General features: G+C 44.4%; 1 protein-coding gene across 2 annotated transcripts; it reads right to left on the bottom strand.

The window, feature by feature from the left end:
• Nucleotides 1-12,327: 12,327 nt before the first annotated feature.
• On the bottom strand, nucleotides 12,328-109,481 carry LOC115462781. Of its 2 annotated transcripts, none has more exons than XM_030192777.1 (8): nucleotides 109,134-109,481; nucleotides 108,933-109,047; nucleotides 92,996-93,236; nucleotides 72,342-72,628; nucleotides 49,753-55,181; nucleotides 16,696-16,915; nucleotides 12,758-12,961; nucleotides 12,328-12,558 (listed from the first exon to the last, which is right to left on the bottom strand). In XM_030192777.1, the coding sequence occupies exons 2-7, from the start codon at nucleotides 109,017-109,019 to the stop codon at nucleotides 12,800-12,802; spliced, it is 6,426 nt and encodes a 2,141-aa protein (XP_030048637.1). In that variant the 5' UTR covers nucleotides 109,020-109,047; nucleotides 109,134-109,481; the 3' UTR covers nucleotides 12,328-12,558; nucleotides 12,758-12,799. The 2 variants fall into 2 exon arrangements, with proteins under 2 accessions (XP_030048637.1, XP_030048636.1); XM_030192776.1 differs by having other exon boundaries at nucleotides 12,328-12,632.
• Between the last annotated feature and the right edge of the window lie 34,698 nt (nucleotides 109,482-144,179).

Here is a 144,179-nt window from a genome sequence, read left to right on the forward strand (position 1 = left end):
CTGGTTCAGACCCCAGCCTGCATTTAGGGAGGGCACACAACATTCAATTCCACTCTAGCATCTAGAAATTGTTTTAACTGTTTTGGGTCTACAAATTGAAACTGTTTACCCTCAAGCATTACATTACAATAACAAGGAAAAGGTAATATAAAAGTTGCTCCCAGTGCCACCACCCTAGGGCGGAGTTCCAAAAAGGCCCTCCGTCTCATCTGTGTAGGCCTTGAGAGATCAGGAAAAATACGAATTTTTGAGCCCAGAAACAGATTTTCTAAGTGTCTCAAGGAAAGCCTTAATACGGCATTCCCGTCAGGCTCCAGCACAAAAGTAACAAGCAGAGTCAACCTTTGAGTAATTATCTCCAATGAACTTTCAAGGAAAGAAGTAAGATCCGTTCCTTCCCCTGCTATCGGGGGATTTTCTTCCACCACTCCACCACTCCTGATGTAATAAGCTCGAGTAAGGGGAGGCAGTGAGTCCTTATCCATTCCAAGAATATCAATCATATATTTTTTAACCATATCCAAAGGGGAAATTAAAGGCGATTTGGGAAAATTAAGAAACCTGAGGTTAAGTCTTCTAGCCTGGTTTTCCAGGTACTCCAATCTTTTATGTAGGAAATTATTATCTTTAACCAAAGCCGTTTCTACAGATCCCATTTCTTGAATTTTAGTATTCACAGTCTCCAAATCTAAGGTTTGCTGTGCAGTCTTTTGCGCCTGAAGCAGGGCAGCCTCAGAAAGAGTCTTTATGTCAGAAGTATTCATTTTTAAAGTAGTTTGCATAGAAGTGTGAATGCTGTAAACCATGTCCCATAGTGACTCTAATGTCACAGTTGCTGGTCTATTCACAGCACTAATAACTGGAGAAGAATGAGGTTGATCCTCAACACGAGCAAGTTTAGAAACTATGTCCTGGGGCAATACCTTTGAAGCTGATTGTAACAGTAGTTCTCGGTGTTGAGATTCAGCCTCCTTTACTGCAGACACTCCCTCAAACAGGTCGAGCTGAGCCCCTTCGGCTTCCTTCCCTGTTAGAGCTGCCAGCAACTCCCCTCCAGGCTAGGGTGGAGCAACTCATTCCACGGGGCTCAGGGAAGCCCCGTTTCCATTCTCAATCGACGCCGAAGCACCGAGAGTCGCAGAGGGGGTCGAAAAACCCTGAGGACCCAGTTGCTGTCTGAAAAATTGAAAAGTTGTCTGCCTCGCACCGAAGAAGTCACAGGAGCTGAGGGATGTTCCTTCACTTTTCCCCTCCGTTTCCCCATGTTTGATGAGGGGACGGGGGCACCGAAGAGGACCTACAAACAGAGCAACTTCCAGGAGATAGCACAGGTGCGTCCATTCACAGCGCCATCTTGGATCCTACCCGTAAATCGTTTTTAAGTTGCGTGGCAATGTGTTCCATAACTGTGAACTCAAGTAGGAAACGTTTGACGCATGCATTAATTTGTATTTTAAACCTTTGCGGCTGGGGAAGTGAAGATTAAGGAATGTGCAGGATGACTTTTTAGCATTCCTGGGTGGTAAGTCTATCAGGTCTGACATGTAGGCTGGGGCATCTCCGTGAATGATTTTGTGAACTTGGGAACATATCTTGAATGTGATGCGTTCTTTGAGTGGGAGTGAGTGTAACTTTTCTCGTAGGGGTTTAGCACTTTCATATTTTGATTTACCGAATATGAGTCTGGCTGCGGTGTTTTGGGCTGTCTGAAGTTTCTTGGTTATTTGCTCTTTACAGCCAGCATAGAGTGCGTTGCAGTAGTCTAGGTGACTGAGCACCATTGATTGTACCAGGTTACGGAAAATGGTTCTTGGGAAGAAAGGTCTTACTCGTTTTAGTTTCCACATTGAATGGAACATCTTCTTGGTAGTGTTTTTCGCGTGGCTCTCAAGTGTTAGATGTCGATCGATGGTAACTCCAAGAATTCTTAGGGTGTCTGAAATTGGGAGGTACAGGTTAAGTGTGTTAATGGTGGTGAATTTGTTCGTATTATGCTGTAAGGTGAGTATTAGGCATTGGGTTTTTTCTGCATTAAGTTTCAGCTGAAATGCATCCGCCCATGAATGCATAATATGAAGACTTTGGTTGATGTCATTGGAAATTTCCTTTAAATCATGTTTAAATGGGATGTAAATCGTTACGTCATCTGCTTTAGGAAGCCGTCCAAACCTTTTTAAAACTCCGCTAAGCTAACCGCCTTCACCACATTCTCTGGCAACGAATTCCAGAGTTTAATTGCACGTTGAGTGAAGAAAAGGTTTCTCCGATTCGTTTTAAATTTACTACATTATAGCTTCATCGCATGCCCCCAGTCCTAGTATTTTTGGAAAGCGTGAACAGACGCTTCACATCTACCTGTTCAAATCCACTCATTATTTTATAGACCTCTATCATATCTTCCCTCAGCCGCCTTTTCTCCAAGCTGAAGAGCCCTAGCCACTTTAGCCTTTCCTCATAGGGAAGTTGTCCCATCCCCTTTATCATTTTTGTTGCCCTTCTCTGCACCTTTTCTAATTCCACTATATCTTTTTTCAGATATGGCGACCAGAATTGAAGTTCAAACTCCTCTTATTGACTTATAAGTGCATTCACTCTGCAGCTCCTCAGAACCTCTCTACTCTCATCTCTCTTTACATTCCTCCCCGGGAACTCTGTTCACTGGGTAAATCTCTCATATCTGCACCCTTTTCCTCCACCGCTAACTCCATACTCTGTTCCTTTTATCTTGCTGCACCATATGCCTGGAATAGACTTCCTGAGCTGGTATGTCAAGCTCCATCTCTGGCTGTCTTCAAATCTAAGCTAAAAGCCCACCTTTTTCATGCTGCTTTTATCTCCTAACCCTTATTTACTTGTTCAGAACCCTTATTTTAACATCCTCACTTTAATATTCTCATATCTCTTGTTTGTCCTGTTTGTCTGTCCTAATTAGATTGTAAGCTCTGTCGAGCAGGGACTGTCTCTTCATGTTCAAGTGTACAGCGCTGCATACGTCTAGTAGCACTACAGAAATGATAAGTAGTAGTAGTGCTAATAATGGTCTATGGACATTTCCTTTAGGAAGCTGTCCAGACCTTTTAAAAACCCTGCTAAGCTAACCGCCTTTACCACATTCTCTGGCAACGAATGCCAGAGTTTAATTTTATGTTGAGTGAAGAAATATTTTCTCCAATTCGTATTAAATTTACTACTTGGTAGCTTCATCGCATGCCCCCTAGTCCTAGTACTTTTGGAAAGACTAAACAAACGATTCACGTCTACCCGTTCCACTCCACTCATTATTTTATAGACCTCTATCATATCTCCCCTCAGCCGTCTTTTCTCCAAGCTGAAGAGCCCTAGCCGCTTCAGCCTTTCCTCCTAGGGGAGTCATCCCATCCCCTTTATCATTTTTGTCGCCCTTCTCTGTACCTTTTCTAATTCCACTATATCTTTTTTGACATGCGGCGACCAGAATTGAACGCAATATTCGCGGTGCAGTCGCACCATGGACCGATACAAAGGCATTATAACATCCTCACTTTTGTTTTCTATTCCTTCCCTAATAATACTTAATATTCTATTTGCTTTCTTAGCCACCTCAGCACACTGAGCAGAGGGTTTCAACATATCATCAACAATGACTCTGAGATCCTTTCTTGGTTGGTGACTCCTAATGTGGAACCTTGCATTATGTAGCTATAGTTCAGGTTCCTCTTTCCCACATGCATCACTTTGCACTTGCTCACATTAAACATCATCTGCCATTCAGACGCTCAGTCTCCCAGTCGCGTAAGGTCCTCTTGTAGTTTTTCACAATCCTCTCGCGATTTATCAACTTTGAATAACTTTGTGTTGTCAGCAAATTTAATTACCTCACTAGTTACTCCCATCTCTAGATCATATATAAATATGTTAAAAAGTAGCGGTCCTAGCACAGACCCCTGGAGAACCCCACTATCTACCCTTCTCCATTGAGAATACTGACCATTTAACCCTACTCTCTGTTTTCTATCCTTTAACCAATTTTTAATCCACAATAGGACACTACCTCCTATCCCATGACTCTCCAAATTCTTCTGGAGTCTTTCATGAGGTACTTTGTCAAACGCCTTTTGAAAATCCAGATACACAATATCAACCGGCTCCCCTTTATCCACATGTTTGTTCACCCCTTAAAAGAAATGTAGTAGATTGGTGAGGCAAGATTTCCCTTCACTAAATCCATGTTGGCTTTGTCTCATTAGTCCATGCTTTTGAATATGCTCTGTAATTTTGTCCTTTATAATAGTTTCTACCATTTTGCCCTGCACCAACGTCAGACTCACCGGTCTATAATTTCCCAGATCCCCTATGAAACCTTTTTTAAATATCAGTGTTACATGGGCTACCCTCCAATCTTCTGGTACCACACTCAATTTTAAAGATAAATTACATGTTACTAACAATAGTTCCGCCAGTTCATTTTTCAATTCTATCAGTACTCTGGGATGAATGTATCAGTATTCTTGGATGAATACCATCCGGTCCATGAGATTTGCTACTCTTCAGTTTGTCAAATTGCCCCATTACATCCTCTAGGTTTATAGAGATTTCATTGTTTCTCCGACTCATCAGCTTTGAATACCATTTCTGGCACCGGTATCTCTCCCAAATCTTCCTCAGTGAAGACTGAGGCAAAGAATTCATTTCGTCTCACCGCTACGGCTTTGTCTTCCCTGATTGCCCCTTTTACCCCTCAGTCATCTAGCGGTCCAACCGATTCTTTTGCCGGCTTCTTGCTTTTAATATACCTAAAAAATTTTTTTACTATCCTGCTTATAATCGAAAGAGAAAAACGCCTATATTCCGACCTAAATCGGGAGATGGACGTCTTTCTCTCATGGGTGCCCAAATCGGTACAATCGAAAGCCGATTTTGGGCGTCTTCAACTGCACTCCGTCGCGGGAACGAATAAAGTTGATGGGGGCGTGTCGGAGGTGTGGTGAAGGCGGGACTGGGGCGTGATTATCGGCCGAGCAGAGATGGGCGTCTTTAGCTGATAATGGAAAAAACACATGCGTTTTTACCGCGAATTTGGGTTACTTTTTTTGGACCCTTTTTTTTCACGAACAAGTTCCAAAAAAGTGCCCCCAACTGACCAGATGACCACTGGAGGGAATCGGGGATCGCCTACCCTGACTCCCCCAGTGGTCACTAACCCCCTCCCACTAAACAAAAACCCACTTTACAAACTTTTTTTGCCAGCCTCAAATTCCGTACCCACCTCAATGACAACAGAATGTGTTCTATCCTCTGACAGCCTTTCCCTGGTTCTGATGTGGGTCTCGGGTGAGTGTGACACCTTTTCTGTTAAGGGCACTGCAGAGTCATATTACCAATGCATTGTGGTGGGTGTAGGGTATTGGGCTCCGTGATTCCACTAGCTTGTGTTCAGTGCTCACGATGTTGGTAGTTGGTAGGCTCTACTCCCATGGTGCTTTTCTCTCTGCTTACTGGGTCAGAGTGTGCCCTGTTTTGTTTCCGGTAGTCCATGAGGTAGTGGCCATTTTTGTAAGCCTGTTTTAGATCCCTTTCATGTGTTAGCCACGTTACAGAACTTAGTTCTTACCTTGAATGTTGCTGAAAGAGGGCATTGTACAGCATTCTGCCAGCTCTGACCTACTGCTCATCTCAGTACCAGGGAGACTCTTTGCCAGTGGGGCACAACCTCTGATCTGCAGTTAACTGTAAGTAAAGGTGCTTATTCCAATAAAGGACGTTTTCGGAGATATTAGTCTTCAGGTGTCAACTGGTGTGCCAAGATTATAAAGCAGCAACAAGTCCTAGAGGCCTGCGTGTATGCAGGTCCCTGGAACACTTTAGTGGGTACCGCAGTGCACTTCAGGCAGGTGGACCCAGGCCCATCCCCCCTACCTGTAATACTTGTGCTGGTAAATGAGAGGCCTCCAAAACCCACTGTACCCACATGTAGGTGCCCCCTTCACCCCTAAGAACTATGGTAGTGTTGTACATTTGTGGGCAGTGGGGTTTGGGGGAGGGGGGTTGGGGGCTCAACACCCGTGGTAAGGGAGCTATGCATGTGGGAGCTGTTTCTGAAGTCCACTGCACTGACCTATAGGGTGGCCAGTTGGTGTCCTGGCATGTCAGGGGGGGGGGGGCAGTGTACTACGAATCATGGCCCCTCCCACAACCAAATGGCTCGGATTAGGACGTTTTTGAGCTGGGCGTTTTTATTTTCCATTATCGCTAAAAAAAACAAACGCCCAGCTCATAAAGAACAAATCCATGGCATTTGGTCTGTACAAACCATATGTTCAAAAAAACAAAAAAGACGTCCATTTTTTTCGAAAATACAGTCTGTCCCTCCTCTTCACGTACCCGTTGTCGGACATAGACGCCCATGGAAATAGGCGTTCGCGTTCGATTATGCCCCGCCACGTGTTTTTGCCTCCAACGCAATCTTTCTTTTGAAGTCCCTCTTAGCTTTCCTTATCAGCGCTTTGCATTTGACTTGACATTCCTTATGCTGTTTCTTATTATTTTCAGTCGGTTCCTTCTTCCATTTTCTGAAGGATTTTCTTTTAGCTCTAATAGCTTCCTTCACCTCACTTTTTAACCATGCCGGCTGTTGTTTGGTCTTCCGTCCTCCTTTTTTAATACACAGAATATTTATTTATTTATTTATTTATATTTGGCCTGGGCTTCCAGGATGGTATTTTTAAACAGCATCCACAGCTGTTGTAAATTTTTGACCCTCGCAGCTGCTCCTCTAAGTATTTTTCTCACAGTTCTTCTCATTTTATCATAGTCTCCTTTTTGAAAGTTAAACGCTAACGTATTGGATTTCCTGTTTATACTTACTCTAAAGCTAATATCAAATCTGATCATATTATGATCACTGTTATCAAGCAGCCCCATCACCATTACCTCCCGCACCAGATCATGCGCTCCACTCTGGACTAAGTCTAGAATTTTTTTCTTTTCTTGTCTGCTCCTGTACCAGCTGCTCCATAAAGCAGTGCTTGATTTCGTCAAGGAATTTTACCTCCCTAGCATGCCCTGATGTTACATTTACCTAGTTAATATCAGGGTAATTGAAATCACCCATTATTCTTGTGTTGCCCAGTTTGTTAGCCTCCCTAGTTTCTGATAATATTTCTACATCTGTCGGTTCATCCTGGCCAGGTGGATGGTAGTACACTCCTATCAATATCTTTTTCCCCTTTACACATGGAATTTCAATCCATAGGGATATCAAGATGTGTTTTGTTTCCAGCAGAATTTTCAATCTATTTGATTCAAGGCCCTCCTTAACATACGTGGAGGGGCATAATTGAACGTCGCCGGCGAAATAGATCATCAGCGATCTATTTTGGCGGCGGCACTACAGCTGGCCGGAACCGTATTATCAGAAAAGATGGCCAAATGCCAGAGTTCGCCGGATTTGAGATGGCCGGTTTTGTTTTTCAGCGATAATGGAAAAAAATGCCGGCGATCTCCAACCTGGCGACATCCAAGGCATTTGGTTGTGGGAGGAGCCAGCATTTGTAGTGCACTGGTCCCCCTCACATGCCAGGACATCAACTGGGCACCCTAGGGGTCAGTGCGGTGGACTTCAGAAAAAGCTCCCACATGCATAGCTCCCTTACTTTGGGTGCTGAGCCCCCCAACCCCCCCCCCAAACCCCACTACCCACAAATGTACAACACTACTGTAGCTCTTAGGGGTGAAGGGGGCAACTACATGTGGGTACAGTGGCACACCAGTTGACACCTGAAGACTAATCTCTCCGAAAACGTTCTTTATTGGAATAACTACGTTTACTCACAGTTAACTGCAGATCAGAGGTTGTGCCCCACTGGCAAAGAGTCTCCCTGGTACTGAGATTAGCAGTAGGTCAGAGCTGGCAGAATGGTGTACAATGCCCTCTTTCAGCAACATTCAAGGTAATAACTAAGTTCTCTAATGTGGGTAATACATGAAAGGGATCTAAAACTGGCTTACAAAAATGGCCACTACCTCATGGACTACCGGAAACAAAACAGGGCACACTCTGACCCAGTTAATAGGGGGAAAAGCACAATGGGAGTAGAGCTCACTACCATACACTCACCACAATGCATTGCTGATGTGACTCTGCAGTGCACCTAACAGAAAAGGTGTCACACTCACCCGAGAGCCACATCACAACCAGGGAAAGGCTGTCAGAGGATAGAACACATTCTGCTGTTATGGAGGTGGGCACAGCATTTGAGGCTGGCATACAAGCAGGCAAAATATGTTTATAATTGTGTTTTTTAGGGTGGGAGGGGGTTGGTGACCACTGGGGGAGTACAGGGAAGTTATCCCCGATTCCTTCCGGTGGTCATCTGGTCAGTTGGAGCACCTTTTTGAGGCTTGGTTGTGAAAATAAAAGGACCAAGTAAACCCGGCGAAATACTGCTTAACGCCGCTTTTTTTTTTCCATTATCCGCGAAAGCCGGCCATCTGGTAACCACGCCCATGCCCGCCCATGTCCCGCCTTCACTACACTGCTGACATGCCCACTTGAAGTTTCGCTGGCGAGGCGACAGGAAAGCGGCAATGCTGTCAAAAAAGGGGATTTCGATTATACCGATCTGGCCACTTTTGAGAGATCGCCGGCCATCTCCCGATTTATGTCGGAAGATGGCCGGCGATCACTTTTGAAAATAAGCCTGATTGCTACCCCTCCACCACGTTGATCCACCCTATCACTACGATATAATCTGTACCCTGGTATGACAGTGTCCCACTGGTTATCCTCCTTCCACCAGGTCTCAGAGATGCCTATTATATCTAATTTTTCATTTAGTGCAATATATTCTAACTCTCCCATCTTATTTCTTAGGCTCCTGGCATTCGCATATAGACATTTCAAACTATGTTTGTTGTTCCTATTTACATCATGCTCAGTACTTGACAGTATTAATTTGCAATCTTTTGTCTGATTTTTATTCTTATTTAAGGACACCTGATCTACTGTGGTCTCTTTTGTAACTTCATAAGTACATAAGTAATGCCACACTGGGAAAAGACCAAGGGTCCATCGAGCCCAGCGTCCTGTCCACTACAGCGGCCAATCCAGGCCAAGGGCACCTGGCAAGCTTCAACAAACAAGCTTCACTATCAGGATACCCTATCTTCCTTGTTTTGGTGATATCTTTAAAAGATACCTTATTCCAAATCATGCCTTTCGGAATAGGCTCCCCTTTCCCCAGAATGTTGTCCAGTTCCTAACAAATCTAAAACCCTCCTCCTTGCACCATCGTCTCATCCACGCATTTAGACTCCGGAGCTCTGCCTGGCTCTTAGGCCCTGCGCGTGGAACTTGTAGCACTTCAGAAAATGCTACCCTAGGGGTTCTGGATTTGAGCTTTCTACCTATGAGTCTAAATTTGGCTTCCAGAACCTCTCTCCCACATTTTCCTATGTCATTGGTACGCACTTGTACCAAGACAGCCAGCTCCTCCCCAGCACTATCTAAAATCCTATCTAGGTGACACGTGAGGTCCACCACCTTCACACCAGGCAGGCAAGTGACTAGGCGATCCTCACGTCCACCAGCCACTCAGCTACTATCTACATGCCTAATAATCGAATCACCAACTACAACAACTAGCCTAACCCTTCCCACCTGGGCACTAGCCCCTGGAGACAAATCCTTGGTGCGAGAAAGTAAAGGTGACTGATATGAAGAAAGTTGCACATGAGGTAGAGAGATGTTAAATATTATCTCAGCTAGAGTAGGAGTGGATAAACGTGCCCTGCTGCAGTATGTGCAGCCCATGTCACTCTTTGTGTGTGTCAGTGAGACTAACAGGTTAGTTACTACTTCCATTAAAGGCCTGGATGAAAAGCCAAGCTTTCACCTGCTTCCTGAAGTACAGATAGACTTGTGTTAAAGCAGAGCCTTTCAGGCAATGCATTCCAGAGTGTGAGGGCTACTCCGGAGAAGGCTCGTTTGTGGGTATCACATTGTGTAAAGTCTTTTGGAGAGGGCATGGTTAGTGATAGTTCTTGGGAGGACCTTAGTGTCCTTGGTGGTGTGTGGAGGATCGTCCCTTCAGGTACTTGGGGCTATTTCCTTTCAGGGCCTTGAAGATCAGATACAGAGTTTTAAATTTAGCCCTGTATTGTACCGGTAGCCAATGAAGTTTTTGCAAAAATGGTGTGATGTGGTCACGTCACTTGCAACCTTCTATGAGTCTTGCTGCTGCATTCTGAATCAACTGGAGCTGGTGCAGGCCCTTTGTAGTCAGACCATAGTATAGTGCATTGCAATAATCCAGTCTTGATGTTATCATGGCATGCACAACTGGGATAAGATTTACTTTCTCGATGTAAGGAGAGAAGCAGCGTAGCTGTCGCAAATAGTAGAAGCAGCTCTTGAAGGTTGCTTGGATTTGGGGAATCAGAGTAAGTGTTGAATCTAACTGTATTCCAAGGTTCCTGACTTGTGATTTGAGAGGGAGTTCCTACTTCCAAAAAGGGATTTTGATGTCAGGTATTCAATAGAAATAAAACATGTAAAAGAAAATAAGATGATACCTTTTTTATTGGACATAACTTAATACATTTCTTGATTAGCTTTCAAAAGTTGCCCTTCTTTGTCAGATCGGAAATAAGCAAATGTTGGTAGATGACAGTATATATAAGTGACAATATATAACTCACAAAATGTTTGAAAATATCATATGAATGAATCTCCCTCTGTGCAAGGAACTTAAAAATACAATTCCTATTTAACTATCAAAGGACCTCAAATCTCCTACTGGGGAAATTACTGCAAACATTAATCTGCAAGTATAAATCTTAACCCCATTTTTGTAAGGAGTCAATTCCTATCACAGGTCCCAGTGGAAGAAGAATAGGAGAAAAACAGACCAGACGTAAAAAAACTCATCAAAGCATTTCAGTGACAGTCTAACAGGATGCGGGTGGATAGGTGAGAGACAGGAAGAGTCGGGTGGATAAGGGACAGGGAGATATGCATGGAGACAGGAGGGTGACAAAGCAGTACAATTTTATGGTTTATAATGGGCTAGAAAACCCAGATCTTTGTTAAGTCCTGTCTGGTGGGTGTCAAAATATTTAATCATTCTGACGTCAAAGGTCTTACGTTCCTGTATGGTTTTTGATGCGGGTGGATAGGTGAGAGACAGGAAGAGTCGGGTGGATAAGGGACAGGGAGATATGCATGGAGACAGGAGGGTGACAAAGCAGTACAATTTTATGGTTTATAATGGGCTAGAAAACCCAGATCTTTAAGTCCTGTCTGGTGGGTGTCAAAATATTTAATCATTCTGACGTCAAAGGTCTTACGTTCCTGTATGGTTTTAAAGTTCCCTTTCAGGATTCTTAACATCAGCCTGTGTACAGAACCAGAGGGGAGAAATGGACATTATTCTGACCCCTGATTGGCCTTAGGAACGAAGAGATTCTGAATTCAGAAAAAATATATATGACATCCTTTACTAAAATTAAAGGATGAAAGTCACCTGATACTAAAATTTATATTTAACTAAATTAGAAATTGTATGAAATTACCCTATTAACCCATAATGGTATTTGCCACCATGATTAGAACCAAATCAGAGAGTTAAAAGTTAAATCTGAATAGAACAGCTGTAATGATTTGAATCATATTGAACTTGGGTTTCTCACACTCAGGTGTGTGTCTGGATTTATAGATACAGACATGACAAATTCAATCTAAGCACATATTTTCCATATCCAGGCATCTAATCCCAGTAATTTTACTCTGACTGATCACAGGTTCCCAACACTCAAAAATCTTCTAATCGCCCCGGTCATTCTGATTAAAGACATTGATAATATACTTTAGATAAGATAAAGTGAATCAGTGTAAAGCTTGGAACAGAAGTGACAGTATGATACATCATCATAGAATCAGATACATAAAACCAATCAAGCAAAAATGTCAACAAACAATGAAAAGTGTAAAGTAAAAATATTATAAAAATGAGCTGAGGAGCAATTACATATCTGCAGCCTGTTAACTGTAAGGTGTGTGGTTTAAATTCTATTGTGAAACCTAGTGACTGAACCGTACACCTTTCTTAGTGACAGTTCTTAGATGAGTGAACTCTGTACAACTGGTTTCTACGTATGTGGCCTCCTAGTGGTGGAGACGCACACTAATAACTGTCACCTTGGGGGAGTGATACCCTGTAGTTAAACTGTAAAATTCATCTTTAAAGACATTTGATAACAGCGACATCTAATGGTTAGGTATATTATCACACCACATTTTATTGTTCTTTCCAAACCAATGGAATGTTTGAGAATTGCTCCGTTGTTCTATGTTCTTGATTTATTTACTTTCCAGCATTTCATTGTTTTCATTTAATATATCATTCAGGAGCAGTGATGATGCAGAACAATCTCAGGGATGGGTTAGTTTTCCTCCTCTCACATTTCCCTTAGCTCTCCACAGTCTCCTGGTTCTTCTGCTGCCTCTTTCTTCCTCAATCGAAAGAGAGACCAGCTGCTCCTCATCCAGGACATTCTGTTCAGGCTCCTTCTTCACCACCTCTGATAATAATAATTCAAGCATTAATCAGATATTCCTTTAAAATCCCAGTGCTGTGAGCAGAGAGATTCCAGACCTGCAAGGGACAAAGATCAGTATGAGGGACACTGTCCTGACCTGTGAGCATGACCATTTTATTTATTGGGATGTAGCTCATATTGTAGCTATTGGTGGATCAAGCCAAATTACATGTAGACTTACAGTTGGGCTGGGGATGTTCTGTAGAGTTATATCTGGTCAACACTAAGGACTGGACCCAGCTTGCACTCCTGAAGACTGGGTCTGACTCGTTTGGGTTGTCATAGCTGATCCATGTATAGTGTATTTTCCTGGTGTGCTATAAGCTTCCTCATAATCCATCTGGTGCTTAATGAGCTTCTGGTAGTGGTCGGTGTTCTGTGATATCTGAAAGGAGAGGACAAATGTCAACACATGTTCTGTAACAGCACTGCTAAAATCCAGTCCATGAGACTCTCCCGTCCAGATCAGGTTTTAAGGATACCAATAATGAACAGATATATCTGCATGCTTTTTATCATAAGAACATAAGAATTGCCATACTGGGTCAGACCAAGGGTCCTTCTAGCCCAGCATCCTGCTTCTAAAAGTACCTGATATAGTTTCAAAACTTCATACTACTTAACTTCAGAGGGTTTAACAAAATCTATCTTGATAAAGGCTTATGGATTTTTTCTCCTGGAATTTGTCCAAAACTTTTTAAAACCCAGCTACATGAACTTCTTTTACCACTTGCTGGGTCAGATCAAGGGTCCTTCTAGCCCAGTATCCTGCTTCTAAAAGTACCTGATATAGTCTCAAAACTTCATACTACTTAACTTCAGTGGGTTTTACAAGATTTATCTTGATATAGGCTTATGGATTTTTCCTCCTGGAATGTGTTAAAAACCTTTTAAAACCCAGCTACAAGAACTTCTTTTACCACTTGCTTCGGCAATGAGTTCCAGAACTTAACTATACATTGAGTGAAAAAATATTTTCACCTATTTGTTTTAAATGTGCCATTAAGTGACTTTGATAGACAATCCATTCACGTTTCTCCATTCAATTCCACTCAGGTTTTTATAGACCTCTCAGCAGACTCTTGTCCAAGCTGAAGAGCCCTAACCTCTTTAGCAGTTCCTCATATGAAGGTCATTCCATCCACTTAACTATTTTAGTTGCCCATCTCTGTACCTTTTCCAGTGGCATTAGAAGGAACTTGGGCTCAGTGTGTCTTACATGACAAACATTAGTTAAATGATACAAGTTTAGATTCGTAAACAGGTTGTAATATACATCTTATAAAGCCCTAATGACTTAAGATGAACATATAGAACATATGGGTCCCAGAAAACAACAAGGCAACCGATCTGCAAAATCCAATGTGGAAAACAAACTAGCAGATCAGTATAATATGTTTATTGTTCATTATAGCCCCTGACGCAGCCCTATTGTTGGGCGAAACATGGCCTGTGTCGGGCATTTGTCTCATACACGGTATCTTCAATAAAGTTAATATACTGATCTGCCTCAGGCGGCATTGTTTAGGAGTGGCATCTTCGGGGGCGGCTTTGCAGCATTTTACCTGGTCACGGTCACCTTCCAAACCTGGCAGTTGGCAGTGGTTCCCATACGCTGCCCTGTCGCTGCCGGCACCCACATCTTCCCTTTACTGTGGCCTCTTGAAGTAATTTCCTGTTTCGCTCAGGCAGCTGCAGTAAAGGGAAGAGGCGGATGCCGACAGCGGCAGGGCAATATATAGGAATCGCTGCTGGGTTTGGAAAGTCATTGTGACCAGTTAAAACGCCTAGGGGGGGAGGGCGGCATGCAAGCTTGCCTCAGGCGGCATCGTGCCTTGGATCGGCCCTGGGTGCCTTGATATGAGAAATTGTTTTGTAGCTCACATTCTTATAATTAGGGAAATGTAAGATTCTCTAGATGATATAATGGCGTTGCATGATGCCATTTCAAAGAGATTGTTCATGTACGATGGAGCTAAACCATACAGAATTTGGTGAATGAATACACATAGCTTGAACAATATTCTATCTTTTATTGGTAAGCAATGTTGACAATAAAGAAGAAGGGTTGCTTTGGCGAAGCTCGGTGGTCTACATATGAGGTGTGCAGCAGTATTTTGTGCGGTTTGTATTTTCTTGAGAAGACCGCATTTAATTCCTGTATAAATGGATTTACAGTGGTCAAATTTTGTTAGGACTAGGGATTGAACTAAAGTGCGTAAAACTGGTTATGTGAAAAATGGCCTTAATCCTTTTAGCTTTCAAAGTGAGTTGAAGACATTTGAGACTAGAGACTTGATTTTCAAGGGTGATGAATTGATCAATTGTGATTCCTAGGGTTTTCATTGTTGAGTCAAGGGGATAGGTGATGTTCTCAATTGTAAAATGTTTAAGATTTATAGGGTGTTGAGGATTAGTGACTATTAGGAATTTAGTTTTTTCAGTGTTGAATTATAATTTGAAATTGGATGCCCAAGATTCCATTAATGCAATGCCTCATTTAATAGTATGCATAAGGAAACATTTGACGCATTATATACTGTAATAGAAATTGGGCTGCTACTCCTCAGGTGTCCCTACTGGATGATTTATTAATGATAGTGGAGGGTACCCATGTTTCTGTATTGTTTCTTCTGGCTAAAAGATATACATTGCTACAGTGGATTCGGTCAGATCCACCCACCTTGATGTTATGGCGGATTCAGATGTATGAATTGCTGAATATGGAACGTTTATCTGTGGACACTAGATCAAGTCAGTCCACAGGGTGGCTACAAAATTAGTAAGTGGTCTTAAACACAAAAACTAGCTTATGAACCTCAACATGTATACTTTGGAAGAGAGAGTGATAGAGGAGATATGATAGAGACGTTTAATTACCTCATTGGCATTAATGTACAGATGAGCCTTTTTCAACTGAAGAAAAACTCTGTGGATTTGTGGTGGGTTTTGGAGGGCTCGCTGTTTCCTCCACAAACGTAACAGGTAAGGGGGGATGGGCCTGGGTCCACCTGTCTGAAGTGCACTGCATCCACTAAAACTGCTCCAGGGACCTGCATACTGCTATCACGGACCTGACTATGACATCTGAGGCTGGCAAAAAATATTTTTTGAGGGTGGGAAGGGGTTAGTGACCACTGGGGGAGTAAGGGGAGGTCATCCCCGATTCTCTCCGGTGGTCACCTGGTCATTTCGGGCACCTTTTTGTGCCTTAGTCGTAAGAAAAACACAACCAGGTAAAGTCGTCCAAGTGTTCGTCGGGGACACCCTTTTTTTCCATTATGGGTCGAGGACGTCCATGTATTAGGCACGCCAAAGTCCCGCCTTCACTATGCCTCTGACACGCCCCCTTGAACTTTGGCTGTCCCTGCGACGGAAAGCAGTTGGGGACATCCAAAATCGGCTTTCGATTATACCAATTTGGACGACCCCAAGAGAGAAATTACACTGGCTTCCACTCAAAGAACGGATCATGTTCAAAATCTGCACGATTGTTCATAAAATCATTCACGGAGACGCCCCGTCTTACATGCTTGACCTCGAGGACCTCCCACCCAGAAATGCCAAAAGAGCTGCCCGTACTTACCTTAATCTACATTTCCCCAGCTGCAAAGGACTAAAATACAAACTAACACATGCGTCTAGCTTTTCCTACAAGAGCACACAGATGTGGAATGCTCTTCCAAACCACTTGAAAACAATTAAAGAAATAAACTTTCGCAAATCATTGAAAACTTATCTAATCACCAAGGCTTACCACGAGAATCCATAACTAACTACAACTCATCAACACCCCTCCCTCACTTTGATCATTCTCTTTCTATAACTGCTTGAGTAGATCGACAGCTAGTCTTGTTATTATTATATCTCTGTACCACCAAATGTATTTCTGCTCCCTGAAATGGTGAAGCCATTACAGGTTTTTGTAAGCCACATTGAGCCTGCAAATAGGGATACAAGTGCAATAAATAATAATAATAATAAATAATGACGTCCATCTTCCGATTTGTGTCGAAAGATGGGCGTCCTTCTCTTTCAAAAATGAGACCACATGTGATCTACAGCAGCTTGTAGAGTGTGTGAACAGTAAGAGTTGTGTAAGAATTAGAAAGTTGTTACCTCCTCATTAACCTTGCTTTTCAGCTCGTTCGCCTGTGTCTGTATGTCTTCCTCCGTTTTGGCCCCTCTGGCCACGGCCAGTGAGCTGTAGATGGAAGCTGGATCCTTTGATTTTATGGGGATGAGGGTCCCATCTGAATTTACGAGGCTGAAGTTACCACTGTAGGCAGTTTCTTCACCTCTGATACGGGTTTGGACTTTTTCGATGAGCGATTGCTGACTGAAAGATAATGAGAAAGTTTCAAAATGATCTACAGTAGCATTTTTCTGAGAGACCTTATACAATCTGGCTATAGTATCTGTGTTCCCACTGCTGCTCCTTGTGGCTTTGGGCAAGTCAAATGCACAAGGGGCATTTTTGGATATGACATCTAAGTCTGAATTTGGACATTTTTTGAGTGGAGGAGTGGCCTAGTGGTTAGGGTGGTGGCCTTTGGTCGTGAGGAACTGAGTTCAATTCCTGGCACAGGCAGCTTCTTGTGACTCTGGGCAAGTCACTTAACCCACCGCATTGAGCCTGCCATGAGTTAGAAAGTGCAGGGTACAAATGTAATAAAAAATGTCCAAGAACAGGAAGGGCCATTTTCTACAAAAAAAAAAAAAGTCTCTCTTTTCCTTTTGAAAATGCTGTTTGGGAAAACATTTTGTGATTTGGACGTTTTATTGTTTGGTCCATTTTCAAACAAAAAACGTCCAAGTGCAAAATGTACAAAATACACAAGAAAATCTACAATAGAGTGAAACCATTCACATGTTCTAAGTGTGGTAAAAGATTTGGTTGTAATGTAAATCTCAAAGTGCATCAGAAAGTCCACACGGGAGAGAAACCATTTGCATGTATACAGTCTAGTAAAAGCTTTGGTCAGAAGGTAAACCTCACAATGCACCAGAGAATACACACAGGAGTGGAACCATTTACATGTCCTGAGTGTGGTAAAAGTTTTGGTTGTAAAGAAAGCCTCACATGGCATAAGAGAATCCACACAAGGATGAAACCATTTACATGCACTGAGGAGGTAAAAGCTTCAGTTGTATTGGGACAAGTAATTAGGGAATATACACTCTTGCTATGAAGTATGGAAAAATAGCACTCTGGTATTTAGATATATGTAATGAGACCTCCTTTTCTTCTATAGATTTGAATTCAAAGCCCAAATCTACTGATAAACAATAGACACAAGGCTCAGATGTTATAAAAAAAAAAAAATAGAAAGCTTGGCATCAGGTAGAATAGTGGAAAAGTGAGATGCCAGGAAAGCAATAGGGCATCCTTGGGGGCACTGCAGTGGCCTTTATAAAATGCTCCCAGGTACACATCACACCATTGCTCCCTTACCTTGTCTACTGAGCCCCCCAAAACCCACTACCCCCAACTGTACACCACTACCATAGCCCTTACAGGTAAAGGGAGCACCAATATGTGGGTACAGTGGGTTTCTAGTGGGTTTTGGAGGGCTCACAGTTTCCTCCACAAGTGTAACAGGTAGGGGGAGGTAGAAGCCTGGGTCCACCTGTCTGCAGTGCACTGCACCACTATTAGACTACTCCAGGGACCTGCATGCTATTTTTGGCGGGGCCTCTTAAACACTTGTTTAATATATCCTTGCAGACGGGAGAGGTTCCGAGGGATTGGAGAACGGCAGAGGTGGTCCCTCTTCACAAGAGTGGTGATAGGGAAGAAGCTGGAAACTACAGGCTGGTAAGCCTCACTTCGATTATTGGAAAAGTAATGGAAGCGATGCTGAAGGAAAGGATAGTGAATTTCCTGGAAGCCAATAAGTTGCAAGATCCGAGACAACATGGTCATTGGGTGACAGGAGAATTGAATCAGGGACGAGCTATGGACGTAATCTACTTAGATTTCAGCAAAGCTTTTGACATGGTTCCCCACAGGAGGCTCTTAAATAAACTGGATGGGCTGAAGATAGGACCCGAAGTGGTGAACTTGATTAGGAACTGGTTGCCAGAGGGTGGTGGTGAATGGAATTCGCTTGGAGGAGGGAAAGGTGAGTAGTGGAGTGCCTCAGGGATCGGTGCTGGGGCCGATTCTGTTCAATATATTTGTGAGTGACATTGCCAAAGAGTTAGAAGGTAAGGTTTGCCTATTTGCAGATGATACTAAGACCTGTAACAGAGTGGACACCCGGGAGGGAGTGGAAAACATGAAAAAAGATCTGAGGAAGCTAGAAGAATGGTCTAAGGTTTGGCAATTAAAATTCAATGCGAAGAAATGCAAAGTGATGCACTTAGGGAATAGAAATCCACGGGAGATGTATGTGTTAGGCGAGGAGAGTCTGATAGGTACGGACGGAGAGAGGGATCTTGGGGTGATAGTATCTGAGGATTTGAAGGCAACGAAACAGTGTGACAAGGCAGTGGCCATAGTTAGAAGGTTGTTAGGCTGTATAGAGAGAGGTGTGACCAGCAGAAGAAAGGGGGTGTTGATGCCACTGTATAAGTCGTTGGTGAGGCCCCACCTGGAGTATTGTGTTCAGTTTTGGAGGCCGTATCTTGTTAAGGATGTAAAATGAATTGAAGCGGTGCAAAGAAAAGCTAGGAGAATGGTATGGGATTTGCGTTACAAGACGTATGAGGAGAGACTTGCTGAACTAAACATGTATACTCTGGAGGAAAGGAGAAACAGGGGTGATATGATACAGACGTTCAAATATTTGAAAGGTATTAATCCGCAAACGAACCTTTTCCGGAGATGGGAAGGTGGTAGAACGAGAGGACATGAAATGAGATTGAAGGGGGGCAGACTCAAGAAAAATGTTAGGAAGTATTTTTTCACGGAGAGAGTAGTGGATGCTTGGAATGCCCTCCCGCGGGAGGTGGTGTAAATGAAAACGGTAACGGAATTCAAACATGAGTGGGATAAGCATAAAGGAATCCTGTGCAGAAGGAATGGATCCTCAGGAGCTTAGTCGAGATCGGGAGGTGGGGCTGGTGGTTGGGAGGCGGGGATAGTGCTGGGTAGACTTATACGGTCTGTGTAAGAGCCGGTGGTGGGAAGCGGGACTGGTGGTTGGGAGGCAGGGATAGTGCTGGGCAGACTTATACGGTCTGTGCCAGAGCCGGTGGTTGGGAGGCAGGGCTGGTGGTTGGGAGGCAGGGATAGTGCTGGGCAGACTTATATGGTCTGTGCCAGAGCCGGTGGTTGGGAGGCAGGGCTGGTGGTTGGGAGGCAGGGATAGTGCTGGGCAGACTTGTACGGTCTGTGCCCTGAAAATGACAGATACAAATCAAAGTAGGGTATACACAAAAAGTAGCACATATGAGTTTATCTTGTTGGGCAGACTGGATGGACCGTGCAGGTCTTTTTCTGCCGTCATCTACTATGTTACTATATAATTGACCTGAGTATAACATCTGAAGCTGGCAAGTAACATTTTTAATCACATTTTTGGGGGTGGGAGGTGGGAGGGGGTTAGTGACCACTGGGAGAGTAAGGGCACCTTTTTGTGTGGCATGGAGGAGTAGCCTAGTGGTTAGTGCAGTGGACTTTGATCCTGGGGTAGTGGGTTCAATTCCCACTGCAGTTATTCTTTATAAAAACCGGTGTAACTCAAAACCTCTAAGTTTTAGTCCCAGACATTTTTGTTTTGTTCCATTATGGCTGAAAGGCGTCTGTCTTAGGAACGCCCAAGTCCTGCCTTGAACATGCCCATGGCATGCCCCCTTGAGATTTAGATGTCCTTCAGATGGACTTAAGAGAAAAACGTCTAAAAAGAGGTTTTGAAAATACTGATTTGTGAGATAAACGTTCAAATGCAGACTTATGTCACTTTTTGGACCTTTTTCTCTTTTGAAAATGAGCCCCATTGCCTCCTATCTCATGACTTTTTAATTTTCTCAGGCGTCTCTCATGAGGAACATTGACAAAAGCTATCTGAAAATCTAAATAACTACATCAACCGGCTCACCTTTATCCGCATGTTTATTCATGCCTTCAAAGAAATGGACCAAATTGGTGAGGCGAGGCTTCCCTTGGTTGAACCCAGGCTGACTCTGTCCCATTAAACCATGTTTGTCTACGTGATCCGTAATTTTATTCTTTATAATAGTTTCTACTATTTTGCCCAGCACTGAAGTCAGGCAAAATAGACATATTTGAATTACACATTATAACATAGTCAATGTCGCCACAATACACGTTAAAACATCTTAACAACAGAGGGCAGAAGTGGAGGTGGAACATATAGACAGATGCTATAGAATATAGGTCCCCACCAGGTGGTACACATACCCCAAGGGATACTAGAGACCTCAAGCAAGGGGGTAGAAGGAGCCCAGCACCCACTCACTAACTTCTCCTCACTGCAGCACACTCGTTCGCTCATCTGTTACCTCCCCAGCCCAGTGTGTACCACCAGCAGCATCTGTGGATCCTCCCCCTCCAAAACAGAAAGTTTGATCAACAGACTTGATCGACCTACCAATGAGAAACACATCAACATGAACGTACCTAAACCTGCACTACCCAAGCTGCAAAGGACTCAAATACACATCAACTTATGCATTCAATTTTTCCTACATAAGCACTCAATCGTGGAACGCATTACCAAAAGCCTTGAAAACTACGTATGACCACCTACACTTCCGGAGAACACTAAAAACTTATCTTTTTAAAAAGGCATACCCTACCAAGCCAACATAAATGCATGATCTCTGCAACACAACAAAACTAAAATACGGAATGGACAAAACACAATTCTCCCGCTGCACGATGACCTTATGTGGCTGTACTTTTCATGTGGCTGTACTACTACTAGTACTACTAGTACTTAACATTTCTAGAGCGCTACTAGGGTTACGCAGCGCTGTACAGTTTAACAATGAAGGACAGTCCCTGCTCGAAGGAGCTTACAATCTAAAGGACGAAATGTCAAGTTGGGGCAGTCTAGATTTCCTGAGTAGAGGTGGTGGTTAGGTGCCGAAGGCGACATTGAAGAGGTGGGCTGTACCACATGAACTTTTTCTTAGCTCAACATCACTCTGTATTTGTTAACACTGGAGTCTGCAAACATATCTCCGGCACTATGTAAGCCACATTGAGTCTGCAAATAGTTGGGAAAATGTGGGATACAAATGTAACAAATAAATAAATAAAGTTACATCATTTGGGGGGGGGGGGGTTAGCTCCAGCATGAGCTGCCAGAAGCATGCACAGAGCTATGGCTCCACGTCCGGCTTCAGCTTCTCCGCAGCCACGGTGTCAGGGAGGCAGCCGTTGAGCATGTGAGCGAATGGAGACAGGCAATGTGGCGGGGGGGGGGGGGGGGGGAAGAGGGGGGGGGGAAGATGGCAGAAGAGAAGCTGCACAGCCGGGGAGAGGAGAAAGTTACACACACACACGGGAGATACTGCGTGGCTGAGGGGGGAGAGACACACACAAAGAAGATGATGTGTGGCTGAGGAGAGGAGACACATACAAACACAGGGGAGATGCAAGACACCCTCCCTTCCTCATACTCAAACCCACTTCCTACCAGAGTTGTGGCATCACCTTCTCTCACCCTTGACCTTCCTACCTCTGCCAGAGCAGAAAAGTGCCCCAAGCCTCAACATACAGCACCTTCCCTCCCCAGGCATGCCATCCTGCCCCTCCTCAAACCCTGGCAAAGCTGCAGAATAGCCACACCCTCTATCCCATTCCATCAAAACACACAGCCATTTTCACACAAAATTCATAGGACGGGCAGATCGCTTACATCTTTTTTATTTATTTATTACATTTGTACCCCGCGCTTTCCCACACAATGCAGGCTCAATGCGGCTTACATAATAATTTGAAATACAAAGTTATATAATAGAAATTTCAAAAACAGTAGTGAAACATTGTAAAGACAGAAGCAAAGAATTCATTCAGTTTCTCCACTATGGCCTTGTCCTCCCTGAGTGCCTCTTTTGCTCCTTCATTATCTAATGGTCCCATGGATTCCTTCACAGGTTTTCTGCTTCTGATGTACCTGAAAAAGTTGTTACTGTGAGTTTTAGCCTCTATGGTAAGTTTCTCTTCATAATCTCTTTTAGCCTTCTTTATTAATGCTTTGCATCTGACTTGCCAGTGATTATGTTGCTTCTTATTTTCTTCATTTGGGTCCTTTTTCCATTCTTTGAAGGACAATCTTTTGGCTCTAATGACCTCTTTTACTTCATCTTTTAACCATACTAGCTGGCATTTTCTCTTCTTTCCACCTTTGCAAATACGTGGAATGCATCTGGACTGGGCTTCCAAGATGGTATTTTTGACTGATGTCCACACCTTAGTGTCCTAACTTTACCAGCCCATCCTTTTAGTGGCCTAGTGGTTAGGGTGGTGGACTTTGGTCCTGGGGAACTGAGGAGCTGAGTTCAATTCCCACTTCAGGCACAGGCAGCTCCTTGTGACTCTGGGAAAGTCACTTAACCCTCCATTGCCACATGTAAGCCGCATTGAGCCTGCCATGAGTGGGAAAGCGCAGGGTACGAATGTGACAAAAATAAAATAGATACTATTGGAGATTCTACATGGAATGTTGCTACTATTGGAGATTCTACATGGAATGTTACTATTCCACTAGCAACATTCCATGTAGAAGCCTGCGCGGCCACATTGGTGATCTGCAAGGGCCGACTTCTAGTGGAATAGCAACATTCCATGTAGAATCTCAAATAGTAGCAACAGTGGAGGAGTGGCTGAGTGGTTAGGAAGGTGGACTTTGAGGAACTGAGTTCGATTCCCACTTCAGGCACAGGCAGCTCCTTGTGACTCTGGGCAAGTCACTTAACCCTCCATTGCCTACTGCATTGAGCCTGCCATGAGTGGGAAAGTGCAGGTTACAAATGTAACAAAAAAAACATTATAGTCTCCTTTTTGAAAATTAAATGCAGCTACAGTAGATTTACTTTGCGAGTTCATCCCAGATAGTAGCTCAATCTTGATCATGTTATGATCACTGTTTCCCAGGGGAACCATCACCACCACCTCTCGCATTATGCCCTCCACACTACCAAGAACCAGATCCAAAATGGCTCCCCCTCTTGTCTCTCTGAGACGTGGTAGAAGGAGAATAATGAGCGAGACGCTATCATACCAGTGGATCGAATTCGTGGAGGAGTAGCAATAAACATTAAGGGGGGGGACTAAAAATTCTGCAGGACACAAAACCCATCTTAAAATCCCTATGGATAGAAATTCCATGTGTAAAGGGGAAAAGGATAGTGATAGGAGTGGACTACCGTCCACCTGGCCAGGATAAACAGACGGATGTAGAAATATCGGAAATTAGGGAAGCTAACAAACTGGACAACTCCATAATAATAGGTGATTTCAATTTCCTGGGTAAATGTAACATCAGGGCACGTTAGGGAGGTAGAATCCCTTGACAAAATCAAGGACAGCTTTATGGAGCAGCTGGTACAGGAACCGACGAGAGAAGGAAAAATTCTAGACCTAGTCCTTAGTGGAGCACATGACCTGGTGCGGATGGTAATGGTGCTGGGGCTGCTTGATAACAGTGATCATAATATGATCAGATTTGATATCTGCTTTAGAGTAAGTGGCACACAGGAAATCAAATACGTTAGCATTTAACTTTAAAAAAGGAGACTATGATAAAATGAGAAGAACAGTGAAAAACAAACTTAGAGGAGCAGCTGCAAAGGTTAAATATTTACATCATGCATGAATGGTGTTCAAAAATACCATCCTGGAAGCCCTGACTACATAGTAACATATAGTAACATAGTAGATGACAGCAGAAAAAGACCTGCACGGTCCATCCAGTCTGCCCAACAAGACAACTCATATGTGCTACTTTTTGTGTATACCCTACTTTGATTTATACCTGTGCTCTTCAGGGCACAGACCGTATAAGTCTGCCCAGCATTTTCCCCGCCTCCCAACCACCAGCCCCGCCTCCCACCACCGGCACTGGCACAGACCGTATAAGTCTGCCCAGCACTACCCCCGCCTCCCAACCACCAGCCCCGCCTCCCACCACCGGCTCTGGCACAGACCGTATAAGTCTGCCCAGCACTATCCGAGCCTCCCAACTACCAGCCCCGCCTCCCACCACCGGCTCTGGCACAGACCGTATAAATCTGCCCAGCACTACCCCCGCCTCCCATCTACCAGCCCTGCCTCCCACCACTGGTTCTGGCACAGACCGTATAAGTCTGCCCAGCACTATCCCCGCCTCCCAACCTCCAGCCCCGCCTCCCACTACCGGCTCTGCTATCCAATCTCGGTTAAGCTCCTGAGGATCCATTCCTTCTGAACAGGATTCCTTTATGTTTATCCCACACATGTTTGAATTCCGTTACCGTTTTCATCTCCACCACCTACCGCGGAAGGGCATTCCAAGCATCCACCGCTCTCTCCGTGAAGAAATACTTCCTGACATTTTTCTTGAGTCTGCCCCCCTTCAATCTCATTTCATGTCCTCTCGTTCTACTGCCTTCGTATCTCCGGAAAAGGTTTGTTTGCGGATTAATACCTTTTAAATATTTGAACGTCTGTATCATATCACCCCTGTTTCTCCTTTCCTCCAGGGTATACATGTTCAGGTCAGCAAGTCTCTCCTCATACGTCTTGTTACTCAAATCCCATACGATTCTCGTAGCTTTTCTTTGCACCGCTTCGATTCTTTTTACATCCTTAGCAAGATACGGCCTCCAAAACTGAACACAATACTCCAGATGGGGCCTCACCAACGACTTATACAGGGGCATCAACACTCCCTTTCTTCTGCTGGTCACACCTGTCTCTATACAGCCTAGCAACCTTCTGGCTATGGCCACCGCCTTGTCACACTGTTTCATCGCCTTCAAATCCTCAGATACTATCACCCCAAGATCCCTCTCCCCGTCCGTACCTATCAGACTCTCACCGCCTAACACATACGTCTCCCGTGGATTTCTATTCCCTAAGTGCATCACTTTGCATTTCTTGGCATTGAATTTTAATTGCCAGACCTTAGACCATTGTTCTAGCTTCTTCAGATCCTTTTTCATGTTTTCCACTCCCTCCATGTATTAAAAAAGGAGGAAGGAAGGGCAAATGACAGCCGGCTTGGTTAAAAAGTGAGGTGAAAGAAGCTATTAGAGCTAAAAGAAAGTCCTTCAGAAAATGGAAGAAGAATCCGACTGAAAATAATAAGAAACATCATAAGGAATGTCAAGTCAAATGCAAAGCGCTGAGAAGGAAGGCAAAGAGAGACTTTGAAAAGAAGGTGGCCTTGAAGGCAAAACATAGAATAAAAACTTTTTTAGATATATTAGAAACAAGAAGATGGCAAAAGAATCAGTTGGACCACTAGATGAATGAGGGGTAAAAGGGGCATTTAGGGAAGACAAGACAATAGCGGAGAGAGTCTTCTTTGCTTCAGTTTTCACCGAGGAAGATGTGGGAGAGATACCAGTGCCAGAAATGGTATTCAATGCTGGTGAATGAGAGAAACTGAAACAAATCTCTGTAAACATTGAAGATATAATGGAGTAAATTGATAAACTGAAAAGTAGCAAATCACCTGGACCAGATGGTACTCATCCCAAAGGAATGATAGAATTAAAAAATGAACTTGCAGAGCTATTGTTAGTAATATGTAATTTATCTTTAAAATCAAGCATGACTGTCCTGACCTGAGGAAGGAGGTTTTAACAATTGAAAGCTAACTGAAATATATTTAGTCCAATAAAATGGTATCATACTTTCCATTTTTTGTTTGATTTGCATTTGTTAATTTGTAATGTAGTGGTTGCAATAAGTCAGTTTTTGAATTTTACATCTACAATCTTTATATTTTCATGCTGCAGAGGGACACGCATTGCTTTCTCTTTGTATGAAGAGTCTGACTTCTTGGGGGTTCAGTTTAATTCTTATTTCTATTTTTTTTTTTGGGGGGGTGAAGGTCTGTGTTCTGCATATGTGACAGAGATAGTAACATAGTAACAAAGAAAATGATGGCAGAAAAAGACCTGTACAGTCCATCCAGTCTGCCCAACAAGATAAACTCATTTTACCTGGTATGTGATACTTTATATGTATACCTGAGTTTGATTTGTCCTTGCCTTTCTCAGGGCACAGACCGTAGAAGTCTGCCCAGCACTGCTCTTGTACTAAAAGTTCTGAAGCTAACGTCGAAACCCCTTAAAATTTACACTCCAGCCCATCCCTATCTATTCAGTCACGATCAGGGCATAGACCGTAGAAGTCTGCCCAGCTCCTGTTTTGTTTCCCAGTTACCGGCGTTGCCACCCAATCTCCGCTAAGATTCCGCGGAACCATTCCTTCTAAACAGGATTCCTTTGTGTTTATCCCACGCATGTTTGAATTCCATTACCATTTTAATCTCCACCACCTCCCATAGGAGGGCATTCCATGTGTCTACCTCCCTTTCCATGAAACAATACTTCCTGACATTAGTCCTGAGTCTGTCCCCCTTCAACCTCAATTCAAGTCCTCTAGTTCTACTGTCTTCCCGTCTCCGAAAAAGGTTCATTTGCGGATTAATATCTTTCAAATATTTGAACGTCTATATCATGTCACTCCTGTTTCTCTTTTCCTCCAAGGTATACATGTTCAGGTCGGCAAGTCTCTCCTCCTACGGTTTGCAACGCAAATCCCATACCATTTTTGTAGCTTTTCTTTGCACCGCTTCCTATCTTTTTACATCTTTAGCAAGATATGGCCTCCAAAACTGAACACAATACTCCAAGTGGGGTCTCACCAACGACTTGTAGAGGGGCATCAAGACCTCCTTTCTTCTGCTGATTACACCCATCTCTATGCAGCCTAGCAACCTTCTGGCCACAGCCGTCGCCTTCACATTGTTTCTTCACCTTCAGATCCTCCGACACCAACACCCCAAGGTCTCTCTCCTGAGTCGAGCTTACTAATCTCTCCCCTCCTATTCGGTATCTCTCTTTCGGGTTTCTGCACCCCAAATGCATCACTCTACACTTCTTGGCATTAAAGTTTAACTAAGTATCATACACAGAAACCACTCAATCCTTTTTTAATGTAATGAATCGTAAACAAACTAGTGTATATCGTGCAATACAAATTATTTTTTTCTTTTGTCTATGCTGATAGTGCTCAGTAGGAGGGGTCACAGGATCGTCTTGCAGTATATTACTGCTAACACCCCTTAAGCCATCATAGCACTCCTGCCTGCCTACCACAATATCTTCAGAGCTAGTCGTTATGTTAGCAGTGTTCTGAAAATTCCATAAAAGATAATTCTACTTAGCTCATTCAGGAGTTCACTGATAAATCCAACGTCCTGTGGGGATTCCCATCTGTGTAGTGACTTTTAAAAGCTTAACCGTAGTGCATACTACTCCCTAAAAGCGGGATTAAAGACCATTGTTCCAAGCATGTGTAGTTACAGGTTCCCTACATGCTGGCATGTTTCGCCATATCGGCGTCCTCAGGGGAACATTACTTCATCTGTGGTAGAAGCTGTCAAGTCAAGCTATAATTTGGGTTCTTTTTTCCCACATGCATCACCTTGCACTTGCTCACCAGAGCTCAGCTAAAAGGAAATAACACTAGAGCGTATGCTGTAGGGAGAAGTAAGTTTAAATAGGTCTGACTTCTGACGCCTGCTGCTTCAGACGTCAGCTGAATCCCTGACAGGCCAATCAGAAGTGAGTCCCAGTCATTCCCCTGCCAGTCTCAGTAGAATCATAACATACCAGAAGAATGGAGTGTGGCCAGTGTAATACCAAAAGGGTTCCAGAGGTGATCGAGGAAATTATGTATTGGGCAAAATGATAGAGATTATTATAAATAACCAAATTACAGAGCATATTCAAAAGCATGGATTAATGAGACAAACAGGCTCATTTTCGAAAGAGAAAAACGTCCAAAAAGTGGTATAAGTCTGCATTTCTCACAAAAACGTCCAAATCAGTATTTTCAAAACCTATTTTTAGACATTTTTCTCTGAGATCCGCCAGAAGTACATCCAAATCTCAAGGGCGAGTGCCAAGGGTGTGTTCAGGGCGGAATTTGAGCGTTCCTAAGACTGAGAGACTTAGACATTTTTTAGCCATAATGGAACAAAGCAAAAACGTCCAGAACTAAAACTTAGATGTTTTGAGCTAGGCCTGTTTTTATTACGAATAAGTCACAAAAAGGTGCCCTAAATAACCAGATGACCACTGGAGGGAATCAGGAATGACCTCCCCTTATTCCCCCAGTGGTCACTAACCCCCTCTCAACCCCCTAAAATGTGATGAAAAGCATTACTTACCAACCTCTATGCTAGCCTCAGATGTTATACTCAGGTCCATTAGAACAGCAAGTAGGTCCCATCGAGTAGTCTAGTGTTGGGTGCATTGTAGACAGATGGGCCCAGGCTCTTACCTCCCCCTACCTGTTACATTTGTGGAGGAAACTGTGAGCCCTCCAAAACTCACCAGAAACCCACTGTACTCACATATATGTGCCCCCTTCACCCATATGGGCTATGTTAGTGGTGTACAGTTAGGGGTAGTGGGTTTTCGGGGCCTCAGCACACAAGGTAAGGGAGCAATGGTCAGATGTGTACCTGGAAGCATTTTATGAAGTCCACTGCAGTGCCCCATAGGGTGCCCTATTGCTGTCCTGGGATGTCAGGGGGACCAGTCTACTAAAAATGCTGGTTCCTCCTACATCCCAATGGCTTGATTTTGGAAGTTTTGCACTTGGAAGGTTTTTTTTGTTTTCAAAAATGGTCCAAAAATACACAAACATCCAAATCACAAAATATCCAAAAAACAAAATGTCCACAGTATTTTCGGAAAAAAATATAAATGTTTTTCCTTATCGAAAATGACCTTCTTTCCTATTCGGATTTTGGACGTTTTTTGCAAAACATCCAAAGTTGGACTTAGACGTCATATCGAAAATGACCCTCAAAGTCAACGTGGATTTAGTCAACAGAAATCTTGCCTCACCAATCTACTACATTTTTAAGGGGTGAATAGACATAGATAAAAGTGAATTGGTTGATAGTGTGCATCTGAATTTTCAATTGGCAATTGACAAAGTACATCATGAAAGACTCCTGAGGAAATTAGAAAGTCATGGGATAGGAGCTAATGTCCTATTCTCGATTTAAAACTGGTTAAAAGATAGAAAACAGAGAGTAGATTTAAATGGTCAGTATTCTAAATGGAGAACGTTAGATAGTGGAGTTCCCCAGGGGTATGTGCTGGGACTGATGCTTTTTAATATATTTATAAATGATCTAGAGATGGGAATAACTAGTGAGATAATTAAATTTGTTGATGACACGTTATTCAAAGTTGTTAAATCATAAGAGGATTGTGAAAAATTGCAAGAGGACCTTACGAAACTGGGAGACTGGGCATCTAAGTGGCAGATGATGTTTAATGTGAGCAAGTGCTAAGTGATGCATGTGGAAAAGAGGAATTGAAACCGTAGCTATGTGATGCAAGGTTCCACATTAGCAAAAGGATCTAGGTGTCATCGTTGATGCTACATTGAAACCATCTGCTAAGTCTGCAGCAGTGGCTTAAAAAGAGACTGCACCTCTGGTCACTGCACCTCAAAAAAGATATAATGGAATTAGAAATGTACAGAGAAAGACGACAAAAATGTTAATGGGGATGGGATGACTTCCCTATGAGGAAAGGCTAAAGTGGCTAGGGCTTTTCAGCTTGGAGAAAAGATGGCTGAGGGGAGATATGATAGAGTTCTATACAATAATGAGTGGAGTGGAACGGGTAGACGTGAATCACTTGTTTACTCTTTCCAAAAATTCTAGGACTAGGGGGCACGTAATTAAACTACTAAGTAGTACATTTAAAATATTTCTTCACTTGTTGCCAGAGAATGTGGTAAACGCAATATATATAATGGAATTAGAAATGTACAGAGAAAGACGACAAAAATGTTAATGGGGATGGGATGACTTCCCTATGAGGAAAGGCTAAAGTGGCTAGGGCTTTTCAGCTTGGAGAAAAGATGGCTGAGGGGAGATATGATAGAGTTCTATACAATAATGAGTGGAGTGGAACAGGTAGATGTAAATCGCTTGTTTACTCTTTCCAAAAATTCTAGGACTAGGGGGCACGTAATTAAACTACTAAGTAGTACATTTAAAATATTTCTTCACTTGTTGCCAGAGAATGTGGTAAACGCAATTAGCTTAAGAACATAAGCATTGCTATATTGGGACAGACCAAAGGTCCATCAAGCCCAATATTTTGTTTCCAACAATGGCCAATCCAGGTCACAGTAAAATAGATTTTATACTGCTTATCCTAGAAATTTGCAATGGATTTTCCCATCTTAATAATGGCTTATGGACTTTTAGAAATTATCCAAACCTTTTTTAAACCCTGCTGAGATAGCTGCTTTTACCACATTCTCTGGCAACAAATTCCAGAGCTTAAGTACTCATTGAGTGAAGAAATATTTTCTCCAATTTGTTTTAAATGTACTATTTAGTAGCTTTATTCTATGCCTCCTAGTCCTAGTATTTTGGAAAGAGGAAATAAGCTTATCAGGGCATAAAAAAGGTTTGTATAATTTCCTAAAAGAAATTATATGGCTGGAAATCCACTGCTTAGTCCTAGGACAGGATAAGCAGCATAAAATCTGTTTTCCTTGTTCTGTGATATTGCCAGGTACTTGTGACCTTTATTGGCCACGGTTGGAAACAGGATAGTGTCTATCCCAGTATGGAAATGATTATGTTTTTATTTTCTTATGTACTGCATGGTTGAGCTGTTCTAGTCTGGTCTGACCCAGTATGGCTATTCTTATGTTCTTATCTAACCCAGTATCTTGTTTCCAACAGTGGCCAATCCAGGTGTCCCTTTATCTCTTGATTATTTAATGTTCCAACTAATTCTCTTACTGGCTTCTTCCATCAAACGTACTAGACAAGTAAGTTACCAAGCAATCCTCGCACTCACCAGCCATTCATGTGTCTACATGCCTAATGATTGAATCATAGTAACATAGTAAATGACAGCAGAAAAAGACCTGCATGGTCCATCCAGTCTGCCCTACAAGATAAACTCATATGTGCTACTTTTTGTGTATACTTTACCTTGATTTGTACCTGTCCTTTTCAGGGCACAGACCGTGTAAGTCTGCCCAGCACTATCCCCGCCTCCCAACCACCAGCCCCGCCTCCTGCCACCGGCTCTGCCACCCAATCTCGGCTAAGCTCCTTAGGATCCATTCCTTCTGAACAGGATTCCTTTATGTTTATCCCACGCGTGTTTGAATTCTGTTACCGTTTTCATTTCCACTACCTCCCACGGGAGGACATTCCAAGCATCCACTACTCTCTCCGTGAAAAAATACTTCCTGACATTTTTCTTGAGTCTGCCCCCCTTCAATCTCATTTCATGTCTTCTCTTTTTCTACCGCCTTTGCACCTCCGGAAAAGGTTCGTTTGCGGATTAATACTTTTCAAATATTTGAACGTCTGTATCATATCACCCCTGTTTTTCCTTTCTTCCAGAGTATACATGTTCAGGTCATCAAGTCTCTGCTCATACGTCTTGTAATGCAAATCCCATACCATTCTCGTAGCTTTTCTTTGCACCGCTTCAATTCTTTTTACATCCTTAGCAAGATACGGCCTCCAAAACTGAACACAATACTCTAGGTGGGGCCTCACCAACGACTTATACAGGGGCATCAACACCTCCTACTATACTGAATCAGCTACTATATTGACTTTCATAATGTTTCCCTCCAAGGAACTTGCCTTAGGAAACTTATTCTTGGTGCAAGATGATATTGTATAACTCAGAGTGCAGGTCCTAGCTGCATGATCACTTCCTACCACACCAAGGTCATGCTAGCTTTTTAGGGGACCTTTCTCCTTATTGGTAGTACAGAGCCTGCCAGATTGGGGGTTGGACTTCTCTACTATGTCCCTGAAGGTTTTCTCTATGTGCCTTTGTGATTGGCTCAGCTCTTCCAAGTCTGCTTCTCTAGCCTCAAAAGATCAGACTTTGTTGGTGATCTGTTAACTATAATCCCTTAGCAACAGTGGAGGAGTAGCCTAGTGATTAGTGCAAACCAGGGGAAGTGGGGTCAGTTCCTACTGTAGCTCTTTGTGACTCTGGACAAATCACTTAACCCTCCATTGCCCCAGGTACAAAATAAGAACCTGTATATAATATATAACCTGCTTTGACTGTAACCACAGAAAGACAGTATATCAAATCCCTTTCACTTAATTATATAAACATTAACGTGGTTATGCTACAACCTTACTGCTCTCTTTTTTCTCCTCTCTGAGGGGGTCTATGATGCAAATCCAGGATTGTTGTGATGCTGTTTAGGAGTTGGTGACTTCTCTTTGCTTAAAACTGAATATGGGCAAGACCAAACTTTTGTGGATTGGTCCTTCTTTGTCAGCCCTAACTGAATGGATCATGATTGAAAGTATGGAGTTTGGAACTTAATTCTCCCTATGAATGTTGAATGTCATTCTTGAACCCATTAGGAACAGAGAAAGTACCCGAATATAATAAATGTAAACCACTTTGATTGACTGTATAGTATAATGGGTAATAGGATTTGATATACGTTATGTTGTGTTACGTTATCAGGGTCTTATAACCCACCAAATCTTCCAAACGGAATTCAAGGGATGGTGACAAAATAAGTAACTGCTATATATTTGTTTAAATTTTTTAAACTTTTAAATTTTTGTTACATCCTGATTTACGTTTCAATCAATTATTCATTAGCAGAAAACGAATATGTTTTAACGCCTTCCGGAAAGCAAAAAGGTTCTTTAATGAACGTATATGAACTGTTAAATTATTCCAAAGCCCAACAGCAGAAAACCAAAACAAGCGAGAAAATGCTGCTTTAAAACGAATAAATTTAACTGACAGAAGTACCAAAAGCAAAAAATTATATGACCGAAATAGAGTAAAGGTTTTCAAAATCTTGAAAGTATCCAAAACGTCTGCAGAGCAAGTACCATATAAAAATTTAAAAACAAGACATATTTCTTTAAATTGAATCCTGCCTTGAACCGGCAACCAATGCAACCTAATCAGCAAAGGAGAAACACTCTCATAAGTTGAACAGCGAAAAATCAGTCTAGCTACAGAATTCTGAATCATCTGAAGTTTAGAAAGCTGTTTGAGCATTATCTCTATATATAAAAGGCAACACCAACGTTCTATGAAGCCTCCAGCCGGAAGTGTGAAGGGGGAGAGATATCCGGTTTCCCCATGAGTGTCTGCCCCGCCCTCGCTCTCTCTCTAACACAAACAGTGAAGGAAAACAGCAAAGCAGGAAATCAAATCGCTCTCTCTGTAACAATGAAGGACTCAGAGGGGGGAGGGGAGAGAGGGCAGGAACACACCCACTCCCACATGCACACAGAAGAAAACCTTGCTAGCCCCCGTTTCATTTGCATCAGAAACGGGGCTCTTTTACTAGTACGTAAATATAAGGCATTCCCATAAACTAATGATGAAAGAATTGACAATTGAACAATTATTTTAAAACTAGTAAAAAAGGCCCGTTTCTGTAGGCAAGGAAACGGGCCTTAGGCAGGCAACTCCCCACCCCCCCACCCCGTGCTACAGCCCCCTCGAACCCCCCCTTCCCTTCCCGTAGGTTCTTCAATCATCTTCTTAGAAAGTTTAACTCTGTGTGTCTGACGTCAGACTTTCTAAGAAGATGATTGAAGAACCTACGGGAAGGGAAGGGGGGGTTCGAGGGGGCTGTAGCACGGGGGTGGGGGGTGACAGCTGATTCCGAGGCAGTAGGAGGAGTAGGGAAACATGCTGTGTGTGTTTCCCTACTCCTCCCCTTGCCTTGGAATCAGCTGTGTTGACGTCAGTGACGTCCGTGCGTGTCTGCCTCGCAGACCACTTGCAGCCAGGGAGTCACGGTCCCAAGCATAGAACGTTGGAGGTGAGAATTATTATATAGGATGATCATATAAAAATATGAACATAACAATCTAGACAAGATTTTAGATAGTGCTGGGGAGGTAACAACGACGTAGGAAAATGTGGGAGACAGGTTGTGGAAGCTAAATTTAGGCTTTTAGGAAGGAAGCTGAAATCCAGATCCTCTAGGGTAGCATTTTCTGAAATGCTACCTGTTCCACGCACAGGGCCCAAGCGACAGGCAGAGATCCGGAGTCTCAACACGTGGTTGAGACGATGGTGTGGGGAGGAGGGTTTTAGATTTGTCAGGAACTGGTCAGCATTCTGGGGAAGGGAGAGCCTATTCCGATCTGATGGGCTTCACCTTAACCAGGGTGGGACCAGGCCGCTGGCATCAACTTTTAAAAAGGAAATAGAGCACCTTTTAACTAGAAACGGGGGGAAGGCCGACAGTCGCTCAAAAGCGCATGGTTCGGGAGAAGGTATCTTTTGAGGATATCACCCAGATAGGGAAAAAGGGGTTACTTGTGAGTAAGGATGACAAAGAAATCATAGTGGATCAGATAGCCTTAAATAAAATTAATAATGACCAGACAGAAAACAACATATTAATAATGCCATGTATTAAATGTAATAAAAAATGGAACAACAAGCATGCATTGAAATATCTATACACAAATGCCAGGAGCCTGAGGCATAAGATGGGAGAGCTGGAGTACATTGCACACAATGAAAAACTGGATATTATAGGCATCTCTGAGACCCGGTGGAAGGAAGATAACCAATGGGACACAGTCATACAGGGCTACAAATTATGGTGGATAGGATTGGAGGAGGGGTAGCACTGTATGTAAATGAGAACCTTGACTCAGATAGGCTGCAAATATTGCAGGAGACAAAACCCCTATTGGAATCCTTGTGGATTGAAATTCCACGTGAAAAGGGGAAAAGGACGGAGATAGGAGTGTACTACCGTCCGCCTGGCCAAGACGAGCAGACGGACGCAGCAATGACAAGGGAAATTAGGGAAGCGAATAAAAAGGGCAATGTAATATTAATGGGTGACTTCAATTATCCGGATATAGACTGAGTGAATGAAACATCGGTACACGCAAGGGAGGTGAAATTTCTTGATGAAATCAAGGACGGCTTCATGGAACAGCTGGTTTTTATTTATTTATTTATTGCATTTGTATCCCACATTTTCCCACCTTTTTGCGGGCTCAGTGTGGCTTACAATATGATATGAATAATGGAAATACAATTAGATTACAACTTGGTCATGGATTACATTGTGCAGAGTTATGCGAGCCGACAAGAGAAGGGAAAATACTAGACTTAATCATTAGTGGGGCTCATGATCTGGTTCGGGGGGGTAACGGTGCGAGGGCCGCTTGATAACAGTGATCATAATATGATCGGTTTTGATATTGGCTGGGAAGTAAGTGAACGCAGGAAATCAAATACACTAGCGTTTAACTTTAAAAAAAGGAGACTACGATAAAATGAGGAGAACGGTGAAAAAAAGACTGAGGGGAGCGACAGAAAGGGTAAAAAACTTGAATCAGGCGTGGATGCTGTTCAAAAACACCATCCTAGAAGTACAGGACAAATATATTCCACGTATTAGAAAAAGAGGAAAAAAGACCAAACGTCAGCCGGCGTGGCTAAACGGTAAGGTAAAGGAAGCTATTAGAGCCAAAAAACAATCCTTCAGAAAATGGAGAAGGGAACCGACGGAAGACAATAAGGTAAAGCATAAGGAATGTCAAGCCAAATGCAAAAAGGAGATAAGGAGGGCTAAGAAGGACTTTGAAAAAAAGTTAGCGTTAGAAGCAAAAACACATAGCAAAAATTTTAGGTATATTAAAAGCAGGAAGCCGGCTAAAGAATCGGTAGGGCCGCTGGACGACTGTGGCGTTAAAGGGGCGATCAGGGAAGACAAAGTCGTAGCGGAGAAATTGAGTAAGTACATAAGTAATGCCACACTGGGAAAAGACCAAGGGTCCATCGAGCCCAGCATCCTTTCCACGACAGCGGCCAATCCAGGCCAAGGGCACCTGGCAAGCTTCCCAAACATACAAACATTCTATATATGTTATTCCTGGAACTGTGGATTTTTCCCAAGTCCATTTAGTAGCGGTTTATGGACTTGTCCTTTAGGAAACCGTCTAACCCCTTTTTAAACTCTGCTAAGCTAACCGCCTTCACCACGTTCTCCGGCAACGAATTCCAGAGTTTAATTACGCGCTGGGTGAAGAAAATATTTCTCCAATTTGTTTTAAATTTACTACACTGTAGTTTCATCGCATGCCCCCTAGTCCTAGTATTATTGGAAAGCGTGAACAGACGCTTCACATCCACCTGTTCCGCTCCACTCCACTCATTATTTTATATACCTCTATCATGTCTCCCCTCAGCCGTCTCTTTGCTTCGGTCTTCACCGAGGAGGATTTGGGAGGGATACCGGTGCCAGAAAAGGTATTTGAAGCAGACGAGTCAGAAAGAATAAATGATCTCTCTGTAAACTTGGAGGATATAATGGGGCAGTTCTGCAAACTGAAAAGTAGTAAATCACCGGGACCGGATGGTATTCATCCCAGAGTATTAATAGAGCTGAAAAATTAACTTGGGGAACTACTGTTACTAATATACAATTTATCCCTAAAAACAGGTGTGGTACCGGAAGATTGGAGGGTGGCCAATTTAATGCCAATTTTTAAAAAGGGTTCCAGAGGAAATCCAGGAAAGCATAGGCTACTGAGACAAAGTCAGCACAGATTTAGTGAAGGGAAGTCTTGCCTCACAAATCTACTGCATTTTTTCGAGGGGGTGAACAAACGTGGACAAAGGGGAGCCAGTGGATGTTGTGTATCTAGATTTTCAGAAGGCGTTTGACAAAGTGCCTCATGAAAGACTCCAAAGGAAACTGGAGAGTCATGGGATCGGAGGCAGTGAATTATTATGGACTAAGAGCTGGTTAAAAGATAGGAAGCAGAGAGTAGGGTTGAATGGTCATTATTCTCTATGGAGAAGGGTAGTTAGTGGGGCCCACTAACTACCCTTCACTGGCTCCCTATCCGTTTTCGCATCCTGTTCAAACTTCTTCTACTAACCTATAAATGTACTCACTCTGCTGCTCCCCAGTATCTCTCCACACTCGTCCTTCCCTACACCCCTTCCCGTGCACTCCGTTCCCTGGATAAATCCTTCTTATCTGTTCCCTTCTCCACTACTGCCAACTCCAGACTTTGCGCCTTCTGTCTTGCTACGCCCTATGCCTGGAATAGACTTCCTGAGCCCCTACGTCTTGCCCCATCCTTGACCATCTTTAAATCTAGACTGAAAGCCCACCTCTTTAACATTGCTTTTGACTCATAACCACTTGTATCCACTCGCATTCACCTACCCTCCTCTCCTCTTTCCTCTACACATTAATTGATTTGTTTGCTTTATTTTTTGTCTACTAGATTGTAAGCTCTTTGAGCAGGGACTGTCTTTCTTCTATGTTTGTGCAGTGCTGCGTACGCTTTGTAGCGCTATAGAAATGCTAAATAGTAGTAGTAGGGTCCCTGAGGGGTCTGTGCTGGGACCACTGCTTTTTAACATATTTATAAATGACCTTGAGATGGGAGTAACTAGTGAGGTAATTAAATTCGCAGATGACACAAAGTTATCCAGGGTCGTCTCATCGTAGGAGGAGTGTGAAAGATTGCAAGAAGACCGTGCGAGACTGGGGGATTGCGCATCCAAATGGCAGATGAAGTTCAACGTTGACAAGTGCAAAGTGATGCATGTGGGAAGGAGGAACCCGAATTACAGCTATGTTATGCAAGGTTCCGCTTTAGGAGTTACGGACCAAGAAAGGGATCTGGGAGTCATCATGGATAGGACATTGAAATCTTCCGCTCAAATGTGCTGCGGCGGCTAAGAAGGCGAACAGAATGTTGAGTATTATTAGAAAAGGGATGGAAAACAAACATGAGGATGTTATAATGCCGTTATATCGCTCCATGGTGCGACCGCACCTGGAGTATTGTGTTCAGTTCTGGTCGCCTCATCTCAAAAAAGATATAAATAAACTGGAGAAGGTGCAGAGAAGGGCAACAAAAATGATTAAAGGGATGGGACGACTACCCTATGAGGAGAGGTTAAGACGGCTAGGACTCTTTAGCCTGGAGAAAAGGCGACTGAGGGGTGATATGATAGAAGTTTACAAGATAATGAGTGGGGTGGAGCGGACAGATGTGAAGCGTTTGTTTACGCTTTCTAACAATAATAGAACTAGGGGACACAAGATGAAATTAGAATGTGGTAGGTTTAAAACAAATCGGAGAAAGTTTTTCTTTACTCAGCGCGTAGTTAGACTCTGGAACTCATTTCCGGAGAAGGTAGTGATGGCAGCTGGCCTTGTTGAGTTTAAAGGGGGTCTGGATAGATTCCTGAAGGAAAAGTCCATTGATTGTTATTAAATTTTGGGTTTTTGCCAGGTTCTTGGGGCCTGGATTGGCCGCTGTCGGAGACAGAGTGCTGGGCTTGATGGACCTTTGGTCTTTTCCCAGCGTGGCGGTGTTTATGTGCTTATGTGCTAAGTGTGCCTTGTATATTACATATTTTAAATCTGTAAATCCATTGGAAGTGATGGATCAAGAATTACACCTAATATCCTTGAATCCCGATCAACCTTGATGGAATGGCCATTGCATAATACAATATTCCACCTTTCTCTGGTACAGACATATATAAAAAAAACCTATTTATGTAGTTGTAAATGTAGATACACTTAAATGCATATAACATACATAATACTGTGAGAAGAAAGGGAATGGGATGGGATTTGATATACTGTCTTTCTGTGGTTACAATCAAAGCGGTTTACATATTATATACAGGTACTTATTGCCTTTTTTAATCTGGTTTGTAATATATCATATATCTCTTTAGATAACTGGAATTCAGATAGTCTACTCATTTTAGATACTATCGCACCCCTTCAAGAGAAATCCACCTATCCAAAAGTACAACCTGCCTGGTATTCAACAGAATTACTTGATTTAAAGAGGGAATGTAGGCATCTAGAAAGGAAACGGCAAAGAACTATGCTAGATATGGAGACACATAACTGGCGTAAAACCTGTACAAATGGCATCTTGAGCAAACTAAAGAATGATATTATTTAGCAGTAACTGGAGAAGAAACACTAAACTCTATAAAAAAAACTATACCAAATTTACAACGAATTAGTGTCAACCTCTCATTCTTTAGAAACACATTCGGCTGTACCACCGGCTAATGATCTCGCCAAGTTTTTTTAGGGTAAATGAGTGGTAAAAAGTGGCCTAAGCATTCCTACGCACTAAGGCCATTTTTACTGCTGGGGTAAAATGGCCAGTTTTCCAAATTGTTTATATTAATGGCCACATGTTAATTTTTCCATTAGTGAGTGGGCCCTACTAGCAGTACCTGAAAGATTGGAGGGTGGCCAACGTAACGCAGATTTTAAAATAGGGTTCCAGGGGTAATCTGGGAAATTACAGACCGGTAAGCCTGACATCAGTGACGGGCAAAATAGACAAACATGATTTAATGGGACAGAGTCAGCATAGGTTCGGCCAAGGGAAGTCTTGCCTCACCAATTTGCTTCATTTCTTTGAAGGCGTAAATAAATGTGTGAATAAAGGTCTGGTTAATGTAGTGCATCTAAAGGGAATGTTACTGGGACTTGATATACTGCCTTTCTGTGGTTTTTGCGACTGCATTCAAAGCGGTTTACATAGTATATACAGGTATTTATTTGTACCTGGGGCAGTGGAGGGAGTCACAAGGAGCTGCAGTGGGAATTGGAGCCAGTAGCTCACTAACCACTAGGCTACTCCTCCACTCCTTATCCTTGGAATTCCACGATCTTGCTATTCTTTTGGGGTTCTGCATGGAATGTTGCTACTCTTTGAGATTGTGAATAGAATGAATGGGACTTGATATACCGCCTTTCTGAGGTTTTTGCAACTACATTCAAAGCGGTTTACATAGTATATACAGGTACTTATTTGTACCTGAGGCAATGGAGGGTTAACTGACTTGCCTAGAGAAGAATTGAACCCAGTTCCCTAGGATCAAAGTCCGCTGCGCTAACCTCTAGGCTACTCCTCCACTAGCAATATTCCATGTAGAATCTCAAATAATAACAACATTCCATATAGAATCTTAATAGTATCAACATTCCACGTAGAATCTCAAATAAAAGGGACTTGATATACTGCCTTTCTATGGTTTTTGCAACTACATTCAAAGCGGTTTACATAGTATATACAGGTCCTTATTTGTACCTGGGGCAATGGAGGGTTAAGTGACTTGCCCACAGTCACAAGGAGCTGCAGTGTTCCCCAGGATCAAGGTCCGCTGCACTAGCCACTAGGATGCTCCTCAGGGGAGGTGGCTAGTGGGTTCAATTCCCACTGTAGCTCCTTGTGAGTCTGTCACTTAACCCTCCATTGCCCCAGGTACAAATAAGTACCTGTATATACTATGTAAACTGCATTGAATGTAGTTACAAAAACCACAGAAAGGCAGTATATCAAGTCCCATTTCCCTTTCCCTCCACTCCTAGATTTTCAGAAAGCTTTTGATAAAATTCCTCATGAGAGACTCCTGAGAAAATTAAAGAGTCATGGGATAGGAGGCAATGTCCTTCTGTGGATTAGGAACTGGTTATTGGACAGAAAACAGAGGGTAGGGCTAAATGGCCATTTCTCTCAGTGGAGGAGGGTGAATAGTGGAGTGCCTCAGGGATCAGTACTGGGACCGGTGCTATTTAACATATTTATACATTATCTGGAAATCGGAAAGCTAAATGAGGTGATTAAATTTGCAGTCAAAACACATGCAGATTGTGAAAAACTACAGGAAGACCTTAGGAAACTGGAAGACTGGATATTCAAATGTGAAATGAAATTTAATGTGATGCATATTGGGAAGAATAATCTGAATCATAGTTACCTGATGCTAGGGTCTACCTTAGAAGTCAACACTTAAGAAAAAGATCTAGGTGTTATTGTAGACAATATGCTGAAATCTTCTGCCCACTGTGCGGCAGTGGACAAAAAAGCAATCAGGAAGGTAGGAATTAATAGGAAAAGGATAGTGAATAAGATCGAAAATGCTATAATCTCTGTATCGCTCCACGGTGTGACCTCACCTTGAGTATTACTTTCAATTTTGGTTCCCCTCAAAATCAATAAATGTTGATCACTCCAAACACACTTGTCTTGTTCATGGAATATTTATAAACAATTCTTAATTTTTCTTTTATTTTTTTGTCCATTAACAGAAGAAAAAGAGCCTCAGTTGTTGCTGAAACCTCGACAGCATTCATAGGAACCGCATACTTTAGTGCTCTCTGCTCAGCTATATTCAATCATCGGCTGAAAAAACCTCCGTATCAATTATATCAATTTTTCTTTTTCTTTTCTTTATCCAAAATTAAAACCCCTCATTTTCTTAACAGATCTAATTAATTCAATTGAACATCCTTATATTTTTCCATCATTGAGCATAAGAGATACTGAGAGAGACTTATTTTTTAATTGGACAATCCCAACGGGAGCCTGTTTCACTACCGCTTCTTCAGGGGAAGTCCTCTATTGGTCTCATTCTCAGTAACTCGGCTATCCATTCATATATTAATTAATTAATTAATTTTTTGCTCTTTCAAAAAGTACAAAGACTAGGGGACACTCAATGATGTTACATGGAAATACTTTAAAAACAAATAAGAGATCACGTGATGCAGTGAGAGCAACGGCTGCAAAGTAGTTGTGCTCCGGGGCCCCCGCTCTTTCCTTTTAAGTTAACGGGAATCGGATCTCGCTGAGAAGCGGGGAGACGCTCGAAATCAGCGTACGAATAGTGGATGGACCAGTTCTTGGTTTCGATGCCGGCAGGAACTGCACGAAAGAACTCTAAAATTGAAAAAGGGAGAACCGCGACGCCTGACGCGGAACCCAAAATGGCGGCCGCAACAGCGGGATCTAATATTGAGATCACGGAGCAACAAGTGGCCCAAATAGTCAAGGCGGTGGGTTTGGCTTTGGAACCACGATTCGAGGCACTGGCAGACAAAATGAGTAAGTGGGACACAGTAATAGCGGAATTAACGAAGCGCACGCTGGATGTGGAAAACCGCGTGTCCGCTGCAGAAGACGCATGGAATACCGCCGAACCAAAGCTGAAAGATATGGCGCTTCAATTACAACAACAAAATGACAAGATCGAAGAATTGGAAAACAGAGCCCGCCGTTCTAATTTAAGGATAGTGGGCTTTCCTGAATCTGTTGCAGAAAGAAACCTGGGACCGATATTGGAAGCGTGGCTGAAACAAGAATTCGCTTTGTCAGACAGTAATGGTGCACTGTGCCTTGAGCGGGCACACAGGATCGGCAGACTACAAGCTGACAAGACCAGGCCCCGAGTGGCTATTGTGAAAATACATAACTATTTACATAAGGAGGAAATCCTACGAGGCTATAAAGCGAAGCGAGAGACATTGAAATATGATGGCAACAGGATTTTGATTTTTCCAGACTATTCGGCCGGAGTTCAGGAACGCAGAAAGCGGTTTCATCCTCTATGTTCTAAGTTGGCAGACAAGAAGATTCGTTTTATCCTGAGCTACCCGGCAGTCCTGAAAATCCAGCGAGACGGCAAATGGAATATTTTTGAATCCGTGGCAATGGCCTCAGAGTTTGTGAATCAGGACATTGAGGAGAAGAGGGAGACCACCTGAAGATAAGCCGGGGTCTGAAATCAGATGTAAAGCCGGTGATCGTGGAATGGAAGAGTGGATTTAACTGATCTTGTAATGTTCAAAATGAGGTCATGTTTACTGATATGCGTTATGTAACAGATGATGTTTTGCTGATGTTGAAAGTATCGGGGGGGGAGCGGGGGTCCTCGCATGTATGTGATTTCTGGGATGGGTCTAGGCTCATCACAAGCACGTGTTTGTTATAAGGGGCAAGGGCAAAGGGTGAGAGGGTGGGGAAGATGGGAAGGATGGGTTGGGGGGGGGAGGGAAGACCTTGGTCAGAGGGGGGCGGGTAGGACGGGTAGGGAGGGAGTGGGGAGCAATGTAATATATCTAGGCTCTGAGTGTATGCAAGTGGGAAAGTTAAGGTGCTGGCACGGTGGGGGTTTGAGATTCAAGAGGCTGGGGGGAGGGCTGGGCTCCCGGTCTCGATATATATACATAAATATGATTCATAGGTGGGCTGTATAGACAACTGTCTCTTCCTCATGTAAGATAATATCCTGGAATGTGGGGGGGATTTCCTCCCCGATAAAGCGAAAGAAAATTCTGGCACATTTGAACCGGCTGCAGGCGGATATCGCTTGTCTCCAAGAAACTAGATTATCTGATGAGGAACATAAAAAGTTGGCGAGGACGTGGGTGGGGCAGGTAGAATGGGCCTCCTCAGGAGCGCGCAGAGGGGGGGTGGCAATATTGTTTAGGAAGTCCTTGGTTTGCTCAGTTGAGAGGATCATGGCTGATGACGGGGGAAGATATCTGCTGGTGAAGCTCTGTTTACAGGGCAGGGAGGTATACCTGTTATCTCTTTATGGACCTACTCCCCGGGAGCCGAGGTTCTTCCCTAACCTTCTCAAGGACCTAGTACCATTTCAAGGAAAGACCCTAATAATTGCGGGTGATATGAATGCCTTGTTGGATCCTGCCCTGGATAGCACGGGAAGTAGAGCACAAGGGACTTTGAATACAGGGGGGGCAGGGACTTTGTCGACATTTGTCACATCCTTAGGGTTAATTGACACTTAGAGGTCACTGCACCCGGAAGAGAGGGATTTTACTCATAGATCAAGGGCATATGGCTCTTGGGCACATTTAGACCATGTGTTTGTCTCAGCCAGTCTTTTCTCAGAGATCTCGGAGGCACAGATAGAACAGGTGGTGATCTCTGACCATGCGCCGATAGGGGTAGTGCTGGAGGCACCAGGGGACCGCCATTCCATAAAGCGCTGGCGATTCCCAAATCACTTAGTCAAAGACCAGGAGTTTCTTAAATACTTGCAGGGGAAGTGGGAGGAGTTCTCCCTTCATAATGAGCAGCACAGGGAGGATCCAAAGCTGTTTTGGTGCACAGCAAAGGCAGTTCTGAGAGGGGACATTATTCAGTACACAGCCACGAGACGTAAGAAAGTAGCGGCAAACATCATAAATCTAACTGGGCGGCTGCGACGGGCCAAGCGTGCATTATTAGAATCCCCTTCTCGGGTTAATAGAGAAAATTATCTATCCTTGCAGGTAACTCTCAATTCATTGATCCATGAACAGACCAAAAGACAGATGGTTTTTCAGAGATATAGCTTCTACAGGCATGGAGACCGTCAGGGTGGGCTCCTGGCCCATATGGCAAAATCGTGGAAGGGTAATAGGACTATAGGAGCTCTAACAGATGCAAAGGGGAGAGTGACAAATCGCACAGAGGGAATTTTGCAGATATTTAAAGAATATTTTCAAGATCTATACGCGCGCAGGAGCCCTCCGAACAAAGAAGAGGTGGTAGCTTTTCTGGAAAAGGCAGGGATGGGAAAGTTCACTACGGAGGCTCAAGAAGTTTTGGCTGGCCCCTTCCAACCTAAGGAACTGCAGACTGCAATAAAGGGGTTGAAATTAAATTCTTCCCCGGGGATTGATGGCTTTTCGGGAGAATTTTATAAAACTATGCAGCTTCCATTGCTGAGGTCCTTGTTGGAGTACTATAATGCAGTGCTGGACTCTGGAACGTTCCCGCCACATGAAAACACAGCCCTAATAGTTATGCTCCTTAAACCGGGTAAACCATCAGAAGATCCAGAATCATATCGGCCCATATCACTGATAAATGTGGACATTAAGCTTCTATCCAAAATGATGGCGAATAGATTGATTGGTTATCTTCCGGGAGTGGTGAGTACGGCGCAGGTGGGGTTTGTCCCGAAGAGACACTCGGTGCTGCACGTTCGCAGAATTTTATTGGCAATGGCCAAGAGTGTCTCTGGGGGGAATCCAGCAGTGTTGGTCAGTTTGGACGCCTCTAAGGCTTTCGATAATGTGGGGTGGGAATACCTTTTTTACTTATTGCAGTGGATGGAAGTGCCGGAAGGGTTCTGGAAAGCCATAAAAACATTATATACTGGAATAGGAGCACATATAGCAGTAAATGGGGGTAGATCAGACTGGTTTCCCATATATAGGGGAACTAGACAGGGGTGCCCCTTGTCCCCTATATTGTTTGACCTTTTTCTAGAGCCCTTAATCAGAGTGTTGAACAGCTCCATGGAGGTGGTGGGGGTGGACATTGGCTCTGAAATAGTTAAAACGCTGGCATATGCGGATGACATTGTGATGATGTTGTCGAATCCGCAGGTTTCCTTGCGGAAGGCTCTGTCTAAAATAAAAGAATTTGGCAGGCTTTCCGGCTTCTCCTTAAATTTACAAAAATCTTGTGCAATGGCCTTAGACGAGACAGTACAACTTGGGTGGAGGGGGGAATTTCCTTTGCGATGGGTGGATAGAGAATTGAAATATTTAGGTGTCCTGATCCCCAGAGATTTAAAACGGCTTTACTCATGCAATGTTAAACCAATGATTGAGCTGACAAAGCGGAAATTGACACTCTGGGAGGGACTGCCACTGTCATTGTGGGGGCGAATAGCGCTTTTTAACATGCTGATTGCCCCCAAGTGGCTATATTTATTTCAACAATTACCAATATTTTTGAAGGGAACAGATGAAAAGAGAGTGAATCGCCTTCTCCAACGATATCTTTGGCAGGGGAAAAGGCCCAGACTCCCGATGTCCACTCTCACATCGCCTAGGGATTGTGGTGGGATGGGCCTGACCAGTATAAAGACCTTATCGGTGGCATGTGAAATGCGACACATTAATGACTGGTTCCGGGGTACCTCTAAATTTTCTGTGACACAGGCGAAGGTTAGGTGGTTCCCGGGGTGGCATTTTAGTAGTCTCTTGCATGGGGGGAAAGGGATGCCTCCACACGCGCTAGCACATCATCCTTTGTTACCAGCTCTGAAAGCTACTTGGAGATGGATCTGTAGAAGACATCAGTTTTCGGGTAAGATCACACCATGGTTGGCCATTTGTGATAATCCAGCTTTCCCTCCAGGTCAGGGTGGAGGAGTGTTTATACGTTGGGCAAGGAAGGGGTTAATATATTTATCTCATGTGCTCACCGAGGAGGGGAGGTTAAAGGCCCTATCAGAATTAACGAAGGTATTGGGGGAGGAGACAAGTCATCATTTTGCTTATTTTCAATTACATCATTACATTTCCTCCCTATGCTGGACGGACTTAACTGAAGACGTCCAAGAAGTGTTAGCAGAAATGTATTCCTTGGGGGCGCAGATGTCTGTGCCACTCAGGTTTCATCTTCAGCAATTGAGGGAGACATCATCTGAGATAGATTATGCACGCTTGGTCCGTGGCTGGAGGGAGGACTTGAACTGTGAGGTGACTGAAGATTTATGTAAATCCTTTATAAAACAGTTATACACTATGAGGATTTCGATTCCACAGAGGGAACATATGTATAAAATCCTGTTACGAATGTATATACCCCCCAGGAGAGCTTCTAAAATGATCGCTAATTGTGATGGTTCTTGCCCCAAATGTGGAATTGCCAATGCATCTTTGGGTCATATGTTTTGGCGCTGCGCACGAGTGCAACAGTTTTGGGGAGGGCTCTTGCAGACGATAGATAGTCAGTGGGGATGTACAATGTTGAAAGATCCCTTAATAATCTTTTTCAAAAATAGTTACACTTCTCCACCGCCAGCAGGATTTAAAGGATATATACAAATGGCTGTTTATTTTGGGCTTACATCCATTTTAAAATCTTGGACATCAGAAACGGGACCCTCTCTGGCATTTTGGAGATCTCAGATGATTGCCCAGATGAGAACAGATAGATGCCAGGTTAAATCATGGGATAGTGTACCTGGGCAACAGTTTCGAATGCAATGGGAACCACTATGGCTGACTTTGCCCTCACGGGGGAGAAGCTTCATATTGAATTTTTGACTGCACTTAGAACTTTGTAAGAGAGGGGTAGGACGAACCTCGCTGTGTCAGATGGGTATAGATCGAGGATCACGTTACACTGAGAGACTACTTGCATTAGATCAGGACTTATTGCATGGCTAGGGTAGGGAGGGAGGGGAAGGTGGGTGGGGAGGGTTTAAGGTTCATATTCTGACCATTCAGATGCCAGAGCAAACACCGCAGAGGCGACTTGCAGCTGCGGGGCCATAAGAGTGTAGACCCTTTGCAGCATTGCACAATGAATGGCATAATAGTTCTGTCAATAAGAAGTTTGTTGTATAGTGGATACTAAGAGGTTAGGTACTGGGACCCTGGTATTTGGGTTCTCTGGGAGAAATGGAGTAGTTGCATGCTGGCAATGTTGAAGAGTTATGAGAAATATGTTTGTATAGGTATCTGAGGGTAGGGAAAGGGGGGGGGGGGTTGGGATAAAAATGTAAAATGCACGGGAACATTGTTATGAGTTAGATACATTATCTATGTGGTTTGATTTGTGATTATGTACAAGTTCCAAGATGCTCAATAAACAGATTTAAACATACATAAAAACAAATAAGAGGAAATATTCTCTCTCTCAATGAATAGTTAAGCTCTGGAACTCGTTCCCAAAGGATGTGGTAACAGTGGTTAATGTATCTGGGATTAAAAAAGTTTTGGACAAGTTCCTGGAGGAAAAGTCCATAGTCTCTTATTGAGATAGACATAGGGATTGCACTGGGATTGGTAGCATAGAATGTTGCTACTAATTGGATTTCTGCCAGGTACTCGTGACCATGGTATATGGTACAGGCATAAGGCCATTTTCAAACCTAATAAACTTCTGTATTTTTCTTTCGAAAATGGCCACTTTCTTGGACTTTTATTTTCTTCAAAAATGGTCACAAAAGAAAAAGGAGCTGGACACAAAACATCTAAGTATAAAATGCAGAAAACAAACCATTAGGATGTAGGAGGAGTCAGCATTCTTAATAGACTGGCCACACAGGCATCCCAGTAGAGCAGTGGGTACCCTAGGGGGCACTGCAGAAAAGCTCCCAGGTACACATCTCATCGTTAAACCCATTATATTGTATGGTGAGCCCTTCAAAATCCACCAAAAACCTACTGCATCCAACAATAGCTCTTATACGTGACTACAGTAGATTTTGGTGGGGTTTAGGGGGCTCACACTTTCCACCACAAGTGTAACAGAGTGGATTATGGGCCTGGGTCCCCTTCTCCATAGTGCACCCACCCACCCACTAGGCTACTCCAGGGACCTGCTTGCTGCTCTAATAGGACTGGCTATAACATGGAATGAATTTTTTCTTTCATATCTTTGGGATGGGGTGGGAGGGGGTCAGTGACCACTGAGGGAGTGGGGGTAATACCTTCAGTGGTCATCTGGTCATTTAGGGCACCTTTTTCTGACAGTTGTGATTGAAATGGGTCCAGACCAAAATGTCTTTTAGCCCTGGACGTTTTTGCTTTGTTCCATTATCGAAGAAAATATCCAAGTTATGGGAACGCCCAAATCCCACCCTGATATGCCCTCTTGTGATATGGATGCACTACAGATAAACTGCATGGAAAGATGTCTAAAAATGTGGTTTGGAAATGGTGATTTGGACGTTTTTGCAAGAAAAAAAGTCCATCTGCTGCTTTGTGCCGCTTTTTTTAACATTTTTGTCTTTCGAAAATGAGCCCCAAAACAATGTGATCCTCTCATTTAAGCTCTGTTGGGACTATCTATCTTCTCTTTGGTTAGCTGCAGTGTGATCTACACTGTTGCGGTGTCTCTTGATCTTACCTTCCTGTTTGCTCTTTCTGTCTCTTTATCTATCTGATTATCTGGAGTATGTCTCTTATTCCTTAGCCTCTCTCTCTCTCTCTGGTGAGTTGTATTGTGATGGTTTGTGCTGCACTGTCTCTTGGTCTTATCTTCCTGTTTGCTCTTTGTGTCTCTCTCTTTCTATCTGATTATCTGGATTATGCTGAGCTGTCTCTGTCTCTCTCTCTCTCCATCTCTATCTGGTGAGTTGTAGTGTGATGGTTCGTGCTGCACGGTCTCCTGGTCTTACCTTCCTGTTTGCTCTCTCTCTTTGGTGAGCTGCAGTGTGATGGTCCCTGCTGAGCTGTCTTTTCCAGGATATGTCTCAGTGGAGAGTTTTTTCCCATTTTCATCCACCATTTGGATCTGGATTCCCTTCCCCTGCAGCAGGTCACTCTTGGTAAGAATATTCAGATGCAGTTCTGTTGCCGGATGCTTCTCATCCTGCAGCTTCTTCACATATTCATCAAATTTCTTCTGCTGAGGTTCCGTTAAGGTCTGGTTTCCTCTCCCTAGTTGTATCTTTTTCATTTCTTGTCCATGGCTTTGATCATCAAAGAATTGTTTTGTTTTTTTGCTTCCCACAATGTTCTCCACAGTGTTTGTGACATGCTCTCCAAAATTTTTTTTGGCAACTTTACTAACGATTCGCGTTAAACGGCTTGAGAGGAGTTCTACGAAATTCTTAGCTAATTCCTGACATGCAGTGCTCAACAAGTCATCTCGTAGTGTTTGCACATCAGGCGTGTCACACCGGGCATCTTCCTTGAACTCAGCTGCAGATGGGCTGGCATCTATCTGTTTAACTATGAATGGTACCACTCTATTGTCAATGATGGCTTTAGTAGGTATGGCATTCAGCATCTTGAGAAAGTCAGTTGTATATTTTCCAAATTCGGAAATGAACTTAACACCTTTTAGGATAGATCCTTTAACCTTGGCTTCCTTCATCACGGTCAATGCTACAGATTTTACAGTTTGCAGATGAGACATCACAGTATTGAATGTGGCAAAATCATTTGTGACATCATTAACTGCTGATCTGCAGACGCTCTGTACCATAAATTTCATGTTTCTTTTCTGAGAAGATATAATTGTAAATGTTTTCCCAGACTTTAAGACACTCTCAGGTACTGAATGAATAACAATAAACTTCGTTAGATATTTATTCATGGTGGTATTCTCTCTCATTGCTGAAGATATAGTTTCCTTCAAGCTGTTCTCAAACATGGCCTGAAAAGTGGCTTGCAACGCCTCTTCCACCCCAGTCTCTAAGGCCGTCATCACTCCTTCTTTGACTATTTCCTGCCCAGCAAACTTCGCAGCCTGTATGAAGTTGTTTCTTGCAGCTGAACTTGTCGCAAGAGTCTTTATTGATTGTTGCAGGGACTCTTTGCTGATTGAAGAAACGGCTGATGTTACTGTGCCTTTGACGGAAGTGAATATGGCTTTTCCTGATTTAATGATATCGTCTGCCACAGATGCAAAGCTTTTGGCTCCTGTCACCAAACTTTTTGTCACTTTGTACACAGTTGTTACTGCCTTCTTAATTATACTGAAGCCGGCAGTCATTACGGACATGCTAATGCTGATGGCTTTGGAGATGGCCCATTCTGCCCAACTAAAGGATCCAGTCACCATACCAACTATCCCAGATATCATGTCCGAAACACCCTCTGAAATCAGGCCCATTCCAAACTGGGTGGCTGTCCCAAAGGAGAGAGCACAAACCAGGATCCCAGCCAGAATCTGCAGTGCCCCAAGGATAGCGCAGATAAGAGCATCAATGCAGAACCGCGGCTTCTTCTCCACCTCAAAGACAAACGAAAGGCCCATGTCATACAGTGAGTTGAGTTCCTCTGTTGTTATATAGTCTTGACCATCAGACAATGTGAAAACAGCTACATCTTTAGTGATAGCATCTTCATTCTCTTTCTGAAGTGCCGATAACTTTTCTGTGGATTTGTCAATATAATCAATCCAGGACTTGACCAAGCTCATTCGACATTGCATTTGCTTTGTGAAGTTTGGTTCTTCCTTATAGTGAGGTTCAAACTGTGCAATACAGGACAACTGGCCAGCGACAGTTGTGTTTGTCTGCTCAGATACATAGATATCAATTGCTTTTTTGGTGTCATTCAATAAATCAATTGCTTTCTGTATGTAGCCATTCCTTCCCAGGTTAACTGTAATATATGCTCGATTGTACAGTGACATTGCACAATACACTTGATCGGTACTCTCTGCTTTCTTCCAGTACTCTAATGCTCCATAATCGTTGTCTTTATCCGCACTGTGTAAATACATACGATCGAGAGCTAACTTTGTGAAGTCATAGAAGTTTTGGGAGTTTCCTTCCAGGACTTCCTTTATCTTCATTTTTACTACTTGGCTGAGGTCATTCCTTAGCTGATCTACATTTGCATGGTCATTAATGTCTTTTTCGTGGAGTGTGAGCCATAGAGCCCATGTCTCCTTTAATGCATTCAAAGCTGGCTTGAAATCCATTTTGCTCTTGAAACACCCAAAGACATTGCGTAGAAGAGCCATGTCAGAACAGGTGAACATATCCAGTTTTTCTCGTTTTGAGTAATTTCCATCAAACTCATTAAGAAGGTTGCAGAAAAAGTTAAACAAGTCCTCTCGCATAGTGGCCTCCAATAACTCATCATCCTCCATATCAGCTATGCGTCTCTTCTCATAATCTGTCCTCAGCTGTCTCATGATCTCTACTGGTTGATCTTGGTAGGATGGGGCCAGGTTTTCATAATTTAATATCATCTGTACCATACCTGGGTTTCCTTTCCGAGATGTACGTCCAAATATTTGTTTCTCAACTCTCATGTTTTTAGGGAAGTGGGTAAGAATCACACATAGACCACCACTCTCATTCACATCATTATTTATCTTAAAGTCTGTGCCTCTTCCACCAAGGTTAGTTGCAATAATTACATCTCCAGGTTTAAATGTTTTCCCTTCCACGTTGTGCCTATCACTTCGTGTGTACATTGTTATTTTATCTGAACTGGGGACAGCCTGATGTTCTAATAATTTTTTCTGAAGTTCATCAGCTGTTCTGACATCCTCACAGACCACTAACGCAGCTTGGCCTTTAAGCCTGTCCTTTTCACTTGCTCTGTCCCTGACATGGTTACAAATTTCTTTGATCCATGTATCATTTCCTCCTTCCACCTGAAGAGCTGGCAACTCAACTCTCTTTATGTGGCGGTGTGTTGGGATTGGAAAACAAGACGTATTGAAATGTTTTTTAAGAAAATCAATTTCTGCTTCATCACCTAAGGTCCCAGACATCCCAAACATGCCAGTACCTTTAATGTATCTCTTGAAGAAATGGAAATTGGACATAAAATTAGTTACATTTGTTAAAGGTGATATTGCCAACTGGTGTTTCATCTGCAGAAACTGTTGTAGGCCATCTCCCCAGCGTTTGTTCTTCTCAAGTATGCCTGTTGCTCTGAAGTCAACTGGGATAATTTCATCATAATCTTGACTCTCTGAAACAGTTGTATCTTTCCCTGGATCTATAGCAGACTCAATCATGTACTCTCGGTATGTCTCCATTAAAATGGCTTTCAAAGCATTTTCTACAAAGACTGGTAATCTGTTGTTTGTGTATTCCTTCAGATATCCTGGCACTATAAGGAAGTTCTCATCAGTTTTCTCATTTGGAGGTGTGTAGACATCGGTAAATCTAAGCCTGGATTCTATTTCATTAACTGTCGCTGTTATCAAGTCTTCTTCACTTACCATTGTACAAGCCAGGCCATGTTCAAGAAGAAGCATCTGGATCTTGTTATCATGTGCTACTGTGGAGTTTGCATCACAACTGACAGCTTTACCATTCTGCACCTTGCAGCATACAAATAGTACAGAATCTTCCAAAACCTTTTGGAACAGAGTTAAAAGATCTTGTTGTTGAGGGGGGTCAAGCTTATTCATGATTTCCTTTATTTCAGAGTCATCAGCCTTTGATTCTTCACCTGTTGATTCATTTACTTTAGATGCAAGCTTCTGGATATCCTCTTCAGTGAAGAATCCCAGCGGCAGCCCAGGCATCAGAATGTCCTGTGGATTGAAATGTTCAGATGTTTCAGATCCCATCACAGCTGTTGCTGCAGTTTTGTGAAAGTATTGGGCTCCTGTTGTCCAGAAACGTTCCCCAGTCTGAGCATCTTCAATCTGTTGGCATGTGCAAACCTTTGCCCAGATAGCAGCCAACAGTGGTTCTAGATGTCTCATCCCAGTGGCTGCATGTGAGAGGTAAGTAACTTGCACACCACTATCTAAGGTCATGTAGTCAACTTCATCGACAATGGCCACATCAAAAGGTCGGTCTCCTCGAGTTGTCTTCTTCTCAAACTCCTGCCGAAGGATGTCAGCAGCGAAGTTACTGACTGTCCCATACAGAATATCAGCCTTATATGCCTGTTTGACAGCTTTTTCTCTTTGTTGTGAATCAGTGATTTCTTCTAACCCTGGTGGAGGTATTACATTACAAGACACACCAAACATTTTGTACAATTTTTCCCAGTCTTCTTTGTCACGACGAGCAAGTACTGGGTTACTTGTGATAACATCGACTTTCCTTCCACGGATAGCTTGGATAAGGGCCAGCATGGCCACAATAGCAGACTTTCCTTCACCGGTTGCAATCTCCAGAAGGCAACCACTGATTTCTGGTGTCTTAGAAAGAAGAAGAGTCACAAGAGATGCCAGCTGAGTCTGTCTTGGGAAATAGCCTTCTTTCACCTCACCAGAATCTTTTACAGTGGTGGTAGCATCCTGAACAGCAATTGATAAGCCATGAAGAATTTGAATCAATGTTTCCTGATCTGGATTTGTTAAGTCCAAGGACCTCGTTAAAGCTATGCCTTCCCTTTTCATTTCATCAGAAAGTTCCATTTGCTTAATATTAGACCAGTATTGAGGAATCTTCATTTCCATCCTCTGAAGGACTGGTTCAAGAACAGCCAGGATTTTTTCTGGATATTTATTTGCTCTCATCTCATCCAGAATAGACTGTGAATCTTTGTCTTTTTCTTTATTCACACTTAGTTGAAGATAATTTAGGGGATCATTTTCTGTAAGAGCAGTAATGGTAGAATTGGCATTAATCTTATATGTCTGAGCCTTCTGGAGAATTCTCTCTACATTTTCTTGTGAATCAATGGCTTGAGAAGCCTGAAGGCTAAAGGTGACAGCCTGTGTGGGGGTCCATATTCCATTAAATAATATTTGGCCAAGGTACTCCTGGCTTGTGTTGGATAGTTCGGAGAAGATAGTTCTTGAGAGTTTCCATGCTAAGGTCTTGTTGGTTTTATAAAGAACATGTATGAGATGAATGATGCAGCTGGATTTATCATCAATTTCTGTACTGGGCGGCAATAATTTAACGATGTCCAACTCTTCATGTCCTAAGTGGATCACTGCTTGGAGGAGACTGAGGGCTTCTCTTAGGGACGGGTTCAGGTTAGCCAAAGTTATGTTCAGACTATTAAAGCTCCAAATGGAAAAATTCTTCTCCGTAAAATACTGTAGGATAAGTTGATACTGAAGGGTTTTCATGCGTTCTCTGATGTCACAGGATGACATACTTGGGTCTTCCTGGATCTGATTCTCATTTAGAAGGTCTCTAAATTTATCTTCAGCTTCTTGACCCTTAAATATAAAAACACAAGCAAGAGAAAGATCATGTTTTATTTATTTATTTAATAACATTTTATATACTCCTTTCTTGGATTAAAATGGTCCACTTAAGACGGTGTACTACAGAAAGACAACAATATTAACAGAATCCTTCAAGAATTAGAAACAAAATCTTTCAGTGAGCTGGAAAAAAAATTCAGTCCCTTTGAAAATTGATATTCCTGAGATACGTGGAGGGGCATAATCGAACGCGAACGTCCATCTCCATGGGCGTCTATGGCCGAGAACGGGTACGTGAAGGGGCGGGACAGACCGAATTTTCGAAAAAAATGGGCGTCCATCTTTCATTTTGAAAATACAGTTTGTACGGACCAAATGCAATGGATTTAGTCGTTTCTGAGCTGGGCGTTTGTTTTTTTTTAGCGATAATGGAAACTAAAAATGCCCAGCTCAGAAATGTCCTAATCCAAGCCATTTGGTCGTGGGAGGGGCCAGGATTCGTAGTACACTCACCCCCCTGACATGCCAGGACACCAACTGGGCACCCTATAGGTCAGTGCAGTGGACTTCAGAAAAAGCTCCCACATGCATAGCTCCCTTACCACGGGTGCTGAGCCCCCAACCCCCAACCCCCCTCCCCCAAAACCCACTACCCACAAATATACAACACTACCATAGCTCTTAGGGGTGAAGGGGGCACCTACATGTGGGTACAGTGGGTTTTGGAGGCCTCCCATTTACCAGCACAAGGGTTTTGGAGGCCTCCCATTTTCCAGCACAGGTAGGGGGGATGGGCCTGGGTCCGCCTGCCTGAAGTGCACTGCGGTACCCACTAAAAGTGCTCCAGGGACCTGCATACACACAGGCCTCTAGGACTTGTTGCTGTTGTATAACCTTGGCACACCAGTTGACACCTGAAGACTAATCTCTCCGAAAACGTTCTTTATTGGAATAACCACGTTTACTCACAGTTAACTGCAGATCAGAGGTTGTGCCCCACTGGCAAAGAGTCTCCCTGGTACTGAGATTAGCAGTAGGTCAGAGCTGGCAGAATGGTGTACAATGCCCTCTTTCAGCAACATTCAAGGTAAGAACTAAGTTCTCTAACTTGGCTAACACATGAAAGGGATCTAAAACTGGCTTACAAAAATGGCCACTACCTCATGGACTACCGGAAACAAAACAGGGCACACTCTGACCCAGTAAGCAGGGGGAAAAGCACCATGGGAGTAGAGCCTACCAACTACCAACATCGTGAGCATTTAACAGAAGCTAGTGGAATCACGGAGCCCAATACCCTACCCCCACCACAATGCATTGCTGATGTGACTCTGCAGTGCCCTTAACAGAAAAGGTGTCACACTCACCCGAGACCCACATCAGAACCAGGGAAAGGCTGTCACAGGATAGAACACATTCTGCTGTCATGGAGGTGGGTACGGCATTTGAGGCTGGCATAGAGGCAGGGAAAAAACGTTTTTAAAGTGTGGTTTTTTTAGTGGGAGGGGGGTTAGTGACCACTGGGGGAGTCAGGGGAGGTGATCCCTGATTCCCTCCGGTGGTCATCTGGTCAGTTGTGGCACTTTTTTGGGACTAGGACCTGAAAAAAAAGGGTCCAAATAAAGCGGACCAAATTCTCGTCAAAAATGCCCTTCTTGTTTCGATTATCAGCTAAAGACGCCCATCTCTCCTCGGCTGATAACCACGCCCCAGTCCCACCTTCGCCATGCCTGACACGCCCCCGTGATCTTTATTCGCTTCCGCAACGGAGTGCAGTTGGAGACGACCAAAATCGGCTTTCGATTATACCGAGTTGGTCCCCCACGGGAGAAAGATGCCTATCTCCTGATTTGGGTCGTAATATGGGCGTCTTTCACTTTGGATTATGAGGCGGTTAGGGACCAGGGTAATTTAGGTAGATTATAACAGGCAGTATAACAAAATTCCAATGTGTGAAAAATGTTGACACTGTTCTCTTAAGTACTCACCAGTTGTTCAGCTTTCACTTTGTGGTTTTCCCACATGAATACCTGGTCCTAGTACATAGGTAACTATCCTGCTTATTTTCGAATGAGAAGGCTGGCCATCTTCCGACACAAATCAGGAGATGGCCAGCCATCTCCTGAACCCGGCCAAATCGGTTTAATCGAAAGCCGATTTTGGCCAGCTTCAACTGCATTCCGTCGCAGTGCCGGCCAAAGTTAAAGGGGGCGTTTCGGCAGGGTACGGAAAGCGGGACGTGGGCGTGGTTACCAGATGGCCGGCTTCGGCCGATAATGGAAAAAAGAAGGCCGGCTCTGACGAGCACTTGGCCGGCTTCACTTTGTCCATTTATTTTTAGGACCAAGTCTCAAAAAAGTGCCCCAACTGACCAGATGACCACCGGAGGGAATAGGGGATCACCTCCCCTTACTCCCCCAGTGGTCACCAACCCCCTCCCACTCAAACAAAAAGAATTTTTAAACATTTTTTTCCAGCCTCTATGCCAGGCTCAAATGTCATACCCAGCTCCATGACAGCAGTATCCAGGTCCCTGGAGCAGTATTTAGTGGGTGCAGTGCACTTCAGGCAGGTGGACCCAGGCCCATCCTCCCCTACCTGTTACACTTGTGGTGGTAAATGGGAGCCCTCCAACCCCCCCCCAAAAAAAAAACCCACTGTACCCACATGTAGGTGCCCCCCTTCACCTGTAAGGGCTATGGTAGTAGTGTACAATTGTGGGGAGTGGGTTTTGGAGGGATTTGGGGGGCTCAGCAGCACACAAGGTAAGGGAGGTATGCACCTGGGAGCAATTTTTCAAGTCCACTGCAGTGCCCCCTAGGGTGCCCGGTTGGTGTCCTGGCATGTGAGGGGGACCAGTGCACTACAAATGCTGGCTCCCCCCACGACCAAATGCCTTGGATTTGGCCGGGTTTGAGATGGCCGACATTGGTTTCCATTATCGCTGAAAACTGATGCCGGCCATCTCAAACCCGGCCATCTCTGACATTTGGCCGGCCCCAACCGTATTATCGAAATGAAAGATGGCCGGCCATCTTTTTTGATAATACGGTTCGGGACCACAGTTCGATTATGCCCCTCTGTGTTCCTGTGGCAGAATTTTAAAACCACAGCTATATAATTTGGGAAGCACCAATTCCACTGGAACTGCAACATTCTTTTCAGTGTAGAGGAGCAGGACCCTTACTTTTAAGGTACTGATTTTCCATAATTTGATTTGATGCTTCACAAAAGAAAGTTCGAAGTGTGTGACAATAAAAAATAAACAATACAAATAACTCCCCAACTAATCCAACCCCCACAGTCCTATGCCTAAAACATAACAGCCATAACACTACTACTGATCATTTCTATAGCACTACTAGAAATATATATTACATGCAGATACTTCCTCTGGCACTAGAGGGCTCACAATCTAAGTTTATATATCTGGGACAATGGAGGGTTAAGATCACAAGAAGCTGCAGTGGAACTTGAACCCAGGATGAAAGCCCATTAGGCCACTCCTCCACTCTAAGAAATGGACTCATCGTAGCAGAGGATGGTTTCAATCCATCAACCTCTGGGTTATGGGCCCAACACGCTTCCACCTATTTTCAACTACCCTACACTCATCCAACAATGGTTTCAGCTGATAGTACATTCCACAAAGAAACAAACCTTTTCCAAATGCGAAAGCATTTCACAAATAAGAAGGCTGAACTGCAAACACACACTGCTGAATATGCCAAAATCAAATACCATCTGGAAACTTTAACAAAGGCTTGAACTGGAACATAAGGCAGCAAAATGAGAAGCAGCAAATGCAAAGATTCATTCATAGTCAACACAAGGAAGACCAGGCAAAGCACCGTAAACTGAACACGATGCTCATCAATCTGCAGCCAATGCAACTATGCTAGCAGGACGTCAGACTCACAGAAACAGAAGCCTGCCTTTGCAGATCAGCAACGCAGTCGCGCCAGAGAAGAGGACTTCGGCTGGCGGGGGTTGGGGACCCCTGCCAGCAAAGGTACCCGACGGCGGCGGCAGCAGCGGGAGAGGGTTGGCAGCAGTGGGAAGATGGAGTCGAAAGGGTTGGCGCCGGGGGGGGGGGGGTCAAAGGTGGTGGTGGCAGAGGGAGGGGTCAAAAATGGTGGTGGGGGGGGGGTCAGCGGCGCCGGGGGGGAACTAAAATATGCCCCCTCACCTCGGGCTCTGGACCCCCCTCCCGCCAGTCTGGGTACTCCTCTGATTCATAGTCAACACAAAGAAGACCAGGCAAATCATCGTAAACTAAGCAGCCAATGCAACTATGCCAGCACTGCAGAGATATGATCAGAAGACTTCTTACTAGCCTTTGGTCTCATGCCCATATTTTGTATAAGTGGTTCAACTGTGACCCAAGTATAAACGATAACAGCAATCCAACTGGTATGAAATCAACGCAGGTTCCAAAGTTGACAAGTCTGGTGGTTCCAACAAAACTCACACCCTCCTAAGCAACTGAAGGTGGCAAAACAAATCCTTCCTACTGGGGATACGTATTTCCCTAAAGATAAATTCGAATCCAACACCACTCCCAAATTTGGTACTCCCATCAAACATCTGAAGGGCAACAGCCCTTACACTAAGTGCTACAGGCATTGAACCACAGTAACTAACTCAAAAATACTCCTGTTTCACAAGGTTTAACTTTAACATAAGAAAGCCAGTCTGCAGCCAACAATCCATCAGGTCCCATCATAACAACCATGTCATATGCAATCCATTTACAAACAATAAAATAGTGACAACATAGTACCACTCCATTAAACACATCCACAACAATAACTACATGCCTACCTTACAGCAACACACAACAAACAGCAAAACATACTTTTTTTATTCAGGCCTTTCCTACTGAGTAGTGTCATATGGGGAGTTGTGCTTTTGAGGATATGGAGTCTATTGATACTTAGTTGGTTCTCTGTGATTGAGCAGAATATTGCAGCAATATGACATTGTGATTGTAGTAGTGATTATGCAAGTTTTCAATTGTAAACCACTTAGGATTAAGTGGGTATTAATGATATTAAATAAATAAAAAATAAAATAAATACTGTTCTCATCTGAAGGAATTCCCAAAAGCAACAGGGCTTAAGGTGAAGCGAAAGCCATCAAAAACGTGGTTCTACAATTCCCATGAATGGGATGTGACCAATACCAGGCTATAATCTTTTTAGGAAGGATAGAGAAAACTAAAGAAATGGAGGAGTGGCCCTGTATGTGAGAGACAATGAGGCTTATTTTCCAAAGAGAAAGACACCCATATTTCGAACCAAACCGGGAGATAGGCGTGTTTGTCCCATGGGCGACCAAATTGGTATAATCGAAAGCCGATTTTGGTCATCTTCAACTGCACTCCGTTGCAGGAACGAACAAAGTTGACAGCAGGGGCGTATCTGGAATCCGGCGGTAGGGGGGGCCAGAGCCAGAGAGGGGGGGCACATTTTTGCCTCCCTCCCCCCCCCCCGCCGCCGCCGCCGCCGCCTCTCTCCACCCCCTCCCCGCCGTCAACCCTCCCCCGCTGCTTACTTTTGCTGGCGCCGAGGTCCCGACCCGCAATCTCCGTTTTTCGTCTTCCTCCGTGGCCATGCTTCCAGGAAGTAACGCTGCAGTGCTGATTCGTTGACTCCAGTTCGACGTCTGACGTCAGACGTCGAACTGGAGTCAATGAATCAGCACTGCAGCGTTACTTCCTGGAAGCATGGCCACGGAGGAAGACGAAAAACGGAGATTGCGGGTCGGACCTCGGCGCCAGCAAAAGTAAGCAGCGGGGGAGGGTTGACGGCGGGGAGGGGGGCCAGGGCGAAATCTGCGGGGGCCCAGGCCCCTGTGGCCCCACGCAGATACGCCCCTGGTTGACAGGGGCGTGTCGGAGGCATGGCGAAGGCAGGACTGGGGCGTGGTTATCGGCTGAGCAGAGATGGCCGTCTTTAGCTGATAATCGAAACAAGAAGGGCGTTTTGGACGAGAATTTGGTCTGCTTTATTTGGACCTTTTTTTTTCAGGTCCAAGTCCCAAAAAAGTGCCCCAACTGACCAGATGACCACCGGAGGGAATCGGGGATCACCTCCCCTGACTCCCCCAGTGGTCACTAACCCCCTCCCACCAAAAAAACCCCACTTTAAAAACTTTTTTTTCCAGCCTCAAATGCCGTACCCACCTCCATGACAGCAGAATGTGTTCTATCCTGTGACAGCCTTTCCCTGGTTCTGATGTGGGTCTCGGGTGAGTGTGACACCTTTTCTGTTATGCGCACTGCAGAGTCACATCAGCAATGCATTGTGGTGGCTGTAGGGTATTGGGCTCCGTGATTCCACTAGCTTGTATTAAATGCTCATGATGTTGGTAGTTGGTAGGCTCTACTCCTATGGTGCTTTTCCGTCTGCTTACCGGGTCAAAGTGTGCCCTGTTTTGTTTCCGGTAGTCCATGAGGTAGTGGCCATTTTTGTAAGCCACTTTTAGATCCCTTTCATGTGTTAGCCACGGTACAGAACTTAGTTCTATCTTGAATGTTGCTGAAAGAGGGCATTGTACAGCATTCTGCCAGCTCTGACCTACTGCTAATCTCAGTACCAGGGAGACTCTTTGCCATTGGGGCACAACCTCTGATCTGCAGTTAACTGTGAGTAAACATGCTTATTCCAATAAAGACGTTTTCGGAGACATTAGTCTTCAGGTGTCAACTGGTGTGCCAAGGTTATACAGCAGCAACAAGTCCTAGAGGCCTGCGTGTATGCAGGTCCCTGGAACACTTTTAGTGGGTACCGCAGTGCACTTCAGGCAGGTGGACACAGGCCCATCCCCCCTACCTGTAACACTTGTGCTGGTAAATGGGAGGCCTCCAAAACCCACTGTACCCACATGTAGGTGCCCCCTTCACCCCTAAGAGCTATGGTAGTGTTGTACATTTGTGGGTAGTGGGTTTTGGGGGAGGGGGTTGGGGGCTCAGCACCCGTGGTAAGCGACCTATGCATGTGGGAGCGTTGTCTGAAGTCCACCGCACTGACCTCTAGGGTGTCCAGTTGGAGTCATGGCATGTCAGGAGGGCAAGTGTACTACTAATCCTGGCCCCTCCCACGACCAAATGGTTTGGATTGGGACGCTTTTGAGCTGGGCTTTTTTAGTTTCCATTATCGCTAAAAAAAACAAACGCCCAGCTCGGAAACGACTAAATACATGGCATTTTGGTCCATACAAACCGTATTTTCAAAACGAAAGATGGACACCCATTTTTTTCGAAAATATGGTCTGTCCCACCCTTTCACATACCTGTTCTCGGACATAGATGCCCATGGAAAAGGGCGTTTGCGTTCGATTATGCCCCTCCATATCAAATGCAGGGAACCTGGGAAAAGGAAGAAGGTTTATGGATCCTCCTGGAAAGAGAAGACGGAACCTGTATCCACACGGGGGTTTTCTACAGACCTCCAGCACAAATGGAGAAGTTAGACAAAGATCTGATAGAAGATATTCAAAAGATTGGTATGAGGTTCTACTGTTGGGAGATTTCAATTTGTCTGATGTGGATTGGAACGTCCCGTCTGCGAAATCGGAAAGAAGTAGGGAGATTGTGGACGCCTGTCAAAGTGCCTTGCTCAGACAAATGGTGATGGAGCCCACGAGGGAAGGGTCATTCCTAGATCTAGTGCTCATGAATGGAGGAAGTGTTTCCAATATCCGAGTGGGTGCCCACCTATGTAATAGTGATCATCACAGCATATAGTTTGATATAAGGGCAAAGTACTGGATTTCAGACATACTGATTTTGATAAAATGGGGGGAGGAGCTCTTAGCGTGGGAAGGTGTAGGAGATGTGGAAAATCAGTGGTCAAAACTAAAGGCTACTATAAATATGGAGACTGATCTTTACACGAGGACAGTAAACAAAAACAAGAGAAACATGAAGCCTATTTGGTTCTTCAAACAAGTAGCTGAAAAAATAATATCAAAAGAGGCTTTGTTCAAGAAATACAAAAGAATACAATGAGAGGATCACAGAAAAGATTATCGGATTAAACTCAAAGAAGCGAAGAGGGAAATACGGCTAGTGAAAGTGCGCGCAGAAGAAAAAATGGCTAAAGATGCAAAGAGAGATGACAAGACTTTTTCAGATATATTGGAGAAAGCAGAAAAGATAGGAATGGAATTGCAAGACTGAAAGGTAATGAGAATGGTTATGTGGAGAGTGATGAAGATAAAGCAAACGTACTAAACAATTACTTCTCTTCGGTGTTCATGGAAGAAAATCCTGGTGAAGTACCACGGTCGGCTGCCAAGGAAACATCTGGGAATGGAGTGGATACTGCACCATTTACGGAAGAAAGAGTTTATATACAGCTGGAGAATCTGAAACTGGACAAGGCTATGGGGCCGGATGGGATACATCCCAGGATACTGAAGGAGCTCAGAGAGGTACTGGTGGGACTAAGAGGTCTATTAAATCTTTTTTATTTAATAGATCTTTAGAGACAGAAGAGGTTCCGAGGGATTGGAGACGAGCGGATGTGGTCCCTCTTCACAAAATTGGAGACAGGGAAGAAGTGGGAAACTACAGACCGGTAAGTCTCAGTTGGTGGTAAGAAAAATAATGGAGTGGAGTCACTGCTGAAAGAAAGGATAGTTAACTTTCTAGAAACCAATGGGTTACAGGACCCGAAGCAACATGGCTTTGCCAACGGAAAATCCTGCCAAACGAATTTTATTGAGTTCTTTGACTAGGTGACCAAAGAACTGGATGAAGGACATGCGCTAGATGTAATCTACTTGGATTTCAGCAAAGCCTTTGATAATGTCCTCCACATAAGACTTGTGAATAAATTGAAAGGGCTGAACTTAGGACCAAAAGTGGTAAACTAGATAGGAAACTAGTTGACGGACAAGTGGCAGAGGGTGGTGGTAAATGGAATCCGCTCGGAGGAAAGGAAGGTGGTGTTCCTCAGGAGTCAGTGCTGGGGCCTATTCTGTTTAATATATTTGTGGGAGATATTGCTGAAGGGTTGGAAGGAAAGATTTGCCTTTTAGTGATGACACGAAAATAGCCAATAAAGTGGATACACTGGAGGGAGTAGAAACGATGAGAAGGGATCTCCGAACACTAGAAGAATAGTCGAGCATCTGGCAATTAAAATTTAATTTGCTAATATAACCATACCTCACCATACACCAGATTAATTCAAAAATATCAGATTTAATAAGACAATTTTTAACTCCCTACTCATTCAAACTACATTCATTTCTAACCACCTCATTATTTGTGGTGCAAAAATGGAATTACATCTAACTAATTTGCAATTGTGCATTAATCAATCAGACAGTCAATCATTGAGTACTCTGCTATGAACCTTCTGTCATGAGGCAAAACCCCTGATGCTGAATTGGCTCAAACGTGTAACCACACAGTTCTTGTTGAGAAGCTTTGATGCTGCTGCTTTCAATAAATAGTGATTCAACCTTGTAAGGAATGCATACAATACTCAACGTCCAACGGCGTCTAGATCTTGCATGTATTAATCATCTCTATCAGCCTTGATACGTTCCTTACAGCCACCATTCACACAAATTAGGAAGCGGATAAATCCTCTTTTGCTCTTCTACAGAAGCAGTTAAATCCTCCTCTGCTTCTCTATGTGGGACCACATTTCGGAATCTTCTTCAGGAGAAGACTGTCTGATTGATTACTACTACTACTTATCATTTCTATAGCGCTACTAGACGTACACAGTGCTGTACACTTGAACATTAAGAGACAGTCCCTGCTCGACAGAGCTTACAATCTAATTAGGACAGACAAACAGGACAAACAAGAGATAAGGGAATATTAAAGCGAGGATGATAAAATAAGGGTTCTGAACAAGTGAACGAGGGTTAGGAGTTAAAAGCAGCATCAAAAAGGTGGGCTTTTAGCTTAGATTTGAAGAGAGCCAGAGATGGAGCTTGACGAGCTGGCTCAGGAAGTCTATTCCAGGCATAAGGTGAAGCAAGATAAAAGGAACGGAGTCTGCAGTTAGCAGTGGAGGAGAAGGGTGCAGATAAGAGAGATTTACCCAGTGAACGGAGTTCCCGGGGAGGAATGTAGGGAGAGATGAGAGTGGAGAGGTACTGAGGAACTGCAGAGTGAATGCACTTATAGGTCAATAAGAGGAGTTTGAACTGTATGCGGAAACGGATAGGAAGCCAGTGAAGTGACTTGAGGAGAGGGCTAATATGAGCATAACAACACTGGCGGAATATTAGTCGTGCAGCAGAATTTTGAACAGACTGAAAAGGAGAGAGATGGCTAAGTGGGAGACCTGTGAGAAGCAAGTTGCAAAAGTCTAAGTGAGAGGTGATAAGAGTGTGGATGAGGGTTCTGGTAGTGTGCTCAGAAAGGAAAGGGTGAATTTTGCTGATATTATAGAGAAAGAAACGACAGGTTTTAGCAGTCTGTTGAATATGTGCAGAGAAGGAGACGGAGGAGTCAAAGATGACCCCAAGGTTACGAGCTGATGAGACAGGAAGGATGAGAGTGTTATCCACAGAAATAGAGAATGGGGGAGGAGGAGAGGTTGGTTTAGGGGGAAAGATAAGAAGCTCAGACTTGGTCATGTTTAGTTTCAGATGGCGCTGAGACATCCAGGCAGCAATGTCAGACAGGCAGGCTAATACTTTGGCCTGGATTTTGGCTGAGATTTCTGGTGTGGAGAGGTAGATCTGTGAGTCATCAGCGTAAAGATGATACTGAAAACCATGGGATGAGATCAGAGTACCAAGGGAAGAAGAATAGATGGAGAAAAGAAGAGGTCCCAGGACAGATCCCTGAGGTACACCAACTGACAGTGGGATAGAAGTAGAAGAGGATCCACTAGAGTATACACTAAAGGTACGCTGGGAGAGATAAGAAGAAAACCAGGAAAGAACAAAGCCCTGAAATCCAAGTGAGGACAGTGTATCAAGGAGTAGGTTGTGATCAACAGTGTCAAAAGCAGCAGATAGATCAAGAAGGATGAGGATACAATAGAGACCTTTGGATCTGGCCAGGAACAGATCATTGGAGACTTTAGTAAGTGCTGTTTCAGTAGAATGAAGGGGGCGAAAGCCAGATTGAGGTGGATCGAGAATAGCTCGAGATGAAAGAAAGTCAAGGCAATGGCGGTGAACAGCACGTTCAAGTATCTTGGATAGGAAAGGGATGAGGGAGATGGGGCAATAGTTGGAAGGACAGGTTGGGTCCAATGAAGGTTTTTTAAAGAGTGGTGTGACTACGGCATGTTTGAAGGCATCAGGAACAGTCGCAGTGGACAGTGAAAGATTGAGGATAAGACAGATAAACGGGATGACAGTAGGAGAGATAGTGTTAGGTAGATGGATGGGAATAGGATCAGAGGAACAGGTAGTTAGTTTCGAGGAGGATAGAAGATCTGTAGTTTCCTCTTCAGTGATTTCAGAAAAGGAAGAAAAGGAGGCAGGGGCTGGAGGATTGAGAGAATGGACTAAGGGAAGGCAAAGTGGAGGTGACCTGGTTGAGAATTCAAGTTTAATCTTGTGAACCTTATCATGAAAGAACTCAGCCAGAGTCTGGGGGGAAAGTGAAGGGGGGGGGGGGGGTTGGAGGTGAAGGCACTTTGAGGAGAGAGTTCAGTGTGGCAAAGCGACGACGAGGGTTTGAGCCAAGAGAATTTGTCAACTGGATGTAATAGTCCTGTTTGGCAAGTAAAAGAGCAGACTGGAAGGAGGTCAGCAAGAATTTGAAATGTATGAAGTCAGCATGGGCACGGGATTTCAGCCAAAGGCGTTCGGCAGAGCGGGCACAGGAACGTAGGTAGCAGATTCTAGAGGTCAGCCAAGGTTGGGGTTTGGTACGTTTTACAGAACGGGGAATGAGAGGAGCGAGAGTATCCAGAGCAGAGGAGAGAATAGTATTATAGGAAGAGACGGCCTCATTGACAGACTTGGATAACATAGTGGTAGAGAAAAGATTTGAAACATTGGAGGACAGAGTAGAAGGGTCAATAGCCTGAAGATTCCTAAATGTATTGGTTAAGATTGGACGGGACTGGGGAGGAGGGTGTTTAAGTGTGAAAGTTATCAGATGATGGTCAGAGAGGGGAAGAGTTGAGGCACAGAAACTGGAGAGTGAGCAGTTTGAGGAGAGGATAAGGTCAAGACAGTGGCCATTCTGGTGAGTGGGGGCAGTGGAGCACAGTTGAAGATTGAAAGAGGATGTTAAAGCAAGAAACTGCAAAGCATAAGAGTCAGAGGGATCATTAGCATGAATGTTAAAATCCCCAAGAATGAGGGAAGGAGATGAAGGTTCAAGAAAGAAGGAAAGCCAAGCATCAAAGTCAGTGAGAAAGGAAGAAAGGGACTTATCAGGGGGTCGATAAATGACTGCTACTCGGAGAGGCAGAGAAGCAAATAGACGGATGGAGTGGACTTCGAAGGAAGAAAAACAGTGAGACTGAGGTAGAAGAACACGTTGAAATCTACAAGAAGGTGAAAGTAGTAGCCCGACACCACCTCCGCGGCCAACCGGGTGAGGAGTATGGGAGAAAAGATAACCTCCATGGCATAGGGCCACAACTGAAGCAGAGTCTTCAGGGTAAAGCCAAGTTTCAGTTAGGGCAAGCAGATGGAGAGTACGAGAGATAAAGAGGTCATGGATGTAGGAAAGTTTGTTACAGACAGAGCGGGCATTCCACAGAGCACAAGAGAAAGGCAGGGAAAGAGGGGGGAGGAGAGGAACAGAAATTAGATTGGAGCTATCACGGTGTGACCTGCACAAATAGGATGAGAGCTGATGTGGAGGACCAGGATTGGGATTAATGTCCCTAGCGGAGAGCAGGAGAAGGAGTAAGAGAGTACTGAGAAGAGTAGGAGAGGTACGATGACAGCAACGAAGGCGACGAAGGCGAGATGTATTCAGATAGAAGGAGATGGATGACTAGAAGGAAGGAAATTTTTAAGGTTGAGAGCTGAGAAAAAGGAAGAGGAAAAAAGAGATGGTGAGATGATGAATACAGATGGTGGACAATGTGTTCCTGCAGGAGAAACAAATTAGGAAGGGACAGTGCCAAGAATCAAAAGTGTACTGGAGCCATAAGTAGTAACTAGGAGAAAAATAGATGTAAAGAGAAAAATGCCCCGCGCGCCGTTAGGCACGCAGCACCTAGAGAGGAAGGCCCAGAGTGGATCGGAGTGGACCTGGGAGTCACCCCGGAGAAGGCTGTCAAGGATATGCAGATGAGCTGCAAGTCCTCCAAAGCACCTGAAAGGCAGCCGGTGGTAGAGCTGGGCACCTCTCAGCTGAAGAAAGGCTTACCAGGGGTTAGGCCGAAGCCAGCATTCCTCCCCCTGAGGGTCGCCTGATAGAATGTTTGGGATTAATGCACAATTGCAAATTAGTTAGATGTAATTCCATTTTTGCACCACAAATAATGAGGTGGTTAGAAATGAATGTAGTTTGAATGAGTAGGGAGTTAAAAATTGTCTTATTAAATCTGACATTTTTTAATTAATCTAGTGTATGGTGAGGTATGGTTATATTACCAATTTAGAGATATTACTTACCTCGCTTTAAAGAGTAGGTCTCCTTAAGTGCAGCATAGTTAAAATTTAATGCCAAGAAGTGTAGAGTGATGCACTTGGGGTGCAGAAACCCAAAAGAAATATACCAGATAGGAGGGGAGAGATTAGTAAGCTTGACTCAGGAGAGAGACCTTGGGGTGTTGGTGTTTGAGGATCTAAAGGTGAAGAAACAATGCGACAAGGCAACAGCCGTGGCCAGAAGGATGCTAGGCTGTGTAGAGAGGAGTATAACCAGCAGAAGAAAGGAGGTGTTGATGCCCTTCTACAAGTCGTTGGTGAGGCCCCACTTGGAGTATTGTGTTCAGTTTTGGAGGCCGTATCTGGCTAAAGATGTAAAAAGTCTGGAAACAGTGCAAAGAAAAGCTACGAAAATGGTATGGGATTTGCGTTGCAAGTGTACGAGGAGAAAGGGGGGGAAATGGGACTTGATATACCACCTTTCTGTGGTTTTTGCAACTACATTCAAAACGGTTTAAATAGTATATACAGATACTTATTTGTACCTGGGGCATTGGAGGGTTAAGTGACTTGCCCAGAGTCACAGGGAGTTGCAGTGGGAATTAAACCCAGTTCTCCAGGATCAAAGTCCACTGCACTAACCAACTAGGCTACTCCTCCACGTGCTGACCTGAACATGTATACTTTGGAGGAAAGGAGAAACAGGGATGACATGCTACAGATGTTCAAATATTTGAAAGGTATTAATCCTCAAACAAACCTTTTCTGAAGATGGGAAGGTGGTAGAAGTAGAGGACATGAATTGAGGTTGAAGGGGGGCAGACTCAGGAGTAATGTCAGGAAGTATTTTTTCATGGAGAGGGTGGTGGATACATGGAATGCCCTCCCGTGGGAAGTGGTGGAGATGAAAACGGTAATGGAATTCAAACATGCATGGGATAAACAGAAAGGAATCCTGTTTAGAAGGAATGGATCCACGGAATCTTAGCGGAGATTGGGTGTCAACACAGGTAATTGGGAAGTAAAACTAGTGCTAGGCAGACTTCTATGGTTTACGCTCTGATCTTGACTGAAAAGATAGGTATGGGCTTGAGTGTAAATTTTAAGGGGCTTCGATGTTAGCTTCAGAACGTTTAGTACAAGAAGGGTGCTGGGCAGACTTATACGGTCTGTGCCCTGAGAATGGCAAGGACAAATCAAACTTGGGTATGTTTAAATATATTTTATTGAAGAGACAACTTCCATTTTGCAACTAGCACAGAGAAATAGAACAATTACCTCTGCTCTCCAAGAACATTTTACATTTTTCGTCCCTCCCTCCCTTCCTCCCCCCCCCCCCCCCCCCCCCAAAGTCTCCAACAGTTTATTGATGGTACTTCAGAAAGAACATTTTCAAGTAACAAATGGAGATAAGACATACAGTACAAATGCGTATGCGACTCTCATAGAATAGAACAATCTACCATCAAACATTTCTCCCAACATTCTCCTCCCTCCTCCCAAAAGTCCCTCATAAACTGCTTTTCACATTATATTGAAGTCCATGTATGACCCCAAATCAAACTTGGGTATACATATAAAGTATTGCATATCATGTAAAATGAGTTTATCATGTTGGGCAGACTGGATGGACCATACAGGTCTTTATCTGCCATCACTAACTATGTTACTATGAGGCAAGGGAGACTAAGAGAGATTGCCACAAGACTCCTTTCTCCCTTCCAATTAGAAAAAGACACTCCAAGAATCAACCAGGGATTGGAAGATATGCAAAGGGATCAATAAGAAAGAAAAAAACATCTGGAGTACCCTCGTCTGATGGCATCTACATGGAAACCTCACACATGCAGATTTAAACATGCCATAAGCTCACTAAGTACATAAGTAATGCCATACTGGGAAAAGACCAAGGGTCCATCGAGCCCAGCATCCTGTCCACGACAGCGGCCAATCCAGGCCAAGGGCACCTGGCAAGCTTCCCAAACGTACAAACATTCTATACATGTTATTCCTGGAATTTTGGAGTTTTCCAAGTCCGTTTAGTAGCGGTTTATGGACTTGTCCTTTAGGAAACTGTCCAACCCCTTTTTAAACTCTGCTAAGCTAACCGCCTTCACCACTTTCTCCGGCAACGAATTCCAGAGTTTAATTACACGTTGGGTGAAGAAAAATTTTCTCCGATTTGTTTTAAATTTACTACACTGTAGTTTCATCGCATGCCCCCTAGTCCTAGTATTTTTGGAAAGCGTGAACAGACGCTTCACATCTACCTGTTCCACTCCACTCATTATTTTATATACCTCTATCATGTCTCCCCTCAGCCGTCTCTTCTCCAAGGTTCAAGAGCTTGTTTCTCATGGGCTCCATCAAATGACATCATCCATCACCGAGGACTTGCCATCTCAGCGAAGGGCGACTAAAATGATAGCGGGGATGGGACGACTTCTCTATGAAGAAAGACTAAGGAGGCTATGGCTTTTCAGCTTGGAGAAGAGACGGCTGAGGGGAGACATGATAGAGGTATATAAAATAATGAGTGGAGTGGAACAGGTGGATGTGAAGCGTCTGTTCACGCTTTCCAAAAATACTAGGACTAGGGGGCATGCGATGAAACTACAGTGTAGTACATTTAAAACAAATTGGAGAAAATCTCTCTTTACCCAACGCATAATTAAACTCTGGAATTCGTTGCCGGAGAACGTGGTGAAGGCGGTTAGCTTGGCAGAGTTTAAAAAGGGGTTAGACGGTTTCCTAAAGGGCAACTACTACTACATTTCTAAAGCGCTACTAGGGTTACACAGCACTGTACAGTTTAACAAAGAAGGACAGCCCCTGCTCAAAGGAGCTTACAATCTAATGGACAAAATGTGCAGATAATCAAATTGGGGCAGTCTAGATTTCCTGAATAGAGGTATAATGGTTAGGTGCCGAAGGCGACATTGAAGAGGTGGGCTTTGAGCAAGGATTTGAAGATGGGCAGGGAGGGGGCTTGGCGTATGGGCTCAGGAAGTTTAGTCCAAGCATAGGGAGAGGCGAGGCAGAAAGGGCGGAGCCTGGAATTGGCGGTGGTGGAGAAGGGTGCAGAGAGGAGGGATTTGTCCTGTGAGCGGAGGTTTCGGGTAGGACCGTAAAGGGAGATAAGGGTAGAGAGGTAATGAGGGGCTGCAGATTGAGTGCATTTGTAGTTAGTAGGAGAAGCTTGAACTGGATGCAGTACCTGATCGGAAGCCAGTGAAGTGACTTGAAGAGAGGGCTGATATGAGCATATCGGTCCAGGCGGAAGATAAGACGTGCAGCAGAGTTCTGAACGGATTGAAGGGGGGATAGATGGCTACACGGGAGGCCAGTGAGGAGTAGGTTGCAGTAGTCAAGGCGAGTCAAGTCCATAAACCACTACTAAATGGACTTGGGAAAAATCCACAATTCCAGGAATAACATGTATAGAATGTTTGTATGTTTGGGAAGCTCACCAGGTGCCCTTGGCCTGGATTGGCCGCTGTCATGGACAGGATGCTGGGCTCGATGGACCCTTGGTCTTTTCCCAGTGTGGCATTACTTATGTAATGTACTTATGTACTTGCCCTCAGAGAATGACAGTGATCATCATTAAAACATGTACAGTACCTCATATGTCTCAATGTCAGCAGCAGTATCTTCTGGGAAATATTGAAGCATCTCCTCGCGCTGGTGGAACATCTCACGTCCTCTCTGCCGGTACTTCATCTGCTCTGAGAGTCTACAAAGATTTTTTTCCAGAGCTTTAGTTTCTCTTTCCAGGTCTTCCTGAATCCTCAGTTCTTTTTCTAACTGCTCCTGCATTCTCCTTGCTTCTTCCTGCTGTCTCCTTGCTTCTTCTGCTTCTCGTTGTCTTTGTTCCTGTTTTTGTCTTTCCTGCTCTTCTTCAAGTTTTCCTTTTAAAACACAAGATAAAAAGAAAGTGATCAGCCATGAAGCTTTTGCATCCTTCTCAAACCAATTACATCATAACAGAACATCCCTTGCCATATTAACCGTTTAGTGTTCAATGTTCCCATCAATCTGTTCCCATATGGCTTATTACGGGAACATTGGACACTAAAGGGTTAAGTTAAAAGCCTTGGGGGTAGAATTCAGCTGGCCAGTTAGTGCTTAAAGATATGTAGATTACTTGTCCACTCATCTTTATACCAGATCTTTAGCAGTCCTCTCCATATGCTATTTTAATGTTAAACAGAAAAGTCTGTGCTTCTACTGAAATTGATAAATTGAATAGGACAGAGTCAGAAAATCTCTGTTAACTTCCGGTTTGATCTCCATGCGGGATGGACATGAGTGAAATCATTCCATGCTTCCCCCGCTGATCCCTCTGGCCCTGCTCGGTTGTTGCACCCACAAAGACGTTAGCTGGAAGGCTCTCATTGGACGAGAATCCTTGGGGTGTGAAAATTGCCACAGATTCTTAAAGGCAAGTGTACACCATCGATAAAAGATATGTCCCCAGCCAAGGCCTTGAAGTCGGGTTAAGTGCAAGCAAAAAGTCCAACTGGATTTGCACCAGGAGCCTGGATCCATCTTGGTTGAGGTGGAGCCCATCCTTTCAGAAAAGTCTCCCCCTTTCCCAGAATGTCGCCCAGTTCCTAACAAATCTAAATCCCTCATCCCTGCACCATCATTTCAACGCATTGAGACTTCAGAGCTCTGCCTCCCTTTGGGGTCTGCGCATGGAATGGGGAGCATCTCTGAAAATGGGACCTTCCCAAGCAAAAGCTAGAAGAGAAGTCGGACGATGCATTCTCAGTAGAGCTGCATGAATTAAGAGTGGCCAGAATGGAAATAGTGGACACGGTGGACGCTAAATTAGAGGCACTTCAAGATCATATGGATGAACTAGAAGAACTGCATACAGTGGAGGTGAACCAAGATAAAGTGGCTTAGACATCTGCAGCCTGTCTGAAGCACTTAGACAATCTTTCAGCCAAAGTCAAGGATGAAGAACCAGAGATGTTCCAACCTGAGAATTTTTGGGATATCTGAAGGTGTGGAGGGGTTGAAGCCAGTACAATTTATTCAGAAAATATTATGTACTTGTTTCCTGAGCTTCACAATGCAGCCTATGTATGAGCTTGAGAGGGCCAAGAGATTTGCACCTAAAGCCTGATCTCAACATACCACCGAGGGCCTTCATAATAAAACTTTTGGGTACCCTGACGTGGATTATATATTAAAATAATTTTTATTTCCACAAGTCCCAATACTACTTCTCTCCCCACATTATATTCTTAATTCATAGTTGTCATACTTCATTCAAACAGTTATTTTCTTGCCTCAGTAGTGGTGGCCTTCCACTTTGCTATCTATCCCCCCTTCAGTCCGTTCAAAACTCTGCTGCATGTCTTATCTTCCGCCTGAACCAGTACACTCATATCACCCCTCTCCTCAAGTCACTTCACTGGCTTCCGATCAGGTACCGCATACAGTTTAAGCTTCTCCTTTTAACCTGCAAATGCACTCGATCTACAGCCCCTCCCGACCCCTCTACCCTCATCTCCCCTTACGCTCCTACCCGTAACCTCCGTTCTCAAGACAAATCCCTCCTGTCAGTACCCTTCTCCACCACCGCCAACTCCAGGCTCCGCCCTTTCTGCCTCGCCTCACCCCATGCCTGGAATAAACTCCCTGAGCCCATACGCCAGGCCCCCTCCCTGCCCATCTTCAAAGCCTTGCTCAAAGCCCACCTCTTCAATGTCACCTTCGGCACCTAACCATCATACCTCTTTTCAGGAAATCTAGACTGCCCCTACTTGACATTTCACCCATTAGATTGTAAGCTCCTTGGAGCAGGGACTGTCCTTTATGTCAATTTATGTTAATCTGTACAGCGCTGCGTAACCCTAGTAGCGCTCTAGAAATGTTAAGTAGTAGTAGTAGTAGTAAATTACCAAACAATATTTTTATGGCAATTCAAACCAGCACTAAATTCTTCACCGGCTTTTATCATTCTTATTTTTAATGATTTTAAAATGAACTTATCTTAGTTCTGTTCGGACTGGGGGTTCAACCGTCCTACATGCATGTTTCGCCTCCCGGCTGTATCAAGGACCTCCCCCTTACGCCGTTCCAGCGCCAGCTCAACCAACTTTATTCAAGGAACTGTCTTGACAGGACTAGCGTAAGGGGGAGGTCCTTGATACAGCCGGGAGGCGAAACATGCATGTCGGACAGTTCATTTAAAAATCATTAAAAATAAGAATGATAAAAGCCGGTGAAGAATTTAGTGCTGGTTTGAATTGCCATAAAAATATTGTTTGGTAGAGGGAGTTCAAAATGTCCGCCGTGTAGGTCAGACGCATTTTTTGAGCTCCTGTAATTTTCTTCATATACTTACTGGCTCTTTGGTTAAGCGCCACTAAATTCTTCTAAAATGCCAAAACGGCGGGGGAAGGCAGCTGCTGTTGCCCACCAGCGCCTGGGATCCCCTGCTCGAACCGGCCCGATTGATACTTTTGTACAGCGGGCACATCAGGACACTAGTACGCTGGTGAGTGGCTCGCTGAATATCCCTGCTGCGGTTGAAGGCTCGCCGGGATCTCTAGAGCTGGAAGTCTCCTTAAGCCCCGACACTCGAACGCCCCCACCACCTCCAGGACAAAGTAGGCCTGCCCCTTCATTATCGGCGTCTCCTAATCCACACCCGGAAGGGGAGAAGGACGAAGGAAGACCGAGGGCAAATGGAGATCAGGAAGGAGCGGTAACTACACAGCCCGGAATATCTGTAGAAGGTGGAAACTCTCCTACGGGGGTAGGACTTTCTTCACAACAATCGGAGGTACGAACTTTTTCACTTGATTTATTTCAAAGTAAACCCCCAGAAGTCACACTGGACTGTCTTTGGAATTTGATTGTAGATTTGGGCAAAGCTATGATACCACAGATACAAACCCTTAAGCAAGATGTTGCTGAAGTTCAAGATAAGGTAAAAGGATTAAAGGCACAGGTGGAAAATCAAGCAAAGGAAATAAAACAGACTCAAGAAACTCAAAACGTAATGTTAAGAGATTTGGCTAACTTGAGAAGGAAGGCGAAAATTATGGAAAATTTTACCAGAAATAATAACTTGCGTTTTATAAACTTTCCATATATGTCAAGTATTGCGCCGAAAGAAATGCTAAATCTGTATTTAAAGCAAATTTTTCAGATAAATGAACAAAATATGCCTCCTTTTACACAAGTATTTTATATCCCTTCTTTGAAATTACAGCAGCAAGACACTCAACCCCTAGATGTTTCCGCACTCTTGGAAAGCTCAGACACACTGGTGGCAACTGTAGCCCTATTACCAGACAAACAATGGATACTGAGGCTTTTCTATAAAAACCGAGTCAAAATGTTTAAGGGGCTAAAAATTAATATATTTCCGGATGTATCAAGGGAAACACAGCTGCGCCGGAGAAAATTCTTACAAAAGAAGCAAGAAGTGATTAACCTGGGAGCTACTTTTTTCCTTAAATTTCCCTGCAAGTGTCAAATTTCATATTGTAATGAGAAATTTAGTTTTTTTGATCCATCCCAATTGGAGTTGTTTATAACATCTAGGAAAGTGATGGGCAACCGTTTGAGCTTGGTGTGTCAAAATTCGCCAAAAAACCGAGCATAACTCGGGTGGTGTGTCACTTCGAGAAAAAAACCATAATTTCGCGATATTTATAGTTTAAATAACAAAAATGTATAATTGTAATATATAACTGTATTTAATAAACCAAAAACTAATTATTTAACTTACCTGCTTAGTGACTTCTTTGTTCATCTGTCAATCGGTTTCTTTGTTGGTCTTGGTATTATTTAACTTGTGTGGGGTGCCGTGAACTAAGATAAGTGAGGGGGAGGGGGAATTCTTTAACTAATCTGCCTATTAGTGACTTTTTTGTTGCTGAATTTCATTGGCTAAATCTTCAATTGAAGCCCAAGCAAGCGCTACTAACTTCATCTTTCAATCTGTTTCTTTTGTTGGTTTTGATATTATTTAACGCTGAGAATAAGGTTTCACAAAAGTACGTAGAGGGAAAAATTGTGAGTAAAGCCATTGCTATATTTTTCAGGGTGCTAAAAGTGTCTGGTAATCGGATCCAGGCACTCCAAATTTCCTGGTAACTCAGATATTCTCTTAATAATTGTATCTTTATTCTGCATATCGTGAAATAGAACTGGTGCACATCTTAGGAGAGTTTCTTTAATAAATCCTCCCTCACTGAGTGCTTTTCCATGCTGAGCTATGGAGTGAGCAATGCTCAAACTTGCAGATGTTAAATTTGTAGAACCTTTTACAAATTTAAGGATGGACTTAGATTGGCTCTTATAAAAGTGTAGCTGCCTGGAAATGTATTCCTTCCTTTCATCCTCACTTTTTTTCAGGAGCTGGGAATGATTAGTTTCAAAATGTCTATTTATATTCCACGTTCTGCTTACTACCGTTTCAGTACATAGAACGCAAAATGATCTGCCATTTTTTTCTATAATGCCATACATCTCGGTCCATGTCTCTTGAAAGGGTCGGCTACTGCTACTACCACTTCCTTTACTTAACCTTGGTTTTTTATTTTTTGGGTTCTCCATCAGGGGGGCAGTGACAGAAGATAGAATTATAGATAGCCTGTTAGCCCTGCAGGCAATTAGGGGTTAACTAGCCTAACTGACCACCTTATGTAAATTAAGATGGCTGCCGCTATTTCTAATGGCGGGAAACGGCACCCATAGCACATGCCCTCGCCTCTCCCAGCCTCCCCCTCACCTATCTCAGTAATGATGGTCAATTAGAAATACATGACACCCCAGAACAGTAGATTGGATGATGGTTGCTGTGGTTATGTGGTTGCTGGTAATGGCGATCACAGGGCCCTCAGAGATGCGTCCCCCACGGCATTCCGCTGCTCTCTGCTCCGATGGCCGGAAGTGAGGTCAAACGGCCGTGCAGGAGCCGGGGCAGAGGGAGCAGCAGGGAGGGAACGAGCGGAGGACTCGGAGGGAGCCAATAGGAGCGCACACGGGTAAACATGCACCGGGGGGGGGGGGGTGTGATTTCGCCGGGGGGGGAGGTCGCGCTGCACCTTGGGGGGGGGGGGGGGGCGCATCGGCGATCTGCCCGGGTGTCAGCAAGAAACACCGCTGCTTCTCTGTATGCGGCCACATACGGCCGCGTGTCATCGAAAATGGCTACGCGTGTCAGTACTGACACGCGTGTCATAGGTTCGCCATCAGGGATCTAGGAAGACAGATGGAGCAGTGACTCTACCTGTTGTTAATGTTTGATATTAAAGGTTAAGTGCCCAGAATTCGTCTGGCCTACAAGCTGTACTGTATAATTTCCTTAACTTTTTCACTTCAACAATGTTTGTAAATTTTTGAACTCCCAATAGTGGACTTATATCGGACTGGAGGAAATATTGCTTTAAAAATCATATTTTTCTTTTAAAAAATTTTTCTTTCTGTTTATCCGATTTTTCCTGTTGCAAGATTATATGCTTGTAAAATGTTAAAATTTAATAAATAAAAAATTTAAAAAAAAATTTTGTTTGGTAATTTAGCACTACTGAGGCAAGAAAATAACTGTTTGAATGAAGTATGACAACTATGAATTAAGAATATAATGTGGGGAGAGGAGTAGTATTGGGACTTGTGGAAATAAAAATTATTTTGATAATAAGTCCTTAATTAGAAAACTACATGTGGATGTAGTTCGATGTGAGGATTGCCTGGTGAATTGCCTGCCTAGTGCAAAGGTGGCGGACCTCACGTGTCACCTAGACAGGATTGTAGATAGTGCTAGGAAGGAACCAGCTGTCTTGGTACATGTGGGTACCAATGACATAGGAAAATGTGGGAGGGAGGTTCTGGAAGCCAAATTTAGGCACTTAAGGTAGAAGGCTAAAGTCCAGATCCTCCAGGCTAGCATTTTCAGAGATGCTCCCTGTTCCATGCGCAGACCCAAAAGGCAGGCAGAGCTCCAAAGTCTCAATACATAGATGAAATGATGGTGCAGGGATGAGGGATTTAGATTTGTTAGGAACTGGGCAACATTCTGGGAAAAGGCGAGACTATTCCGACAGGATGGGCTTCACCTCAACCGGGATGGATCCAGGCTACTGGCACTAACTTTTAGAAAGGAGAGAGAGCAGCTTTTAAACTAGAATGGGGAAGAAAGCTGACAGTCGCCCAGGAGCGCATGGTTCGGTGTGGAGTATCCTTGAATGATACTATTGAAACAGGACATTTAGGGAATCCCAGTAGAGAGGTTTCAACAAAGCTGAAAGTAAGCCAGGTGTGCTTAATGAGAGAGCAGGATAAAAGATGCACATTATCCCCTTCAACTTCTAAGCAGATTGTAGATCAAAGCCTAAAAAATAAGATGGGAGAGTTAGAATATATAGCACTAAATGATGAGGTAGCTATAATAGGCATCTCAGAGACTTTGTGGAAAGAGGACAATCAGTGGGACACTGTGTTAACAGGGTATAAATTGAATCGCAATGATAGAGAGGATTAAATGGGGGGGGGTTGTGCTATATGTTAAAGAGGGAATTGAGTCAAATAAAATAAACATTCCACATGACACAGATAACAGCGTGGAATCATCATAGATAGAAATTCCATATGTAAAGGGAAGGAGTATTTTTGTAGGGCTGTACAGAACGAACATACAGATGACGAAATGTTTACAGAGATTAGGAAAGCTGGCAAATTGGGCAACACTATAATAATGGGTGATTTCAATTACCCCGATATTGACTGGATAAATGTTACATCAGGGAGAGCCAAGGAGATAAAATTTCAAGATGTAATAAATGACTGCGGGGGGGGGGGGGGGGGGGGAGGACTTGGGGAGAAGGTAGGGGAGGGGATAGAGAATCGGGGAGAGGGGGAGAAGGGGAGAGGGAGAAAATGATTTAAAAATTTTGATGATGACGTTATAGTTGAAAATTGTTAGTATCAACATGACTTATTTGTAACATGCAAATGTTGTTTGGATATGAAATATCATCAATAAAAATCATTAACCATAAACGACTGCTTCTTGGAGCAACTGGTCCAGGAACCGACGAGAAGGGGAGCCATTTTGGATCTGGTCCTTAGTGGCATACAGGGCATAATGCGAATGGTGTTGGTGTTGGGTCCCCTGGAAAACAGTGATCATAACATAATCAATTTGAGCTACTGTCTGGGATGAACCCGCAAAGGAAATCTACTGTAGTTGCATTTAATTTTTGAAAGGGTGACTATAGTAAAATGAGAAAAATGGTTAAAAAGAAATTAAAAGGATCAGTTGCAAAGGTTAGGATGCTAAATCAGGCATGGGGGTTATTCAAAAATACCATCTTGGAAGCCCAGACCAGATGCATTCCACGTATTTGCAAAGGTGGAAAGAAGAGAAACGCCAGTCAGTATGGTTAAAAGGTGAAGTCAAAGAGGCCATTACAGCCAAAAGACTGTCTTGCAAAGAATGGAAAAAGGATCCAAATGAAGAAAATAGGAAGCAACATAAGCACTGGCAAGTCATATGCAAAGCATTAATAAGAAGGCTAAAACACAATATGAAGAGAAACGATGCAGAGGCTAAAGCTCACAGTAAAACCTTTTCAGGTACATCAGAAGCAGAAAACCTGCGAGAGAATCTGTGGGACCGTTAGATCAAGAAGGAGCAAAAGGGGCACTCAGGGAGGTCAAGTCATAGCAGAGAAACTGAACAAATTCTTTGCTTCTGTCTTTATGGAATAAGATGTAAGAGATCTGCCTTTACCGGAAAGGGTTTTCAAGGGTGATGATGCGGAGGAACTGAAAGAAATTTCGGTGAACCTGGAAGATGTACTGAGCCAAACTGACAAAGAATAGTAAATCACATGGACTGGATGGTATACATCAAAGGGTACTCAAAGAACTCAAGCATGAAATTGCTGATCTGCTGTTAGTAATATGTAACCTACTACTAATACAAATCATTTCTATAGCGCTACCAGTCATACGCAGCGCTTCACAATTGAACATGAAGAAAAGATAGTCCTTGCTCAAAAGAGCTTACAATCTAAATCAGGACAGACAGACCGGACAAATAAAGGATAAGGGTAGGACAGACAGATAGGACACATAGGGAAAAGGGACTATTGAAGACAGGAAGACAAGATAAGGTTACGAGCAGGTGACAAGTTAGGAATTAAAAGCAGCATCAAACAGGTAGGCCTTTAGCCTACATTTGAAGGCGGCCACGGATGGAGCTTGACGTAATGGCTCAGGGAGTCTATTCCAGGCATAAGGTGCGGCAAGATAAAAGGAACGGAGTCTGGAGTTAGCGATGGAGGATAAGGGTGCAATTAGGAGAGATTTGCCTAGTGAACGGAGTTCCTGGGAAGGAGTGTAGGGAGAGATGAGGGTGGAGAGGTAGTGAGGGGCGGCAGAGTGAATGCACTTATAGGTTAATAAGAGGAGCTTGAACTGTATACGGAAACGGATAGGGAGCCAGTGAAGTGACTTCAGAAGAGGGCTGATATGGGCATAGCGACTTTGGCGAAATATTAATCGTGCAGCAGAATTTTGAACAGATTGAAGAGGAGAGAGATGGCTGAGTGGAAGACCTGTGAGAAGCAAGTTGCAGTAGTCCAAGCGAGAGGTGATGAGAGTGTGGATGAGGGTTCTGGTAGCGTGCTCAGAAAGGAGAGGGCGAATTTTGGCGATATTATAGAGGAAGAAATGACAGGTTTTAGCAATCTGTTAAATATGTGCAGAGAAGGAGAGGGAGGAGTCGAAGATGACCCCAAGGTTACGAGCAGATGAGACAGGAAGAATGAGGGTGTTGTCGACAGAAAAAGAGAGTGGGGGAAGGGGAGAGGTTGGTTTAGGTGGGAAGATAAGGAGCTCAGTTTTGGACATATTGAGCTTCAGGTGGTGGTGAGACATCCAGGCAGCAATGTCAGACAGGCAGGCAGAAATCTTGGCCTGGATTTCTGCTGAGATTTCTGGTGTGGAGAGGTAGATCTGTAGTATGGAGTGTTGCCACAATTTGGGTTTCTGCCAGGTACTTGTGACCTGGCTTGGCCACTGTTTGGAAAACAGGACACTGGGCTTGATGGACCATTGGTCTGATCCAGTGTGGCTACTCTTATGTTCTTAAGCTGCTAACTAATTCACCTTTCCCTCTCTCAAGGGCAAGAAGAGACTAGCACTATTTGATAAAACCCTTGCGGTCCAAGCAGCCAGACTCTGGACAACAATCGCCGTATTGTTCTCACCCTCACAATCGTACCTCACGTTTACAAAAAAGATCAAAACCGTAAAAGTTAAGCAACACATACTTTAACCAGACTCTAATCTACCCCATAAGCAACCCATTGTAATTCAAAATCATAAGATGATTGTAAACCGCTTAGAACTGAACAGGTATTAGTGGGATACAACCCCTAAACATAATGTAAAATAATCAGTGGGACTTACGTGGTAACATAGTAGATGACGGCAGAGAAAGACCTGTAGGTCCATCCAGTCTGCCCAACAAGATAAACTCATATGTGCTACTTTATGTGTATACCTGACCTTGATTTGTATTTTTATATAAATGTAAATGGAAGAACAAATAAGAAATAACCAAGTCTTACAATTACTTAGTACTACAACTTGGATTAAACAAAATTGAAATCTCCTAATACAAAAAATATTTTTTAAAAAATATTTTTTAAATATTTTTAATGTGTTTTAAATGTGCTCAGTCTGTACCCATTCCAACCATTATATCCCCAAGAGAAATATGTGGTAGAGTCACAGATGGAACCATCATTGCACATTAGATGATTTGTATCTGCCATTTTCAGGGCACAGACCGTAGAAGTCTGCCCAGCACTAGCCCCGCCTCCCAACCACTAGCCCCGCCTCCCACCACCGGCTCTGCCACCCATCGAGTTCAAGATCTGCACAAGTGTACACAAAATCGTCCACACAGACGCCCCAACCTACATGCGAAACCTCGTGGACCTGCCTCCCAGAAACGCCAAAAGATCATCCCGCAAATTTCTTAATCTACACTTCCCCAGCTGTAAAGAACTAAAATACAAGCTGATACATGCAGCTACCTTCTCTTACGTGAGCACGCAGTTGTGGAATGCATTACCTACTGCCTTGAAAACTATTGACGAAATAACCAACTTTCGTAAATCTCTGAAGACATGTCTTTTCAACAAGGCCTACAAAGAGAACCCAAAGCCTTACTAAATCACCTCGCCAACCCACCCCAGTTAAGAAAGTCCACCTTCTATACTTATCCGCCTAAATCTTTTCTTTTTTCCCTTACTTAATCTTTTCACATCACTAATAGTATCTGATATCCTGGAATGACAATGCCATAACAGGACTCTGTAAGCCACATTGAGCCTGCAAATAAGTAGGAACATGTGGGATACAAATGCAATAAATAAATAAATCTCCGCTAAGCTTCTGAGGATCTATTCCTTCTGAACAGAATTCCTTTATGTTTATCCCACACATTTTTTAATTCTGTTACCGTTTTCATCTCCACCACCTCCCGCGGGAGAGCATTTCAAGTAGCCACCACTCTCTCCGTGAAAAAGTACTTCCTGACATTTTTCTTGAGTCTGCCCCCCTTCAATCTCATTTCATGTCCTCTAGTTCTACCGCCTTTCCATCTCCGGAAAAGGTTCGTTTGCGGATTAATACCTTTCAAATATTTGAACGTCTGTATCATATCACCCCTGTTTCTCCTTTCCTCCAGGGTATACATGTTCAGGTCAACAAGTCTCTCCTCATATGTCTTGTAACGCAAATCCCATACCATTCTCGTAGCTTTTCTTTGCACCGCTTCAATTCTTTTTACATCCTTCACAAGATACGGCCTCCAAAACTGAACACAATACTCCAGGTGGGGCCTCACCAATGACTTATACAGGGGCATCAACACCTCCTTTCTTCTGATGGTCACACCTCTCTCTATACAGCCTAGCAATCTTCTTGCTAGGGCCAACGCCTTGTCACAATGTTTTGTCGCCTTCAAATCCTCTGATACTATCACCCCAAGATCCTTCTCCCCGTCTGTACATATCAGACTCTCACCGCCTAACACATATGTCTTCCGTGGATTTCTAATCCCTAAGTGCATCACTTTGCATTTCTTTGCATTGAATTTTAATTGCCAAACCTTAGACCATTCTTCTAGCTTACGCAGATCCTTTTTCATGTTTTCCACTCCCTCCGGGGTGTCCACTCTGCTACAAATCTTGGTATCATCCACATAAAAGCAAACTACCTTCTAACCCTTCGGCAAAGTCACTCAGAAATATATTGAACAGAATCGGCTCCAGCACCGATCCCTGAGGCACTCCACTACTCATCTTTCCCTCATCCGAGCGAACTCCATTTACCACCACCCTCTGGCGTCTGTCCGTCAACCAGTTCCTAATCCAGTTCACCACGCTGGATCTTATCTTCTGCCTGTCAAGTTTATTCAAAGCCTCCTGTGGGGAACCGTGTCAAAAGCTTTGCTGAAATCTAAGTAGATTACATCTATAGCACGTCCATAATTAAATTCTCCGATCACCTAGTCAAAGAATTCAATGAGATTCGTTTGGCACAATTTCCCTTTTGTAAAACGACGTTTGCTCGGATCTTGCAACTTATTGGCTTTCGGGAAATTCACTATCCTTTCCTTCAGCATCGCTTCCATTTTTTTTCCAATTACCGAAGTGAGGCTTACCGGCCTGTAGTTTCCAGCTTCTTCCCTATCACCACTCTTGTGAAGAAAGACCACATCCGCTGTTCTCCAATCCCATGTAACCTCTCCCGTCTCCAAGGATTTATTAAACAAATCTTTAAGAGGACCTGCCAGGACCTCTCTGAGCTCCCTCAATATCCTGGGGTGGATCCCGTCCGGTCCCATGGCTTTGTCCACCTTTAGATTTTCAAGTTGTTCATACACACTCTCTTCTGTGAATGGTGCTATATCCACTCCATTCTCATATGTACTTTTGCCAGTCAATCGTGGTCCTTCTCCAGGATTTTCTTCTGTGAAAACAGAACAAAAGTATCTGTTTAGCTTTGCTTTTTTTTCATCATTATCTACATAGCGGTTTGCAGCACCTTTCAGTCTCACAATTCCCTTTTTAGTCTTCCTCCTTTCACTAATATACCTGAAGAAACTTTTGTCGCCCCTCCTTACATTTTTAGCCATTTGTTCTTCTGCTTGCGCTTTCACCAGATGTGTCTCTCTCTTGGCTTCTTTCACTTTCATCCGGTATTCCTCTCCGTGTTCCTCTTCTTGAGTTTTTCTGTATTTCTGGAACGCCAACTCTTTAGCCTTTATTTTCTCAGCCACTTGCTTGAAGAACCATATCAGTTTCCTTTTTCTCTTGCTTTTATTTACTTTCCATATTTGGCCATATTTACTTGGCCATATTTCCATTTACTTGGCCATATTTATAGCTTCTTTCAGCCTGGACCACTGTCCTTCCACTTCTCGTATGTCCTCCCAGCCCATCAGCTCCTTCCTCAGGTATTCCCCCATTTTACTAAAGTCAGCATGCTTGAAATCCAGGACTTTGAGTTTTGAATGGCCGCCCTCCACTTCAGCTGTTATATCAAACCAAACTGTTTGATGGTCACTGCTGCCCAGGTGGGCACCCACTCGGACATTTGACATACTATCCCCATTTGTGAGCACCAGATCCAGCGTCGCTCCCTCCCTTGTGGGTTCCATGACCATTTGTCTGAGCAGAGCACTTTGAAAAGCATCCACGATCTCTCTACTTCTTTCTGATTCCGCAGATGGAACCTTCCAATCTACATCTGGCAGCCTGAAATCTCCCAGCAACAGCACCTCTCTCTTCTTTCCCAACTTTTGAATATCTGTGATCAGATCTTTATCTAGTTCCTCCGATTGTGTCGGAGGTCTGTAGACAACACCCACGTGGACAGAAGTTCTATTATCTCTTTTTAAGGTGATCCATATCGCTTGTTCCTTTCCCCAGGCCCCTGTCATTTCAGTCACTGCAATATCATTTCTCACATACAGAGCTACTCATCCACCTTTACGACCATCTACCATGCGTGGACGTCGGGAGCTCTGGGAGTACAAGCATCATCTCTACCTGTTTTCAAATCTATGCTGAAAACCCACCTTTTCACTGCTGCTTTTGGCTCCTAGCCACTACTCAATTGCCCTCCCCTTGTCCCTTCCTTCCTTCTCACCCATTACTTCCCTCACCCGTAACTGTCTAGTCTGTCTGTATTATTTAGATTGTAAGCTCTTTTGAGCAGGGATTGTCTCTTTGTGTTAAGTGTTCAGCGCTGCGTGCGTCTGGTAGAACTATACAAATGCTAATAATAATAACAATACAAGCAAGTGTTGGCAGCACGGGGAATACAAGCTGAGATTTGACACCCTGCTCATCTGATAATATTTCATGAGTACATAAGTATTGCCATACTAGGACAGACCAAAGGTCCATCAAGCCCAGCATCCTGTTTACAACAGTGGCCAATCCAGGTCACAAATACCTGGCAAGTTCCCAAAAAAGTACAAAACATTTTATGCTGCTTATCCTAGAAATAAGCAGTGGATTTTCCCAAGTCAATTTAATAACGGTCTATTGACTTTTCCTTTAGGAAGCTGTCCAGACCCTTTTTAAACCCCTCTAAGCTAACTGCCTTTACCACGTTCTCTGGCAACAAATTTCAGAGTTTAATTACACGTTGAATGAAGAAAACTTTTCTCCGACTCGTATTAAATTTACTACTTTGTAGCTTCATCACATGCCCCCTTGTCCTAGTATTTTTGGAAAGAATAAACAAATGATTCACGTCTACCCGTTCAACTCCACTCATTATTTTATAGACCTCTATCATATCTCCCCTCAGCCATCTCCTTTCCAAGCTGAAGAGCCCTAGACGCTTCAGCCTTTCCTCATAGGGAAGTCGTCCCATTCCCTTTATCATGTTCATCGCCCTTCTCTGTACCTTTTCTAATTCCACTATATCTTTTATGAGATGCGGCGACGAGAATTGAACACAATATTCGAGATGCGGTTGCACCATGGACCAAAACAAAGGCATTATAACATCCTCGTTTTTGTTTTCCATTTCTTTCCTAATAATGCCTAACATTCTATTTGCTTTCTTAGCCGCTGCAGCACACTGAGCAGAGGGTTTCAACGTATCATCAACAATGACGCCTAGATCCCTTTCCCGGTCAGTGACTCCTCATGTGGAACCTTGTATTACGAAGCTATAGTTCGGGTTCCTCTTTCCCACATGCATCACCTTGCTCTTGACTTTGAACTACACGTGGAGGTCTCTACCTGTTTGTGTTTTGGGTCCTAGTTTGTGAGAGTTCCTTTCGTCAGCTTTGGGTGAAATACTTAGCTGCAATCATTGCATTGATTTACAGCTTTTTTTAGCTCTTCTGTTTAGCTTATATATATTGTGTGATAACTCCTGCTCCCGATGAAGACTTAGTCAGTGAAACGGACAGCTCTATTGAGCTTAAAAGCATCAGATTTGTTTTATAAGATAAGTGTTCATGATCGTTTGGGTATTTCTTTATGAATGATGGTGTTAAGCAATTGTGGTTTTGCAGTGAGAAATGAAAGATAACACAAGTTTATATACAAATTTGAGTTTCACCGTTTCTGTATAAAGTAAGGGTTTTTTGACCGATGATGGTGGTATGGTTGTGAGGTTCTTCCATGGGCTCATTTATTTGGAACCCTGAGAGCCATTGAGGTCTTTTTCATTACATGAAACAAATTGTTTAAGATTAATTGAGATGCTTCAATCAATATTTATATTGGGATCCTAGGGATTTAGCTTTAAAAATGAGCACCATAATCTCCTTTAGATTTCTATTTATTTATAGCTTTAAACAATTACATTCCACAAACATATTTGAGCATAATCTGGATGGTGTTCAGCAGCGGCCAAAAAATCAAACTGAATGTTAAGAATTATGAGGAAAGGGATAGAGAATGAGATAAAGAATATTATAATAGCTCTTTATCGCTCCATGATTATCAATAGAAATCAAACAAAATAAAACATGGAAAAGAAAGGGGTGGGGTGATCAACAGAGACATACAGCTTTATGGTTTATAACGGGTTAGGAACCCCAGATCCTTGTTAAGTCCTTTCTGTTGGGTGTTGGGGTTCCTAGCCCATTATAAACCATAAAGCTGTATGTCTCTGTTGATCACCCCACCCCTCACCTATCCACACCCATCCTGTTAGAATATCAATGATATGCTTTGATGTCCCCATGCATACCTCCGACCCACCCCCATCCTCCCACCCTGTCAGACTGTCATAGTAATGCTTGAATGTTTTCACTTATATACACTGTCAGCTAGCACATTTGCTTATTTCCGATCTGACGAAGAAGGGCAACCTTCGAAAGCTAATCAAGAAAAGTATTAAGTTATGTCCAATAAAAAAGGTATCATCTTATTTTCTTTTCCATGTTTTATTTTGTTTGATTTCTATTGATAACCTTAAGAGTGGACTAACACGGCTACCACACTCCTCGCTCCATGATGCAATCTCATCTTGAGTTTTGTGTTCAGTTCTGGTGGCTGCATTAAAAAAAATATATAGCAGAATTAGAAAAGGTGAAAAGAAAGGTGAACAAAATGATAAAGGGGATGGAGCTCCTCCCATATGAGGAAAGGCTAAAGAGGTTAGGGATCTTCAGCTCGGAAAATAGACAGCTGAGGGGAGGCTGAAGGGAGATACGATTGATAAAAAGTGACAAAAACTCCCAAAAACAAATAGTGTGGTGCAGGAATTTATTAGTCGGTATCAAAGACTCAACACAATCTGTGTTTCGGCTGTAACGGCTGCCTCAGGAGTCAACACCAGCAATTACACAATGATTTTAAAAACCCTGAAATGAACACGAATAGCTGCACCATTATTGCACATTAAAGAGATCCTGCTTTAACACATTGCTGCAAAACAGCTCTATTCTCTAGCAGGGGAGTGGATAGGGGGTGTATGATTAGCTGCATGTTGCATCTCTCTGTGTTCAGTGGTCTAATGCTCCTGGGAGGGGAGGAAAAAAGTACCTGTGTATAATATGTAAACCATTTTGGTTGTAACCACAGAAAAGTGATATATCAAATCCCATCCCCTTTTCCCTTTCTCTTGTTCTTTGTTGCACAGGACAAAGGCAATGAAACCAAGAAGTACATCGTGATCTTAAAACGCAAAAAAAAAAAAAACAGCTCACACTGAAGTGTTATGGTTTCTTGAAAAAGCAAACAGGTCCCCTGTATGTTTGCTTATCTGTAACACAAAACAACCCCTGTATAAAGCATTTTCTGTCTGACTGCAGCCGGTTGGGTTTCTGCTTTTGCTAAAGAAGAGGGCTGATGGCTAGGGAAATGGAGGGGTTGTGGTGCAGACTGATCTTACACAGACGGTGCAGCATGGCTGCAAAGCAAGCAGTTCACACAGATTCCTTACAGCACGTTGATCCTGGAAAAAGTTTCCTTCAGTTATGTTGTAACCACCAGCATTTAAAAAAAACAACAACTGCTGTTTCTTTTTCTCTTTTGATTTTAGGGGATTGTGATGTTAAAAGGCAAGAAAAACCAGCTCACATTGTGTCTTTACGGTTTCTTGAAAAGTAGGGAGGTCCCTGTGCTTACCTGTAACACAAACAACCCCTGTATAAAGCATTTTCTGTCTGACTACAGCCAGTTGGGCTGCTGGTTTTGCTAAAGGAGAGGGCTGACGGCTAGGGAGAGGGAGTGGTTGTAGGGAGGCTGTAGACGGATAGTACAGAGTGGTTGCAAAGCAAACTGTTTACACATAGTCGGTAAAGAGGTTTTTGTACAACATGTTAGTTCTTCTTATCATTCTTAAAAAGCAAATGGACCTAACTCGATACAACTGAAAATAAACATAAGGTATCCTGTTGAAAGAAAAAAAAAACCAGTGAGTCCAGGCTAAAAATGCCTAGTTTCTTTCCTGTAAAAAAAAAAAAAGGTTAGGCTGCGCACATTCCTCCAAGGCTGTAGAGTATGTTTTGGGGTGTTTTGACGTCACTACCCGTCTCGTAACCCCTTCCAAGGTTGCACCCAGTAGTGGAAACTAGCTGTAGCATGCGGTGTCAGGGTTTTTTTTTATGTCACTTCTGTCACATGATTCCATCCAAGATGGCAGCCATTAGTGAAAACAGGAAGTGACATAATCAGGCTTATTTTCGAAAGAGAAGGGCGCCCATTTTCGACACAAATTGCAAGATGGGCGTCCTTCTCACAGGGTTGTCCAAATTGGCATAATTGAAAGCCGATTTTGGGCGTCCTTAACTGCTTTCCATCGCGTGGATGACCAAAGTTCCCAGGGGCGTGTCGGAAGCATAGCGAAGACGGGACTGGGGTGTGCTTAACGCATGGGCGTCTTCGGCCAATAATGGAAAAAAGAAGGGTGTCCCTGACGAACACTTGGACGACTTTACTTGGTCCTTTTTTGTTTTACGACCAAGCCACAAAAACGTGCCCTAAATGACCAGATGACAACCGGAGGGAATCGGGGATGACCTCCCTTACTCCCCCAGTGGTCACTAACCCACTCCCACCCTAAAAAAATTATATTTTTCCAGCCTCTATGCCAGCCTCAAATATCATACCCAGCTCCATGACAGCAGTATGCAGGTCCCTGGAGCAGTTTCAGTGGGTACTGCAGTGCACTTCAGGAAGGCGGACCCAGGCCCATCCCCCCCCCCCCACCTATTGCACTTGTGGTGGTAAATGTGAGCCCTCCAAAAACCCACCACAAACCCACTGTACCCACATGTAGGTGCCCCCCTTCATCCCTAAGGGCTATGGTAGTGGTGTACAGTTGTGGGGAGAAGGTTTTGTGGGGTGGGGGGAGGTTGGGGGTCTCAGCAATCAAGGTAAGGGAGCTATGCACCTGGGAGCTTTTTCCGAAGTCCACTGCAGTGCTCCCTAGGGCACCCGGTTGGTGTCCTGGCATGTGAGGGGGACCAGTGCACTACGAATGCTGGCTCCTCCCACGACCAAATGGCTTGGATTTGATAGTTTCTGAGATGGGCGTCCTCGATTTCCATTATCGCTGAAAATCGGGGACGACCATCTCTAAGGACGACCATCTCTAAGGTCGACCTAAATTTTGAGATTTGGGCGTCCCCGACCGTATTATCGAAACGAAAGATGGACGCCCATCTTGTTTCGATAATACGGGTTCCCCACCCCTTCGTGGGGATGTCCTGGGAGGACGTCCTCAGGAAAACTTGGGCGCCCCATTCGATTATGCCCCCACATAGTATCCTGTGGTGGCCGCCATCTTGGAAAAGAGGCATGGCTATGGCATCACTTCCCATGACATCACTATAATGGGTGGGGTTTGGGACAGAGTTTTGCAAAAAAAGGGCAGGGTTAGGGTGGGTCTATGCAAATAAGGTGGGTCAGGTTTATGCAAAAGGGGTGGGGCTGTGATGTCATATCCGGTAACATCATCAAAGGGGCAGAGCTTGGGCATGTTCTCAATCCTGAATGGCTGTCAGGACCAGAAGTGGACATGGTCACCTGTCAAAAAATATGCAAATTAGTTGTGATAAAAGGGAGTAAGATATACTACTAACTAGGTAAAATTCTATTGAACTCACCTGTAAATCTCCGCATGGATAAAGCAGGGACTAATAGAGGGAGCTCCAAGGGGACATTTTACTAATCTGTAAGCTATGCTTACTAGCATTGTGAGAATCAGAGAAGCCACAGAGCCCAGAATGCAGGGGGGGAAGAGAGAAAAGCCAGAGTGGAAAAACTACAGATCCCAGAATGCATTGCGGGAGGGGCGGAGGCAGGAGCGTAGAGAACACAGATTTCAGACTGCCTGGAAGAATAGGAGAGAGGAGGACAAACGAGTACCTGAGCCACAGGAGAGGAAAGGAGAGGGGGCTGATTGGGAGATGGAATCAGCTGAGGAGAGGGTGGAACACCTGAGGGAGGGGGTGGAGAATGGGGGGATGGAATGGGAGGAGTTGGAGCAGGTAGGAGGAGAAGGTGTGGAAGAGGAAATGGAGGTGGGAGAGGAAGTGGCTGGGGAAGAAGAGTGACTTCTAGAGGAGCCCAAAAGTATCAGAAAAGAGTAATAGTCAGGAGAGATCCGGCGGGTGGTTGTCAAGAGGTAAAGTGTTGACAAGTGAGGGTGGTGGATCTTTAAAAGCCTGGCTAAGCTGTGCTGGGGAAAAAAGCCTAGCTAAGCTGAACGGTTTTGAGGCCTTGCTGAAGAGGGCGTTGTTGGGAAGCCTGGCTAGCAGAACTTTGTTTAAAAGACTGGCAAGCTGAACTGTGTTGCACCGCCTTGCTAGCGGAACTGTGTGGCAGTGAGAGCGAACTGCACGGACGAGTGTGGAGTTGGAAGCGGACAGCACGGATAAGTGAGAGAGACAATTACGCGGCCGGGAGGAGCGGCTGACAGCATGAAAATGAATTTTACAGTCGTGGACAGCTAATGAACCACCGGCCTGTTGGAAATGGAGTAATCAGGTGGGAGGTATGAAACATCTTTTGGTGGTTTGGGATAGCTACATTCAACACGTGACACCACGGGGAAGGAGGAGCCTTCTACTGAATACCTTATAGCTTGTAGATGTGGCTCTCCATAGTACATGGTCCTAAATTTGTGATGTCTTTTGTCTCTTTCTGTTTTTCCTTCTGCTTTTGGTTACTGAAAGCTTAAAATACCAGGCTAACGGCGACACAGCGTTTCTTTGGTTGGGATTGGGTAAGGGGGGTAGACTATATTTGGGATGGCCGCACTCCTTTTGTTTGGTATGTCTGAGCAATATTTGGCTTGGTAATTGACTCACCACTAAAATTCTTTAACTCGGGGGGGGGGGGGGGAGGGGGAGGTATTAGGGTAGGGATTGTTACAGTATTGTAAAATATTGAACATCTCAAGCATTCTATTGTTCAATTGTAGTCTTTTTTTAAAATATATGTTCAATAAAAACGTTTAAACCTAATACCTGTAAGTACTCATTAATGTTCTCTTTCATTTTAATAAACTTTGTGAAAGATCACTCAAACCCTCAGAGGAGACCATCTTAGTTTGTAAGCCCTCTGGGATAGCAAAATACCTATTATTCCTGTTTTTTTAAAGCAAGTATTTAAGTTTATAAAATCCAGTTCTAAAAACTGAAAATCCAAAGCCTCCGAACTATGTGATGGCTTAGTATGAGTAAAACTCCATGCAAGTAGACCCTTTCTATTAGAAAGATCCATAAACGTGCAGCTTACCATAGTTGGGGCAGGTTTTGAACTCTCCTCCCCTGTCTGATCCCAATTGCAGACGGGACCTATCTGCTCCAATCACACGGATGAAAAAGGTTGGTTTGTTTATCCCATTGTACCACTCATTCATGTCAGATTTATAACGGGAGTCTGAGTAACTGTGCCTTCCGTATTTCACATACACTGTGGTAGGAAGAGCTTCTTGAGGATTCTCTATCGTCCTCCCTGGTTCAAGTATGCCACCACCCTAAAACAGAAACAATTGAACACACCATAAAGGAAAAACTCTATACATCCCCCGACATAACATAAAAATTATGCAAAAATTATGATGTACATGAAGGACCCAGACACTCCATCCTTACATGACTTTCACTATCTAGGAGTTTCAGTGCCACTAACCTTGATTAGTTGAAGACATATCTCCACTTGGGAAAGTGTTAGTCTACATTACACTAATCCCCCTCTGGCTCTGTGTTGTCCTAATTCCTGTGAGTAGCAACTATAACCTGTATTGCCCATTTAGGGTGCTTCCTGCCACAAAGGAACAATTAGAATGTGAAGTAGTTTTGTTGACTGGGACTTTAAGATATCATGTGGAGTTGAAACTGTGCCAGGATGAAAAACTTACCAGCTTATAATCGAACGAGAAAAACGCCCAAGTTCCGACCTAAATCGGGAGATGGACGTTTATCTCACAAAAAGGAATAAAGCGGTATAATCGAAAGCCGATTTTGGACGTTTTCAACTGCACTCCGTCGCGGATGCGGACAAAGTTGACGGGGGCGTGTCGGAGGCGTGGTGAAGGCGGAACTGGGGCGTGGTTATCACCCGAACAGAGATGGGCGCCTTTCGCCGATAATGGAAAATAAGTATGCGTTTTTAGCTAGAATTTAGGGCACTTTTCCTGGACCCTGTTTTTTCACGAATAAGGCCCCCAAAAGTGCCCTAAATGACCAGATTACCACTGGAGGGAGTCGGGGATGACCTCCCCTGACTCCCCCAGTGGTCACTAACCCCCTCCCACCACAAAAAAAATGATGTTTCACAACTTTTTATTTTCACCCTCAAATGTCATACCCACCTCCCTGGCAGCAGTATTCAGGTCCCTGGAGCAGTTGTTAGGGGGTGCAGTGGACTTCAGGCAGGTGGACCCAGGCCCACCCCCCCCTACCTGTTACAATTGTGCTGCTTAATGCTTATTAGTCGTCCAACCCCCCCAAACCCACTGTACCCACATGTAGGTGCCCCCCTTCACCCCTTAGGGCTATAGTAATGGTGTAGACTTGTGGGCAGTGGGTTTTGAGGGGGATTTGGGGGGCTCAACACACAAGGGAAGGGTGCTATGCACCTGGGAGCTCTTTTTTTTGGTTTTGTAAAAGTGCTCCCTAGGGTGCCCGGTTGGTGTCCTGGCATGTGAGGGGGACCAGTGCACTACGAATCCTGGCCCCTCCCACGAACAAATGCCTTGGATTTATTCGTTTTTGAGCTGGGCGCTTTCATTTTCCATTATCGCTAAAAAACAAAACCGCCCAGCTCACAAATTGTCGAATAAAACATGGACGTCAATTTTTTGCGAAAATACGGTTCGGTCTGCCCCTTCACAGACCCGTTCTCGGAGATAAACGCCCATGGAGATAGACGTTTTCGTTCGATTATGCCCCTCTATGTTACCTATCCAGCCTCATCTGGTGTAACATCTGTGATCTCCAGCCTGCCAAAGTGGGGCCCTTCTCTGACAGTCAGGTCACCAAAATGTCATTGATCCCAAAGAAAATGGCCATCTGTATAAAGCCCTTGAACCCCTTAGACGGGGTAGACGTGTAAGTATAGCTATAATAGAGAAACAGCGGATCATGCATAAGCGTACAGCTCCAGATTACATCCACTGCCCTTAGCAGGCCCCTCCAAAAGCAATGAACTATAGGGAAGGACCAGAACATGTGCCCCAATGTAGCTACCCCCCCCCCCCCCCCCCACACACACACACACATTTACTACAGGACCCATTCCTCGCCAGAGTTGCTTTGAATGCACGGTGTGGGGAAACATACAATCATATGGGAACAGCTGAAGGATGTAGAACAGCAATGGTCAAGACTGAAAGGAGCTATATTAAAGGCGACTAACCTTTATGTTAGAAAATTACATAAAAGAAAGAGGAAAAGAAGGCCTCTCTAGTACTCGAGTGTAGTAGCTGAAAAGATAAGGAAAAGGAGGCTAGCCTTTGCACGTTATAAGACGATTCAGAAAGATGAAGACAGGAGAGAATACCTAAATAAGCGAAAAGAAGCTGGAAAAGCTATCAGGAAAGCGAAGCGGCAAATGGAGGAAAAGATAGCTGATACGGTAAAATTGGGGGGGGGGGGGGGGCAAGACCTTTTTCAGGTATGTAAGTGACAAGAGGAAGTGCCATCATAGCACTGTGAGGTTCAAAGCTGAGGGAGAAAAATATGTGGAAGATGATTAGAAAAAGCTGAACTGCTTAACGATTATTTTATTTATTTGTTACATTTGTACCCCACATTTTCCGACCTATTTGCAGGCTCAATGTGGCTTACACAGTACCGTAAAGGCATTTGCCAAGTCCGGTAGAGAACAAATACAAGGTTATGTTGTATTCCAATAAGGTAGGTGTATTTCAGGCACCATGAGGGTCGGAGGGAGGGAGGCAGTTTATTGTCCAGTATGATCACTGGTTTTGTTGTGTACGAATGAAAAACCAGGGGGAAGAGCTGCAGAAAACAAAGGCTAAAGGGGATGGATGTATGGTAGACTAAGACCCGTTTACGGAGGACTGTGTTCGTGAGGAGCTTGCCAAACTAAAAGTAAACAGAGCGATGGGGCCTGATGGGAAACACCTGAGGGTGCTTAAGGAACTCGGAGAAGTTTTGTCGGCTCCGCTGACGAACCTCTTCAATGCTTCCTTAGAAACTGGAGGTGGACTGGAGAAGGGCGGATGTGGTTCCTTTGCACAAGACCGGAAGTAAGGAAGAGGTTGGGAATTACAGACCTGTCAGTCTGACCTCGGTGGTGAGTAAGCTAATGGAAACGCTTCTAAAGAGGAGGATTGTGACATTTCTTGAACTACATGGAATGCAAGACCCAAGGCAGCACGGCTTCACTAGTGGCAGGTCATGTCAGACGAATCTGACTGTCTTCTTCGACTGGGTGACCAAACAGTTGGATATGGGAGGGACGCTTGATGTGGTATACTTAAGTACATAAGTACATAAGTAGTGCCATACTGGGAAAGACCAAAGGTCCATCTAGCCCAGCATCCTGTCACCGACAGTGGCCAATCCAGGTCAAGGGCACCTGGCACGCTCCCCAAACGTAAAAACATTCCAGACAAGTTATACCTAAAAATGAGGAATTTTTCCAGTCCATTTAATAGCGGTCTATGGACTTGTCCTTTAGGAATCTATCTAACCCCTTTTTAAACTCCGTCAAGCTAACCGCCCGTACCACGTTCTCCGGCAATGAATTCCAGAGTCTAATTACACGTTGGGTGAAGAAAAATTTTCTCCGATTCGTTTTAAATTTACCACACTGTAGCTTCAACTCATGCCCTCTAGTCCTAGTATTTTTGGATAGCGTGAACAGTCGCTTCACATCCACCCGATCCATTCCACTCATTATTTTATACACTTCTATCATATCTCCCCTCAGCCGTCTCTTCTCCAAGCTGAAAAGCCCTAGCCTTCTCAGCCTCTCTTCATAGGAAAGTCGTCCCATCCCCACTATCATTTTCGTCGCCCTTCGCTGTACCTTTTCCAATTCTACTATATCTTTTTTGAGATACGGAGACCAGTACTGAACACAATACTCCAGGTGCGGTCGCACCATGGAGCGATACAACGGCATTATAACATCCGCACACCTGGACTCCATACCCTTCTTAATAACACCCAACATTCTATTCGCTTTCCTAGCCGCAGCAGCACACTGAGCAGAAGGTTTCAGCGTATCATCGACGACGACACCCAGATCCCTTTCTTGATCCGTAACTCCTAACGCGGAACCTTGCAAGACGTAGCTATAATTCGGGTTCCTCTTACCCACATGCATCACTTTGCACTTGTCAACATTGAACTTCATCTGCCACTTGCACGCCCATTCTCCCAGTCTCGCAAGGTCCTCCTGTAATCGTTCACATTCCTCCTGCGACTTGATGACCCTGAATAATTTTGTGTCATCGGCGAATTTAATTACCTCACTAGTTATTCCCATCTCTAGGTCATTTATAAATACATTAAAAAGCAACGGGCCCAGCACAGACCCCTGCGGGACCCCACTAACTACCCTCCTCCACTGAGAATACTGGCCACGCAATCCTACTCTCTGCTTCCTATCTTTCAACCAGTTCTTAATCCATAATAATACCCTACCTCCGATTCCATGACTCTGCAATTTCTTCAGGAGTCTTTCGTGCGGCACTTTGTCAAACGCCTTCTGAAAATCCAGATATACAATATCAACCGGCTCCCCATTGTCCACATGTTTGCTTACCCCCTCAAAAAAATGCATTAGATTGGTGAGGCAAGACTTCCCTTCACTAAATCCGTGCTGACTTTGTCTCATCAGTCCATGTTTTTGTATATGCTCTGCAATTTTATTCTTAATAATAGCCTCCACCATCTTGCCCGGCACCGACGTCAGACTCACCGGTCTATAATTTCCCGGATCTCCTCTGGAACCTTTCTTAAAAATCGGAGTAACATTGGCTACCCTCCAGTCTTCCGGTATTACACTCGATTTTAGGGACAGATTGCATATTTCTAACAGTAGCTCCGCAAGTTCATTTTTTAGTTCTATTAATACTCTGGGATGAATACCATCAGGTCCCGGTGATTTACTACTCTTCAGCTTGCTGAACTTGGATTACAGTAAAGCCTTTGACACGGTTCCGCACAGGTAACTGATAAATAAATTGAGGTTCCTCGGTGCGGGACCTACAGTAACTGATTGGGTAAAAAATTGGTTGAATGGTAGGAGACAGTGGGTGGTGGTAAATGGAGCTTGCTCTGAAGAAAAGGAGGTCATCAGTGGAGTACCGCAGGGATCGGTCCTAGGGCCGGCTCTTTTTAACATCTTTGTGAGCGATATTCTGGAAGGGCTGTCTGGTAAGGTTTGTCTCTTTGCGGATGATACTAAACTCTGCAACAGGGTGGACACCATGGAGGGTGTGAATGACATGAGGAAGGACCTAGCGAAGCTGGAGGAATGGACCGATATTTAGCAACTAAAGTTTAATCCCAAAATATGCAGGGTCATGCACTTGGGTCACAAAACTCCGAGGGAACAGTACAGTATAGGGGGTGTAGTGCTTCAGTGTGCGAAGGAAGAGCGGGACTTGGGGGGTTATTGTGTCTGACTACCTTAAAGCTTTCAAACAGGTAGAAAAAGCGGCGGCCAAAGCCAGAAGGATGCTTGGGTGCATAAAGAGAGGCATGACCAGCAGGAAAAAGGAGGTGATAGTGCCGTTGTCTAAGTCTCTGGTGAGGCCTCATTTGGAGTACTGCGTGCAGTTCTGGAGACCGCACCTACGGAAAGATATAAACAGGATGGAGTCGGTCCAGAGGGCGGCTACGAAATTAGTAAGCCGTCTTGAATGCAAACATTATAGGGACAGGCTTATGAACCTCAACATGTATACGCTGGAAGAGAGGAGGGAGAGAGGAGACACGATAGAAACGTTTAAATATCTCAAGGGCATTTATGTACAGGAAGAGAGCCTTTTCCAAATGAAGGAGAGCTCTGGAATGAGGGGGCATTTGACAAAGTTAAGAGGGAATAGGTTTAGGAGTAACCTAAGGAAGTATTATTTCACAGAGAGGGTGGTGGAGGCATGGAATGGTCTCCCGGTGGAGGTGGTGGAGTCAAGGACTGTTCCAGAATTTAAAGAGGCATGGGATAAGCATGTGGGATCGCTTAGGAACAGAAAGAATTAGGGGTTACAGAGGATGGGCAGACTGGATGGGTCATAAGGACTTTATCTGCCATCGTGTTTCTATAAGAATTTGTACAACTTTTCTCTTTGCAACATCGACAAGAGTTGTGAATACAGGTGTTTTATATAGTTCTTACAAAGGTCTGATGGCACCTTGCACCGAAGGTCCTGGGACCAACAAGAGGCCAACTGAGCATAATCTAACTCTGGTGTCGTGTCTTTTAACTATTGATGGTGAAAGTTTAGGGGCATCACTTGTTGAGAGCCTAAAGAATAGGCCTCAGAGCACGTCCATCACATCTTCGGTCTGATCCGACCATTTCAGTGATGAGATATAATGTTGAAACTGTAGGTATGCAAAATGGTGCTCCGAGGGGACTCCATATTTTAGTTGGAAATACTCATAAGATCTAATATGACCCTCCTCATCTATGACGTGAGCTAGATAAAGAATCCCTTTCCTTGCCCACTGCGTGACTATACTCCTCCCTTGTTCTGGGGGGAAGGCTGGGTTATTATAATGTATTGTAAGCCACTTTGAGCCCACAAAAAGGTGGGGAAATGTGGGATACAAATGCAATAAATAAATAAATAAATAAATAAATAAATAGACAGTAGGGGAGTGGTCCCAGCGAAGAAGTGATGTCTTCGACATATCCAGCGCCAGGTAGCCCTAAGGGAATGTAGCAAAGGGTGTCATTGAAAAGCATGCGCCGGTAATCTACCCCTTGTATGTAAGATCTGACTAAAATGAATGTCTGGGATTAAAGTAGTTTCCAGTGCAGTTAAGGAAAATTCCTCCATGCCCCTGAACCAATCATTTATGTGTCTCATAGCACATGCTACCGTTAAGTATCTGATATTCAAAAGACCCATCCCTCCATGTTCCCTAGGAGTAGAGATCAATGCCAAAGGTAGCCTAGGTTTCTTTCCCCTCCACATATACACTTGTAGGAGCCTTCGCAAGGTCCGCTCCTCCCTCATCCTTAAGTATAGTGGAAGCTGTTGAAATAGATATAACCATTTGGGAGCTAATATCATATTGAACAGTGCAATCCATCCCCACAATGAGAGAGGAAGAGCCCACCCAAAGAGCCAATCTCTGCTTAGTTACCTTTAGAAGCGGGTTAATGTTAATTGCATATAGCGACGTAAGATCTCTCGGTACAGTTATCCCCAGGTATCTCAAGGCAGTGTCATAGTAACATAGTAACATAGTAGATGACAGCAGAAAAAGACCTGCATGGTCCATCCAGTCTGCCCAACAAGATAAACTCATATGTGTATACCTTACCTTGATTTGTACCTGCCTTTTTCAGGGCACAGACCGTACAAGTCTGCCCAGCAGTATTTCCCGTCTCCCAACCACCAGTCCCGCCTCCCATCACCGGCTCTGGCACAGACCGTATAAGTCTGCCCTCCACTATCCTCGCCTCCCAACCACCAACCTCTCTTCCCCCACCTGCTCCGCCACTTAAGTATACTGTGTCTTCCCACTTAAAAGGGAATGTCCCTTTCCAAGACTGACGCACCCCTTCATCCAGTGCCAGTGCACAGGACTTATGTAAATTGAGTGAAAACCCTGATAGGGCACCAAACTGACGTAAGATATTCAGTGCAGGGGAAGTGAAATCTGCGGGTCCAACAGAATTAGCAGTAAATCATCCACATAGGCCAACGCCTTGACTACCTGATTCTGTAGGAGCGCACCCCGAACCTCCACAGTTCTATTCAGGAGACGGAGCAAAGGCTCCAGGGAAAGATTAAATAAAAGTTTAGGGGACATCCCTGCCTGGTCCCATGTTGAACCTCAAACAGCGCTGACTTGGCCCCATTAGACACTATCTGCACACTTGGACTGTCATTTAGCGCTCTCAGTGCTTGCACAAACCATTCTGGAAGGTCCACCCAGCTAAGCACTGGAATAAGAATCCCCAGTTTACCTGGTCAAATGCTTTAGCTGCATCCAGACTAACCAGCATTGCTGGGATGTTATTATTTTTGCATGTGCGATAGACAAAAGCACTCTCCTAATATGTAGCACAGAGTGACGCTTAGGGACAAACCCAACTTGAGCTGGGCTGACTAAGTCTGGAAGGAAGTTCGCAAGCCTAGTGGCCAATGCCCGTGCTAAGAGTTTGATGTCCACATTTATCAAGGAAATGGGGCAATACGATTCAGGGGCCTTGGGAGGTTTGCCCGGTTTCAATAGGAGAGAGATCAAAGCAGTATTCTCATGCTTGGGGAATGTGCCCCGCTGGACGACAGAATGATAGTAATCCAGCAGGGGTTCCAACAAGGACAGCTGTAAAATCTTACAGAATTCCCCTGAAAACCCATCTGCCCCTGGCACTGAAAAGGATAATAATATCCAGTAGCCCAGGGAAGAACCTCGGGTCATATGGGGTCAGAGCGTACACAGATAGTAAATATAGCTCCCGACCCTGTAACCATAGGCGCACCAATAAATACCTTCCCTGCAGATCCTGTAATAGGACCTCTGAGATATGAACCAACTTTTTTTGGAATAAGTTCGCCACTCCCCCCTTCTGACCCCCGGAAGAGGCGGAACTAACCTGACCCACCCAGGCCTGTTTTAGCTTACTATGTTCTGAGTCCGAAAGGCGAGTCTCTTGAAGACACGCAATGTCTGCCTTAAGTCGTTTTAAATGGGACAGAATCTTTTTACACTTGATCGGGGAGATGATCCCACCCACATTCCATGTGGGTGGGATCACATATCTTACACTGAGGCATCACCCAAGAGAGGCATTAATATACACAGAGAGGCATAATTCCATATCAAATCCAGGGGGCCCAGCCTTCCCTCCAGATCCACCACCTTACCTTGTTTAAACAACTTGCAGACCCATACCAAACCACCTGTCCCCTGCACCTTCAACAGAAGTGCACCCCTAGCCGCTTCCGAGAGCCTAAATCCACCTCCCCCCATTAAACTGTTACATTTAACATAGCTAGTACACAGAGCCCCCCAAAAAACCCTTCCGCGCCCCCCACGCCCACTCTCCTTCGCATCAACAACCAGCACAAAGCACACACGCCTCCTCCACAACACGGCATGTCCCGCGACCCCAATCTTCTCCCCCCACCCTCCTGAACTAATCCCTCAAACCCTGATGGATTATCCACCATCACAGAGTTCAGGTCACAGCAAGCTGGGGTCCCCACTCCCCCTCCCGCAATACCTCGCATATCCGAAATCTGTGTATATGCAAACTCATGTCCAAGCTCTAGTAAAGTCCAGAAAAATGTCCATCCTCGCATTTAAAAAAAACGCTACAGTCGTCTCACTTCATGTTTCTTGGTGTCACTCGCCATACCCCTACTCATCCAGAGGGCAGATTGACCTCTCCCGCCTCTTTGTTGATAAAATCCATGGCCACAGACACTGAAGCAAAAGAGCTCCATTTTCCCTCTAGGTGTACCTTCAGAAGTGCAGGGTACAGAAACATGAAGCGGATTTTCCGCTCCACAAGAGCCATGCACACAGGGGCAAACCACCGTCTCTTGAAAAAATTTTATCGATGCACCCTCATATAATAAAGACTCCTGCTTTGATCTATGTCCCATCATGATTTCAGTTTTACGCACATAGTTATGGATCTTAATGATCGCCACCTTGGGACGTTGCCTGCCCTCCCAATTCTGTGCGCTCTCTCGATGCAGAATGAACCGCTGCTATTGGACAGCGCAAACTCTTTAGCCAGCCATTGTTCCAGAAGAGGGTCTAAATTTCTGTTGGGTAACTTCTCGGGTAGACCCACAATTCTATGGAACTTTGTAAGTCTTACTGCTTTGAACATGAGCTCCTTGGTGTCCATGCCTCTGTAAAACTTTGTGCAGTCCTTTTACTAAGGTCCATAAGCCATTCTTAAAATGTACTTGGGGAAAATCCACTGCTTATTTCTAGGATAAGCAGCATAAAATGTACTATTTTGGGATCTTGCCAGGTACTTGTGACCTGGATTGGCCACTGCTGGAAACAGGATACTGGGCTTGATGGACCTTTGGTCTGTCCCAGAATGAAAATGCTTATGTTCTTATATCTCAACCCTCACACCATCTCAAGACACTAATGCTATCCAGAAAGTGTGGAGGCTGGTTCATGACAGAGCCTAGGAGTTATCTGGAGACTGACGATATTCAGTTCTGGTAACTGGATAACTATCCAGCAAAAAAACTGTCCTAAGTTATCCCCATCATTAACCTAGTAACTGACAATGTTATACCTGGATACTCAGCAGCCTCTGAATTCCTGGATATTAGTCCATAATATTCAGATAAAAGTGATTTGTAGTGTCCAGCATTTAAAACAATTTAGGAGCCGACTCTGTGGATGCTTGAGCACCCCCAATATTGAGAAAATTCCTTGTATGTGTCCAAGGTAGGGTTATTCCCCAATAATTCTGAAAAGTTGGCTCCTATTGGCTCAATTGTGAGCACGATATTGGGCAGCGGTATTTTCACTTAGTATCCATGCCTCTGTAAAACTTTGTGCAGTCCTTTTACTAAGGTCCATAAGCCATTATTAAAATGTACTTGGGGAAAATCCACTGCTTATTTCTAGGATAAGCAGCATAAAATGTACTATTTTGGGATCTTGCCAGGTACTTGTGACCTGGATTGGCCCACTGCTGGAAACAGGATACTGGGCTAGATGGACCACTGGCCTGACCCAGTTTGGCTATTCTTATGCTAGAGACAGATGTCAGTTTATCTTTGTGCATTTTTGTTTTCTAAGAATATGTACATTCAAGAGCCTCAGATGCCCGACTAACTTGCTTTAAATATCAACCCCAATTAATCACAATTACTTCTAGATGGATTCCAAAAACCATATGAAATAATAAATTAAACGTACAACTTATTTACAAGAAAATTTGTGTACTAAACTTTAGAAAAGAGGCTCACTATAGGCAAGGATGAAAAACATGCTGCCGAGTGACTTTAGGGATCCAGTGTTCATAGGATGAATTTTTTTTTAGGTATATTAGTGAAAGGAGGAAGACTAAAAATGGAATTGTGAGACTGAGAAATGCAGTGAACCACATGGATAATGATGAGGAAAAAGCAAATGTGCTAAACAAATACTTCTGTATTCACGGAAGAAAATCCTGGAGAAGGACCACGATTGACTGGAAAAGATACATATAAGAATGGAGAGGATATATCACCATTCACGGAAAAGAGTGTTTATGAACAACTTGAAAATCTAAAGGTGGACAAAGCCATGGGACCGGACGGGATCCACCCCAGGATATTGAGGGAGCTCAGAGAGGTTCTGGCGGGTCCTCTTAAAGATTTGTTTAATAAATCCTTGGAGATGGGGGGAGGTTCCTTGGGATTGAAGATGTTAATATGTGTTCTAGCTTGAGACCTATCCACTGGAATGGTGGTGGGCCAAGCTACACGGCTTTAACCAGCTGAAAAGCACTGACTAGGCCTGATAACCAGCTGATGGCCTTATAGCAGAGAACCTGCAAGAGCAGGACTGCTTGGTGAGTCTTAAGGAAACCTGGTACAACTTTCAAATTGAGTGTAACACTCAGGATGAGGAAATTAGAGACAAAAATGGTAAAGAGTTTGGTTCTTAAGATGGAGAATGTCTTTATAAAATGGCTCTCAGTATCACAAGATATAAAGACACAGATCTGTGTCTTAGGGTTGGAAAAGAGGAAGTGAAAGTGTTGAAATTGGCACTATTAAGCAATCTTTGAGAGGAGGGGCAGGTGGGCACCTGACCGGCGGTTGAGTATGATTCACTGATTAAGCAAGATTAGGAAAAAAAAAGTCCCTGTCCATAGACTTGTATGGGGACCAAATACTATATAAGCAGTGGGCATCCGAGCAGTCTTCGGAGAAGTTTTCCCCAACACATCTTAGGGAGCGAAGCTCTGGCCAGTTGGATCCAGAATCTGTCCACTGAATGTACCAGAATAAAGCCTGATTTTGGTAAGAATAAAAAGACTATTTCTGTAACTAAACTCTTCCTGTCTTTATTTCAATTTATTCTCTATCTTCCATCTGTTTTACAAAATAACACACACACATAAGTCAGATTTCTCCCTGAAACAGTTTTATAGATATTTTATAGATTTTATGTGGGAACATAAATGGCCAAAGATTCACTTAGATCCAAGTAGACAGAAAGCTGTGGTCATGGGAATTAGATTTGAACTGCGCCTTCTGATGCCTCCCCAGCACCGATACCCATGGGAAGGGGTTCCACTGGAATTCAGGGAGGCGGTTAAAAAGATCTTAGAAGAACAAACCCTCTGTACACCTCCGTGTGAAAGGGTCATGCGGGGGTCTAGAGAGGGGTAGATAAAAACAAAGAAGAGCAGATGTGGTCCCTCTTCACAAAAGTAGTGACAGAGAAGAAGCTGGAAACTCCAGGCCGGTAAGCCTCACTACAGTTACTGGAAAAGTAATGGAAGCGATGCTGAAGGAAAGCATAGTGAATTTCCTGGAATCCAATAGGTTACAAGATCTGAGACAACATGGTTTTTACCAAAGGTAAATCGTGCCGAATGAATCTGATTGAATTCTTTGACTGGTTGACCAGAGAACTGGATCTAGGACATGCACTAGATGTAATCTACTTGGTTTTCAGCTAAGCCTTTGACACGATTCCTCATAGGAGGCTCTTGAATAAACTTGACAGGCTGAAGTTAGGACCCAAAGTGGTGAACTGGATTAGGAACTGGTTGACAGACAGACGCCAGAGGGTGGTGGTTAATGGAATTCACTTGGAGGAAGGAAAGGTGAGTAGTTGAGTGCCTGAAAGTTTGGTGCTGGGGCTGATTCTATTCAATATATTTGTGAGGGACATTAACGAAGGGTTAGAAGGTAAGGTTTGCCTTTTTGCAAATGTTACCAAGATTTTTAACAGAGTGGACACCCCCGGAGGTAGTGGAAACATACTACTACTTATCATTTCTATAGCGCTACAAGGCATACGCAGCGCTGTACACCATACACAAAGACAGTCCCTGCTCAAAGAGCTTACAATCTAGATAAGACAGGCATGAAACATGAAAAAGGATCTGAAAAAATTAGAATGGTCTAATGTTTGACAATTAAAATTCATTGCAAAGAAGTGCAGAGTGATGCACTTAGAGAGTAGAAATCCAAGGGAGATTTATGTGTTAGGTGATGAGAGGCTGATATGCACAGACATGGAGAGGGATCTTGGGGTGATCATATCTGAGGATCTGAAGGTGATGAAACAGTGAGACAAGGTGCTGGTTGTTGCCAGAAGGATGCTAGGTTGTATAGAGAGAGGTGTAACCAGCAGAAGAAAGGAGATGTTGATGCCCCTGTACAAGTCGTTGGTGAGGCCCCACCTGTAGTTCTAGGTTCAGTTTTGGAGGCCGTATCTTGCTAAGGACGTAAGAAGATTTGAAGCATCCCAGAGGAAGGTGACAAAAATGATATGGGGATTGCATCAAAAGAAATATGAGAAGAGACTGGGAGACCTGAATATGTATACCCCTAGAGGACAGGAGGGGCAGGGTAGATATGATACAGACATTTAAACTCTTGAAAGGTATTAATATAGAAACAGATATTTTCCAGAGAAGGGAAAATGGTAAAACTAGAGGACATGAACTGAGGTTGTGGGCTGGTAGACTTAGGAGTAATGTCATAAAATTCTTTTTCATGGAGAGGGTGGTTGATGCTTGGAATGCATTCCTGAGGGAGGTGGTGGGAAAAAAAGTGTGGTATGAGCACAGAGAATCTCTAATTAGAAAAAAACAAAACTTAAAGGGTTGTATATGTGTTTGTATGTCAAGTGGTGCTTAGATGGCAACTCTGGCTGTATCAACTAAGGCCGGTGTTGGGCTGGTTTGTATGAGTCCTGCATATAGCAATCCGGTTTAGGATGGGCTGGAGAGAGTTTTGACGGAAACTCTAGTAACTTGGAATGTGAGGACAGTGCTGGGCAGACTTTTATGGTCTGTGTCCTGCAGAAGTCAAGATGGATTCGGATAGGATTTGACTGCAACTCCAGTAGTTGGAAAATAAGGACAGAGCTGGGCGGACTTCCATGGTCTATGTCCCAGAAACAACAAAGAAAGACCATGATCAAGTATATAATATCACGTTCATTGTTGATTTAATCTAGAATTGAGAATGAATGTGACTTTTAGGCAGACTGGATGGATCATTCAGGTCTTTATCTGTTGTCACTTACTATGTTACTATGTAAATAATATAAACATAAGTCTTGTATTAATTTCAATCTCTTTCTTTTTGCTTTTCTTTTTTAATTCTCCCATTAACTTCTCTCACTCTCTCTTTGTTCCCTCTGACTCTCCCATTAACCTCATTCACTCCCTCTCTCTTCTGAATCTCCCATTAATGTCTCACTTTCTCTCCTAAGTCCCCCATTAACCCTTCTGACTCTACCTCTCTCTTATCTTTGAGATTCCCATTAACCTCCTGACTCTCATAGTAACATAGTAGATGACGGCAGAAAAAGACCTGCACGGTCCATCCAGTCTGCCCAACAAGACAAACATATGTGTAAACCTTACCTTGAATTTGTACCTGTCTTTTTCAGGGCTCAGACCGTACAAGTCTGCCCAGCAGTATTTCCCGCCTCCCAACCACCAGTCCCGCCTCCCATCACCGGCTCTGGCACAGACCTTATAAGTCTGCCCTCCACTATCCTTGCCTCCCAACCACCAACCCCTCTTCCCCCCACCTGCTCCGCCACCCAATTTCGGCTAAGCTTCTGAGGATCCATTCCTACTGCACAGGATTCCTTTATGCATATCCCACGCATGTTTGAATTCCGTTACCGTTTTCATCTCCACCACCTCCCGCGGGAGAGCATTCCAAGTATCCACCACCCTCTCCGTGAAAAAATACTTCCTGACATTTTTCTTGAGTCTGCCCCCCTTCAATCTCATTTCATGTCCTCTCGTTCTACCGCCTTCATATCTCCGGAAAAGGTTTGTTTGCGGATTAATACCTTTCAAATATTTGAACGTCTGTATCATATCACCCCCGTTCACCTCTTTCACAGTCTCTCTCCTCTGAATCTTCCATTAACCTATCTCTCTCTTTCCCTGATGAGGAGGCTTTTCTTCATCACACATCTTTCTCCTCCTCCTCATTTCACCTTGCCTGAGGTGGGGCACAAGGAAGAGCAACATACAATTTCACAGACCTTTAACCCTATCAATGTCCCAGGAAAAGCAGAGTCTGGATCTCATCTGATAGTGAGTGAAGCTTCTTCCTTGTAAATGTTGCTGACAGAGTGAGGAAAGCTTCTCTGTACATTAGGGGAAGGTCACACTCGGGAGAATCCTCAGAACTGTCTCCTGTAGATTCAGCCCCCTCTCCCCCACCCCGATATTATAAAGACCAAAGAGGAGAATACATGTAAAATATTCACAGGATATGGACCAGTGTATCAGATTATGATACAATAAAGCATTCCTGTGTCCTTGCTTTTTACTTTACACTAGACTTATATCCCATTAACACCATACATAGTTCAAAGACGGTCACAAAAAGAAACAGTGAATCAATTGTTCAGAATCACATCATAACTTCAAAAAGATACTATCATAAATAAACACCTATTTCAAATCAATAAAATTACACTTTGTAAACAGAAAAGCTTAAGAAACTTTCTAAAAAGCAAATAGCTATTGATTCTATAAAGTTCTAGAAGAAGTGAATTCCAAAACGGAATGGACCTTTTTTACTGAAGGGAAATGTAGTAATAGTCCACGTAAACAATCTGGCCGAAATATTTGCTTGTCACCATACAACAGCCTAAAAGCAATAGTTCCTAGCTTGAACTGCAGTTATGCCATGTCTGACACGGGTGCTATAGCTGATACAGACTTAACTTCTGAATCAAGCAGCCAGACTGGAAGGTGCCTGATGATTCCAGGTTGCCACTTGCAGTGGTATGATCTTAAGAGCTTTTCTCTTTTGTGAGGTCCTCACCTGTATGGTGTTTGGAGCTACGTGATAGCAATATGAGTAGGAGAAGGTGTAAGGGGTCTCATTTCTTATCCTCATATAGTTCCCCATTGTTGCGAGAGAAGGATCTTATAGTAACCTAGAAAAGAGAAAGCAAATGTCAGAGAGTTCACAGTGAGGGCACATCATGAAGGTTTTCAGTGACTGGGAAGCCTTTGCAGATACCTGGAGGAAGAGGAGGAGTGGCTGCAGATGAAGGAAGCCTCAGTGTGCAGAGAGACCCACAGCTCAGGACACCTCAGGAGGATTTGCTGTGGCTGGGTCTTGTCCCTGGAGATACCTGGAGCAGGAGGAGGATGAGGAAGAGAATGAGGAGTGGCTGGAGATGAAGGAAGCCTCGGTGTGCAGAGAGACCCACAGCTCAGGACACCTCAGGAGGATTTGCTGTGGCTGGGTCTTGTCCCTGGAGATACCTGGAGTAGGAGGAGGATGAGGAGGAGAATGAGGAGTGACTGGAGATGAAGAAGGTCCCAGTGTGCAGAAAGCAGTGTGATGCCTGGGCTGCAGACTGTAACCGTCCTGCACTAAATCAGCTCTCTTTTATTACACCATAAGATAATGAGATACAGAATCTTATCCTTATGATTGACAAATCAGCAATGCTAACCTGTGATAATATTAATTAGAAAACCACAGGTGAAAATGACAGAGTCATATGTCCACATCAGCAATCCTGCTCCTTCCCCCTCTCCCCTCCCTCCCTGAACACTGGCTCACCTGCAGCTTTTCTCCCTAAGTATCAGGTGAGACCTTGTGCTGGAGCAGCTCAGATTCAAGAAAGTAGACAATCACAGAGGATCTCTAGGGGAGAGGAAGGGGTAACAGGTGTAACCCCCTGTACTGGGTGCTCCTGGATTCAGGGTCCAACCCGGCTGGGGCCTCCAGAGGGCAGTCTCTGTCAGTCCCTTACTCAGTCGGTGGGTGGGATTACCCTCTTCTCCCCCAGGAAACCCAAAAAAGATATTACAAGTCCAGTGGAAACTGTGGGGAACAAGGTTGGCATATTAGGCAAGTTTGAAAGATACTTATACTTTCTCAAGTCCAAAAACACTCTGGAGTGACTGTTACTTTGGATCCACCCTGGTTTCGGGAGTGGCACTCCCTGGTTCTGATCCCACACTCCCGGGCTGGGTCTCTCTTCTGCCCACCCATAGCTCTCCTCCTCCACAGTTGCCGAATCCCCTTTACAACCAGTGGTCACAATTCTCCTATTTGAGATTCCCCTTTCCTCCAGGTCAGTGGCAGAGGACCATCAGTCAACCAAAGACCCCTCTAAAGGGCAAACACTCCTCCTTATCTCCTTCCAGTCACTCTTCCATCCCAGGGCACTATCTGTCTGCATTTTATTTCAAAACTACTCCCCTTGGGCTGGGCTTCCTCCCACCCTGGGACCTCCCAGTCACTCCCCTCAGTCACTCTCCACAGGGACTTACTCTCCTAACAGGGGATTACACAGAGATTAGTACTTGGTATGGATGGGCAGACTGGATAGGTTGTCATTTTCTATGGGGTCAGTATCCAGCCAGCAGTGGTCAGCCTTTTTGTTTTTGCTGCTGCTGGGCACCGACATTGAATGTTCAGTTATAAAAAGCCAAAAAAATCCCCCCACTAATCCAGCTAAGTGCGATATTCGGCATTTAACCGGATAAGTTAAACCTTTTTAGGACTTTGCTATTAAGTTGCAGTAACAGGGCCCCATTTTATGCAATGGCAACCTGTGGTATATTAACCTGACATAACATTGATAACGTCCCCTCTTAACCCTCCATTGCTTTAGATTTAGATTTAAATTATGAGCCCTCTAAGGACAGGACCTACCGTTCCTGAATGTATATCACTTCAATTGAGTCAGTATTGTAAAATAAATAAATAAATTACACATTGTAAAGGGTAGGCGAGAGAGTGGGAGACAGAGCATGGGGGTGGGGGGAGATAAACTGAGGAGGTGTATAGGATAACAGGCTCCATTTATTACAGAAGTTTCTTAGAGGCTTGGTGGGCTGCATTATCAGAGGAAACCTCTCCTCCAGGTCAACCACGTCTTTGGAAGGGGTACATGACTGGGACAGATTAGAAACAGAATTCAGGCTGATAACCACATCTCCATATCTGTCAGATCAGCTCTCAATCTGCCCTGCAGTAAATTGTCACCCCAAACCTGTGAACACCCTACTCAGAATGGACACGGCCTGATTCGTGCATGATCAAAGGATTGAGTTGTTTTCAGTTTCTTTGCCCTGAACAAGGGTCTGAGCAGCAGTTCCTGCAATCTGAAGGGACATGATGCAGCCAGGACATGTTGATATGTGTTGACTCATCAAGGACAAGGAATCAATGGTTAGAGCAACCAAGACTCAAATCTCACTTCTGTTACTGCCACTCCTTATAATCTCCAGCAAGTCAGCTTACCCACTTCATTTTTAAACTCCTTTAAGCAGGGACTTATCAGTCCTAAATAAACATAAAGAGACAACAGCTAAATGTAGAAAAATAACAAAGAAATGCATGTGATGAAAAACACTCAAAAGTTTGTGGAATTTAATCACATCATCTGATACTCACGCATATGTACTCAGTTCTGTGTTTGCAGGGCACAAGGCAGTGTATAGTTTCTGTTATCACATACAGATCAATGTCTGTTAGAGTCAACTGGTAATATCCCATAGGGGCTCGTTTTTGAAATAGAAAAACATCCAAAAAGCGGCACAAAGTGACAGATGGATGTTTTACATAGTAACATAGTAGATGACGGCAGAAAAAGACCTGTATGGTCCATCCAGTCTGCCAAACAAGATCAACTCATATGTGCTACTTTTGTGTATACCCTACTTTGATTTGTACCTGTGTTCTTCAGGGTACAGACCGTATAAGTCTGCCCAGCACTATCCCTGCCTCCCAACCACCAGCCCCGCCTCCCAACCACCGGCTGTGGCACAGACCATATAAGTCTGCCCAGCACTATCCCCGTCTCCAAACCACCAGCCCCGCGTCCCACCACCGGCTCTGGCACAGACCGTATATGTCTGCCCAGCAGTATCCCCGCCTCCCAACCACCAGCCCCGCCTCCCACCACCGGCTCTGGCACAGACCGTATAAGTCTGCCCAGCACTATCCCTGCCTCCCATCCACCAGTCCCACCTCCCAGCACTGGCTCTGGCACAGACCTTATGAGTCTGCCCCGCCTCCCACCACCGGCTCTGGCACAGACCACATGTCTGCCCAGCACTATCCCCACCTCCCAACCACCAGCCCCGCCTCCTACCACCGGCTCTGGCACAGACCGTATAAGTCTGCCCAGCACTATCCCCACCTCCCAACCACCAGCCCCGCCTCCCACCACCGGCTCTGGCACAGACCGTATAAGTCTGCACAGCACTATCCCCGCTTTGTTTGCCAAAGTGTCCAAGTCGCTATTTTCAAAACCCATTTTGAAGACATTTTTCTATGTAGTTCATGTGCAGTGTGTCCAGATCACAAGGGGATGTGTCAGGGGCATGTTGGTGCAGGATTTGGGCATTCCCAGAACTTGGACGTTTTGCTGCCATAATGGAACAAAGCAAAATTGTCCAGGGCTATAAGTTAGACGTTGTGGCCTAGATCTGGTTCAATCGCAACTAAGTCACAAAAAGGTGCCCTTTATGACCACTAGAGGGATTAAGGCTGACCTCCCCTTACTCCAACCGTGGTGACTGACCCTCTCCCACCCCCTAAAGATGTGAAAGAAACAGTATCTAGCAAACAAAAATAAGAAGGGGGGTAGACCAATGTGGCTAAAATGACTCGACGCAGTCCTGCGTTTCAACGCCACATACGCCTGCCTCAGGAGTCAAATATATTGATTCTGCAGAACAACATAACATACATACAGTAAAAATACAAACATAAGTTAAATCATAATTGATAAATAAAAAATAACCAAAAACTGTGCAGGAAATTAAATATAAGCAATAATAAGTATAAAAAGTTTTTTTATATAAAACAATTGGAACATTTGAACTAAGCAAAGACTATGCAGGAAATAAAATGCAACTAATTAGAAGTGTAAAAAATATTAGTATAAAAAATTTTGAATATAACAAAGGTGCAACATGGTTAAAACTAATCCATATGCATTTGCCTTTTGGTATCATTCTAAATGCTTTTTTGATATAAAAGAGCAAACTGGTTACCGCCGGGTTACCGCCACCTCAATGCTCTCCCCCACATGGCCATGCAGTAAGAGTTACCTTACTGTATGGCCATTTTATTTCGGGGGCATTTTACCTGCTGCAGCAAAAAGGCCGTTTGTACGTGGGAAAAACCAGCCCCCACCCTACCGCAGGGCCCTTTCCCCCACAGCTTAGTAAAAGGATCCCTGAATGTTAAAAGTGCCTAGAAAAATCATATTATAAAAATTTTAAAAATGGACTGAATATGCAAATTACTCTTTGCTCTCACAGAGAGCTTTTTTTTTTTTGTTGCAATTGAATAGTTAACCTCCAGAACTTGTTGCCGGAGGATGCGGTAACAGCGGTTAGCGTATCTGGGTTTTAAAAGGTTTTGGACAAGTTTCCGGAGAAAAAGTCCATAGTCTGTTATTGAGATCGACATGGGAGAAGCCACTGTTTGCCCTGGGAATGGTAGCATGGAATATTGTTACTCTCTGGGATTCCACATGGAATGTTGCTACTATTCAGGTTTCTGCCAGGAACTTGTGACCTGGATTGGCCACTATTGGAAACAAGATACTGAGCTACATAAGTACATATGTACTAGACTTCTACAAATCTAAATTTTGTAACCACCCTTTTAGCAATATGTAAGCCACATTGAACCTGCCATACGGTGGGAAAATGTGGGATACAAATGCAATAAATAAACAAATAAGTATATAAGTACTTAAGAACATAAAAGTTGCCATACTGGGACAGACCAAAGGTCCATCAAGCCCAGCATCCTGTTTCCAACAGTGGCCAATCCAGGTCACAAGTACCTGGCAGAAACCCAAAGAGTACCAACATTCCATGTAGAACCCCAAAGAGTAGCAAGATTCTAGAATTCTAAAGAATAACAAGATTCCATGCAGAATTTCAAAGTGTAGCAACATTACATTTAGAACCCCAAAGAGTAGCAAGATTCCATTCAGAATCCTAAGTACATAAGTATTTCTGCCGTCATCTACTATGTTACTATGTTACTATATAAGTGTTGCCATACTGGGACAGACCAAAGGTTCATTGAGCCCAGCATCCTGTTTCCAACAGTGGCCATTCCAGGTCACAAATACCTGGCAAGATCCCAAAACAGTAAAACAGATTTTATGTTGCTTGTCCTAGAAATAAGTAGTGCATTTTCTCCAAGTCCATTTTAATAATGGCTTTTGGACTTTTTCTCACCCACGAATCAAATTTGTTTTACATTTTGACCATACTGAAATTTCTTTTTTATTAGTTAAGAAGACTGAAACAGGATTCAGTACTAGTGTTTTTCATAAAAGCACAGATAGAAACACATTTTTGAATTATAAGAGCAGTCACCCTGTTTCTCTAAAGAATAGCCTACCATTCTCCAGTTCATCTGATATCGTAGAGTTTGCTCCACAGAGGTGGAGTTTAGGCAACAATCAAAAGATCTGTCAACTAAGTAACAAGCGCGTGGCTATCCTAGAGATGTTATTCGGAAAGCCTATCGTTGGGCTAGATTCAACCATCGTGATCTTCTGTTGACGCAAAGGTCCATCACCTCAACTGAAGACAAAGATACGCTTACATATGTGATGAAATTTAATTCATTTTCTACTTGGGTGGCCAAAACCATCAGAAAGCACTGGGAGCTTGTGAAAATGATTCCTATTTTCTATGAGTCGACTCTGGTTTTCCTATAGCAGGAATAGGAATTTAAAGGAATATTTAAGCCTACTCCATCTGCACATTCTTTTGTGGATACAGGGATGGTAGGTCACTTTAAATGCGGCGACTGTGCTGTATGTGATGTTATGCTTGAAACTGCAATTTTTCTTAACCCGATAGATCAGAAAACTTATTTTTTGAAAGCAAGGACTTCATGTAAATCAGATTATGTGATCTATTGTTTGACATGCCCATGTGTAAAGTGTATGGTGGTCAAACTTCTAGGAGAACATAAGAGCGCATTGCAAACGAACAAGATTGGTCTACCTTTAGTGGCGCATTGCTTGAAGCATCAACACGCATTTCAAGATTTTCGCTGTGGGGCAGCCGCTTTAGCCTTTCCTCATAGGGAAGTCGTCCCATCCCCTTTATCATTTTCGTTGCCCTTCTCTGCACCTTTTCTAATTCCACTATATCTTTTTTGAGATGCAGCGACCAGAACTGAACACAATATTTGAGGTGTGATCGCATCATGGAGCAATACAAAGGCATTCTAACATCCTCAGTTTTGTTTTCCATTCCTTTCCTAATAATACCTAACATTCTATTTGCTTTCTTAGCCGCAGCAGCACACTGAGCAGAAGGTTTCAACATATCATCAATGATTACACCTAGATCCCTTTCCTGGTCAGTGACTCCTAATGTGGAACCTTGGATCACGTTGCTATAGTTTGTTTTTCTCTTTCCCACATGCATCACTTTGCACTTGCTCACATTAAACGTCATCTGCCATTTAGACGCCCAGTCTCCCAGTCTCATAAGGTCCTTTTGTAATTTTTCACAATCCTCTTGCAATTTAATAACTTTGAATAACTTTGTGTCATCAGCAAATGTAGTTACCTCACTAGTTGCTCCTATCTTTAGATCATTTATAAATATGTTAAAAAGCAGCCTTCCCAACACAGACCCCTGGGGAACCCCACTAACTACCCTTCTCCATTGAGAATACTGACCATTTAACCCTACTCTCTGTTTTCTATCTTTTAACCAGTTTTTAATCCACAATAGAACACTACCTCCTATCCCATGACTCTCCAATTTCTTATGGAGTCTTTCATGAGGTACTTTGTCAAACGCCTTTTGAAAATCCAAATACGCAATATCGACCGGCTCCCCTTTATCCACATGTTTGTTCACCCCTTCAAAGAAATGTAGTAGATTGGTGAGGCAAGATTTCCCTTCACTAAATCCATGTTGGCTTTGTCTCATTAATCCATGCTTTTGAATATGCTCTGTAATTTTGTTCTTTATAATAGTCTCTACCATTTTTCCAGGCACCGAAGTCAAGCTCCCCGGTCTCTATTTTCCTGGATCTCCTGTTGAACCTTTTTTTAAAAATCGGGTCTAAGTTGTAAGTTCCCTCTGAGGCAGAAGCAAAACAAGAGGGCTCCTTGTCGGGGAGCTGCAGTGTGCTACTGGAATACTATTGGTGCTGTTGGACCCGGTGGAGGTTTACAAGCGGATATTGTGAAAGCGCTATAACCACTCGGGTGGAGAAGGTAAGTAGAAAAGTTTTTTTGTATGCACTTGCAGCATGTTTTGGACAATTTTCTCTAGTCTTTGTAGTCCCCTACACTAATCCTAGAGAGAGTTTGCAATTTAAATCGATTTCTGTGTTTTTGCTTCAGTGGTATTTTCCTCCCTATGAGGAGTTGTTTTCTGCTGAAGTTGGTTTTTCAGAGAATTGAGTGAAACCGGTGACAAGTGCCTTTTTAAGGGTTGACCATCTCTGTAGGTACCCTGGGCTACTGAGGTTTCCTTTCTTTATTATTATCTGCAATCTCTTTGTTTATTTATTTATTATACCATTACTTATTACATAGCAAATCAGAACGGTTTACATCTTTAAAAAATACTAATAACATACAATAATATTCTAACATAAATGAAAACTATTTTGCGATAGGACAGCTCTAACAAAAACTTCCATGCCAAAGAGGACAAAACAATTAAATGTATCACTCATACATATCACATCAAGTAATACGATTTCCTTTGATAGTATATCATTATTACAATTATTATCCATTCGATGTAACTTTGTAAACCTATTATACTATGTAAGCCGCATTGAACCTGCTAATAAGTGGGAAAGCGCGGGGTATAAGTGTTACAAATAAATAAATAAATAAATAAATAAATATATTCCCTGTTCAAATAACCATATTTCATTTCCTTTCTGAGTGGTTCTCTTGATAAACAACACTAGATTTCAAAAGCTTTTCAAAGAAATAAGTTTTCAAAGTCTTACGAAAGAACGTAAATGATTCTTCCATCCTGATATATTTTGGGAGGGAATAGATAGATAGAAAAATGGTTTACTGTTAGGTTATTATATTCTTATGTTATGCTATAGTGGGGGTTTTTTTTTGCCTTATTCATTAACTTTGTTTTTTTTTATTTTGCCACCAAAATAAATCAAATCATGACTTATTATATACCTTAAGGTTAAAAAATGATAACAGAACTTGCTTGTTTTCAGAATGATATGCATGTATAATTTATTTTTCTCATGTCTGGAATGTCTTAAATATATATGTACATACATTCCTCCTAAACAAAGGAGGGCATAAGGTACCAGTTTGCTTTCTATATTAGTCATATGTACCTAAGGTTTAGTTTAGGTACATAAATACTTTTACACCTGCCTTTCTTAGGTTATATATGTGTTTATCTATCATATTTACACTTAGTTTTTCCTAAATAAAGGTGTTTTGTGTTAAATTAGGTCACATATAGTCATTATAACATAACAGAAAGGTAATTTTCTTTCATATTACACATCTGAGTGTTTTCATATCATATTGTATATGTGTGATGGTGCCAGCACTGGTTTCAGCATTATACACTGATTATTTCATTGCACTACATGTATTATTTTAGTGACAATGGTATATATTCCAAGTGATACATTTATCTTAAGTTTGTGTTTGCCTAGTATATGGTTGTTGTTTGATATAATAAGAAATAAGGTTTTCACTTATAGTACATACTGTATACACCTAGTATAGTCCAGTTTATCTATACCTTATAATGTAGACCAAGAGGGGCATAATTGAACGAAAACGTCTATCTCCATGGGCGTTTATCTCCGAGAACGGGTCCGTGAAGGGGCGGACCGAACCGTATTTTCAAAAAAAATAGACGTCCATGTTTTATTCGACAATTTGTGAGCTGGGCGTTTTTGTTTTTCAGTGATAATGGAAAATGAAAGCGCCTAGCTCAAAAACGAATAAATCCAAGGCATTTGTTCGTGGGAGGGGCCAGGATTCGTAGAGCACTGGTCCCCCTCACATGCCAGGACACCAACCGGGCACCCTAGGGGGCACTTTTACAAAAACAAAAAAAAAAAGGTAAAAGAGCTCCCAGGTGCATAGCACCCTTCCCTTGTGTGTTGAGCCCCCCAAATCCCCCTCAAAACCCACTGCCCACAAGTCTACACCATTACTATAGCCCTAAGGGGTGAAGGGGGGCACCTACATGTGGGTACAGTAGGTTTGGGGGGGTTGGATGACTAAGCATTAAGCAGCACAATTGTAACAGGTAGGGGGGGGATGGGCCTGGGTCCACCTGCCTGAAGTCCACTGCACCCCCTAACAACTGCTCCAGGGACCTGCATACTGCTGCTAGGGAGGTGGGTATGACATTTGAGGGTGAAAATAAAAAGTTGTGAAACATCATTTTTTTGTGGTGGGAGGGGGTTAGTGACCACTGGGGGAGTCAGGGGAGGTCATCCCTGATTCCCTCTGGGGGTAATCTGGTCATTTAGGGCACTTTTTGGGGGCCTTATTCGTAGAAAAAACAGGGTCCAGGAAAAGTGCCCTAAATTCTAGCTACAAACGCATACTTTTTTTCCATTATCAGCGAAAGGCGTCCACCTCTCCTCGGCTGATAACCACGCCCCAGTTCCACCTTCGCCACACCTCCGACACGCCCCCGTAAACTTTGTACGCTTCCGCGATGGAGTGCAGTTGAAAACGTCCAAAATCGGCTTTCCATTATACCCATTTATTCGTTTTTGTGAGATAAACGTCTATCTCCCGATTTGGGTCGAAATCTAGGCGTTTTTCTCTTTCAATTATAAGGTGGCAAGTATTATTATTTCATATGACACTTTCATTTTGTTTGCATTGTCATATTGTCATAATATATGTCAGTTTAAGTTAATACATTTCAGTGATATTCGCTGTCATTCTAGTGCAAATAAACTCTGTAGGCAGTTTCCATGAACAGGTTTTTCCTAGTGTTAATAGTTTTGCCTGTAATACATATGGTGAAATTAGATCTTACCTGCTAATTTTCTTTCCTCTAGACCCTCCAGACCGGTCAAGACGCGTGGGTTATGTCCTCCTACCAGCAGAGGGAGACTGAGAAAACACTAAGCTTTTGAAGCCTGTATATATAACCTGTGCAGAACCTCCACTAGCCAGTATAACCCTGACAAAGCAGAGAAACAAAAAACACTAACAACAACTAGCAACCCTGTACGTGGTCACAGTAAACTGCAAAAACAAGAAACATCTTCCGCTTGCTCTTACGGAAACATGTTCCTTTGCCTTTGATAAAACAGTTGGGCTTCTACAGGTGGACTATCAAAGAAGAGCCCCACCTGTCCCGGACTCCTATCACAAAACAGAAATAAACAGTCTGCAATTAGAGAAACAACAATCTACAGCAGCCAAGAATTATCCAACAAACACACCTCCTGGCCTCCAATACAGACAGGGCGGGCTCTTGACCGGTCTGGAGGGTCTAGAGGAAAGAAAATTAGCAGGTAAGATCTAATTTCACCTTCCTCAGCGACCCTCCAGACCGGTCAAGACGCGTGGGACGTACCAGAGCAGTAACTAACTTACGGGAGGGACCTACTAAGGCCAGAGGTCAAAACTGCTGCCCCAAAGCGCACCTCGTCCTTTGCATGCACAGGAATCCTATAATGCTTCACAAAGGAATGCAACGAAAACCAAACCGCAGCCCAACAAATATCTAACAGAGAAATCATACTATTCTCCGCCCACGAGCCTGCCATTCCCCTAGTGGAATGAGCAGACCAGCCCCTAGGCACCACAGGACCCTTCACCAAGTAAGCAGATGCAACCGCCTCCTTCAACCACCGTGCTATGGTCACCTTAGGAGCCGCTGCACCCTTCTTTGGGCCACCATGAAGAACGAACAAACGGTCAGAGGCTCTGAAGTCCTGAGTTCCAGAGAGATAACAACTCAAAACTCTCCTGACATCCAGCTTGGCAATACCACGCTGCTCCGAATCTCCAGCCATATCACCCAACACTGGCAGAGAGATGACCTGATTAACATGGAACTCGGAAACCACCTTGGGCAAAAAAGGAAAGCACCGTCCGCAACGAAACCTTTCCCTCAGAAAGGACAAAAATGGTTCCCTACAAGACAAAGCCTGAAGCTCTGAAACACTCCGTGCTGAAGTAATCACCACCAACAAGACCGTCTTTAAAGATAAATCCTTACAAGATGCCGATACCAGCGGCACAAACGGAGGCCTGATCAAAGCATCCAAAACTAGCTTCAAATCCCACGGAGGCACCATCCGTCACTGAGGTGGACGCAGCAACTTAACACCCTTCAAAAAACGCACTACCTCAGGCACAGACGCGAAGGACTTTCACTGAAGCTTCCCATGAAAACATGACAAAGCTGCCACCTGAACCTTCAGTGTAGACAAGGCCAGACCCCTATCAACACCATCGTGCAAAAAATTCCAAAACTTCCGCCACCGAAGAGCGAAACAGCCGAACTCGATGGTCTTCACACCAGTGCTCAAAGATTCTCCAAACCCGGACATACGCCAAGGAAGTGGATCGTCTACGGCAACTCAACATCGTAGCAAAGCCACTGGACGAAAGCCCCTTCTTCTTCAACTTGTGCCGCTCAAGAGCCAAGCCATAAGCGAAAACCGAGCCGGATCCGGCATGATTATCGGGCTTTGACACAGAACTGATCCCAACAAAGGCAGGGCCGCCGCCCCTGCCAACCGCACCAGGTCTCCGTACCATGGTCGATGCTGCCAATCCGGAGCTACCAGAATCACCCGACCGAAGTGATGTTCGATGCGCTATATTACTCGACCGACTAACAGCCACGGAGGAAACACATACAGTCACTCCCGAGGCCAAGGCAACAGAAGAGCGTCGATTCCCTCCGCTCAAGGGTCTCTTCAGCGACTGAAAAAAAAAAAATCTCTGAACTTGCGCATAGCGAGCCGTTGCCCTAAGATCACCGAAAGTCCCCAGACCGACACAACTCACTGGAACACTGACCGAAGAAAAGACCACTCTCTGGGATCTAGAGTGTGCCTGCTGAGATAATCTGCATCTATGTGACCTACCCCGGCCACATGCGCTGCCAAGAGAGCCTGAAGATGAGTTCAACTGCGCCGCCAAGGCTCTTCGTCCCCCCTTGACGGTTGACATATGCTACTGCCATGGCATTGTCACAGAGCACTCGGACTGCCTTGTGGCGAACCACCGACGTCAAGGCCTGGAGCACCACCCGAATGGCCCGAGTTTCCAGCCGGTTGATGGACCACTCTGCTTCTGCCCGAGACCACCGGCCTTGAGCTACCTGACCGAGACAATGTGCCCCCCAACCTTGCAGACTGGCATCCGTGACCATTACCAGCCCCTGTGGGGACTCCAACGGCATTCCTGTTCCCAAATTGCGCGGGTTGAGCCACCAGCGGAGACTGAGACGAGGGGCCACCGACAGCGGACAACACATTTCCAAGTCCTGCGACAGAGGGGACCAACGACTGAACAGAGCTGACTGTACCTGACGCATGTGCGCCCTGGCCCACGGAACTACCTCTATGGTCGCCGCCATCAGGCCCAGGACCTGACGATAAGTACGGGCCGTCAGCGCCTTCTCTGCAAGGAACCGACAAATCGGACCCTGTAACTTGGAACCAAAAGGCTGCACGAAGGAAAGTGAAGATAAGCTTCCGTCAAATCCAGGGAAGTGAGAAACTCTCCTTTCCGGACCGCACCAGTGACCGACCGCAACGTCTCCATCCGGAAAGAGGGCACCTTGAGTGCCGCATTGACCCTTTTGAGATCTAAAATGGGACGAAAAGTGTCCTCTTTCTTGTGGACCACAAAATAGATCAAATAGCACCCTGAGCGTTGCTGATCTGAAGGAACAGGAACCACGGCTCCCAACGCGAGCAGCCACCGCAGAGTGTCCCTCACTGCTGCCCTCTTGCTCCAAGACCGACAGAGGGATTCCAGAAACACTTCGGGAGAACAGCTTTCGAATTCCAGCGCATATCCGCCTCGAAACACCTTGAGAACCCACTGATCTGACCTGATTTGGGCCCAGCTCTGGTAAAACAGACTCAGCCGAACCCCAACATGCACCAGAGCCTGAGCCCGCACACCTTCATTGGGAATTGCGGCGTGAATACTAACCTCCTACGGAAAAGCCACGCCCTCCGCGACGATTCTCACGAAAGAACTGTGCGTGCTGGAAAAACCGACCCCTAGAGGTCCTACTACTATTAAACATTTCTATAGCCCTACTAGACTTATACAGCGCTGTCCAAATTAACATGAAAAGACAGTCCCTGCTCAACAGAGCTCACAATCTAAATTGGACAAACAGACAGCTAGGGGTAGGTCCCACTCGATCTGCCCGGCCTATACCGCTGAGCCTCCCTAAACCGTCCCCGAGAGGAACTAGTTCTGGCCCCTGCCTTGAACCGAAAATCTGGAAGCCATAGAACCTTGGTATCACTAAGACCTCACACTAACTGTCCAAATCTTCTCCAAAGAGCATAGCTCCCTTAAGTGGCAGAGACCCACAACCATAGCCATATTTTTTGTCTGAAGTAGGCAACAAATCATAAAAGCCTCAGACAAAAAGGATGAACCCATGTCCAAGTCGGCTAACTCCTGACCCCCAGAAGAACCAACATCTACCGAATCATCCAGGAGCTTCTCGGCCCAACGAAAACATGCCCGAGCTACCAGACCCCCACAAACCGAGGCCTGCAGGGCTAGAGCCGACAAAACAAAACTACGCTTGAGAAAAGATCCCAACTTCCTATCCTGAGGATCACGGAGGGCCGTTCCTCCATCAACCGGGATAGCCGTAGCTATAATTACTGCCGTCACTACTGCATCTACCGTGGGAGCCTTAAAGGAATCCCTATCGTCCTGAGGGAGGGGATAAAGCCTCGCCATTGCCTTTGCCACCTTACACGGCAAATCCCATTCCTGACAAATCATCTCCCGGAGATCCTTGTTCATAGGGAAGGATCACGCCTGACGCTGAATGCCCTTCACCAACGGATCCTGGACAGTTTCCCCCAAAGCCACCTCAGGACCAAACTGAAGGGTGGACGACACCTGATCTATGAGTTCTGACAGCTCATCTCTATGGAAAATCCGCACTATTGAAGGATCCTCTCCAGGAATCCACCAATCCTGCTCCTGAGAGCCGTCAATTCCATCTGACTCCCCCAGATCACTAAGCACAGCTTCTGCAGCTACAGGAGAAAAACATTGCCTGTCCTCTGACCACTCTAACCGTGGTCTCTCAGCCAAGACGGAAATAGCCCCCTCTTCCAATTGGGGGGGGGGGGGGTCCCGATCTCCAGGCCTGATACCGCGTCCAGACAAAATCTGGAGGAAAGCCCACCATTCCTGGACCGTCATTAGGCCCTTTTGTGCCAAAAACGGAGGCCGCAGGCCCAAAAACAGCTGGCTCCACGGGCCGCGTCAGACTCAAGATGGCGGCTGTTCCCGCCGAAACTGTTCCCGCTGACAGCGGCCCTGCCTACGCTCCCGCTGACCCGGAGACTCCCGACACCATCGATCCCTCTGCGGTCAAGTCGGGGGGTGCCGCAGCCACCTTTATAGGTGCACCGCAAAGCTACACTGAGCACCCGGCGCCTCTACCCCTCGCCACGAGCACGCGCGACATCGGAGGAGCTGGGCCGCCATAAACCACGAGGGAAGGGAAAAGCTGTTCTGCAAACGCGCCAAACCAAAAACTCACTCACACTGCAAAAGCACTGAAGAAAGCGCTGCTCTCTCGTTCCAGCAAGGAATCGAAACCCCCGTTCGGTCCGCTGAAAATAAAGAAATAAATGCCCTTAAAGGCACAGTACTCCAACTCTGGCAGCTGGAAATTGTAAGGCACTCAAGGCTACAATACTGAGAAAGCAGCCGAGGCACAAAGCTGCCAAGCAAACAGAAATAGAGAGCAGCACAGGGGGAGGGACCCAAACATAGGTGTAACACCCCAGGGGGAAAAACTGGGCCCCACCAGACCCAGGGCCCCAAAGCACTTTTTTTTCTTTTTCTTTTTTTTTTTTTACACACACGTACAGGGTACTGCAACAGAATAAAGTTTGGAAGGAAAAAATCCTACGACCCAATGACAAACTACCTCACCAGATTATTGGAGACTGCACAGGCTGTCAACTGCTACCTCTGCTGAGACTGAGAAAATACTGGCTAGTGGAGGTTCTGCACAGGTTATATATACAGGCTTCAAAAGCTTAGTGTTTTCTCAGTCTCCCTCTGCTGGTAGGAGGACATAACCCACGCGTCTTGACCGGTCTGGAGGGTCGCTGAGGAAACACTGTTGATATTTTATCACACCTGTACTGCTATTTTTATTTATTTATTTATTATATTTGTACCCCACATTTTCCCACCTATTTGCAGGTTCAATGTGGCTTACATAGTACCGTCAAAGGCGCTTGGCCAGTCGGTTAATAACAGATACAAGGTTGTAAAGTGATCGTAGAAGTTATAATTGGAGGGTCAGAATGGATGAAGATTGCATGTTGTCCAGTACAATTATAATCTTGTTTTGTTGCTGGATGGGAAGTTTACGTGGGGTCGTTGGGGTAGGCCGTTTTGAAGAGGTTGGTTTTTCGAGATTTCCTGAAGTTCAAGTGGTCGTGTATTGTTTTCACAGCTTTTGGGAGGCCGTTCCATAGTTTTGCGCTTATGTAGGAGAAGCCGGAAGTTGTTTTGTATTTCAGTCCTTTGCAATTTGGGTAGTGTAGGTTTAGGTAGGATCTTGACGATTCGACTTTGTTTCTTATTGGCAGATCTATAAGGTCTGATTATAACATATCATGAAGGAAATCCCCTCTTATTTCATTCAAACAAACTATCTAGAATGCAAAGGAGATTAAAGCAATTCGTACTCCATTAACGTCTGTTCAAACTACACAATTAATGTATAGAGGAAAGGCCTCAAGAAGCCCCCGGCTGTGTGACTCTATAGCTCTTGGGGGCTGGGCTGCTTCATCATCGGCACAAAACCTCTGAGTTATAGTCCATAAACACAATTTTTTAGTCTCTTTTTTTTAGTCTTTTTCTTCCGTTTTTATATGTGTTAACTTTTAAATTGAAGACTACTTAGCTTATGTGGACCTGGTCCTTCTCTTGTCAGAACCTCCCAGGTGTATACCACCCTTACCTTGTGTGCTGAGCCCCCCAAATCCCCCCCAAAACTCACAACTGTCCAACACTACCATAGCCCTAAGGGGTGAAGGGGGGCACCTACATGTGGGTACAGTGGGTTTGGGGTGGGATTTGGAGGGCTCCCATTTACTACCACATGTGTAACAGGTAGGAGGGGGATGGGCCTGGGTCCGCCTGCCTGAAGTGCACTGTACCCACTAAAAACTGCTCCAGGGACCTACATACTGCTGTCATGGAGCTGGGTATGACATTTGAGGCTGGCATAGAGGCTGGCAAAAAATGTTTTTAAACTTTTTTTTGGGTGGGAGGGAGTTGGTGACCACTGGGGGAGTAAGGGGAGGTCATCCCCGATTCCCTCCGGTGGTCATCTGGTCAGTTCGGGCACCTTTTCAAGACTTGGTTGTGAAAAAAAAGGGACCAAGTAAAGTCAGCCAAATGCTCATCAGGGACGCCCTTCTTTTTTCCATTATCGGCTGAGGATACCCATCTGTTAAGCACGCCCTTGTCCCACATTCGGTACACTGCCAACACGCCCCTGGGAACTTTGGTCTTCCCCGTGAAAGCAGTTGAGGATGCCCAAAATCAGCTTTCGATTATGCCGATTTGGGCAACCCTGAGAGAAGGACACCCATCTCCCGATTTGTATCGGAAGATGGGCACCCTTCTCTTTCGAAAATGCCCCTGATAGTAACATAGTAAATGACGGCAGATAAAGACCTGAACGGTCCGTCCAGCCTGCCCAACAAGATAAACTCATTTTACATGGTATGTGAGACTTTATATGTATACCCGAGTTTGATTTGTCCTTGCAATTCTCAGGGCACAGACTAGCTGCCCAGCACTGTTCTTGTACTAAAAGTTCTGAAGCTAACATCGAAGCCCCTTAAATTTACACTCCAGCCCATCCACATCTATTCAGTTATGATCAGGGCGTATGCCATAGAAGTCCGTCTACCACTGGTTTTGATTCCCAATTACCGGCATTGCCACCCAATGTCTGCTAAGATTCCGTAGATCCATTCCTTCTAAACAGGATTCCTTTGTGTTTATTTATTTGTTACATTTGTACCCCACATTTTCCCACCTATTTGCAGGCTCAATGTGGCTTACATAATACCGTGAGGTGTTAGCCACCTCCGGTGATGAAACAAATACAAGGTGATGTTATTGTCGAAAGAGGTTCATGTGTTACAGACACATTAGGAAATCGTAGAGAAGAAGAGTTATATAGTGTTCTTTACGGGCTTTGGATTTGTTGTGTTGCTGGGTTCAGGCATTTAAGTTGGGTCAGTATGGTATGCCTTTTCAAACAGGTTGGTCTTTAGTTTATCCCACGCATGTTTGAATTCCATTACCGTTTTCATTTCCACCACCTCCCGCGGGAGGGTATTCCAAGCATCCACTACTCTCTCCGTGAAGAAATACTTCCTGACATTACTCCTGAGTCTGCCCCACCTTCAACCTCAATTCATGTCCTCTAGTTCTACCACCTTCCCTTCTCTAGAAAAGGTTTGTTTGCAGATTAATACCTTTCAAATATTTGAATGTTTGTATCACGTCACCCCTGTTTCTCCTTTCCTCCAAAGTACACATGTTCAGGTCGGCAAGTCTCTCCTCAAACGGTTTGCAACGCAAATCCCATACCATTCTTGTACCTTTTCTTTGCACCGCTTCCAGTCTTTTTACATCTTTAGTAAGATACGGCCTCCAAAAATGAACACAATACTCAAAGTGGGGCCTCACCAATGACTTGTAGAAGGGCATCAACACCTCCTTTCTTCTGCAAGTTATACCCCTCTCTATGCTGCCTAGCACCTTGTCACATTATTTCTTCACCTTCATATCCTCTGACACCAACACCCCAAGGTCTCTCTCCTGAGTCAAGCTTACTAATCTCTTCCCTCCTATCCGGTATCTTTCTTTTGGGTTTCTGCACCCCAAGTACATCACTCTGCCAGACCCTCGACCATTCTTCTAACTTTTGGAGATCCCTTCTCATCATTTCTACTCCCTGCAGGGTATCCACTCTATTGGCTATCTTTGTGTCATCCGCAAAAAGTCAAACCTTTCCTTCCAACCCTTCAACAATATCTCTCACAAATATATTAAACAGAGTAGGCCCCAGCAGCAACCCCTGAGGAACTCCACTGCTCACCTTCCTTTCCTCTGTGCAGATTTCATTTACCACCACCCTCAGCCACCTCTGTCAACCAGTTTCCTATCTAGTTCACCATTTTTGGTCCTAAGTTCAGCCCTTTCAGTGAGGGACCGTATCAAAGGCTTTGCTGAAATCCAAGTAGATTACATCTAGCGCACATCCTTCATCCAATTCTTTGGTCACCCAGTCAAAGAAGTTAATAAGATCTGTTTGGCAAGATTTTCCTTTGGTAAAGCCATGTTGCCTTGGGTCCTGTAACCCATTGTCGGCTTCTAGAAAGTTAACTATCCTTTCTTTCAGCAGCGACTCCATTATTTTTCCTACTACTGACGTAAGGCTTACCGGTCCTGTAGTTTCCCACTTCTTCCCTGTCTCCACTTTTGTGAAGAGGGACCACATCTGCCCATCTTCAATCTCGCGGAACCTCTCCCGTCTCTAAAGATCTATTAAATAGATCTTTAAGAGGTCTCGCAAGGACCCCTCTGAACTCCCTGAGTATCCTGGAATGTATCCCATCCGGCTCCATAGCTTTGTCCACCTTCAGATTCTCCAGTTGTTAATAAACTCTTTCTTCCGTAAATGGCGCGTCATGATTGTGACTATATTCCATGCCGGACTTACTTTGGGGTTCCTCCAGCCAAGCCAAGCCTGCTTCAAAATACTGAAGCCTGGGTGAAAATCCTGAATCCCATTCCAGTCAAGCCAGTTTGCTGGCCTCCTGCTGGACCCTGCAGTGCTACTTTTCCCTTCTGTCCCGTAGTCCTGCCGGCCACCCACAACCAGGGACTCAACCCCTGGAGAACAGCGGTCAAGCGCAGGTGAAGTCTAGCTGTTCCTGCCCTGCCTACTCCAGCCTGCTTTGCCTCAGCTGCAGCTCCAGTCTGGCGGTTCCAGTCCTGTTTCTACCAGTCCGTCTGAGTTCTGCCTTGTCTCTTGTTTGGGTGGTTGTCCTGCCGCTGCCACTCCTTGGCAGTGGCCCAAGGGCTCACGAGTCCAGATTTTCCACGAGAGTCTGACATGGCACAGTATCCATTCCATTCCCAGATATTCCCTCGGCAGCCAACCGTGGTCCTCCACCAGGATTTTCCTCCGTGAACACAGAAAAGAAGTAATTGTTTAGCACCTTCACGTTATCCTCCTCACTCTCCACATAGCCATTCTCATTATCTTTCTGTCTCGCAATTCCATTCCTATCTTTTCTCCTTTCTTCAATATATCTGGAAAAGGTCTTGTCACCTCTCTTTGCATCTTTAGCCATATTTTCTTCCACTCGCGCTTTCGCTAGCCGTATTTCCCTCTTCGCTTCTTTGAGTTTAATCCAATAATCTTTTCCGTGATCCTCTCATTGCATTCTTTTGTATTGCTTGAACATAGCCTCTTTTGCTCTTCATTTTTTCAGTTACTTATTTCGAGAACCATATAAGCTTCCTGTTTCTCTTGTTTTTGTTTACTTTCCTTGCATAAAGATCTCCCCAGGTACTTTCTAGGAAGTATGCAAGTGTTTAGTTAGTGTTATAATTGATCCATATTTCAGTTACCTATTATTGTTTGCCAATTGCACTGTCTTGTTCCACTGTTCAATATTTTTTAAAGAGAATAAGCATAATTGTTTGTTCACCCTGTTTGTCTGGACTAATAAAGAATCCTGGTGGTTTGTGTGTTGGGTCTGTGAGTTCTTTCTGGGAACTGTGGGACCACTGGGAGTGTGGCCTCCAGTAACATAGAAATGACTGGGGATAATTGGAGAGTGAGAGACTCGCCCAGAGGTGGTTATGACTCAGTCGGTGGGAGGAGGGTGCTAGTGTACAGCATAAGCAGCAGGTGCAGGTGGACCTAGGCATTGCTGGGGATAGGCTCTTTAAGTGGCCATGGGGTAACCCCAGGCAGGTGGCTAGGCATTTCATGACACCTTCTATTCCAGACATCTCATTAACATGCTGAGTTATCTGGGGGAGCAGACATTTAAAATTAAGGAGTCCTTTTATCAAGCTTCGGGAAAAGTTGACCTTAGTGTGCACATATGCGAGTTTTTCCTGCAGCAGGAAAATGGCTGATTTTTTTCTTTTTCAAATTAATGGCCATGAGCTAATGTTGCCATTAGTGCATGTTGTGATATCCCCCTTCTCACTCAGGGTGACCTGGTTCTCAATATGCAGATCATATGCAAATTAGTGTGCTACCCCTTCTCGCTCAGGGTGACCTGGTTCCTACTCAGCAAATTAAACAGGTCTCACCAACTGCAACTCTTTATTCCAGCCCCTGGGCACACTTCTTCTAGCTTAATACTTTATACTTTCATAGATCTTCACACTGAGCCTCCCCACACAGATACATAGGCTCAGTACTACACCAATACTTTGGGGACTCTCAACCCCAGGCTTTGCAGCCTGCTTCTCTCAGTACTTTGGACACACAGTCCCCTCTTTGAACACACAGTTCTGGATACACAGTCTTTTCTTCTTTGGACACACAGTCCCCCCTTTGAACCCACAGTTCTGGACACACAGTCTTTTCTTCTTTGGACACACAGTCCCTCCACTGAACACACAGTTCCTATAAGTACTGAGCACACACAGTCAAACACTAATGCTTTAGGGACTTCTTACCCCAGGACTTTCAGCCTGCTGATCTCCTTTGGACACCCCGTCCACCCCAAGTCCATAAGGTTAGCCAGTATCTTTCAGGGGCTCTCTCTTCTCCTGCTGCTAGCTCACTTCCCTCCCTTTCACAACTCAGGTGGGGTATAAAGTGGTTAATTAGCTACACAGGACCCAGCCCATAACCGCCTGCACCTGTGGACCTCCCAGGGCTCTCCCCGGTCCTAGCGACCTCCACCTTCTTCTAGCGCCCTCTAGTGGCCTACACCGTATAGGACACCCTCTTACTTATCACAATGTCCACTAACAAAAATTAGCACGTGAGTACTTACTGCCACTCATTTTGTAGGACTCATGCGCTAATCCTGCGCTAATCAGTTAGTGCACACTAATGTAGATGCAGAGAACCACCTGCCCTCCTTCCCCGACACACCCACGCCACAGAAAAAATAAAAATATTTTTAGCACAAGGTTTGTGCGCACAGATTGGGATCTTATGGCAGGACGCTTGAGCGCATTCCGCAGTAAGCTCCATTATGCTGCAGTATGTGCGTACTAGCACTTTCCGCATCTTAGCAGGGCTGCCAAGAGACAAAGCTGAGCCTGGGACAAACAATCTTCAGGGCCCTGACACCACTGCTGCCTCCCTCCCACAGCAGCGAACAAAAGAGAGTGCTCTACCAGCTGCTACAGGTCCTTCCTGCTGTGTCCCGCCTCCTATGAAGTAATTTCCTGTTACTCATAGGCAGGATGTGGCAGGAAGAAAGAACTGTGGCTGGCACGCAGCTAAGTAAAAGAACCCCTAAGAAGCTTACAACGTAGGGCAATGCAGAGTGACTATATCTGCCTTCCATAATCAAATTACCTATTAATCCTGATACTGTTCCAAGTTAACTGAGCTACACTGAACAAACAGAGCTGAGGCGGGTAGAATAAATTTATCATTCTATTTATCCAGAGATTTCCATATATTGGGCAGCTTATGTATTTCTTTTGCAGTTATAATCCAAGAATCTGTTATAGAGCTGAGTTGCAGTGTGACAGGCCTTACTTGTGTCAGCATTAGAAGATCAGGTGGTCACCTTATGAAACATTTGCCTGGGAGGGTTTCTTTTAAGAGCCAGGACACCCCCTCAGGGAGGTATGTCTCTGGTAGCGTGCCATGCTGTAGACTTGCCTCATATTCTGCAAAAGAAAAATGCTGAGTTTTCATCTTCAGTGAAAGAGAGAATGAGATACAAAGACCGCCAGACACACCTGCTCATGTCTGACATTACTATTAAATCCACACTGCTACCAACTATTCATAGTTATCCCTGGTTTTACCTATCAAACTTCTGCAGCTAAGGATCCTTTGTGCTTCTTCCCAGCTTTACTTCTCCATCCCTCAACAGCTAAGGATCCTCTGTACTTATCCCAGGCTTTAACCCTCACAACTAAAAATCCACTGTGCTTATCCCTTAAGAGTAGCCATACTGGGTTAGACCAATGGTCCATCTAGCCCAATATCCTGTTTCCAAACAGTGGTCAAGCCAGGTCACAAGTACCTGACAGAAAGCCAAATTGTAGCAACATTTCATTCTACCAATCCCAGGGCAAGCAGTTGCTTCCCCATGTCTGTCTAATACTACATGAATCACAATCGGGATTCCGCCCCCTCTAGTCACACTCTTGGCCAAATTCAAGCAGGAAATAGCTATAGGTAAAAGCATACTTCTCCTCCAATTTGACATGTCGAGCGCATTTGACATGGTAAACTACAATATACTATTAAGGCTTTTAGACTACTTTGGAATTCGTGGGAATATAATTAGTTGGATCAAGGGTTTTCTAACCACTAGAACATACCAAGTGAAATCGAACCTAAACATATCACCACCTTGGAATGCAGACTGTGGAGTACCTCAAGGATCACCACTATCACCAACACTTTTCAACATAATGATGATCCCACTGGCCAAGTCCTTATCAAAGCAAGGCCTCAATCCGTTCATCTACGCAGACATTATCACAATATACATTCCCTTCAGACATGGTTTAACAGAAATCAATAATAAAATCAAACTCGGTCTGAACATCATGGACTCATGGGCAAACTCTTTTCAATTGAAATTGAACACTGAAAAAACACACTGCCTCATCCTATCATCTCAACACAATACGTACAAACCCACAACCTTAATCACCCCAGAACACACCCTCCCTATCTCAGACAGCCTGAAAATACTCGGCGTTACAATTGACCGCTACCTCACACTCGAGAGCCAAGTTAACTCCACAGCAAAGAAAATGTTCCACTCAATGTTGAAACTCAAACGCGTAAAACCTTTCTTCCCGAGGGAAATATTTCGTAACCTAATACAATCAATTGTTCTAAGCCATGCAGACTACTGCAATGGAATCTACGTGGGATGCAAAGAACAACTCACTGAGAAACTCCAGACCGCTCAAAATACAGCAGCTAGACTGATATTTGGTAAATCGCGATACGAAAGTGCCAAACCCCTTCAAGAAAAATTGCACTGGCTTCCAATCAAAGAACGTATTACCTTCAAAATCTGCACCCTGGTCCACAAAATCATCTATGGCCAAGTCCCAGGATACATGACAGACCTCATAGACCTACAAATCAAAAACATAACCAGATCATCTCGAACATACCTAAACCTCCACTACCCAAACTGCAAAGAACTTAAATACAAAGCAACCTATGCATCCAGCTTCTCCTACATAAGCACACAACTATGGAATGCATTGCCAAAAGCTGTGAAAACAACCTAAGACCACCTAAACTTCAGGAAATCACTACAAACCAACCTGTTCAAAAAGGGATATCACACTGACCCAACATAAATACCTACACTCTGCAACACAGCACAACCAAAGCTCGTAATGGACACTATCCAGCTTATTTTTGAAAGAGATCGCTGGCCATCTTCCGACACAAATCGGAAGATGGCCTGTCATCTCCTGAAGCCAGCCAAATCAGTATAATCGACAGCCGATTTTGGCTGGCTCCAACTGCTTTCTGTCGCCGGGACAGCCAAAGTTCCCGGGGGTGTGTCGGAAGGGTAGCGAAGGCGGGACAGGGGCGTGCCGGGTCGTGCTTAAGAGATGGGTGCTCTCGGCCGATAATGGAAAAAAGAAGGGCGTCCCTGGCTAGAATTTGGTCCACTTTATTTGGTCCCTTTTTTTTCAGGTCCAAGTCCCAAAACAGTGCCCAAACTGACCAGATGACCACCGGAGGGAATCGGGGATCACCTCCCCTGACTCCCCCAGTGGTCACTAACTCCCTCCCACACTAAAAAAAAAAAAAAAAAAAACTTTTTTTGCCAGCCTCTATGCCAGCCTCAAATGTCATACTCAGGTCCATCGCAGCACTATACAGGTCCCTGGAGCAGTTTAAGTGGGTGCAGTGGACTTCAGGCAGGCGGACCCAGGCCCATCCCCCCTACCTGTTACACTTGTGGTGGAATATGGGAGCCCTTCAAAACCCACCCTAAACCCACTGTACCCACATGTAGGTGCCCCCTTCATACCTTAGGGCTATGGTAGTGGTGTATAGTTGTGGAGAGTGGGTGTTTGGGGTTTTTTGGGGGGCTCAGAACCCAAGGTAAGGGAGCTATGCACCTGGGAGCTATTTTTTTTTTATTTTTAATTTTTAGAAGTGCCCCCTAGGGTGCCCGGTTGGTGTCCTGGCATGTCAGGGGGACCAGTGCACTACAAATGCTGGCTCCTCCCATGACCAAATGCCTTGGATTTGGCTGGGTTTAAGATCGCCAGCCTCGGTTTCCATTATCGGCGAAAACCGAGCATCTCTTGACATTTGGCTGGCCACAACTGTATTATCGAAATGAAAGATGGATGCCCATCTCGTTCGAAAATACGGTTGGCCCCACCCCTTCGCGGTGCCGTCCTTGGAGATGGGCGCCCTTAGAGATGGGCGTCCCCGGTCGAAAATGCCCCTCCACATAACCTTTCCTCCCCTCGATCCCCATCATGCTTGAAACACATGTACCTTTAATCGTCCACAATATCACCTTGTATATGTTTCTCTACCGGACTTGGCGAATGCCTTTACTCTGTAAGCCACATTGAGCCTGCAAATAGGTGGGAAAATGTGGGATACAAATGTAACAAATAAATAAATAAATGATCCACTTTGAGGGGCATAATCGAACGTCGCCGGCCAAGTAGATCGCCGGCGATCTATGTTGGCGGCGGCACTACAGCTGGCCGGAACCGTATTATCAAAAAAGATGGCCAGCCATCTTTTTTTTTCGATAATACGGTTTAGCCCGGCCAAATGTCGTGGAGTTCTCCGGGTTTGAGATGGCCGGGTTTGTTTTTCAGCGATAATGGAAAGTTATGTCGGCCATCTCAAACCCCGGCCAAATTCAAGGCATTTGGCCGTGGGAGGAGCCAGCACTTTTAGTGCACTGGCCCCCCTGACATGCCAGGACACCAACCAGCCACCCTAGGGGTCACTGCGGTGGACTTCAGAAAAGCTCCCATGTGCATAGCTGCCTTACTTTGGGAGCTGAGCCCCCCAACCCCCCACCCCCAAACCTACTACCCACAAATGTACTGCACCCACTAAAATTGCTCCAGGGACCTGCATACAGCCTCTAGGACTTATTGCTGCTGTATAACTTTGGCACACCAGTTCACACCTGAAGACTAATCTCTCTGAAAAAGTCCTTTCTTGAAATAACCACGTTTACTCACAGTTAACTGCAGATCAGAGGTTGTGCCCCACTGGCAAAGAGTCCCCTGGTACTAAGATTAGCAGTAGGTCAGAGCTGACACAATGGTGTACAATGCCCTCTTTCAGCACCATTCAAGGTAAGAACTACGTTCTCTAACGTGGGTAACACAGGAAAGGGAACTAAAACTGGCTTACAAAAATGGCCACTACCGCATGGACTACAACAGGAAACAAAACAGGGCACACTCTGATCCATTTAGCAGGGGGGGAAAAGCACCATGGGAGTAGAGCCCAGTACCCTACACCCACCACAATGCATTGCTAATGTGACTCTGCAGGGCACCTAACAGAAAAGGTGTCACACTCACCCGAGAGCCACATCGCAACCAGGGAAAGGCTGTCGGAGGATACAACACATTCTACTGTCATGGAGGTGGGTACGGCATTTGAGGCTGGCATACAGGCTGGCAAAAAAGGTTTTTAGTTTTATTTTTTAGTTTGGAAGGGGATTGGTGACCACTGGGGGAGTATGGGGAGGTCATACCCCATTCCCTCCAGTGGTCATCTGGTCAGTTGGGGCACCTTTTTGAGGCTTGGTCGTGAAAATAAAAGGACCAAGTAAAGCCGGCGAAATACTGCTTAACGCCGCTTTTTTTTCCATTATCGGCGAAAGCCGGCCATCTAATTGCCACGCCCATGACCGCCCATGTCCCGCCTTCGCTAATCTACTGACAAGCCCCCTTCAACTTTCGCCAGCAAAGCGACAGGAAAACGGCGATGCTGTCAAAATGCCGCTTTTGATTATACTGATTTCGCCGCTTTTAAGAAATCGCCGGCCATCTCCCGATTTGTGTCGGAAGATGGCCGGCGATCACTTTCGATTATAAGCTGGTTTGTCATCTCCTGAAATGTCAAACTGGAACAACACACAGTGGATTCCTTAACTGAGAAATTCTCAAGCACTAGAAACCCTAGAGGGCAGCACTTTACACATTCTATGCAGGTACTTTCTCTGTCCCTAGAGGGCAGCCCTGTACACATTCTATGCAGGTACTTTCTCTGTCCTTAGAGGGCAGCACTGTACACATTCTATGCAGGTACTTTCTCTGTCCCTAGAGGGCAGCCCTGTGCACATTCTATGCAGATACTTTCTCTGTCCCTAGAGGGCAGCCCTGTGCACATTCTATGCAGGTACTTTCTCTGTCCCTAGAGGGCAGCACTGTACACATTCTATGCAGGTACTTTCTCTGTCCTTAGAGGGCAGCACTGTACACATTCTATGCAGGTACTTTCTCTGTCCCTAGAGGGCTCAAAATCTAAGTTTTTTTGTACCTGGGACAATGGAGAGTTAAGTGACTTGCCCAAGGTCACAAAGAGCTGCAGTGGGAATTAGACCCAGGTCACCAGAATCAAAGCCTGCTGCACTACCATTAGGCCACTCCTCCCCAAGCCCCCTAACAGCATCCCCCTCCTGTTTGTCCCTTCAGCCCTACCATAAGATCCCTGGTGATCTAGTGGAGTAGGCTGGGAAGGAGTGGCAGTAAACATCAGTATAGTGAATGACGGCAGATAAAGACCTGAACGGTCCATCCAGTCTGCCCAACAGTCACATTCATTATCAATTGACGATTAAACCAAGATTGTGAGCCCTCTTGGGACAGGGAACTACCCAGTATGTAATTCACCTTGAGCTACCACTGAAAAAGGTGTGAAAAAATCCAAATAAATCCAAATTCAGACAATGAATCAGTGGCGTAGCCAAGGGTGGGCCTGGGTGGGCCCAGGCCCATCGATTTTGGGCTCAGGCCCACTCAGTAGCAGCACACCTATGATGGCAACGATGCCCAAGCCCCAGCAGCCGAAAACTCCCAACAACTGTTCCTCCTGCATACCTTGTAAATAGCAGATCTTCACCTGCAGTGAGTAGCGACTGATACATACTGCTCAAACCAGCCCCACAGCCTTCCCTCTGATATACTTCCGCCTATGCGGAAACAGGAAGTTGCATCAGAGGAAAGGCTGAGGGGTCAACATGAGCAGTGTGTATTAGTTGCTGCTCACTACTGGTGAAAATCTGCTATTTAAAAAGTATGCAGGGGAGGGGGGATGTTTGAGAGACCATATGGCATGCAGGCGAGTGAGGGAGAGACCAAATCACTTGTGGGACCAGGCAGAGTTCTTCTGCCCACCCATCTTGGGCCCAGGCCCACCCAAAATTGGGTGTCTGGCTTCGCCCCTGCAATGAATGTGATATAAAATATTGATCATGGTCTTTCCTTGGTGTTTCTGGGGCATAGACCATACAAGTCTGCCCGGTTCTGTCCTTATGTTCCAACTACTGGAGTTGCCATCAAAGCCCAGTCCAGCCTATCCGAATCCATCTTGTCATTTGCGGAATCTAGACCATAAAAGTCTACTCGGCACTGTCCACACATTCCATCTACTGAAGTTGCTGTCAAAGCCCTTTCCAGCCCATCCTAAACCAGGGTTCTAGGTCAGTTCCCACCTGGACAGTTCCCACCCACCAATTCCCACCTAGAACAATTCCCACCTAGAACAATTCCCACTGAACCAGGGAGAACAATTCCCTCCCATAACCCAAAAAACACACTGGGAGAAATAATCTCCCTCCCTTTTCTCTTCCATATCATTTGGGGGTCCAGTACACCCTCCCACCCCCCACCCCAACACAGCATTTTCTTTTACACATTCCTTTCCCCTTCCAGTTCATGGGGGGGGGGGGGTCAATGCCCTCCCACAACCCCCCAAACTAGGTTTGAACCTAATTCATGTTTAATTTGGGATTTAAATGTCATAAATAAGCAAATAAATAAAAAGATAAATATAAAGTGGAGTTCATGTGGGGGGTGAAATACTCCCCTACACCTCCCCCCCAAACTAGGTTTCAACCTAATTCAGCCCCTCCAAATGACACACTGATTACGATTTATAACAAATTACTACTCTACCCATGAAAAGTTATTCTATTATTATACGTCCTTTGCGGACATCTGTATGTTGGTCTAACCTCGTTTCAGACGCCATTAAAAAAAAAAAAAGCACCACCAGGAAATATAGGACCCGATACAAGAAAGAAGCTACAAGCTAGGGAGGGTGGGAAATGTCCGGGGTGGGGGGGGGGGAGTCCTTGGTGGGAATTTTCCCCATAAGTGGGAATTGTCCTAGGTGGGAATTGTCCCGGGGGGGGGGGGGGGGGAACTGTCCAGGTGGGAACTGGCCTGATACCCTAAACCAGACTGCCGTATACAGAACACAGACTGCACAAGTCTGCCGGGCGCCAGCCTTAGATCTGCACAGCTGCTGTCTCTATCTAAGCACCTCCCACACACATGCAGCCATTTAAATATTTTTCTTATACCATCCATTTTCTAATCAGAGTTCATCCCATGCTGTTTTGAATTCCGTCCCCGTTTTTTTCTCCACCACCTCTCTCCAGAGGGCATTCCAGGCATCAACCACATTGCTCCTAAGTCTACCACCCTGTAACCTCAGTTCATGTCCTCTAGTTTTACCATTTCCCCATCTCTGGAAAAGATTTGTTTACATTTTAATACCTTTCAAGTATTTAAACATCTGTATCACATCTCCCCTGTCCTTTCTGTCCTCTAGAGTATAAATATTCAGGTCTTCCAGTCTCTTCTCATAAGTCTTGTTGCTCAAGCCCCATATCATTTTTGTGACCGTCCTCTCAGCGCTTTCAATCTTTTTACATCTTTAGCAAGATACGGCCTCCAAAACTGAACCCAGTACTCCAGGTGGGGCCTCACCAATGACCAGGGCCGCCGAGAGACTAGGCCGGGCCAGGGGCAAGGCCGCCCCACCTCCGCCCCCCGCCGCTGTCGCCCCATAGCTCCCCCTGCCGCTGCAGTCCGCGGTCTCACCTGCCTGCCTCCATGGGTCCGGGCCCCCTGCATTCAAGGCGGCAGTCGCAGATCGCCTCCCTTCTGGCCTTCCCTCCCTGTGTCCCACCCTTGTCTGATGTAAGTTCCGGTTTCCGCGAGGGTGGGACACAGGGAGGGAAGGCCCGAAGGGAGGCGATCTGTGACTGCCGCTTCGAATGCAGGGGGCCCGGAGCAAAGGAGGCAGGCAGGTGAGACCGGGAACTGCAGTGCCGCCGGCCTGACCCCGACGCCGGGCCCCCTTGGAAGCCCGGGCCCAGGGAATTTTGTCCCCCCTGTCCCCCCTCTCGGCAGCCCTGCCAATGACTTGTACAGGGGCATCAACACCTGTCCATAGTCTATATAAATTCTGCCCTCTGAACACCCACCTCCAAAGTATCTGCATCCAATATTATCTTCCTCACTTCCTCCTCTCAGTGATCCCCTTCCTGCTCTCTATGGTGACTGCAAGCCTTTTAAATGCTAGATTACCTGAAGCTCAGAAAACAGCCATAGTCTGCCACCTCTGTAAGGGCCTCAGAGATTATATCTCACGTCCTTCCAACTTCTGCTCTGTCTCCAATCTTCCTTTTATCTCAAAACTGGCTAAGAGAGTGTCATTGACGAGGTACTTGCCTTTTCAAAATACAGATACACAAAATCGATACGTTTATTCACCTCTTCAAAGAAATGGAGCAGACTGGTGAAGCACGACATAAGGAATGTCAACATGTAATTAAACTCTGGAATTCATTGCCAGAGAATGTGGTAAAGGCGGTTAGCTTAGCAGGATTTAAAAAAAGGTTTCAATGGCTTCCTAAAGGAAAAGTCCATAGATCATTATTAAAATGGACATGGGGAAAATCCACTGCTTATTTCTGGGATAAGCAGCATAAAATGTTTTGTACTTTTTTGGGATCTTGCCAGGTATTTGAGACCTGGATTGGCCACTGTTGGAAACAGGATGCTGGGCTTGATGGACCTTTGGTCTGTCCCAGTATGGCAATACTTATGTACTTATGACTTCTCTTGACTAAATCCATGTTGGCTTTGTCTCATTAATCCATGCCTATGTATTTGATCAGTAACTCCAACATCAGGTTCACAGGCCTATAATTTCTCAGATAGCCTCTGAAATCCTTTATAAAAATCGGCATTACATTGGCCACCCTCCAATCTTCCTGTACCATGCTTGATTTTAAAGATAAATTACATATTACTCATAATAGCTCTGCAAGTTCATTTTTCAGTTCTATCAGTACTCTGGGATGTATACATAAGAACATAAGTATTACCATATTGGGACAGACCGAAGGTCCATCAAGCCCAGTATCCTGTTTCTAACAGTGGCCAATCCAGGTCACAAGTACCAGGCAAGATCCCAAAATAGTACAATACATTTTATGCTGCTTATCCTAGAATAAGCAGTGGATTTTCCCAAGTCCATCCTAGCAATGGCTTATGAACGTTTCCTTTAGGAAATTATCCAAACCTTTTTCAAATCCTGATAAGCTAATTACTTTTACCACATTACTACTACTATTTAGCATTTCTATAGCGCTACAAGGCGTACGCAGCGCTGCACAAACATAGAAGAAAGACAGTCCCTGCTCAAAGAGCTTAAAATCTAATAGACAAAAAATAAAGTAAGCAAATCAAATCAATTAATGTGTACAGGAAGGAGGAGAGGAGGGTAGGTGGAGGCGAGTGGTTACAAGTGGTTACGAGTCAAAAGCAATGTTAAAGAGGTGGGCTTTCAGTCTAGATTTAAAGGTGGCCAAGGATGGGGCAAGACGTAGGGGCTCAGGAAGTTTATTCCAGGCGTAGGGTGCAGCGAGACAGAAGGCGCGAAGTCTGGAGTTGGCAGTAGTGGAGAAGGGAACAGATAAGAAAGATTTATCCATGGAGCAGAGTGCACGGGAAGGGGTGTAGGGAAGGACGAGTGTGGAGAGATACTGGGGAGCAGCAGAGTGAGTACATTTATAGGTTAGTAGAAGAAGTTTGAACAGGATGCGAAAACGGATAGGGAGCCAGTGAAGGGTCTTGAGGAGAGGGGTAGTATGAGTAAAGCGACCCTGGCGGAAGACGAGACGGGCAGCAGAGTTTTGAACCGATTGGAGAGGGGAGAGGTGACTAAGTGGGAGGCCAGCAAGAAGCAGATTGCAGTAGTCTAAACGAGAGGTGACAAGGGTGTGGATGAGGGTTTTGGTAGAGTGCTCGGAAAGAAAGGGGCGGATTTTACGGATGTTGTAAAGAAAGAAACGACAGGTCTTGGCGATCTGCTGGATATGAGTAGAGAAGGAGAGAGAAGAGTCAAAGATGACCCCAAAGTTTCGAGCTGAGGAGACAGGGAGAATGAGAGAGCCATCAACAGAAATAGAAAACGGGGGGAGCGGGGAGGTGGGTTTGGGGGGGAAAATGAGAAGCTCGGTTTTGGTCATATTTAATTTCAGGTGGCGTTGAGACATCCAGGCAGCAATGTCAGACAAGCACGCTGAAACTTTGGTTTGGATGCAAGGTGAGATATCAGGGGTAGAAAGGTAGATTTGGGAGTCATCAGCATAGAGATGGTAGGAAAAGCCATGGGATGAGATTAATGAACCAAGGGAAGAAGAGGAGGGGACCAAGAACAGAACCCTGAGGTACGCCGACAGGCAGAGGGACAGAAGTAGAAGAGGATCCACCAGAGTGAACACTAAAGGTGCGGAGGGAGAGGTAGGAAGAGAACCAGGAAAGGACAGAGCCCTGGAATCCAAGTGAGGACAGGGTATCGAGAAGTATGCTGTGATCGACAGTGTCAAAAGCAGCGGAAAGATCAAGAAGAATGAGGATGGAATAGAGACCTCTAGATTTAGCCAGTAATAGGTCATTGGAGACTTTAGTAAGCGCAGTTTCGATTGAGTGGAGAGGGCGAAAACCAGATTGTAGTGGGTCAAGAATAGCACGTGAGGAGAGAAAATCAAGGCAGCGGTGGTGAACAACACGCTTAAGTAATTTGGAGAGAAAAGGGAGGAGGGAGATGGGTCGGTAATTAGAGGGACAAGTAGGGTTGAGTGAAGGCTTCTTAAGGAGAGGTGTGACCACTGTTTAAAGGCAGTAGGGACAGTTGCAGTGGCAAAGAATTTCAGAGTTTAATTACACGTTGAGTGAAGAAAAATTTTCTCCAATTTGTTTTAAATTTACTACTCTGTAGCTTCATTATGTGCCCCCTAGACCTAGTAATTTTGGAAAGAGTAAACAAGTGATTCACATCTACCTGCTCCGTTCCACTCCACTTAGTATTTTACAGACCTCTATCATATCTCCCCTCAGCCGTCTTTTCTCCAAGCTGAAGACCCTAGTTGCTTTAGCCTTTCCTCATAGGGAAGTCGTCCCATCTCCTTTATCATTTTTGTCGCCCTTCTCTGCACCTTTTCTAATTCCACTATATCTTTTTGCTATTAGATTGTAAGCTCTTTGAGCAGGGACTGTCTTTCTTCTATGTTTGTGCAGCGCTGCGTATGCCTTGTAGCGCTATAGAAATGCTAAATAGTAGTAGTAGTAGTAGTAGAGATGTGGTGACCAGAATTGAACACAATATTCGAGGTGCGGTCGCACCATGGAGCGATACAAAGGCATTATAACATCCACATTTTTGTTTTCCATTCCTTTCCTAATAATACCTAACATTCTATTTGCTTTCTTAGCTGCCGCAGCACATTTAGCAAAAGGTTTCAATGTATCATCAATGATGACACCTAGATCCTATCTATCTATCTATCTATCTATCTATCTATCTATCTATCTATCTATCTATCTATCTATCTATCTATCTATAAATGTGTTTCAGTTTCTCTGACTCATCAGCATTGAATTCTGTTTCTGGCACTGGTGAAGACCAAAGCAAAGAATTCCTTTAATCTCTCCGCTATGGCCTTGTCTTTCTTAAGTACCCCTTTTACCCCTTGGCCATCTAACGGTCCAACTGATTCTTTTACTGGCTTCTTGCTTCCAATATACCTAAAAAAGTTTTTACTCTGTGTGTTTGCCTCCAATGAAATCTTAATTTCAAAGCCTCTCTTTGCCTTCCTTATTAGTGCTTTGCATTCGACTTGCTACTACTACTACTACTACTTAGCATTTCTATAGCGCTGCCAGGGTTACGCAGCGCTGTACAAGTTTAAACATGGGGAAGGACAGTCCCTGCTCAAGAGAGCTTACAATCTAAAGGTAACAAACTATGTAGTAAGTGTAGGTATCATGAATGGGGAAGGTGGTTAGGCGCCAAAAGCAAGGGAGAAGAGATGGGCTTTGAGTAAGGAAAATGGTCAGGGAGGGCGCATGGCTTATGGGCTCGGGAAGTCTGTTCCAGGCATAAGGTGATGCAAGGCAGAAGGGGCGGAGTCTGGAGTTAGCGGTGGTGGAGAAGGGTACAGATAGGGGTGATTTGTTCTGAGAGCGGAGGTTACGGGTGGGAACATACGGGGAGAGGAGGGTAGAGAGGTAATAGGGGGCTGCAGATTGAGTGCACTTGAAGGTCAAGAGGAGAAGCTTGAACTGTATATGGTAGCGGATCGGGAGCCAGTGAAGCGACTTGAGGAGAGGGGTGATATGAGAGTATCGGTTCACGCAGTAGATAAGACGTGCGGCGGAATTTTGGACAGATTGAAGGGGAGATAGGTGGCTAAGCGGGAGGCAAGCGAGGAGAAGGTTGCAATAGTCAAGACGAGAGGTAATGAGCGAGTGGACGAGGGTTCGGGTGGTCTATTCAGAGAGGAATGGGCGAATTTTGCTAATATTATAGAGGAAGAAGCGACAGGTCTTAGCTGTCTGCTGGATATGGGCAGAGGAGAGGGAGGAGTCAAAAATGACTCCGAGATTGCGGGCTGAAGAGACGGGGAGGATGAGGGCGTTGTCAACAGAGACGGAAAGTGGGGGAAGAGGAGAAGAGGGTTTGGGTGGAAAGACAAGGAGCTCAGTCTTTGCCATGTTCAGTTTCAGATGCCGGTTGGACATCCAGGCAGCGATGTCTGAAAGGCAGGCCGAAACTTTGGCCTGGGTTTCGACTGTGATGTCGGGAGTGGAGAGATAAAGCTGGTTGTCATCAGCATAGAGATGGTACTGGAAACCATGTGATGAGATCAGCGAGCCCAGGGAAGAGGTGTATATCGAGAAAAGAAGTGGTCCGAGGACAGATCCTTGAGGATCCCCAACAGAGAGCGGGACAGGGGTGGAAGAAGAGCCATTAGAAAATACTCTGAAGGTGCGTTGGGAAAGATACGAAGAGAACCAGGAGAGGACGGAGCCCTGGAACCCGAATGAGGACAGTGTGTCGAGAAGTAAATTATGATTGACGGTGTCAAAGGAGGCGGATAGGTCGAGGAGGATGAGGATGGAATAGTGACCTTTGGATTTGGCAAGGAACAGGTCATTGCAGACTTTAGAGAGTGCTGTTTCTGTCGAGTGTAGTGGGCGAAAGCCCGATTGAAGCGGATCGAGGACGGCCT

This window comes from Microcaecilia unicolor, chromosome 2, assembly GCF_901765095.1.
Source record: "Microcaecilia unicolor chromosome 2, aMicUni1.1, whole genome shotgun sequence".
NCBI lineage: Eukaryota > Metazoa > Chordata > Amphibia > Gymnophiona > Siphonopidae > Microcaecilia > Microcaecilia unicolor.

What these genes read in the sequence shown, in the direction of transcription:
- LOC115462781 (XM_030192777.1), bottom strand. Translation starts at nt 109,019, where the DNA reads ATGGGGAACTATATGAGGATAAGAAATGAGACCCCTTACACCTTCTCC. An exon ending in GAGAGAGAGCAAACAGGAAG is followed by an intron (nt 16,916 to 49,752) that starts GTAAGACCAGGA and finishes ATTATCTTTCAG; the next exon opens with TCAGCAATCGCTCATCGAAA. An exon ending in AAAGCAAGGTTAATGAGGAG is followed by an intron (nt 12,962 to 16,695) that starts GTAACAACTTTC and finishes CTCTCCTTTCAG; the next exon opens with ATATCACAGAACACCGACCA.